The 144,179-nt window shown below is 41.2% G+C and overlaps 2 protein-coding genes across 4 annotated transcripts in view; both read right to left on the reverse strand.

Moving 5' to 3' along the window:
• Positions 1 to 1,094: 1,094 nt before the first annotated feature.
• ass1 (argininosuccinate synthase 1) lies at positions 1,095 to 90,890 on the reverse strand. Of its 2 annotated transcripts, XM_060912983.1 has the most exons (15): positions 90,778 to 90,889; positions 88,276 to 88,387; positions 58,448 to 58,516; positions 57,925 to 58,113; positions 54,453 to 54,509; positions 54,283 to 54,357; positions 53,960 to 54,030; positions 52,999 to 53,029; positions 36,520 to 36,610; positions 25,380 to 25,464; positions 24,107 to 24,171; positions 18,032 to 18,163; positions 13,037 to 13,193; positions 2,118 to 2,183; positions 1,095 to 2,001 (listed from the first exon to the last, which is right to left on the reverse strand). In XM_060912983.1, the coding sequence occupies exons 2-15, from the start codon at positions 88,375 to 88,377 to the stop codon at positions 1,953 to 1,955; spliced, it is 1,239 nt and encodes a 412-aa protein (XP_060768966.1). In that variant the 5' UTR covers positions 88,378 to 88,387; positions 90,778 to 90,889; the 3' UTR covers positions 1,095 to 1,952. The 2 variants fall into 2 exon arrangements, with proteins under 2 accessions (XP_060768966.1, XP_060768967.1); XM_060912984.1 differs by lacking the exon at positions 18,032 to 18,163 and having other exon boundaries at positions 90,778 to 90,890.
• An 11,254-nt stretch (positions 90,891 to 102,144) lies between these two features.
• Positions 102,145 to 144,179, reverse strand: part of surf4 (surfeit 4) — a 47,736-nt gene continuing 5,701 nt past the window's right edge. The window contains exons 2-6 of one of the 2 annotated variants that reach the window (XM_060913009.1): positions 125,422 to 125,608; positions 110,357 to 110,433; positions 110,223 to 110,266; positions 107,123 to 107,309; positions 102,145 to 103,462 (exon numbers count right to left, since the gene is read on the reverse strand). In XM_060913009.1, coding sequence (XP_060768992.1) covers positions 103,196 to 103,462; positions 107,123 to 107,309; positions 110,223 to 110,266; positions 110,357 to 110,433; positions 125,422 to 125,608 — 762 coding nt within the window. In that variant the 3' untranslated portion in view covers positions 102,145 to 103,195. Of the gene's footprint in view, positions 103,463 to 107,122; positions 107,310 to 110,222; positions 110,267 to 110,356; positions 110,434 to 110,746; positions 110,843 to 125,421; positions 125,609 to 144,179 lie in introns of those variants that run through there. The other variant, XM_060913010.1, reaches the window with a different exon arrangement.

Below are 144,179 nucleotides of genomic sequence, written 5' to 3' on the forward strand. Positions count from 1 at the left end.
GAAGAGTAGCGTTTAATGTGACGAGTCACCCCAAAATTTCAAACGCCCATAAAATTGTAAATATGACAGGTGGTGCCACCATCTTGACAACTTTTATACAAACCAACCTGGGGAACATTGCGTATGAGTTTGATCAAAATCTGATCACCTTCTGTAGGAGGAGTAGCGATTTTCGTGAAATTGCATATGACCCCTGTGTAGCCGCATCCATGGCAGGTGGCGCCACCTGGTGAACAATTTTTGTTGGTATATGTCTAGAGTCTTCTGGGCAAGTTTCAGTGAAAACATCCCAGCAGTTTATGAAGAGTAGCGTTTAATGTGACAAGTCATCCAAAAATTTTAAACGCCCATAAAATCGTAAATATGACAGGTGGCACCACCATCCTGACAACTCTTATGCACATCCACCTGGGGAACATTGCATGTGAGTTTGATTGAAATCCAATCAATTCTGTAGGAGGAGTAACAATTTTTGTAAATTGTGGATGGATGACGGACGGATGATGCGTGATCACATAAGTTCATCTAGCCAGGCCTACGGCCGGATGAGCTAATGAGCAAAAATTAATATTTAAAATGAATAACACATGATAGCACTGATGATATTTTGAGGAATACTGAATCATCTTAAATTGTATTCTTAAAGGTGTCATTCCACGACAAACCGTTTAATACTTGCTCTTTTTGAAACACCATAGGTCACTCCGAGTTGCATATGCATGCTGCGCGTGAAAATGTTCTTCTACCCCCATTCCCTGTATTAGCCTATGAAAGAAAATAGACGGAAAAACGAGTGAATCAGAAAAAGCCCTATGAACTTACGTTACTTCGAAAATTAGTAGTCATGGCCTCGTCCATAACCCACTAGAGGGAGCGTCACAGTGCTGTTAGCCAATCAGAAGTAATATGTTTACATGGCATGAATATTCATGAGTAAGAGCTGAAATCCTGTGTTCTCCCGCCACCCACTCCTCCACCAAACTAGAACAGCCTGAAACAGGAACACCACAGCATTTTTTTCACCAAAACCGACTCACAGGTCATTTATTCATACTAGAGACCACCGCACAATTAATGAAAAAACGATGCAATGACACCTTTAAGAAGTGCAATTTATTTTGCAAAGCACTGCTTTCAAAACTATTGGCACCCCAACAATTTGTACACAAACAGCCGAGAATGACATCACTGATTCTTTTTCTGATTTGTCCAAAAAGGTTGAAGAGTATCTAGGAACTTGCTTTAAATAGTACCTTTCTATTTCAACCTCCTTTATATTCTTAAGCTTGTGTACATGGAGGCCATTTTGAATTCAACACACAGGCTCCAACAGGCTTCAAATTGGACAGGTTTCTTTTTTTTCTCGCAAGCTTTTCTGTGCTAATCTGGATGGGGATTTAAGTTCATCATCTTTTTTGAAATGGCGACATCGTTACCTCGTGGCAGAGGCAACCAGATATTGAGCTGAAATAACCTGGTCCCAGTGACAAAACAGCTCCAACACATCAAGGTTTTATCATCAATTTTGCCAAACATGCTGATAGTTTTTTGATACTGTAAAAAAGGTCAGTTTCAGACTTAAGAAACAAAATATAATTCAAGTTGCAATTCTAATGGCACGGCATTTGGTGGGTTGCTTTCAAGAAGGGATTCTTTTATGCAACAGTTCCAAACAGTTTATTATTATTATTATTATTATTATTATTATTATTATGAAGATTATGAAGTTTCTAAACTTGAAAATCCCAGAAATGAATTAAATTACAATACAATGTCTCTGAAAATGCGAACCTTGTAAAATCCCTCTTTTTGAGTCGTACTTCTTAATCCTTTGACCCTGACCTACTTTTTAAAAATGGATTAACAATAAAGGATTGACGGTGATGCTTCCTCAATACAGAGACTTTGCACTTTTGTCAATCTCTGAAGTAGGCTCTAAGTTCAGGTGATGCTCACTGCTTCAACTGGCCTTTTCCCTGCAACCTGTGATGCTCTCGGAGCCTAAAAGGAATCAGAAAGAAAGTGACAATTCATTCTGGCAGGCAATGATTAGTTAAAATACACTGTTACAGATAAGATTCATACTTAATGAGGTCAAAGTATGTATCTGCACCTACCTGACTGCATTGATCTTGATGAACCCAGAGGCGTCTGAAGGATCGTAGTCTCCCTGAACATCCATGCTGGAGGAGAGACAGGAGAGAAATCGAGGGTGACTGCTTCATCATGGACTCTCAATTAGTGCTGAGATTCTCAGTGACCTACAGTACATTGTTCAACTTCTGAGACCATTATAATTCTGCCTGTGCTGATGATCAGTGGTCATACGATGGGTAATGCAGCAAAGTTTTGTTCATCCAGAACTAGGACTTGCTCTATCCCTTGTAACTATGTAGACCTTTTCCATCAATAAGGTGATGGTGCTAAATCTAAAACCATGCATCTCCATGGCAAAACAAGCTGATCTGGTCTATACAAAAAAAAACAGCAAAGTAATATTGGAGCCATGAAATCATTGCTAATGATAATGCTAACAAAACATCAGTTTTGTCTCATTGCGCATGCTTTCAGTGCAAGTAGCATTGGGGAAATGGGAATTTAGGAAACCCAGAAAGATGTAGAGTACAATTAATACCTAGATGATGTACTAAATAGCCAAAAATGCAGACCATTTTGCAGACACACCAAGCATGCTCAACTCTAGACACAGTTTTGGAGGTATGAAGCCAAAATGATCCCAAAATTGCTCCAAAATCTCTCAGAGCTGTTTTCACTTGGGTTGAGATCCAAATGAATACAGCTCTCAACCCAAATGAAAACAGCTCTGGGAGATTTTGGAGCAATTTTGGGTTTTAGACAGCTCTCTCCACCACCACCACCACCACCACCACTACCATCATCATCAAAACACCACCTGAGAGAATGTTTTTGAACAACGCTCCAAAACAGGTCCAGAGATGTGAAGAATCTAAATCATGGTGCCCTGAAGCTGTTCTGGCAGTTTGTGGGACCCAAGACCTTACTAACACACTTAACAGTATTCTACTCAACAAAATCCTCAGTTATAAGCTTCTGCATAAAAGCTTTAAGGGTTTCCCCAGAGACACAACCAAAAACCCTTAAGGATTTTAATTTTTCTATGACTACAGCTCATGAAGGATTACAGTCCTCTCCACTCTTAGGGGAAAAAAAGGATCCTCAAGGGAAGTTTGGAGAGTTAATGCTTCTTAGCTTCCAAAAGGAGTTCCACTTGACCCTGGATTGACCCTTAAAGGTTCTATATTTTCTAAGAGGATGCAATTTGGATGTGGAGATTTTACAGAACATGAGCCTTGAGTCCCTTAAGGTGGTTCTTAGTTTCCTGAAGATAAACTCTGTCGTAGGGTTCCATATAGAACCGTTAAATGTCCCCCAGAGGGATAACCAAAGAAAATCAGATGTCAAGGTTTTACAAATTTTATAGAACATACCATAACATCTACACTTATTTAAAAAAAAAAAAGTGTTCCCCAACAATTCTTCGATTTTCTTTTCCATATAGGTACTGGTTCATAGCTTCCTAAAAGCATTCTAATTGACCCTCTCTGAAAGAAACACCCTCTGACATGAGGTTCTACTTGGAATCTTTAAGGGTTCCCCCAAAGCCAAAGCAACAAACCTTTAGAGTGTGTACTGAAAATTTACCACACAATACACTCATATGGCCCTTTTCCACTACTCTTTTTCAGCTCGCTTCAGCTCACTTCAGCCCGACACGGCTCGCGTTTCGACTACCTCAGAACAGCACGACTCAGCTCGCTTCAGCCCTGCTCAGCCCCCAAAACTCGCACGGTTTTGGAGTAGGGCTGAAGCGAGCCAAACCGAGCCGAGTGGGGCTAGGGGCGTGAGGAGACACTCCCCTGTGCACTGATTGGTGAGGAGGAGTGTCCTCACATGCCCACACATGCCCCGCGAGCACGCTGGGATCTGTAAACACCGTAAACCCGGAAGAAGAAGAATTACGAATTACGAGAATTTCTGAAGCCTTATGCGCCTCGCCTCATCTATACGCTCTTGCCAGTATCTGTTGGCGTTGTCGGTGACAACAAGCCACAGCACCAAGACCAGCAACACTAACGACTCCATGTTTATTGTTTACTATCTGGGTCGTGAGACTACCGCTTAAAAGGTCACTGATGTCACTGTTTGCGCCGCCTAACGACATCACGTGATGTCCAACCACTTTTGCTAACTCCACCCAATGTGTCCATCCACTTCCAGCCAGCACGGTTCAGCGCGGTTGTAGTCGAAATGCAACTCCAACAGCCCCACTCAGCTCGACTCAGCCCAACTCAGCACGGCACGGCTCAGCCCAACTCAGCCGTGTTGGTAGTGGAAAAGCGGCATTAGAGACAAACGGTTCACCTAGCACCTGAAAAGGTTAAAGTTGGTGGAACCCTTCCCACTGGAAGGTATTATGTAGAACCATGAAATTAAATTAGAACGCTAAAAAATGTACCATTTAAATATCCCTTTGAGGAGCACAAAAAATTTTAGTCTACTAACAACTTTCCTCACCTTTACTATTTTGTCATATTTCGATCGCAGAACGTCAAGGGTGTCGGAGCTCATCTGGTCTGCCATCAAAATAACCGTGATGACCAAAACATCAAACAGAACTGAAATGTGACAATGTGGGAGAGGACCAACCTCCACGACAAATTGTTTACGACAGGAAAATCAACAAAGGGCTAAATTTTGTTCCCCAAGTGAAGATCGACTCAAAACACCAATCAGAACTGAATTCGCATGATAAATGAGAGACGAGATACAATTCTAGTCAGAAGAAAATGAGAAAATTAAGTTGACCTAATTACTAATTTGCTAGCAAAAAATAGACAATACAACAACCAAGTTTTATGCAGAAGGTTGAGTTCTTTCAAATAAAACAATCAGAACTGAAATCCACTGAGACTCAGGGAGGAGATACGATTTAACTGAAAATAAAGTTGTAAACAAATTGTTTACAACAAAAATCAAACAAACAAACAAACAAGTTTTGTTCCTCAAGGGAAGATCGACCCAAAACATCGATCAGAACTGGAATCGGATGAGAAATCAGAGAGGAGATACAATTCTAGTGAGAGGCCTGGAAAATTCGTTAAAGGAGAACTGAAAGCAAATTTTTTATTATCAAAATTCTATTTCTCATTTTATAAAATATCGGAATGCATTTTTGATCGCTATTTTGTCGCTGCTATAGCAAGCTATGAGTGTTTGAAATATGCTCTGTAATATATCAATCCATATGTCAAAGCAATGGCCGTAAATGAGATTCGTTGACACCTGTGCGAGACATCGTAGGATAGAAGTAAAACGTACAGCGGAAATCAAAGTGACCAACATCTGCCAACGTTCCCTGTGTCCGAAATCGTTCACTCGTTCACTACTCACTACTCCCTATATAGGGAATTACTGTATAGAGGACTATATAGTGAGCTCGTTGGTAAGATGAAGAAACTCTTTCGGACACTAGTCCGTCGCGCTGATATTTATGTCATGACTGTTGCACAATTAAAATGTACCAGATCAGCCGGCTGGTGTGTTTTCAAAATAATAAATACATGCATGTGTTTTTGTGATAAATCCATATTATACTGAGCGCATTTCCCACATTAATCAATACAAAGTACCTGCAGCTTTCAGTTGTTTTTAAATCGAGGCTGAATACTTTCTTCTTTGCTGCTGCCTTTTATTAAGTCAAATTTGAGACTTTTAATTTGATTTCTTTCAGCCTGACCACAATGCATGATGGGATATATTGCTTTGGTTAGTGACCATCGTTGTACACTACTTTTCGTGATGCATTGTGGGATACTTTGAGTGCACTATATAGGGTGTAATAATCCTCACCAAGGTTTCGGACAGCACTACAAAATGGCGTCCTCACAATATAGTGCCCTATAGAGTGAGTAGGGAGTGATTTCGGACACAGGGCAACATCTGCCAATGTTGTCAAAAGATGCGCGCGCCCTCTTTCGAATGCTGATGTGGTCAAGCCGGACGTTTTGTTTGCTTTGATAGCAATCAGGAAAGTTTGAAAAAAAGTAGGCAGTACTCGTCATTTAAACTCATTTTTGTGCAATATTTCGTTTGGAAAACAGTTTTCAAAATGGCGGCACTGACACCTGGCTGACACTTCACGTTTCAAAGTCTCGCACAAGTCTTGTGAAGATCGCGCGGATAAATGACGCCTGCCATGGACCAAACGAATTACATTCAATATGGCTGAAAACCGAATAGGCCGATAAGTATAATATTTAACTGCAATTAGTTGCCAATACGAGTCATGATATAAGGTTACTAAAACCGAAAACGTAATTAAATAACATGTTAATTAAGAAATAAAGCAAGTTTAAAAATGACTTCAGTTCCCCTTTAATTTGGCCCAATTACTCACTCGTTAGCAAAAAAAATTTGACAAAACAATGACCATGTTTTGTTCAGAGTGATGAGTTCTTTCCAACAAAACAATCGGAATGGAAATCTGTGGAGAACTGATGGAGGAGATCCGATTTAACTGCACTGTGGACGACGGACGGATGGACGGACGCCATGCCACGCCATGGCAACAGCTCATTGGCCTTATGGGCAGATCGGCTAATAAAATATTCTTTCATTCATTCTTTATTTTTTGCCATCCTACAACAAAGGTTCCTCCAGGGTTCTCCAGATGGTTAAGGACTTTCTTTCTCAAGGGGTTCTTTTAAATTGTCCGTACTATAAAGTCGACTATATACAAACCAACAAACATCTATTTGTGCCAAGTCAGAAAAGCATCTTGTACACTCATTTAAAGTTGTTTTCTTTGTGTTGTTTATTCGGAAGCGCCTACACCTGATTGCATAACAGTTCGTCTCTCAGAGTGGTGAAGATGTGGGACATTTCCTTAAAAGGTTGGGTGATTCTGTGGAAAAGGAGCATCAGTCATGTAGCACTTGTCTCACTGTCATCTCCTTGGAGCTGCACTTGGATTGGATTATATCTCACTTTAACTTGCTTTAGAGAAACGCATCTGCCAAATGAAAACATAAATGTTTAGACTGAGTGTACTCTTTTTCCTCCCCAACAATACCCGTCCTATTGATCTGATTTTCTTTTACCTCTCTGTATTTTGTAATTATGATATTTTCTACCTGCTGCTCTGAGCTACACACACAGAAACCTAACAAGTAAGAAGCCAACAATTAGACCTTTAGGAAAGAAGAAATGGCAGCGGGAGAAGAAAAAAAAAAGACAGACACCAGCACATAAGAACTGGGGAAAGATCTGAACTGAAGGTAGAACGGGGTGTAAAAACAGACCCCCTTCCTCTACCTCGCATGTAACTCTTTGTATGTACATCTGTCAGTGTAATCACTGCTGAGCCACACACATTGTGACATTTCTGCGGGATCAATACAGCATGTGAGGGACACCACTGTGCTAATGACACTGTTTACTGATCCCTGTTGAGTCACTGCAGGGACACAAGGAGACCAGGACTTTCTCGCATTTGTTTTTCTCCTCTTGCACACTCACTTCTTCTCACTTGAAAGTCTCGATGAAACACAAAGCAACGTCCACTGACGTGACCTTTCAACCGAACGCTTCCATGCTTAACCAGCATGAAACAGGCCACTTCCTCCAGCATGGCCGCGAGGGCCATTAGCGCACAGCTGAGGCAAGAAGAGAGGTCTGGGCATATGGGCGCTCAGCTTTGGTCAGCTCGGAGTCTGCCCTGAGGGCGCCCAAGGGTCAGGGCACTAAATACACTGAATCACTGTTCTCCCAGGACAAGGCAGAAGGACAGAGAGACGACACAAGGGATTGAAAAAGTTGCAGGAAAGAATCTAACGTTTGTTTCACCTCCTGAAGCTACTGGTACTCTGTAGAGTTTTTTGTTACTCTATAGATAGCATGCCGAGTGACGTGTTCAAGCAAAACAACCCACTTTGCGCTTTATCATGGACAAGATGCCGACACTGGTTCTGGTTATTTATCTGAAATGGGTTGATACTTTTTATCCATAAGAACTGGGGAAAAACTGACTACATCAAGGACCTGGAGACAAGAATCAGTGATACCGTACCTGGGTCCTCATGCTATGAACGTTCAAAACACCATAAAACTCTGTGTAATGTTCCAGCCAAACATTATTTCTTCTCAACTTTTGCCATCATCCTGTAGCAGTAGAATAAACCAGGATTTTTTTCACTAAGTGGCTTCCACTCAGATTTTAGTGATGGATCGAATCACAACGAGACCATCAGTGACGGTGTAGCTCACTCCGGTCCTGTCTAGTCCAGAAGGAATGATCTAAAGTGTTCCACCTTGTGCAATAAATGTTGCAAGCTATATACACGTAGACACAATATCCACCCTAGGAATACCGACCTATTTGCCAGAAAGAATCCAAAACGGCGAGGAATTGACCGAGAAAAAGTGATTTTTGTTGAACTGCTCATTAAGGCTTAATTAGTCCATAACTTCATTAATAACTGTAATGAAGCAAATCTGGGTAGAAGTTATATGCACCCTAGGTACCCCTACCTTCATGCCAGAAAGAATCAAAATCGCTGAAGAATCGACGGAGAAGAAGCGATCTGTGTGACAAACTGCTCGTTAGGGATTGATTAATTACTCCATATCTTCATTATTAATTGCAATTAATTTGCAAATTTGCGTAGAAGCTACAGTGGCGCTTGAAAGTTTGTGAACCCTTTAGAATTTTCTATATTTAAGCACAAATATGACCTAAAACATCATCAGATTTTCACACAAGTCCGAAATGTAGATAAAAAGAGAATCCAGTTAAACAAATGAGACAAAAATATTATGCTTGGTCATTTATTTATTAAGGAAAATGATCCAATATTACATATCTGTGAGTGGCAAAAGTATGTGACCCTTTGCTTTCAGTATCTGGTGTGGCCCCCTTGTGCAGCAATAACTGCAACTAAGCATTTCTGGTAACTGTTGATCAGTCCTGCACACCGGCTTGGAGGACTGATGATATTTTAGGTCATATTTATGCAGAAATATAGAAAATTCTATAGGGTTCACAAACTTTCAAGCACCACTGTATGTGCACCCCAGGCAGACCTACCTTCCTGCCAAAAAGAATGAAAATCGGTGAAGAATCGAGACAGAAGAAGCGATTTTCCTGAAATGTGGATGACACCAGAGGGACAACGGATGGACAACGAACACATGATGGCATAGACTCATCACCTGTAGGACAGATGAGCTAATAATGGGACTCGACTTGATTTGAGGTGACCAGCTATCCTAATAACAATCTTTAGCAATCTGACATTAGCACTTCATCATGGTTCAATTAATGCGATCTATGGTAGAACACATGATGCCATCACCATGGAAACATCTGCATTGCTGTCACTGGTTGAATACGGTGATTCATTTCAGATCTGTTTATCACCACTCAGTACGAAACTGCCACATCTGGATATTTAATTGTGGAAAGGTTTACAGGACAAGCTTAACACACACACACACACACACACACACACACACACACACACACACACACACTCATTTGTCTTCGTATTCTTGTGAGGACCTTCCATGCTACACCTAAATCTATCCTTAACACTAACCTTAGTGACCAAAAGAAAACATTTTAGCTCTTTGAGTTGTTTTTTTAATAAAAGCTGTAGTTTTTATAAATAAGCAGTGTTCCTCATGTGGACGACCCAAACGTTCCCACTAGGACAAATGTCCTGACCAAGATACAGTCATGTGAAAAAGAAAGTACACCCTCTTCCAGTTACCGGTACATGGTTTTACCAATCAAGACATGACATAAAAAAAAAAATCATCTGATCCTTACCAGGTCCTAAAATTATGCAAATCTAACCTCAGCTGTAAAGCAACACACAACAGATTCCACCATGTCATTATTTATTTAACAAAAATTAAGTAAAAATGCAGAATCCATGTGTGAAAAAGTAGGTACACCCCATGGTTCAATAGCTTGTAGAACCACCTTTTGCAACAATAACTTGACGCAATCATTTTCTGTATGATTTTATCAGTCCCTCACATCATTGTGGAGGAATTTTGGCCCGCTCTTCTTTCCAACATTGCTTCAGTTCATTCATGTTTGAGGGTATTTACAGTGGGGCAAAAAAAAATTTAGTCAGTCACCAATTGTGCAAGTTCTCCCACTTAAAAAGATGAGAGAGGCCTGTAATTTTCATCATAGGTATACCTCAACTATGAGAGACAAAATGAGAAAAAAAAATCCAGAAAATCACATTGTCTGATTTTTAAAGAATTTATTTGCAAATTATGGTGGAAAATAAATATTTGGTCAATAACAAAAAGTTCATCTCAATACTTTGTTATATACCCTTTGTTGGCAATGACAGAGGTCAAACATTTTCTGTAAGTCTTCACAAGGTTATCACACACTGTTGCTGGTATTTTGGCCCATTCCTCCATGCAGATCTCCTCTAGAGCAGTGATGTTTTGGGGCTGTCGCTGGGCAACACGGACTTTCAACTCCCTCGAAAGATTTTCTATGGGGTTGAGATCTGGAGACTGGCTCGGCCGCTCCAGGACCTTGAAATGCTTCTTACGAAGCCACTCCTTCATTGCCCGGGCGGTGTGTTTGGGATCATTGTCATGCTGAAAGACCCAGCCACGTTTCATCTTCAATGCCCTTGCTGATGGAAGGAGGTTTTCACTCAAAATCTCATGATACATGGCCCCATTCATTCTTTCCTTTACACGGATCAGTCGTCCTGGTCCCTTTGCAGAAAAACAGCCCCAAAGCATGTTTCCACCCCCATGCTTCACAGTAGGTATGGTGTTCTTTGGATGCAACTCAGCATTCTTTCTCCTCCAAACACAAGTTGAGTTTTTACCAAAAAGTTCTATTTTGGTTTCATCTGACTATATGACATTCTCCCAATCCTCTTCTGGATCATCCAAATGCTCTCTAACAAACTTCAGACGGGCCTGGACATGTACTGGATTAAGCAGGGGGACACGTCTGGCACTGCAGGATTTGAGTCCCTGGCGGCGTAGTGTGTTACTGATGGTAGCCTTTGTTACTTTGGTCCCAGCTCTCTGCAGGTCATTCACTAGGTCCCCCCGTGTGGTTCTGGGATTTTTGCTCACCGTTCTTGTGATCATTTTGACCCCACAGAGTGAGATCTTGCGTGGAGCCCCTGATTGAGGGAGATTATCAGTGGTCTTGTATGTCTTCCATTTTCTAATAATTGCTCCCACAGTTGATTTCTTCACACCAAGCTGCTTACCTATTGCAGATTCAGTCTTCCCAGCCTGGTGCAAGTCTACAATTTTGTTTCTGGTGTCCTTTGACAGCTCTTTGGTCTTGGCCATAGTGGAGTTTGGAGTGTGACTGTTTGAGGTTGTGGACAGGTGTCTTTTATACTGATAACGAGTTCAAACAGGTGCCATTAATACCGGTAACAAGTGGAGGACAGAGGAGCCTCTTAAAGAAGAAGTTACAGGTCTGTGAGAGCCAGAAATCTTGCTTGTTTGTAGGTGACCAAATACTTATTTTACCGAGGAATTTACCAATTAATTCATTAAAAATCCTACAATGTGATTTCCTGGATTCTTTCCCCCCATTCTGTCTCTCATAGTTGAAGTGGACCTATGATGAAAATTACAGGCCTCTCTCATCTTTTTAAGTGGGAGAACTTGCACAATTGGTGGCTGACTAAATACTTTTTTGCCCCACTGTATTTATGCACAGCTTTCTTAAGGTCCCGCCACAGCATTTCAATTGGTTTGAGGTCTGGACTTTGACTTGGCCATTCCAACACCTTGATTCTTTTCTTTTTCAGCCATTCTGCTGTAGATTTGCTGGTGTGCTTGGGATCACTGTCCTGTTGCATGACTCAATTGCAGCCAAGCTTTAGCTGTTAGACAGATGGCCTCACGTTTGCCTCTAGAATACTTTGGTATACAGAGGAGTTCATGGTTGACTCAACGATTGCAAGGTGCCCAGGCCCAAGCCCAAATCATCACCCCTCCCCCACCGTGCTTGATAGTTGGTATGAGGTGTTTGTGCTGATATGCTGTGTTTGGTTTTCGCCAAACATGGCACTGTGCATTATGGCCAAACATTTCCACTTTGGTCTCATCTGTCCAAAGGACATTGTTCCAGAAGGCTTGTGGCTTGTTCAGATGCATTTTCGCAAACCTAAGCTATGCTGCCATGTTCTTTTTAGATAGAAGAGGCTTTCTTCTGGCAACCCTTCCAAACAAGCCATACTTGTGCAGTCTTTTTCTAATTGTACTTTAATGAACTTTAACATTTAATATGCTAACTGTGGCCTGTAGAGTCCTAGATGTAGTTCTTGGGTTTTTTGCAATTTCTCTGAGCATTGCATGGTCTGACTTTGGAGTAAATTTGCTGGGACGTCCACTCCTGGGAAGATTGGCAACCGTCTTGAATGTTTCCACTTCTGAATAATCTTTCTCACAGTAGAATGATGGATTTCAAATTGTTTGGAAATGGCCTTATAACCCTTCCCAGACTGATATGCAGCAACAATTGCTTCTTTAAGATCATTGCTGATGTCTTTCCTCCTTGGCATTGTGTTAACATACACCTGAGTGCTCCAGACCAGCAAACTGCCAAAACTTCTGCTTTTTAAGAGGTGGCCACACTTGCTGATGATCAATTAATCAAATTCATTTGATCAGCAACATCTGGCTGCTAACTACCTTCATAATTTCTATGGAAGCAGTAAGAGTGTACTTAATTTTTCACACACTGCTACTGCATTTTTGGCTTACTTTGTGTTAAATAAATAATTACAGGGTGAATATGTCATGTGTTATTGGTCATATGAGGTTGTATTTGCCTAATTTTAAGACCTGGTAAGGAACAGATGATTTTTTTTTATTATGTCCTGACACTTAAAACCTAGACTTGAAAGAGGGTGTACTTTCTTTTTCACATGACTGTATAAAAAAAAATGTCCACACAGAAAAGCTGAGTCATGTTGGTTACCTGACGAGCTCTTCGCTGTACAGAGACTTGGGTGATTCCCGGCCCAGGATGTAGACGTGGCCTTTGAACACGGACAGCTGCACTTTGCCCTCTACGTTCTCCTGAGACTTGACAATGCAGTGGCGCACAAACTCACACTCTGGGCTGTACCAAAATCCTGGCAAAGGTGAGAAAGCAGGCATTAATCAATACAGGAAAAACAGAGATAGGATTTTGTACATCAGCTGAGTAAATCTGATCCTTCCATCCACTGTATATCAGATATAGAGATTTGAAGGATATGATTAGAGTCTCTTTGATCACTGTTTACTATTTAAGAGGTGTGTTTCCACTGCAGGACCTTTTTCAGGAATTAATATTTGGAGTGTTTCGATGAGAATGGTCTATCTGAAGACCAGCAGTTTGAATTTGTAAACATTTTATATAACGTTCAAACTTAGAAAAAGCAGTGGCGAACCGTTACTATTAGAGCTGGGACTTGAGCTCAGCCAAAACTTAGCCAGACAGCAAAAAAGCAACAGGGTAAAGGATTTTGTAAGGGATTAGCAGCAGGCTGCCAGGTCGTTCCGCTGTGTGTAGCTGTCAATGTCGATTTTAAAAGTAACTAAGTAAATTACGCAGGGAAATGAATACTTAAGTCTGAGTGAAAAATACTGTTTCAAGCGTGCAGAGTGGAAGAAAAGTCTGGAGACAGAAATCTTAGTTTCTCGGTCGTTAGCCTGTGCTACTTGCTCTTGATAGATAGCACTGACCGCTTTATTAGCATTCACTAACACTACTGATGAATGCTATACCGGCTGGAAGGTGACTTCACTGCTGCGCCGATGGCACTAACTCACAGTTAAGCTCGCGTTGGCCTTCGAGAAAGTGGAGGGTGATACATTTTTGGTCCCGCCCCTTCACTATAAATCAAAATCTCATCTCATCTCATTATCTCTAGCCGCTTTATCCTTCTACAGGGTCGCAGGCAAGCTGGAGCCTATCCCAGCTGACTACGGGCGAAAGGCGGGGTACACCCTGGACAAGTCGCCAGGTCATCACAGGGCTGACACATAGACACAGACAACCATTCACACTCACATTCACACCTACGGTCAATTTAGAGTCACCAGTTAACCTGACCTGCATGTCTTTGGACTGTGGGGGAAACCGGAGCACCCGGAGGAAACCCACGCGGACACGGGGAGAACATGCAAACTCCGCACAGAAAGGCCCTCGCCGGCCCCGGGGCTCGAACCCAGGACCTTCTTGCTGTGAGGCGACAGCGCTAACCACTACACCACCGTGCCGCCATAAATCAAAATCTGATTGGTTAATTAATTAATCTGTCACTTCCTACATAAACACACACTGCCATGGCCTTCTGTCCCAGCAATGAAGTCCAAACCACTGAGTGAGCAGCTCTAAACTCTTCTCAGCCGAGAGACAACAAACAAAACAATCTCATTGGATAACTCGATTTTAATGGTTTCAGGACAGTAACCCTTTCATTCCTGAAGCAAATTTGATAGGAAATGAGGCCAAATTTGAATTAGAAGAGAATAATTAGAACGAAATTATGAAAAATTAAAGAATGAAAGAAATTAAATATAACATTTGAAACGCTGGTATGTTTGCGCCTTCTCTGAAGGCTTACAAGGCCCTGACGGTTCCTCTCTTTTTTACTAAAAAGTCAGTTTTACAGACAAATCTTCCAGGACTTATTGATTAGTAAATACTTTTAAGTCTGTCCATGTGTATACTGCTCTATGCTGCTCCAAAGCATCAGGCATACAATTAATGAACTTGTATGAATCTCAGTCTATCTTTTTCAGTTATGTATCTTGGTAATATTCTTGATCATCTCCAGCAGAGGGATGCATACTCATAAAAAAACCAGACATTTATCTCATACCAAAAAAAATATAGGTAGCAAGTATACGATCGAGTATAACCTTGGCATAAATTCCTCAATGTTTTTGAGCCTAATAATTAGTTTTATTAATAATAAAAGTGCATTACGAATACTGCATGAAGTCTAAATGTTATGATCCATTGTGTAAACCCTGATAAGACGAGCTACACTCCACTCGCTGCAGCAGGGTTTTTTTTTCCCCCATTTCAACACTCCCCACCATTTTCTCCCCTGCTATTAGCATGTCCACTGAGGCCAAGAGTGTATGCAGGTGTGAACGGAGCCCCGCGTTCAGAACATTCTTCCCTCTCTTCTCTGCGGGATGGCAGGGGCCGAGCGTTCCCTCTCCAGCTCCGGCCGCCTCCGTTTCCCCCGAGCTCAGGACTCTAATGAGTTTAATCTGTTCACACCTTTGTAAGGTGCTCCATTCCCTTGTGCCCGCTCTCACTCCCACGTGGCTTTAATTGCAGGGAGACTGATCTGTAATCAGCCATTAATGAGTTCAAATCCTATTATAGGAAGGGAAGACGGGCCAGAGAGCAGCCTGCTGCTTGTGACGGACGGATTAGGACACCTGAGCCAAAGAAAGACAGAGAATAAAGGAGGAGGCTCGATGTGACAGAGAAAGGAGGAGAGGAGGTGAGTGTGTGATCAAGCAAGGTGCTTACACTTGGGTTTTATTATGATGTAACATCTGTTATATGGCCTGTACCTCCAAGTGTATTAATATTAAACTTGAATTTTGAATAAATGGAAATCAGGAAGTGTTACACAAAACAATCAACAACGCCTGGTATTTATACACTGTGTACGTATAATAGACCTTTTTGGCTTTGTTCAGGAATATTCAGGAACCAGACATTATTTTGCATGTGATATTTATCAAGCAACTTTTTTGTTATGAACGATGCCTTACTGTGTTAAAATGCTTGGGGGCAAAAAAAAAAAACACCCACGAACTGCCTTAAAGTGCATATCACGGGTAAATTCAGGAGTAAGATCAGACCTGGGCATTTTACGGCCCGCGGGCTGCATCCGGCCCTTTGGTTCATTCTGACCGGCCCGCGTAAGGTTAATTAGAAATTACAAAATAAATGTATTTTCTAATTTTACCTCATGCATGGACTGAACGTGCATTGCTTTTATTTTGAAGTTGTGTTCAAGAAAAACGCAATGCGCGCGACATGAAAATGACATGAAATCCCACGAAACCTAATCCCACGATAACTACTTCCGTAATTTGTCCAGACCAACCACAAACGTGTACGTCATCCTTCAAACGGTCCAGCCAATCACACAGTGTGACGTCACCAGCAGGCGCCCGAGCCGATCTGGAGATCTGATTCCTACTTTTTGGTGAATAATCTCATTATTTTTACAAAATATTACATACACAAGTGTCGATATGCCAAATCCCGCCCTTCATGGCCTGCTCTTAAGAATGAACTGTCCTCGTTACAAAAATGTCTGAAATATATAAACAATCCCCATGCAAATATACTGTACACATTCATAGCAGAAGTTAACCTTTCATAAACCCCTCGTTTTTTTTCCATTTTACATATACTGTATATATATATATATATATATATATATATATATATATATATATATATGTATGTATTTGATAAGTTTTCTTTTTAGATTATATTTTCAGAAGAGGTGTGATTTTATGTTGTAATATAAAATAATTCTGTTTATGTTTGAATTTAATAAAAAAAAAGATCTGATTTCTACACCGAATCGACTGATGATCATCTGTCAGCTGTGCTTCACATCTCCATCTCAGACATTCAACCTGACTCTGATGCACTCGTTAAAGACCAACAGAGACTAGATTTCTCTCACTGAACAAATAAAAAACTGAAAAACACCAAATGAGGTGATTAGACTACAAATGTGGGCATCATTATTATAATCTGATGTATCTTGCTTGATATTTGGAGTAGAAAGACAATATTGTGATGTCTTTATTGTGTTTTGGGGTGAATGTGACTGAAAAAAAAGGTACAAACGTTCACATTTTGTTAACCATTGTTTTGAGAAATTTGATTGAATAAATGACATTTTTTGTAAGGAAACCTCGTTTTTTCCAGACTCTTACCAGTCTTAGCAGCTTGTAAAAACAATGTTATTTATTGCTTTATATAAAGAAATACAATTAATATTATGCAGAATTTAGTTCAGCCTTTCAGTCCGGCCCTCCACAAAATTTTCTGTTTCTCATGTGGCCCCATGGAAAAAATAATTGCCCACCCCTGAGCAAGATCAATGTAATTCTCCTATTTTATATTAAACTTTGGTCAAATATCTGTCACATTTTGCATTCTCTGCAATTTTTTTACCTTGCGCAATACCAGAAAAATCCAGTTGAAATCAAGCCATTTGAGGCGAATTGGTCCGCCTCTGAAAAAACTTGGCTTTTGGATTTCCCGGCAAACATTGATTTTCGTGACGTCGCGTGCGGGACGCCTCACTCTGAATCCTACGTCAGCGCTGGTTTGTTTATGAGAAAATGACCTGGTGGTTTTCTGCAAATTTCTTCAACGTTATCACGTAATTATTAAAATGGTTAACAGATGTATCGTAGGAGGGTGTAGCAACATTATATTCTTCATCCAAAGGTGAAGTAACATTGCACTCAGGTGACAATTCCATATTTCAATGCAAAGTCGCTAGCTGCTAAACTTGGTCTACACAGGCTGTGCACTGAAACCGTGCAAGCTCGCGCAGCCTGCTCTCGCTTCCGCAGGTGACGTCACGAATCTGGCTCCAGACTCCCTTGGGATTTTTCCAGACGCATTTTGTTATTTTATTTTTTTTCTGCTGTAGACAGATGGCCTTGTGCAAAATTACCCTTCTGGATGAGTGTGTAAAGGGACATACTTTCATATATTTAAAAAAAAAAAGAATTTGGTCCAGGATATGCACTTTAAGTATTAAGGTCTTCACTTCATACCATGCCCTGTGATGACCTGGCGACTTGTCCAGGGTGTACCCCGCCTTTCGCCCGTAGTCGGCTGGGATAGGCTCCAGCTTGCTTGCGACCCTGTAGAAGGATAAAGCGGCTAGAGATAATGAGATGAGATGAGACTTCATACCATTATACAAAAGCTCGGAGAACTTGATGCTCAGGCCTTGCTTGATGCGCCTGACCTCTCTGTCCATTGTGAAAGCCTCAATGTCCAGGTGAGCATGATGGAGAATGGTGCCTCCAGGGGTCTCGTAGATACCTGACAGGAAGCAAGAATGAGAAACAGACACGCAGGAGCATTATATCTGAACAGAACGGCAGACGCTATAAATAAATAGAGCTGTCAAATTGTCTAGAAGAATTGAGTCCAGTCTCATGTCCAGGTATCATCATTAAGATAATGAAGCCTGCCAAACAGCATGCTGTCCATCATCTGTTATAGACAGAGCAACGAGCAGAAATGATAGGGTACCAACCCTCAGCTGCCAAGATCTACTGCCCTGACTCTTCCACCCTGCAATTTACAACCTCCGTGCGTGTGTGCGCATGTGTGTGCGCGTAAATATGGGAGACCGATATTTAACGTATGAACAAACGAAGCTGTCACTCAGCTGTCTAAAAGAGAAGCAGGACAGGAAGATGGGAGGCTAAAGTTTTGTCCATTTGAACAGGAACATATTGTGGTAAGTATTAAATCAAGGAGACAGTGTTTCATCTGTATTGTCTGTCTTGGATTGAAACAAGATCCGAAGCTGCTTCCTGAGACCCAAATTATAATTTCTCTTTACTGTCATATACAGTAATAAGTATAGAAACTAGTCATTTGTTTCAAACAGGAAGTAGTTTCAGAAATAGGGTGGGTTCTCATAAGGATATATGGTGTGAGCTCAGGGTCGTGTTCAACAAATAGCTTTACGAGCTCTCACGTAATGTTAATGATAAGTATGATTACAGTCTAATTTTATTTGCCCTGAGTCTTTTTTTAATAACTATTTGCCAACACATATGAGGTAAAGGTCGCAATTGGGATGAAAGTTCTGTGGTAGGTTTCCCAAAAGCATCTTAATGCTAAGAGCATCTTAACTAGGAGAAAGAGAGTGCTCATTGTGCTGCTTGCTCTACCATTTAACGATGATCTTTGTGCTGCGATGCTTTTGGGAAATTTGGTTTCTCAGTATCTTATTGTAAATTTGTGACAAAGCCATTAAACTAAACTAAACTAAACGTTTTTATTATATCTACATTCACTGGATATGAGCAGTCACACGCTCTGATTGGCTACTCTACTAGTAGGATATCAGCTCATATACCGTGAGTAGAGACAAACAAAATGGCCGAGCATGTTGCTGGACCAATCGAGGATGAAATAAAAACTACTTGAAAACAAAACCCCCAAAATTGTTATCAAGTATTTAAAAGAAACAGAAATAACTAAAAGAATATAGTTTTTGGGGTTTTTGGTTTCTTTTTCACTCCCAATATCTCCTGTTCCACACTCCAGCCATAATGTACCTTTAAGTTGGTTTGCCAACCACCAAAAAACCTTAAAGAAGAAAAAGAAAACTCCAAAAAATACAAAAAAAAGCAACAAAATATGGAATGAAAGTATGTGATGGTAAGAATGTATCTTTTTTATTTTTCAAGAATTATTATTATTATTATTATTATTATTATTATTATTATAGCATTTTTCACAAATTGCTCCTGTCATTTCACCGGTTTGTTTACATTCTAAGCGGAAATAATTCTGTTGGACATTTTGTATAAAGTTTTCATTTATCGTATTTGCAAAAAAATAAAAATGCTCTGTTTCTCAAAATCCAGTGAATGTGGATAGAATAAAACAGTTATTCCACTCAATCTCGTCGCACGTGGCTTATAGCCAACTATGCGCCTCGTTAGCTATCAGCTCATGTAAAACTCGATTTCGTGGAATAACTGTTAATTAGACGAACAGTTTTGTCTTCTGTTTGGTGTCATTCATCCTTTACATTTTTTTGTATACAAGACATGCTACATAGATAGATACAGACATAAAAGTTGATAGTTGACGAGTTTTGTCTCATCTTTCTGGTATGTGTTCAAGTTATGCGAGCTGGACACACTCTCGGCACTGAGTTTCTCAGTTTATTAGCAGCAGTATTCTCTCACTTATGCGGTCTCAAACTAAAAACATGCAACAAGAATCTGTCGTTCAATCTGAATTTATCCACATTTCTCTTTATCACAAAGCTCTTCACTGGGAAGCAGGCCTCAGGCGGGCAGAGGGAAAACTGAATGGTCACGGATCCTTCTGCCCAAAACAGGACTTTAAAAAAAAAAACGAGTGATCTTTTAAGCACTGAAAGCTGGCAATCTGATATATTAAGGCTCTGTGGATTTAAGTGAGACCAGAGCCAAAGCGCTAAAGTGCTCCAGCTCTGTAAGAGGGCATCTGATAATGCTCCTTGAATTAAGCTCCCTGAAGGAACGGACTGGCTAGCACAGATTATGCAGACAAAAGCTCGCTGATTTGCAAGCGTTAATCTTTTAAAAGTTGTGTGTGTGTGTGTGTGTGTGTGTGTGTGTTTAAACTACTCCTTGCTTGGCTTGTGGCCCTTTGGGCGTCCCACCCTGCTAACACAGGTACACCGAATCAGCTTAGCATTCTTCCTGCTATCTGAGCAGGTACGGCTCTCTCCCAGACCTCGGTGTGGAATTAACGCCAGGTTTTAACACTTCAAAGTCTCAGTCACACAAAAATACACACACAGATTACACTCAACTGCACATAACCTGAGGTGTGATCAGATCCAGCTAATGGCCAATGATGGGATAAGTAAACTTTTTTTTTGTTTGTTTTTTTCTTTTTGGAAAACTGGGTTATTTCCAAATCCTGTTAACACACACACACAGAGGAACTGAATTATTAAAACTGTCTGAAACCCAATTTTTTTTTCCTACTACAGTCTGAAAACTGAAATCATAGCATTATATACAATAATTTTATGTTATTTATTTATTTATTTATTTATTATTAAGTCTTTTTTCAAGGACAAATCTTTCAAAAAGTGCATGTCAACATCCTTGTAATAAAATGTGATACATTAAAATTCTGCTAATTATTCGTAGTAATTATTATTATTATTATTATTATTATTCACAATAATTTAAAAAAAATCCAGCCACTGGGGGTGCATATGCGTACTCTTGGTAAATTGGAGAGGGTTGCGTTAGGAAGGGCATCCGGCGTAAAACTGTGCCAAATCTAACATGCGTAATGAAAAGAGAAATACCATACCGGATCGGTCGGGGCCCGGGTTAACAACAACCGCCTCTGGTACTGTTGGTCAACAGAGTGCAGGATCATTTGTGATCGGAAAGTCCCAGCAAAAGTGAAAGGCAAGATGTATAAGACAGTAGTGAGACCAGCTGTGATGTATGGATTGGAGACCGTACCCTTAACGAAGAGACAGGAGGCAAAGTTGGAGGTGGCGGAGTTGAGGATGTTAAGGTTTGCGATGGGAGGTTGGACAGGATAAGGAACGAGCACATCGGAGGAACAGCACATGTGGAAAGCATGGGAATTAAGCTAAGAGAGATGAGACTGAGATGGTACGAGCGCATCCTGAGAAGAGATGCAGAGCATGTTGGAAAGAGAACCTTGAGGATGGAGCTGCCAGGCAAACGAAAACGAGGAAGGCCAAAGAGGAGATACATGGATGTGGTGAGAGAGGACATGAAAGTGGCAGGTGTGGTAGAGAAGGATGCGGAAGACAGGAAGCAATGGAGACGAAAGATCCGCTGTGGAGACCCCTAATCAGGAGCAGCCAAAAGAAGATGATGATTCACAATAATAATTAAAAAAAGGAGCACTTGATTTCATTTTCTGAGAGCCCTGAATACACTCCTTGTGCATCATTACAAATAATAATATAGAAACTAGATAGAGACAGTGACTAAAGGTCACAGTAATTTGCACTAGCTGTTACAAACTGGGACGTCTGGTCACCATACCCTATAGATCCAGAACAGTAAGAAATAGAGAATGATGCTTAGTGAGGAAAAGTTGCACCCTGCCGCCCTGAACAAAATTTAAAGATTGAAAAAAATCATGAAAATTGACAGGAGAGGAAAAAAAATCCTATTGTTCATGGATCATTCCAGATCAGTGATCCAGATCAGCACCAAAAGTCATAGCAGCTTAATTCAGCCCAGAGGTACAGTATTCTTCATGTGAAATTTGGTTGAAAACTGAGGGAGAAATAGCGTCCTAAAGAACGTTAGGATAATAATAATCTCATCTCATTATCTCTAGCCGCTTTATCCTTCTACAGGGTCGCAGGCAAGCTGGAGCCTATCCCAGCTGACTACGGGCGAAAGGCGGGGTACACCCTGGACAAGTCGCCAGGTCATCACAGGGCTGACACATAGACACAGACAACCATTCACACTCACATTCACTTTAGAGTCACCAGTTAACCTAACCTGCATGTCTTTGGACTGTGGGGGAAACCGGAGCACCCGGAGGAAACCCACGCGGACACGGGGAGAACATGCAAACTCCGCACAGAAAGGCCCTCGCCGTCCACGGGGCTCGAACCCGGACCTTCTTGCTGTGAGGCGACAGCACTAACCACTACACCACCGTGCCGTCCAATAATAATAATAATAATAATAATAATAAAGTAGAAATATCCTGAGTGAGAGTAACAATTGTGCCAGTGCTGTGAGTACAAATGAAAAATTCTGTGAAAATAAGATGTGTGTGTGATAGGATGCTGCAGCTCAACATGATTTTCCACACACAACAATGAAAATAAGTATAAATGCCTGAAGAAACATGTAGTTTATGCTGTGCCTTCTTTCTTTCTATTCTTTTTATCTTTCTGCAGGTCTACAGATATGACATCAGCAAGCAGGTGGATATAAATCTGCTACATTCCTGAGCGGTTTTGCCTTCGGAAGGTTTTATTCTTCATCCTGACTGACAGTGTGACAGCTGACTGCGAGCCTGAGCCGGTGGGAACAACAAACACAAACCGTGTGCTAATGGCCAGAGGAGGGCTGACAGGTCCACCGCACATCTGTTCAGTATTATTCCACTGACAACCGTCAACTGAGAGTCATTTCCAATCCGTTACTCGGAAATGACCCATCCATCGTCTGCCGAAGAATCACGACATGTTTTTTACAGGCTGTCATTTCCTGTTTCTGCAGCTTCTATTCCAAACACCTTCGTTTTTCTTTTAGACCAAAGCTACGAACAAATCTGAAATAAAATCTGGAGTTGCTGTTCTGTGGTAAAGTGGAAAGGAAGTGGATCGATTCACTGGTCAGTGAGTGCGTTTACATGCACATAGAGAAAATCGAATTTCTGCCGTTGCTCGACTGAAATCGAAGTTCTAAATGCCATGGATACACTTTAGCTAGGCTGAAATTGAACCGAACTTGATTTCTCGTAATCGAGCTACACGACCTAGATTATGTGATTGTAGCCGAGCTACTTAGTGCATGTAAACCCTGTCGAGCTACGTAGTCGAGCTACTTACTTCAGCACTGCCCCTTCCGGAAGTGACGAGACCACAAGCGGGAAACACAACAGCCTCGGTCGAAAAAAAAAAAAAAAAAAAACAGCCTCGGTCGGCATGACGCTTCACCTTAGCCGCTGCTTTATTAGGAACACTTGTGTCTGGGCATGTACGCACCCCTTTCCAATTAGTTGGTAAGTTATTAGCATGTTAGCAGGCTAACAGTTAAAATGTTCACCATTACAGATCAACTTCAACTTAGTGCCCATTTATTAGGAACACTTCTGGTTGTACATACAAACTACAAACACTCTTCTTGTGAACACGGAACTGATAACTTTGTTTATACTCTTGAATAGCTCTTCTTCATGACGACAACCGGAAGTGTACCAACACGATGGGGCGTGTAGTGCCACCTGTGGCTCGGGTGCACAATGTACCTCACACAATAGCTCGATTTCCTTGTGTGCATGTAGGATTGGATTTCTCTGGCACCCCTGCTGGGACCCTTAGCTCGATTATCGACAGTAGCTCGATTTGGATGTGCATGTAAACGTACTGACTGTTGCACTCTGATGCTGTCATGTGATCAACAATGACAAAAAAAAAAAACCCCAAACATTTCAGTCCATTTTTCTGGATGTAAAGAAGTGTAGCTGTATGAGGTCATGTGATACAGATGTTAGAAATACCTCTGGACTTCATTCCGACGAAGCGGTTTTCCACGATGTCAATTCGTCCAACTCCGTGCTTTGCTCTGAGAGGAAACAAAAAACAAACACACAGAAAGATACATGTTAGATATATATAGATCGATATATGTTCAGTGACCGAATGCTCCTTCCCAAGTGCAGGACGAACAGACTTAAAAACTCCTTTGTCCCTCACGCCATCAGACTGTACAACTCCTCTCTGGGGGGGAGGAGGGGTAACAGGAGGACAGAGGACGGGAAGGAGCAGTAGCCTAGCCTGACAATAAACAATACCGGACAATGTGCAATATAATGTGTAATACCTCTCCTGCTGGACTTTTTTCATATCTTTTTAATATATTTGTATATGTAAATAATTTATTTATCTAGAAGTTTTCTAAAGACTTAATTTATCTAGAAGTTCACTCTTTTTTCTATTCTATTCTCTGTTTATCCTATAATGATGCTACTGGAATTTTAATTTCCCTGAGGGAACCCTCCCTAAGGGATCAATAAAGTTCTAATCTAATCTAATCTAATCTAATCTAATCTAATCTAATCTAATCTAATCTAATCTAATCTAATCTAAGCTAAACTAAGCTAAGCTAATCTAATCTAAATATCCCCTTTGGACACAAGGAAAAATGCTATGGAACTTCATGTGTACAATTGTACACATTCTGTCCGAAGGGGTTATTATCCATACAGGACACTTTTTCAATGGAATAAAACATGTGTTCTATTCCCTTCTAGCAGGTTTCATTCATTTGGTTTGATAGCATGCAATATTGTTATCCTATCGCTTATCCTACGTGTATTACATCACTCTACCCAATGGAGAATGAGCATTGAATATGGTTTACGATATTGCATGGTTGTCAAGACAACATGACGTCATACGTCAGAGATGTAAAACTTCCATGCTAGTGAGTGAGTGAGTGACGGACAATTTGTAAACAAACATGGCCGCCAAATTTGCGTCGTTAAATACGGAACATTTTGAGAGAATTTTGAAAGAGAAAGACGCGTTGAACACTCGAAAGGAATGTGTATGTATAATAATAATAATAATAATAATAATAATGGCTGTCTTTTTTTCATGGTCTATCAGATATAGTCCATTCAGCTACTCGTCTTCGACTCGTTCAATATCATGCTAGCTGAATAGAATATATCTGATATACCATGAAAAAAAGACAGCCAATATTATTTAAATATATAATACAACATTCATACAACATTTTAAAGCTACACCAGTGTGCCAGTAACTCACCCTACTTCATTCAAATAGTTGAAGATTTCCAACGACGTGTCTTTGGATGTTCCTTCTTTCAGGTGCTTCACCTTAATCGGTATGCCTACCACACACATTTTCCCATTTACGAGTCAGTATTTTTCAAAATATGAAGCAATACCACTGACATACAGTCCTGTGCAAAAGTCTGAGGCACATGTAAAGAAATGCTGTAGACCAAAAATGTCTTAAAAAAACAATGAAATGTTTCAATTTAAAAAAATACTATAAACAGTGAGCAGTAAGCCATAATAAATCACTATAACAAAGTCAGTATTTGGTGTGAGACGACCCTTTGCTTTAAAAAATAAAAAATACAATGAGTGCAGTTTTATGCGGAAATGAGCTGTAGGTTTTACCGAGCATCTTCCAGAACCAGCCCCAGTTCTTCTGGACACTTTGGCTGTCGCACTCGTTTCTTCATTTTGCACCAAAACCCAGTAGCCTGCAATATGTTTTCTTTTTAAATCTGAAAAGTGCTCTTATGGAATACACTGCTCAGATACAAACACTTTATTTTCTGTAACATTTAATTTTGTGCTGGAAACTAACTCTAAAAAGTTTTTGTGATGTTTTGACTCGGTAATGTAGAAGTCATAAAATAGAAATCTATAACGAAGCTTGTACGGAAAAAAAAATGGGGGGACGAAAACTTTTGCACAGTACTGTACATACTAGAAACCTGGCAAAAAAAAAAAAAGCTAAAGGCATTTTTTTTTCTGCAAAGAACAAATATCATTTATTTGATGTTTTTGTTTCATTTGTTTGATTTTTCACCTGTAACAAAAAAAAAAAAAAATTAAAAATAAGTGGTTCCTGGGGGCGGCACGGTGGTGTAGTGGTTAGCGCTGTCGCCTCACAGCAAGAAGGTCCGGGTTCGAGCCCCGTGGCCGGCGAGGGCCTTTCTGTGCGGAGTTTGCATGTTCTCCCCGTGTCCGCGTGGGTTTCCTCCGGGTGCTCCGGTTTCCCCCACAGTCCAAAGACATGCAGGTTAGGTTAACTGGTGACTCTAAATTGAGCGTAGGTGTGAATGTGAGTGTGAATGGTTGTCTGTGTCTATGTGTCAGCCCTGTGATGACCTGGCGACTTGTCCAGGGTGAACCCCGCCTTTCGCCCGTAGTCAGCTGGGATAGGCTCCAGCTTGCCTGCGACCCTGTAGAACAGGATAAAGCGGCTAGAGATAATGAGATGAGATGAAGTGGTTCCTGACATTTCGGAGTCTCTGTATTATTATATTATGACCTCATACATTATACTTCATATAATAAATCACCTGACTAGCTTACGTACTGAAATGAACTTCTTTAGAAAGCCAATGACTTCAACATTACAAGTAATAAGTGATCTTTAGAACTGATGACTGACATTTTTAAGCATCTGTGATGCAAATTTATTTAAAAAAGAAAAAAAAATCCCAGCCAATGAATCTAATGAGCCAACTGGTACGAGTTCCTGGACAAGTTAGAGTTCTTAGTCTGAGCTTTTTCTCTTCCAAATGGTCAAAACCAGCCAATTTGGCTTGGGGGGAAAAAAAAGTAAACTTAATACAGAGCCGGAGAGATCTGGAGGAGGGATCGAGTGATTTGGGAGGAGTGGTGGGAAGAGGTGAATAGCAGCACGGAAGAAAAGCACTTAAAATTCAAAAGCTTTACTCGTCTTAAGGCTGTGAAATTGTGAGCAGAGCCTTCGGTAATTTAATTACACACTCCATCTATTGTGTCACCATGTCCTCTTTAGAGAGAGAGAGAGAACGATAGTGAGAGACAGTAATAGTTTCAGATTCAAACTTTAACAGATGTGACAGCAAGAATGAGACCCAATACCCATCATAATGCACACTTTGTATTTATCACAGCAGTTTGTATTGTGGAAGTATTAGCATTAGCATTCAGCTAGTTTGATTATCATGCTAGCTAGCATTGCATTTGAGCAGAAAGGAACCGTCAGGGCCTTCTAGGCGTTCAGAGAAGCCCAAACATATCAGCATTTCAAACGTTATATTTATTTTATTCTTTAATTTTTCATAAGTTTGTTATAATTATTCTCTTCTAATTTGGCCTCATTTTCTATCAAATTTGATTCAGGAATGAAAGGATTACTGTCCTGAAAACATTAAAATAGTTATCTAATGGGGGCGTCATGGCTCAGGTGGATAAGGCGCCATACCATAAATCTGGGTACCTGGGTTCGATTCCGACCCGAGGTCATTTCCTGATCCCTCCCCATCTCTCTCCCACTCATTTCCTGTCTCTACACTGTCCTATCCAATAAAGGTGAAAAAAAAAGCCCAAAAAAACCTTTAAAAAAATAGTTATCTAATGAGAAATGAGATTTTTTGTTTGTTTGTTGTCTCTCGGCTGAGAAGAGTTTAGAGCTGGCTCATTCACTGGTTAGGACTTCATTGCCGGGACAGAAGGCCATGGCAGTGTATGTTTATGTAGGAAGGGACAGATTAATTAATTAACCAATCAGATGTTGATTTATAGTAGGAGGGAGGAACCAAAAATGCACCACCCACGGCCTTCTCAAAGGCCAACACGAGCCATCAGTACAGCAGTGAAGTCACCTTCCAGCCGGTGTAGCGTTCATCAGTAGTGTTAGCGGATGCTAATAAAGCGGTCAGTGCTATCTATCGAGAGCAAGTAGCACAGGCTAACGACCGAGAAACTAAGATTTCTGTCTCCAGACTCTTCTTCCATGCTGCACGCTCACTACAGTATTTTTCACTCAGACTTAAGTTTTCATTTCCCTATGTAACTTACTTAGCTACTTTTAAAATCAACATCGACAGCTACACACAACGGAGCGACCTGGCAGCCTGCTGCTAATCCCTTGTCTGGCGAAGTTTTGGTTGAGCTCAAGTCCCAGCTCTAATAGTAACGGTTTGCTACTGCTTTTGAGTGATTAGGAATAACGTTGTTGCTAGTTAGACTTAGCTGTAGGTTTCAGTTCAGGATTTTCCAGAAATCTTCATAGTCATATTACGGAGAAATCCAATGGTGGAGACTTTAAGGCCAACGTTACATTTCCAGCAATGTGCCAGAATTGAGTGCAGCTCTAAGGCACAGTTACGCTGAGTTACAGCTGAGACTCGCTCTATGAGGTGACAAGCTAAAGATCAACTTATTAAAGCGCCGCTGCATCGTTCTCTTTAGGCAGAGATGAGGTGAGGGTTAAATCCCACTGGTGCCACTATCAGCAGTTAGTTGAAACAGTTTAAACCAGGGCTTTGAACCAGAATTTTTTTCCTATTGGTTCGTTCCGAACAGAAACGGAATTTTAACGTTTCCAGTTTTGGGTTCCACCATTAAACAGACGTTCCCGAACCGGTTAGAACAAAAAAATTTCGTTCCCGGAATGGTTAATTACGTTCCCTGTCAGCTGTTTAACAAATGGCTATAAAATTATGTCTGTCTCATCCAGCTTAAGCCAAATGTAGGCTAATTTTATTACAACCTTCATTAAATAAGACAAGAAATAATTCAAAACAATTATTTCAAATGTTGGCGATTTGGATTCTCAGTATGTCTTCCCATCTACACAAACAGAAAAAGTGCCAAAAATGAAAGATAATTCGTTTAGTGTGTTACCAAAGGCTAGTCAGGCCCTATGCATTGATAGGCTAACAGAGGTTAACGTCATTTAATGTTCGCGAGCCTCTCATTAACGTGGACAAATATATTGATATCGTGTTTGAAACTGACGTTTTTGAATAATGATAGACTGCAATATTTACCTCTTATTTAAGAAGTGGAGACGTGATAGTAGTCCACCCTCCCGCTCTCTCCATTCAGTCAGCGAACGTCACACAGGAAGTGAACCCCAGCGGGTCATAGAAACTTGCGCAGGAGAAGAATAACTTTATTTGTAGGCTACGGAAACTTTGAGGAACGAAATAAAAACCGGTATTAACCGGTTAACATTATTTTTAAAAAGCATTTCTGTTCCGGAACATAAAAAATAATAAAGTTTCTGGTTTCGTTTCTGTTCCATGTGAAATAGAAAAGTTCCTGGTTTTCGTTTTCGTTCCTTGAACCGGTTCAAAGCCCTGGTTTAAACTAAAACAATAACTAAGAATTTCATTATAAAATATACCTTCGATGACGTGTTAATTATAAAGATTAATATGCAGGTCAATCAGGGTGGATTTTTAACCCTTTCAGTTTTCTGTTGTTGAGTGAATAATTAAGCTTAGATTTTTACCACAGGATTTATTTTGATTTGTAATTGCACTTTTACACGAGTCATGAGTTTGGATGCTTTCACCGCCTCTCTACATGAAAGACATTCATGGTTTAAAAAAAAAAAAAAAAAAAAGACAAATAGGACACAGTTGAACACCCTGGCACTGACTAACACTATCCCAGAGCCACCATGCCTGGTCCAGCTCTTGCTCCTTTCACCCCACATCCTTTGGAGCCCCATAAATAAATCACTGTCAATAGGCTTCTTATTCATAGCATGAAATGAGCAACTCGGAGGCCAAAGGTGGAAACGATGCAATAGACCAGGCTTAGGGTGGAGATCTGGAGCGACTGGAAGAAAGACAAGAGAAGGCTCGAGGACTCTTTTGAACAGGGAGAAGTAAGAAAAAAAAGTGCTGATCGTTTTCTACCCTTATCCGCCTACTCCCCCTTTTCTATGCATCTGGGAGCCTCATTAGCATTTAGCATGCTTGCAGTTGCCAATCACGGTCGAATGGAGCGGTTCGGGTTGCCCTTTCTCGGCTGTGGGTGTAAAAGCCCTGTTAGAATGACACGTAAAAAAGGGACTTGACAAAATATTTTCAGACATGTTCCTTTGTCAGACGCCCCATTCCCATATCCTGGGAGCGCCCCGAAGGGTGCAAGGGCGCCCCGAGAGAGCAGACCTCGCCTGCGTGACAATGCCAGGGATCAGTGAAAATAGTTAATAATTAGATTAAAAGTTCAAATAAATTAAAGCACAGCGAGAACGCGGGAGTCTCTCGGATGCCCCCCTCCCCAGTGTCTATCAGCGTGCAGGTCCTTTTCTCTGCCTCGGCCTCTCCTCAGAATAGTACAAAGACACGGCAGACACAGTTGTAGGAAAAATTAAAGCTTTACATTTTTCCTCTCTTTTCCCCTTCCTCGGGCCCTATCTCTGTCATTCTCTCTCTCTCTTTTATTTCACTCCCAGAGTGAGTGAGTGCAAGATGTGGAAAAGCAAAAGGGAGGGGCCAGGCTTGTAAAATGACAAGAGGAAAAAGGTTTAGTAGTTAAAAATTCTTTTTAATCGATGAGAAAGCAAGCGCTGAGAAAGTAAGCGAGAAGAAAAGAAAGAAGAGAATAATAAAAAAAAGGACCATAAAAAAGGCGAGAAGGTTTTTCTTTTTTACAGGACGGAGGGTTGGGGGGGGGGTTGGATCTTTTGTGCTTTGTCAGTAAACCAGCTTTTCTCATGAACACTAAATGGAGGTGACTAAAATCTATGAATACTGATCAGAAAAGGATCATAGACTCGCTTAAACAACACAATGACATCACTGTCTGATCCAATCAGTTCACTGGAAACTCGGAGTAAGCTTGGGGAGGAAAAAAAAAATGCAGTTCCTTCGGTTTGCCATGCAGTTGGTTTAACTTCTCAAGATTTGTGGAACTTTTTCATACAGAACGGCTAAAGAATGGGAAATTTATCCGAGTTTGCTCCATCGTGCTTCAGCACTCGTCCATAATTCTTTTAGTTAATTTTAATTACTTAACATGTTCCTGTTAATAAATTGTTAACGTTTTTTTTGCGTCATAACAGAGCGCAATCAAATCAATGCGAGTGCTCTTCTGATATTAGTAAAATATAACACACCATGAGTCGTGCTGTTACAGGAAAATAATCAACATTGACTGATTGGTGGACTGACACAAATCAGTTTATTTACCTATAACAGCACGGCTTAAAGTGTTTTATTCCTCTGATATCACAGAAATTTGCCATCGATTACAATTTTTTAAAATTAATTACTGACGTGTCACGTTTTACCAGTTTATCGTTACATGTAATGTTGTGAAATGTCCACTAAACAAGTTCGGTCGTGTTATCACTTACATTACAGCAGCTACAAACAGTTGTTCTATCACCAGCCTCTCTTTTTTCTCTCAAAGTTAATAAGATAATTAAAAGCAGAGCGTCAGTGACGCGGTAGCTCACACGGCTGGACCATGAGAAACCGGACTAGTTTATAATTAGCCAAGCTGCTCTTCATGAGAACAATAAGAATGATTTGATCTTCCAAACAAAACAATCAAAATCCAGTGAAAACTCCAAGAGGAGTAGCGATTTTCCTGAAAGTTCGTTAACCAGCCTAATTAGCAACTTGTTAATGAGAAATCACAAAACCAGGGAGTGACTTTTGTGCAGACTGATTAGATCTTCCAAACAAAACAATCAGAATCAAAATCCATTCAAACTTAGGGAGGAGTAGCGATTTTTGTGAATTATGGATGGATGGACGGACGACGGACGCCATGTGATGGCAATAATAAAAAATAAACAATAAAAAAACAACAATTTAAAAAAAAAAACAGCTTGTGATGTTACCGAGAAACTCCTCCATCCTGAAAACTTTCCTGTGATGAAAACAGATTGACACTGGAGGCTCCTTCCACTAATCCATAATCTAAACCGAATAATAAACGTATTGTGTAGCGCCTGCTATTCAAGTTCATGTGTTTGGTTTGTTACTATACAAGCGATAACGTATTCGAGCACGCGCGTTAATTTAAATCATTTATGTTATAGCTCCAACCCCAAATCAGAAAAAAGGATGTACGGTATGTTGAAATTGAAATTAAACTGAAAATTATTTGTAAATAATCTTTGACCTGTATTGCACTCAAAATAATACAACAGCACATTATTTCATGTTTTACCTCAAGTTTTTTTTTTTCCAAAATAAAACACATTTCAATTCTGATTTTGCAACACATTTCAAAAAAAGTTGGGACAGTAAAGCCTTTTGTTCCATTCTTCCTGTAAACAGGTCTTAAAGGAGATACGCAGAACCTTTATTTTTAAATACATTTCTGAGTGGATAGTATCGCCATCCTTGACTCTTGTATGTTGCATAATTGGGAATTTTAAAAAAATGCATTTTTGAGAGTTAAAATCGACCACAAAGTTGGCATTCGAGCTGCCCCGCTGAGCCAGCCAGTCCTGAGTGGGTGACGTCACAGTGGGAACCGGTGCTACAGACCAAAGCCAGACTCGGCAGGCGAGAGTGGTTGCAATGGCCTCTTCATTCGGATTTATTGGAGTTTCTTCAGATTCCTCAGACAGTAATACATCAGACTGTGATAGTCCTGAAATTGGAGTGTGTGTACATGCTACTGCTATACATGTAGAACCGTATCAGTTCGAACCATCGGAAAGTGAATCCGATAGTAACACGTCAGCCACGGAGGCCCCCACCTTATGAAATAAAGCCAGAGAACAAAGCCGTCTAGAGAATTGGACGGAATTGAACTGACAGTCTCATGTGAATCTCATTAAAACAGGATAGGTGTTATAACTTGTGCAACATACATGTACATGCATGCATTTGCACTGATAAAACGTAAAACGCTAATTAAACAATCAGATGAACTGAGACGATCACATTCTGAAGCAAATTAAATAATCTTATACCGGTAACTTAAACACACAATACAAGTTACATGTATTAATCTAAATGCAGGTAAACAAGTGTTGTTGTTGTTGTTGTTGTTGTTATGTAACCAAATGAGTGTCGCATCTTACTCATCTGTGTTCTCGCTTCCTGAAGGCCGAGCTTGTGGCCGATTGTTTTGAAACAATCTAACTTTCAGTTCTTTGTTCATTCACTTCTTCCACGTAAGCGCGAGATATTGCTGCTGAGGCAAGCATATCCAGCGGAGAAATCTGATGACTGATTCACTCATTCTCCATACTGAGTACTCCACCATTACTGCTTGGCTCACGCTCTGGGAGAACTGGTGCAATTGAACTTACTTTCCTTTTCTTGTAGTTTTATTTTCCTTTAATTGTTGATACTGCACCCTCTTTCAACACAGGCTTATAGCCAACACTCCTCAGCAGATCAGAGGTTTCATATGAGTCCTCAGTAAAATGTGCAGAGCAGAGGAGAGACCACTTCGTAGGCGTCCAATCCATGAATTTCTCGCAAAACGCGTCCAAATCTTTGCAGTTTGAATATTCTTGGGCCATGAATGCAACATAAATCCACCTTCTGTCGTGTTGCTGCGCCGGCCAGCAACACATCTACGTGGCATGGCGATAAATTAGCTCAAAATGGAGGATTGAAGTTGCAGTCAGCTCTGTGTTTTAGTATAGCGAAAATGGTAATGAGACCGATAGCCTTCCTGCAGTGACGTCACAGATGTCAAGGTCATTCACTCAGACCGCTACCTATAATGAATCATTTTAATCGTAAAAATTACTATATTAGATTTATTGTTAACGTTTAAAACTATTCCTGTGCCATTCTTGAGGTCTCAAGGCATTTATAAACAAAAAGTGAGGCCATGGTTCTGCGTATCTCCTTTAAGGTGTGTAACAGTTCGGGGTCATCACGGTCATATTTTTCATTTTTAAATTATCCACACATTCTCTATTGAGGATGGAGGGGACACGCCCTCTTCTTCCACAGCCACACTTTTGTAATGTGTGCAGAATGTGATTTTGCATTGTCTTGTTGAAATCTCCCTGGAAAAGACGTCATCTTGAAGGCAGCATATGTTGCTCCAAAATCTCAATGTACTTTTCTGCATTAATGCTACATCATTGAAGCGTAAGTTACCTTTGCCAAGGGCACTGACACAACCCCGTATCATGTCACACCCTGACTTTTGGACTTGTTCCTGGTAACGGTCTGGATGGTCCTTTTCATCTTCAGAGCACACGGTGTCCATTTCTTCCAATAAAGACCTTGAATACTGATTCGTCTAACAATAATACATGTTTCCACTGTGTGATGGTCCGTCCCAGATGCCTCCGAGCCCAGAGAAGTCGATGGTGCTTCTGGACACAGTTAACATAAGGTTTCCTTTTTGCACAGTCAAGTTTTAACTGGTCTTTCTGGATGTAACTCTGTATTGTAGCTTCACAAAGGTTTGCCAAAGTAATCCTGAGCCCATGTGGTTCTCTCAGCTATAGATGAATGACGGTTCTTGATGCAGTGCTGTCTGAGTAATCGGAGATCACAGGCGTTCGGATTAGGCTTGAGCCCTTTGCCCTTTACACACCAAAATTCCTCCAGATTCCTTGAATCGTTTAATGATATTATGCAGTGTAGAGGGTGAAATATCCAAATCTCTTCCCATCTTTTTTTGAGGAACATTGTTTTTAAACATTTTCAATAATTTTCTCACACATTTGCTAACCAACTGGAGGTCCTTGGCCAGTCTTTGCTCCTCAGTTGATAATCACTGGTTTCAAATTTCATCGTTATTTAAAGGTAGACTGACTTTCAGATTTTTCAAGTGTAGGTCATAAAAAGAATTTTCCCTGACATCCAATTATTTTTCTTTAGTAGACCGAAAGCTACTGAGTTCGAAGCACAGACTTCTAATTTTATTTTATTTTTCTAACAGAACAATTAATGAATTTAAGGCCACATGGCTCTGAATTCTCCGCTATTTTTTCCTGCTTCACCATGACCCAATACAAGATACTACATCATGCATCACGTGGTGGGCTTTCCCTGTTCATGCAAGGCATTGTGGGATGCAAATTTGAAACAGGAGAGAAAAATGGAGGATGTGAGTGTGCGAATGAAACATGAAAGACCGACTACAGTAACGAAAGCGAGAAGACATTATGTTATATACGAACGAAAGGAAACGCAGGACCAGAGTAATAAATATCGGCGGTCAGCGAGCACCTCGGTGTGATCAGCTGTTCGTTTAGTGACAGAATGATGGAACTGTCAGTGCACGCTCAAAGGTAAACCTGTAGATGGCAGTAATGCAACACTGTGGATGCCAGCTGCCGTAAAACCCAAAAGAAGAAGAAGGTAAACGTGTGCATGACTGCGCAAAGCGAGCGATTTCATGCACATTATTTGCTTTAATCCCCTCAAATTAAATAACCTCCCAGCCACAGAATGGCCTGATATTTTGTGAGATATTACAGAAATAAACATATATCACAATTACCACATTTCAGAGGGAACTAAAGTTCACCGATTTTATGAAATCGAAAGGCCGTCTCGCTTTAATTGTTTTACCTCATTACTAACCCTAACTTACCCCCGTTACAACTTTTTTTGGAATGTCTTGCAGGCCTGAAACTGAAATGCAGGAATGGACGTATATTAACAAATGAAACGAACTTGTCCAGACAAAACATGAAATTTCGGGGTTCATTCTGTCTGCAATGAAATACAAGTCAAAGCAAATTTAGAAATCACTGCTTTCTTTTTTTATTTGCATTTTCCATACCGTCCCAACTTTTTCTGATTTGAGGTTGGAGAACTACTACCAGAGGCATGCTGTGATAGAAAATTAATCAACACCTTCTGAGTGCTGTGATATATTTGGCACAGATTAAGCGCTTGCAATATAAAAGACACTAACGTTTTTATGTCCTGATGTCTGAAAGTCTGTACACAGAAGCAATGACTCATACCAAACGCTCAGCAGGTAAGTAGGTACTATGGTAACAGTTGTAATGATGCAATGTTTTTGGTCAACGCACAACGCATATTATAGTGCTCCTCCTCCTCTTACTACTACTACTAATAATAATAATAATAATTTTAATTTATATAGTGCCTTTCTCAGGGTGTAAAGAATCATCTTAAGCCCACGACACACTGACTATCGATCAAACTGAACCTGTGTGTGATTGCTGAAGTGTTGAAAATCTTCTCTCCCGTCCAAACTGGTTCATTTTTCTTGACCGTTTTTGTTCCGGAACATTCCGCAGCCAATGACTGACATTAGTGCCCATGTTTTTATCTCAGGAGTGTATTTGGAGCTGTAAGTGTGTCAGAGTGACTGGACTGAGGCTAGTAGGACTGAAGATTGGTCAATATCACGACACAGCAGGAGATCTGACTCTCATCATGTGGCTGACTGATGGGGCAACACACACACACACACACACACACACACACACACACACACACCTTTGCTAAACTCTATCTCCAGCACATCTGGTGTATTCGGAGAGTCTTCAGGGTTCTTGGTCATCAGATAGAGGTCAGAAGGAGCATGAGTCTGTGAGGGGAAAAAAAACCCACAGTAAATCTGGTGTTATTACAATGAAGATGAGCTCTAAACCACATCGAGGCATCATATCAAGTGACTTCTTATACACACTGGGCATGATGGAGGAAAAGTCGAGATTTGCTTGTACCATTTTTGTCCATACCATACTTAAAAAAAAAAAAAGTGTGTAAAAGTTTTGGCACCCTTCCAACGCAAAAGCAGTTCCGAACAAGTCTCTATGCTTTCTGATAAAGCGTCAGTGAATCTGCGTTTTCCACTCCAAGTCTCTGTCCTGTCTACATTGGCATGAGGGGTTGCTGCAGCAAACAGACGCGTCCGACGGAGACACCCCCTGCCAATTACCTGACATTACGGCGAGATGGCAGACGACGCATCCTGAGCAGAGACAAATTGCAGGGGAGCTATGCAAAATAACCACCGGGCGCATTTAAATGGAAACCTTTACCAGACAAACATCACGATAACTAATCTACGTCCAAATGAGTGCTTTTGCTTTCCTTTTAACTAAACAGCATCCTCGACTGCCCCAGCGTCGCCTCCTTTCTTTTCCGCTTCGCCGCTTTCTGTCACGAGATAAGAAAATAAAAGAGGGAGGAAACTCTAACGTCTCTCCTAAAAGCCCGGAATCGAGGCACTGTTTTTCAACCAAAGTGAATTTTGCTAGAGTGAATGAGATGTCATAATAAGCTTTCGTTTGAATTTCTGACTTCACTTCTGATATATGTGTAATGTAGAGCTGCCAAAAAAAAGTGCTAAAATAATAAACCTGTCATAATTTTTGTGCACTATGTTGAAATATTGATTGATATTTATTTCCAAAAAATTTTCAGAAAAATATTATTTTGAGGCTTTATCATTTTAAATCAAGAAAAAAAAACTCCTTCCAACACATTGATACACGTGTAATGTACAATCTGTGAAAATACAATATAAATCAGCATAAATTCTGTTTACACTTTTTACAATAATGCGCCAAAGTATAAGAGTAAAGAATTAAGACGAAAAAATTATGATTTGAAAAGAAAAGTTCCTAAGGAAGTAATTTGCCAATGCTTACATTTTTTTAATTATATATAAAAAAAGATTTACTTTTGTACATCAGAAGTTTTCCTCTCTTTTGACAGAAATAAGGCCCAAAAATAAAAATCCACAGCTTGTCATCTTAATAAGAAACTGGAAAGCATACATTCCTCTATCCTGAAAAAGTTACAGCTTTACCTCTGACTCTGGAACTGGAGACTCCTTCCAGAATTGCAAATTAAACATCCTCACATAAAATATTACACACAGTTTTAAAGTGTGTTTATGTGTAATGTGTAGAAACAATAACATAACATACTAGAACGAGTGCCTTAAAGCGATTAACCAGGAAATTTTGAAATGATGAGGTTATGAAAGGTCCTCATGATACATTAATACAAGATGTTCTAGACCAGGGGTCTCCAACTTTTCTGGGACTGAGGGCTACCCGAAGGATGAGAAACTGTATGGAGGCCTAGTCATTCAAAATAATTTACTTAAAATAAATAAAAGCCTTAACATCCCTTTAAAATAAGACTATGTAGGATCATATGCTTTTAATTAACAACAATCAAGGAATAGAAACTGGCATTTTAATATCTCATCTCATCTCATTATCTCTAGCCGCTTTATCCTGTCCTACAGGGTCGCAGGCAAGCTGGAGCCTATCCCAGCTGACTACGGGTGAAAGGCGGGGTTCACCCTGGACAAGTCGTCAGGTCATCACAGGGCCGACACATAGACACAGACAACCATTCACACTCACATTCACACCTACGCTCAATTTAGAGTCACCAGTTAACCTAACCTGCATGTCTTTGGACTGTGGGAGAAACCGGAGCACCCGGAGGAAACCCACGCGGACACGGGGAGAACATGCAAACTCTGCACAGAAAGGCCCTCGCCGGCCACGGGGCTCGAACCCGGACCTTCTTGCTGTGAGGCGACAGCACTATCCACTACACCACCGTGCCACCCACATTTTAATATGAACATTTTAATTATGAATAATCATAATCTCAACATATCAATACTGTTAGGAATTACCAACTTTTTTTTTGCAAATTCCAAAGTTTAATTAAGCTAACCCTTATTCGCTAATGCTAATAAGTTAATAATGATAATAATGAACATATTCTGGGCAGCACGGTGGTGTAGTGGTTAGCGCTGTCGCCTCACAGCAAGAAGGTCCTGGGTTCGAGCCCCGTGGCCGACGAGGGCCTTTCTGTGTGGAGTTTGCATGTTCTCCCCGTGTCCGCGTGGGTTTCCTCCAGGTGCTCCGGTTTCCCCCACAGTCCAAAGACATGCAGGTTAGGTTAACTGGTGACTCTAAATTGAGCGTAGGTGTGAATGTGAGTGTGAATGGTTGTCTGTGTGTATGTGTCAGCCCTGTGATGACCTGGCGACTTGTCCAGGGTGTACCCCGCCTTTCGCCCGTAGTCAGCTGGGATAGGCTCCAGCTTGCCTGCGACCCTGTAGAAGGATAAAGCGGCTAGAGATAATGGATGAGATGAGATGAGATGAACATATTCTGTTGTATTTTGTTGTTTCTTGTAATCTTATGTTGGGAAAGTACATTTGCCCTCTTTTAGAATTCTACACACACAAAAAAAACATTCTGATATTCTCACTGCAATTAAAAGCTGTTAGATAAAAACAGGTCTGGAAATGCCAAAGGCGCAATAATAAAAGGTGATAATTTTCCCTTTTCAACACACAACAGTTCTGTGAAAGTTAAAACTATTCAAAATCCATTCCTTAGAAAACTGCACTGCAACAGTAATATAACACTCGCACTTCGAGCACAGCGTACAAGCTGAAACTCTTAACTGCATCCTTAAATGATTTCACCTTATTGCAGATTCATAACATTCAAGAAATCATTCTCTTAGCATTCTCTTAATATTCTTCTAAGATTTAAAATGTGCTTCATGCATTGATTTTTGCATGAGAATGGTTCCTAGTGGGAAGCCGGACACTGCATTGGAGTCCACCAGTGCCCTGTAGTCAGGGCTGTAGCTTGACACAGCAACTCTGAGTGAATCTTCAAGCTGTAGATCGGTTAAGCAAGTTCTGTGTTTGTTTTTAATGAAATTCATGTTAGAAAAAGCTGACTCTCAGAGATACGTCGAACCAAACAGACGCAACTTTCAAGGCTACTGTGTGCGCACCTTTTGTATTTTTCTGAGTCCACAAGACACCAGAAGTTTGAGGATCCCTGGTGGGCTTAGTCTGGCTAACGCGACTGCAAAGCTCTACGAGCTATTGGTTTGGCCAAGATATTAAGCCCAACCGTTTCCCAGAGCCCGTGGTTGACCCGCCTCCCTGAAATGCCTCAGTTTGCTACTGGTTGAAGCCAGAAAAGGCTGTGATGAAGCTTAAACCAATCACATCACTCTTTCCTCTGATGTATGTGACGCGACGGGGATAACTGGTAGATTAAACTCTTACCGAAGCCGGTCGGGAGCAAGGCGAAAACGTCCTTCCTTTCAATAAATACCTCCAGGGCTGCTCTTTGCTCCGTTTTCAATGAGAACTTGCTCCATGTTCGTAATGTTTCTAGTGAATGAAGCGCTTCCGGCATAGATTCTGTAAACAATCTATGGCTTCCGGTCGCAGTTCTACTATGTCACTGCCTTGAACACGCCTCTACCCAGGGCCGTTGGAGATGCTCAAAGTTGATTGGTTTCCGATTTTTCGGGAGCTTGGAAGAGCTGTAGATAGCTTGCCTGGCCAGACTAAGCTCGCAACAGGCCCTCATGTTGCGTCACGCTTAGGATGGGCGGGCCCAGGCTATGGTGGGCTTTGAGAGTAACGTCGTTTTGCAGCGTAATGATTTCCATTTCAATCTCATCAGCATTCAAGTTGAATATTTCACCTAGTTGTTCAGAAATGTATGTGATGTCACATTGCATGAAAGGATGAGCAGTGAATCCAACACAAGGCTGCAGTCTATCAAAGTCATGAAATCTTTCTTCAAACTCTTGCCCAAGCCTAGATATTAGCTGGGTGTACTTTTCTACAGCCCAGTCTAAGGCTACAGATGCAGGGGCATTTCCATTCAAAACTGACTGCACAGATGGAAAGTGCAGAAATTTCTTACTTTGCAAATGCGCAGAGAAAATGTTCAACTTTGCTCTGAATGCATTCACAGCACTGATCATGTCCGGTACAGTCTTACCTTTGCCTTGCAGTTCATACCGGTAGTTCAAGTGATTCAGTTTCCTTGTCATGTCTGTCAGAAAGGCAAGGTCAAGCACCCACTCAGTGTCCCAGAGCAAAGTCGTGTCCTGCCCTCTGGATTCCATGAACTCTTTGATTTCGTCCAGAAGTGACAAAAAGCGCTGCAGAACTCGACCCCTGCTGAGCCATCATATCTCTGTGTGCAGCAAGAGGTCACCATACTCAGCTGACAGCTCCTCCAGAAGAAGTTTGAATGCGCGGTGTTGTGTGGTATTCGCACGGATACTGTTGACAATCTTCACTACCGGAGTCATGACGTGATCAAAACCCATCACTTTGGCACAAATTGCCTGCTGATGGATGATACAGTGGTAATTGAGGAAACGGGGAAAATCTGGATTGCTTCTGCAGCACGCAGTAAGACCAGAATGACGGCCGGTCATTGGCGGGGCTCCATCAGTAGTTACCGATACCAACTTTTGAAGTGGGATGTTTTTCCTCTGTAAAATAGCGCTTTATGGCCTTGTAGATGTCAACAGCCCTTGTTGTGGTTTTCAGGGGCAGCAAAGTAAGCATCTCCTTCACAGTGAAATCACTGAACACCATTCTGATGAAGACCATCAGCTGCACCATGCTGGTTTTATCCACCGACTCGTCACATTGGATGCTAAAGTACTTGCATGTACTCATGTACATGATTCCACCAAATTAGTGGACATTACTGATACTCTCCTGGTGATGGTGTTGGCACTGAGCTGAACATCCACGATGGCAGCGAGGATCTCCTTCCCATTCTTGTGATCTTTAAACAAAGTGTCTGCAACCACTGACGTCACCCCTTTGACCACCTCTCCGTCCAAAAATGCCTTTTTGTGCTTAGCCAGGTAGCGTGCTGCTCTGAAGGAAGCTTCCATAGCTGCTTTTGATTGCTTTGCTGACTTGGTGAAAAAAAGACCGTTGTCTGCCCAAAGCTGCCTTGAGGTCATGAGTCTTTTGAGCACGCAACGCGCTGCCTGGAGGGTAGCTAGCATCAATGTTCTGTGGCATGTAGAAAAATGTCTCTCCACATTGTGTCTCTTAGCCAAGGCTATGGCAGCTCCACAGATCAGACACACACAACATTCACCAACTTGTGTAAAGAAGAACTCTTTCTCCCATTCATCCTGAAAGTGGTAAGTCTTCTTTTTCTTGCTCTCCGACATCACAATTAAACGCTTTTACAAAACTACCTCTACAGAAAATTTACAACTTATCGCACTGTGTTGATCTCTATCCACTGGCGGGTTAATGACTGAGGATTGAATGCAAAGGGGAGTTGGCGCGGTGGCATAGTAGGCTAAACTTTGACCAGGCAAAGAAAATTATCTACATTAGGCGTCTATTTTAATTTTAAAAAATGTCAGGGGGATTTTTAGAAAATACTTCTGGATTAAACGTCAAGGCGTCTTAAAACATCTCATCTCATCTCATTATCTCTAGCCGCTTTATCCTGTTCTACAGGGTCGCAGGCGAGCTGGAGCCTATCCCAGCTGACTACGGGCGAAAGGCGGGGTACACCCTGGACAAGTCGCCAGGTCATCACAGGGCTGACACATAGACACAGACAACCATTCACACTCACATTCACACCTACGGTCAATTTAGAGTCACCAGTTAACCTAACCTGCATGTCTTTGGACTGTGGGGGAAACCGGAGCACCCGGAGGAAACCCACGCAGACACGGGGAGAACATGCAAACTCCGCACAGAAAGGCCCTCGCCGGCCACGGGGCTCGAACCCGGACCTTCTTGCTGTGAGGCGACAGCGCTAACCACTACACCACCGTGCCGCCCCGTCTTAAAACATGAAAGCAATAAAAATAATTTTTATTTTTAAAGATTACCAAATATGATTTGAACAGTGCAGTAGTCACTGGCTATTTTTAGAACATCCATCGTGGGCGCTTCCCAGGCTCCTGGCGGGCTACCTGGTGCCCGCGGACACCGTGTTGGTGAGGCCAGTTCTAGACGAAAAAAAAATTAAGCAAACTTTAGCTTAAAAAAATGTTAAAGTTGTAACATCAGTCCGTTGGGCCGTTTTCCCAGGCGTGGCCGTACTGGATGAGCCAGATACATTGGATGGATGTATTAGGAGATGAAAACGAGGGTGGTGCTGTGTGACATAGGATTCTGCACGTCTTCCTCGTTCCGTCCTGGATCTGAGACATTTGTCCGAGTGGCTTCATCAAGTAAAGTGAGAAAACTTTACTCCTGGAAAAAGCAGCAAATTGTGCTGTGAGCATTTTACAGAAGATTGTGGATTTGTGGAGGACTTGGATGAAAAAAAAAAAATCACTGGGAAGAAGCGAGACCCGAGGCAGAAATGACAACTGAAGCCAGACGCGATCGTGACTTTGTTTCACCACAAAACACCAACAGCACACCGTGTCACGCATCAAACGGATGGAAGATTTTTTTTTTAAATAACCAGGCAATAAACTTTATTCTGATTCCTTTTCTAATCCTGCACTGCCATAATTTTTGTGCAGAAATGCAAACAAATTGACCATAATACACTAGACCATAGTATTATACTGTAGTCTAGTACAGCATGCACTTGTACACCTCCGCTGTGTTCGCGGAAAATGACATCACGCACGATGGAGTTATGGCGGCCTTCCTGACAAAAAATAGTCCCGTCGATTTTCATCACTTTCCTGGTTATATTGTTAAAGGGGTACCAAATATAATATATACAATTGCTGATGTGACAAAGTAACGTATTCTTAAGTATTCTATCAAATTTATATACTAGAAAACAACGAAATATCTTGGTAATTGTAAATATAATACTTTATACGCTAAACGGCACAAGAGTCGCCATTTTTAAAAGACCATGACGTCAGCGCTACCCACTGCACTAGTGGAACTCTCCGAAATAGAGGAGAGAAGCGTGTAATCATGGTGTCGGGCGCATCAAGTGAAAGCGACAGCTCTGTCGAATCATACAAAGAGATCCCGCAAGACACACTGCAAGCAGGCTATGGCTTAGAAGGGTACCAGTTTGAACCTAGGAGAGGTACTATGTAGTGGAAGTTCATTATGTCTAACTATTAAAGCTATTTTAAGTTCGTTTCTTAAGACAAGGATTTTTTAAGATGTTACCTTGTTGACAGTTTCGGCGAGAATCTTCCGTCTTCTTCAAAACAGTCACCAGATGTCGAGTGGTGACGTGCCTTATCAGCTGATGTTACGCTACGGAGGCGTGAACGTCCCGCCCAATTTGACAGGTAGTTCACGCCTCCTGCTGTCAGGTCGCTCCCCCAGGACACATCTGGTGACTGTTTTGAAGAAGGCGGAAGATTCTTGCCGAAACTGTCAACAAGGTAACATCTTAAAAAATCCTTGTCTTAAGGCCCGGTCCCACTGCACTTACAGATGCAAAGAGGATGTAAAACGTAAAAAAATCTTTGCCATCCGTTGGAAAACGCTATGCATCCGTTGTGTACTCATTGCATACGTGCTTCATACGCTCTATCCATCGAGCATCCGTCCACTGTGATTTCATCCGCGCAAAAAGTTTTGAGCTGCACAAAACTTTTAGAACGGATGAACTTTCCGCTGTGTGCGATGTTAATCCGCGACATATACGAGCAACAAACGTTCTATGTCCGTTATCATCCGTTAAACGTCTGCTGTATCCTCTCTGCATCCTCTGAGCATCCTCGCAACTCACATCCGCTGCAGCTGAAAACGGAAAGAGGGAGGAAAGATAAGGTACATGAAACGTCTATTCATCGTTAGTAGCACGGAAATAGAAAGGATGTAAGCGTATGCATCTCGTATATAAAGTATTCAAAACGGACAAAGCGTTTATATCTGGGATGTATCTCGTATATTTAGGATGTCTGGAGTATGTCTAGAGTATGTAGAAGGACACCTAGCGCAGTGAACGGTCTGCATCCGATATACATCCGCGCAACATCCCCTTTGTTTCCGTTAGGCGTACGTGATGCATCCCCTTCACCCGCTATGCATCCGCTCTTTCTGCTATGCGTCCGCTTCTCAGTTATCACCGGTAACCCCTTCGGAGCTGTCATCCACTTCCATCCGCTTTCATCCGCTAGGCTTCCTATGAACATGCGTTTAACATCCCCGCTATATACTACCCACGTCCGTTCTTTTCCGTTCTGTTTTCGCCAATTTTGTCCATTTCTGGAGCGGATGAAAACGGATAGAGCCACCCCCGAAATTTATTTCGTCCGCTGTGTCCTTTTTGCATACGTTTTGTGTCCATCGGCCAGTGGGACCGGGCCTTTAAGAAACGAACTTAAAATAGCTAGGAGAGGTACTCTCGACTCCGGTGATGAAATAAGAGAAGAAAGCTCGGATGACGGCGAGGATGAGACTGATGCTGACCATGGGCATGGCGAGCGTAGGGCAGAGCGTCTGCGTGCAGGTGACACGGCGCGGTGCTCGTGCGGAAAATGTAACGTGGAGTTGCTCACGAGTCCAGCAGAATTTATTTGCTGCAATGAGATAGGCGCCACCCGTGGACTTGCGAAATCGTCGCAAGAGGCAGAAACAGGTATTTCACACGTGCTATTCCCAACCTCAATGAGCCAACACAACTGGGCACATACATACGTCATGAGTGTTACGCAGAGAAAATGAACGTGCATTCTGATTGGATAAAATTAATATCATGGCGGGCTGTTCAAACTGCGGAAATAGTTTGCTCGAGCTACTTTCAAAACACTATAACTTTCCAACCTTAGAACAAAAAACTTTTCTAAGTCTTGAATAAGGTTCGTTAATGTGTGTTTTATTGTTATATTTACTCTATATATTGCCCTCTGTTCCCCTTTAAGAACAAATTCAACATGCAGCTTTTTTTTTTATAAAGGACAGACATAAAGACCGACTTTTAGCTCAATTTGTTTATTTGCGAGATATTTTCTTTAATAAAAGCTGTGTCTCACACATAATGAGTTTAATTTCATTACATTAAGAATTGTTAGATTCATATATTTAACATCATTCACTCTGGGAACTGAATTCATGGGTCAAGCAAATGGACACGAACCCGAAGGTTTCTGACAAAATATATGTCCCGATTTCTCTTAAAAAGAAAACCTTAGAGGAGTAAAAAGTGACTCCAGAACATTTTACTACCTACAGGGCCGAGCGATGCTCAGCACTCCTGTGACGAGTTCGATAACACACACCATCACAAGGTCCGTGGAGGTAGAAAAGCAAAGCAAAAAAAAAAAAAAAGGGAGGTGCAGCTAGAATGTGAGCAGATCAATGAATTTCAATTGCAGCCCCCTGCAGGTGGAGCTGGCCCCGCTGCACGGCCCTGACAGAGAGGCGAACCCGAGGTAGAAAGGAAAGCTAGAGGGAGAGAAAAGAGGGAGGACATTGGTGGCAAATGGTCCGTGAACGGGCCCATCATGTCTCCGCTTAGGCGGCTCACTATGCGGGGTCTTTATCCGGCTCTGCCCATATTGTTGTCCTCCAAGGCGAGTGAATGCGTGGCCCCTGAAAAAGGACCACGGCATGAACTTAGAGCGAGTAAATTTCTCGCTTTCCACATGTTAGCTGCCTCATTGCCTTTCAATCAAAAACCTGGAGCTGAAAGTGAGAGACGGAGAGAGAAGTACAGGGTGAAAGGGGGAAAAAACGAGGGTGGGTGGAGGGAGAAGAGGAAAGCAGTAAGGAAAAGATGGAGGGACAGGAATAAAGATAAAGCATTGAAATCTGGGCACTGGATTGGAAGTGACGTTTAAATCGCCTGTCTTTTGACTATTGCTCTTTCTTTCTTTCTCTCTCTCTCTTTCTGTCTCTCAAGCAAGTTGCTGGTAAACCGAGAAAGATGGAATAAAGATGTGATGAGAGGATGTTTTCTATTTTCCCCAGAAATGCTCACAGAAATGCTTGGTTTGTGATCAGAGATAGATCATGAGCACTATAAATAAGCTATAAATAAACCGATCAATCAAAGCACTCTGTAATGTGAAATCAGACTCGAAATTATGAAGTCAGGATACAAACTTTAGCAGTTTTAATGCTTACAATTTATTTTAGTGTCAGAAAAAAATTCAATTAGGTTTAAAAAAAAAAATGCTCAGCTACTTTAACACTGCGTAGACGAGCAACACGGCAAACGTAACTTAACTACATTGATGCTTTGTACATGATTGAGGTTGATTTGTTGAATTAGTATGGAATAAAACACTTGCGAGCATGCTGTTACAGGAAAATAATCAATGGCTTTGTGATAAAATGAATCAGAATTAACTATTTTCCAAAAACAGCACGTCCAGAAGTGATGTATTTATTTTATGGCTCGGCAATTTGCCAACAATTTCGCTCTATTTCAGAAAGAACAATATATTTTAGCTTTTATCTGTTTATAGCTACATTTAAAGCCTTTCAGATTTTTAAAGTGTAGGTCATAAAAAGAATTTTCCCCAACACCTGATTATTTTTGTTTAGTGGACTGAAAGCCACTGAATTCGAATCACAGGCTTCCGATTTCATTATTATTATCACGTGGTGGGCTTTCCCCGTTCACGCAAGGCATTGTGGGATACAAATTTGAAACAGGAGAGAAAAATGGAGGACGTGAGTGTGCGAATGAAACGTGAAAGACCGACTACAGTAACGGAACAAAAGTGAGAAGAAAAGACGTTATGTTATATACGAAGGAAAGGAAACGCAGGACCAAACTAATAAATATCGGCGCTCAGCGAGCACCTCGGTGTGATCAGCTGTTCGTTTAGCGACAGAATGATGGAACTGTCAGTGCACGCTCAAAGGTAAATCTGCGCATGCGCACACACACGGACTTCTTCTGTCTGCACGAAGCGAGCGATTTCATGCACATCATTTGCTTTAATCCCCTCAAATTAAATAACTTCCCAGCCACAGAATGGCCTGATATTTTTATGAGTTATTACAGAAATAAACATATATCACAATGACAAAATTTCAGAGGGAACTAAATTTCACCGATTTAATGAAATCGAAAGGCCGTCTTGCTTTAATGTTGTCGAACAACTGTAAAATAAATCTTTATAACTGAATACAAGTATAGCTGTTGGTATGATGAAGCTTTCTGTTTTATGCTTATTTAATATTTATGGAAATGTCGGTGCTTTGTCATGGTCAGACGTAAAACTGTGACAGCTTTCAGACATGAAAAAGTCTTCAGGACAGGTGATGATTTCTCGATAACGAGATAAACTGCATTTTTATGGGTTATTAATTTCAAAGGAAAGAGAAAAAGCGGCTGGTGAGTTGACAAGTTTATAAAAAGTCTTTGATAAATGTTTAAATTATCATCATTGACAATATGCTGTTCAGGACGAGCCGTTATAAGAAAATAAACAACTACTGGGTGGTAATAGTATCTCTGCTTCATCACACCAATCCACTGTTGATTATTTTTCTATAACAGCATGCCCTTCAGGGTTTCGTTCCTTACATAAAATATGATTATAATCGTTACACGCCTGAAAAGAAGTGATGCTAATACCTTGCTACTGGATTAAATAAACCAGAACGTCAAGGGCGTAGGAGCTCATCTGGCCTGCCATCAAAACAACCGTGACAACCAAAACATCAAACAGAACTGAAACGTGACGATGTGAGAAAGGACCAACCTCCATGACAAATTGTTCACAACAGGAAAATCAACAAAGGGCGAAATTTTGTTCCCCGAAGCAAGAGCGACCCAAAACATCGATCAGAACTAAATTTGCATGATAAATGAGAGGAAAAAAATGTCTTAAGTTGACCTGGGTACTAATTTGTTCGCAAAAAATTGACAATACAACGACCAAGTCTTGTGCAGAAGGTCGAGTTCTTTCAAATAAAACAAACAATCAGAACTGAAATCCACTGAGAACTGAAGGAAGAGATACGATTTAACTGAAAATAAACAAAGTTGTAAACAGTTGTTTACAACAGGAAAATCAACAAACAAGCGACCAAGTTTCGTTCCTCAAGGGAAGATCGACCCAAAACATCGGTCAGAACCGAAATCGGATGAGAAATCAGAGAGGAGATACAGTTCTAGTGAGAGGCCTGGAAAATTCGTTAATTTGGCCTGGTTAGTAACTCGTTAGCAAAAAATTTGACAAAACAACAACCAAGTTTTGTGCGGAGTGGTGAGTTCTTTCAAACAAAACAATCGGAATGGAAATCCGTGGAGGACTGATTTAGAAGGACATGCGATTTAACTGAACCGTGGATGACAGGACGCCACGCCATAGCAACAGCTCATCGGCCTTATGGACAGATGAGCTAATTATTAGCGGTTTTGCTAACTACACTGTATTGCATTCATTACAATTTAAATTCCACCAAATTTAAAGCTACTAAATAAATCTTATACTCTATATAGAGAAGTACAGAATCAAATACAGTACACGCTTCCTTCAAATGCTGAGACTGAACGTTATGAGTTTCATCCAAGTCAAATCAAAAAACAATTTACGAAGTCTTGCTCTGATATTTTGGTCTTTGAACGAGGACACCTTTTTTTCTCTGTTCTCCAAAAACAAATGACCCTGTGCTATGCATCTTTCCTCCTCAGGGCTAAGTATTAATAAGCTCATGATGGGCTCAGAGACGTGTTTCATTTCCTCTCCAGCTCAGAGTCACACCAAAGGTCTCATTGTATTTACCAAACAACAACGTCTCTCTTTCATATCTGTCCTCTGGGTCAGTCTCAGCTAGGCTGAGGGTCTTTAAAGTCTGACAGAGATTCTGTTTTAATGACTGGCAACATGGCTGGAGGTCAAATCCGAGGAGAGAGAGAGAGAGAGAGAGAGAGAGAGAGAGAGAATAAAGAGAAGGAAAAGTTTTTCATTAGTCTGTATTGTCATATTTGGTTCCATTTTAAGAAATGTGGTTGAGTATTATTAGAAAATTTAAAGGTGAAACAGGTAAATGTGAATGAAGAAATTTTAGACTATTTAATCAGAAAAAAATATTATTTGTCGCACAATTGATACTAACACTGTCTAATATCTATTACAAGACAGATCAGGTACTGCTTCACCAAACACGTGCGCTCGCTTTTAATAAAGCACTTAATAAATATTTTAAAGTGCATTTCCTGGACCAAATTCAGTTTTTTTTATATGAAAGTACGTCCCTTTACACACTCATCCAGAAGGGTAATTTTGCACAAGGCCATCTGTCTACAGCAGAAAAAAATAAAATAACAAAACGCGTCTGGAAAAATCCCAAGGGAGTCTGGAGCCAGATTCGTGACGTCACCTGCGGAAGCGCCAGCAGGCTGCGAGAGCTTTGCACGGTTTCAGTGCACAGCCTGTGTAGACCAGGTTTAGCAGCTAGCGATTTTGCATTGAAATATGGAATTGTCACCTGAGCGCAATGTGGGAAACGATGAGTACTAATCCCATCAAGACTGGTGTTGCTACACCCTCCTACGATACATCTGTTAACCATTTTAATAATTACACGATAACGTTGAAGAAATTTGCAGAAAACCACCAGGTCGTTTTCTCATAAACAAACCAGCGCTGACGTAGGATTCAGAGTGAGGCGTCCCGCACGCGACGTCACGAAAATCAATGTTTGCCGGGAAATCCAAATGCCAAGTTTTTTCAGAGGCGGACCAATTCACCTCAAACGGCTTGATTTCAACTGGATTTTTCTGGTATTGCGCAAGGTAAAAAAAAAATTGCACAAAATGCAAAATGTGACAGATATTTGACCAAAGTTTAATATAAAATAAGAGAATTACATTGATCTTGCTCCTGAATTTACCCGTGATATGCACTTTAAAAGTACCATTAAAATACGAGAATGGGATTAAAGCTAGATTTCATAAAATCGGTGAAATTATTTTTTGTACAATTATTTTATTTTAATCTATCTATCTATCCATATATATTTTTATTTATTATTCTTTTTTTACAGTCCTGTGCAAAAGTCTGAGGCGCATGTAAAGAAATGCTGTCGACCAAAAATGGCTTAAAAACAATGAAATGAAATGTTTCAATATTTAAAAAATACTATAAAACAGTAAGCCATAATAAATCAATATAACAAAGTCAATATTTGGTGTGAGACAACGCTTTGCTTAAAATAAATAAATAAATAAATAAATAAATAAATAGCAGTTTCAGGTCCAGTGAGTGCAGTTTTATGCGGAAATGATCTGTAGGTTTTACTGAGCATCTTCCAGAACCAGTCTCAGTTCTTCTGGACACTTTGACTGTCACACTCGCTTCTTCATTTTGCACCAAAACCCAGCAGCCTTCATTATGTTTTCTTTTTTAATCTGAAAAGTGGGGGCGGCACGGTGGTGTAATGGTTAGTGCTGTCGCCTCACAGCAAGAAGGTCCGGGTTCGAGCCCCGTGGCCGGCGAGGGCCTTTCTATGTGGAGTTTGCATGTTCTCCCTGTGTCCGCGTGGGTTTCCTCCGGGTGCTCCGGTTTCCCCCACAGTCCAAAGACATGCAGGTTAGGTTAACTGGTGACTCTAAATTGAGCGTAGGTGTGAATGTGAGTGTGAACGGTTGTCTATGTGTCAGCCCTGTGATGACCTGGCGACTTGTCCAGGGTGTACCCTGCCTTTCGCCTGTAGTCAGCTGGGATAGGCTCCAGCTTGCCTGCGACCCTGTAGAAGGATAAAGCGGCTAGAGATAATGAGATGAGATGAGATGAATCTGAAAAGTGCTCTTTTATGGAATACGCTGCAAACTTTTTTTGGTAACATTTACTTTTGTGCTGGACAAAAAATGAACGTTTGGAACTCTAAAATGTTTTTGTAATGTTTTGACTCGATAATGTAGAATTCATCAAATAGAAATCTAGAACAATGTTTGTATGGGAAAAAAATTTTTAAATCGTGTGCCGAAGACTTTGGACATTAATTTAAGATCGTAAATGTGCTTTTGCTATCATGTCTAACAGCCTGACGAATAATAATTAAGCAGTACAATGATCCCATGTCAGAAAGGAAAAATGCAAAACCCACAATGCGAGTTTGATCAAGCCCATTCCTGCACAGTCTACAGGAATGAATAATCCGTAGCCCATCTCACAGACAGCCCATGATCTCTCTCCATTCCTCCCTCAGCCTCATCATCATTCACTTTCTCTCCTCTCTCTCTCTCTGACATGTATGTGTGACGGAGGCCTTTGTACTTTACTGTTAACGGTGACATCTCAGTGTCACGGTGTCACCCTGAAATGTTTCCCCTCCCACGTCGAAGCCCAAGGCAGACAATGGTGGCCCCGAGAGTGCCGGGCAGCCAGGAGGCCCAGCTGGGCCGTGCATTCCCATGAAATCAGAAATTAGCCAGAGCTGCTGTGAGGACAGGTCACTGTCTGTCTGTCTGTCTGAGCCACATCTGAAAGCCAGTATGCACTCATTATAAGAGCGACCCCGCCCCCCCCCCAAAAAAAAACATAAGAAAGAGCATGTTGTAAGGGTTTAAAAAAAAAAAAGAAGAGTGCACCGTCTCATCACAGTTATACTACATTTCTGTTGAACTCTCAAATCTGATTGGTCAGAAAGTATTAATTAAAGCCACAAATCACAGGCTTATATTAATAAACTCGTTCTACATGTCATCATTTCTACAGGAACAGCTCAGTCACAGGGTCTTGAATCGTGGACACTGGATGCTCCACTATAATCTAATTTTTTTTTTTTTTAATTTTAAATATCATCTAATCACTGATATGGTGAGGGTTTCTCTCTAAGGAAACATTTAGTAAACATTTATGGAAGGAGTCTGTAGTATCAGCGCTTTATAACAATCTGACGTAAAGCTGCAACTTTAACAAAAGTCTTCACAATCGAGGATTTCATACTTTGCAGGGTTTTTTTTCTGTAGCATGAAAAGCTGCTTTTCTGTTTTACTAACTGCAAGAGAGATTAAAAAAGGGACACTGGCTGGTGAGAATGTGGATGTTCTACAACATGAAATGTAACTATAAATGAACGGGGAGAAAGAAAAAAATAATTTCTTAATAAGTACAAGATTTTGACAAATTGTTGTGGAATAAGAGCTTTAGGGATGATGTGCTGTTATAGGAAAAATAATCATCAAGTTGGAACGGGTTCGAATCCTGCACTTCATTCACCAACCTTGATTACGGATTGTTTTTTTAAGAACTAGAGATTAGAAAAGGTCTTTTTTTTACCTTGGGGTTCTCCAGTATTCCAGACTCATAGCTGTTAAAAAAAAAAAAAACACACATCTGTTGTTACTAAGATCAATATTGTAGAGTCGATATGATATGATGTGGATATTGCAATAAATTGTAATATATCAACATCATGATACAATGTTCTGAGTATTGTAGGGTATCATCAAGTGTTAAGACTTTTATTATTATTATTATTATTATAACTGAATAGACATTAAAATATTTTGTACGAGTCATTTATACATCACTCCTTCTCCTGGTGAAATCTGATACTGTATTAGGTAAAATATTGAAATAAATGGTTATTTTAACCTTATATAACACTCAAATAACATCAGAAACATTTGCCTGTATTCACATTGCAGGTTAAAGATTTTTCATCATAGTCTAAACAATAAATCCGGCCTTTTTTTTTTAATTCAGATTTTGGACCACTCTCTTATTTGGTACTGAAATCCGACAGCATTGGATCCTAAATTATGTGATCTATCCGGTTGTAGGGTGTCTTTAGAGCTCCTCAAATGTAATGTAATATGTTTTAAGTTATTTTCTTTTGCATATATGAATTTAAGTGTAAATGTACAGATGATAAAGCACATAAGACTTTAACTAATCACAAGATGGAGAATTGTCAATAGTGTGTGTATATATAAATTAAAACACTAGATTAAAAATATCTGTCACCTAAAATCGAAGCCCATACGTACATCTAGACATATTTAATTTATTTGTCATTTGTAATTTGTAATTCTTTAAATCATATCTTCAGATGGATTGTGAATTTTTAGGAATATGCAAAATGTACAGTCGCGTGAGACGATAAATTGATTATAAACCTTTTTTCTGAATGCACAGCCACAATCTACTGGACATTAACATCAAGAACATCTAATCCATGATTGTTTTTGCCACTTTTTTTTATTTACATTATCCAGATTTAGCTGTAAGGTGTCACCTGATGTGCATGAGGTTGGCGTCCATGCTCCACGGGGCTTTTGGTGTGACCGGGACAGGAATGCCATTTTTCTGAAATGAGATCCATAAAAGTGATCTTCTAATGTTAGAGAGCAAAACTAGAAAGCCCAAAGGTCTTAATAGTGGTTAGGTGGTGTGTATATGATAGTATAAGACAGATCTAAGACTCAGATCATCGAACATCATCAAAAGTGTGGGGTATGAGATAAAACACAAAACACGAACATTGAAGATTGCATCAATTTAGTTATCATCCCTAACCAATATTTACCACCACAGTGAGTTTTTTTTTTATATATATACCTCAGCATACTCCATGAGGTCCTTTCGGCCTTGGAAACGGTTATAAAATTCTGGCATCCTCCAAGGGGAGATGATCTGGCATAGGAAACAGAATACTCTTGACTTAAGCATGAAAAAGAGTCAAGACGGTACAGAAACGACAGACAGGAAGGAAGGCATGCAGTCGTCACCTTTACTTCAGGGTACAGGGAGTAGCAGGTCAGCTCAAACCGAACTTGATCATTGCCCTGGAAAAGTAATAAGAAATAATAGGAAATTTTTAACTGGTACAAAGAGCATAATGCTGAAAAGACAAAAAAAAAAACCATGATATACTACAAGTTGACAGAATGTTTTAGATTAGTTTTACTGACAATAATGTGGCATTTGTCTCCATCTAGTGGCCAAAAATAAACTGAACGGTTGATTAAATGATCAACAATCATTTGAATATTTAAAGTAAAATTTAAAAAAAATGTAAAGCATAATAAAAACATTTAAATAATTAAAAGAAATAATTGAGTTGCGGTGAGTTGGATCCGCTGGTGGAGGAGGAAGCCGGACAGACCTGGCAGGTCCAAACGTATGGTGAGGGTCTGCTGGGAACGTCTGGCCGAGCACTCTGTTGGGGAGGTCTTTAACTCCCACCTCCGGGAGAGCTTCTCCCAGCTTCCGAGGGAGGCGGGGGACATTGAGTCTGAGTGGACCATGTTCTCTGCCTCCATTGTCGACGCGGCTGTTTGAAGCTGTGGCCGCGAGGTCTCCGGTGCCTGTCGTGGCGGCAATCCCCAAACCCGGTGGTGGACACCGGAAGTAAGGGATGCCATCAAGCTGAAGGAGTCCTATCGGGCCATGTTGGCCTCCGGGACTCCAGAGGCAGCTGACAGGTATCGGCAGGCCAGGCGTGCCACAGCTCGGGCAGTTGCGGAGGCAAAAACTCGGAACTGGGAGGAGTTCAGTGAGGCCATGGAGGAGGACTATCGGTCGGCCTCGAAGAAATTCTGGCAAACCATCCAGCGCCTCAGGAGGGGGAAACAGTACTCTGCCAACACTGTTTACAGTGCGGGTGGGGAGATGTTGACCTTGACTGGGGACAATGTCGGGCGGTGGAAGGAATACTTTGAGGCTCTCCTCAATCCCACCGTCACGTCTTCCATTGAGGAAGCGGAGGCTGATGATTCAGGGGTGGACTCGTCCGTTACCCAAGCTGAAGTCACTGAGGTGGTTAGCAAGCTCCTCAGTGGCAAGGCACCGGGGGTGGATGAGATCCGCCCTAAGTATCTCAAGTCTCTGGATGTTGTGGGGCTGTCTTGGCTGACACGCCTCTGCAACACCGCGTGGTGGTCGGGGACAGTGTCTCTGGAGTGGCAGATTGGGGTGGTGGTCCTTTTTAAGAAAGGGGACCGGAGAGTGTGCTCCAATTATAGGGGAATCACACTTCTCAGCCTCCCAGGGAAGGTTTACTCCAGGGTACTGGAGAGGAGAATTCGGCCAAAAGTCAAACCTCAGATCCAGGAGGAACAATGCAGTTTTCGTCCTGGTCGCAGAACACTGGACCAGCTCTATACCCTTCATAGGGTGCTCAAGGGTTCATGGGAGTTTGCCCAACCAGTCCACATGTGCTTTGTGAATCTGGAGAAGGCATTCGACCGTGTCCCTCATGGTATTCTGTGGGGGGGTGCTTCGGGAGTATGGGGTTCGGGGCTCTTTGCTAAGGGCTGTCCGGTCCCTGTATGAACGGAGCAGGAGTCTGGTTCGCATTGCCAGCAGTAAGTCAGACCTGTTCTCAGTGCATGTTGGACTCCGGCAGGGCTGCCCTTTGTCACCAGTTCTGTTCATAATTTTTATGGACAGAATTTCTAGGCGCAGCCTGGGGCCGGAAGGAATCCTGTTTGGGAACCACAGGATTTCATCTCTGCTTTTTGCAGATGATGTTGTCCTGTTGGCTTCTTCAAACCAGGACCTTCAGCATGCACTGGGGCGGTTTGCAGTCGAGTGTGAAGCGGCTGGGATGAGAATCAGCACCTCCAAGTCCGAGGCCATGGTTCTCGACTGGAAAAGGGTGGCTTGCCTTCTCCAGGTTGGTGGAGAAGTCATGCCTCAAGTGGAGGAGTTTAAGTATCTCGGGATCTTGTTCACAAGTGAGGGAAGGATAGAGCGTGAGACTGACAGGCGGATCGGTGCGGCTTCCGCAGTGATGTGGTCGCTTTACCGGTCCGTCATGGTGAAGGAGCTGAGCCAAAAGGCGAAGCTCTCGATTTACCGGTCGATCTACGTTCCGACTCTCACCTATGGTCATGAGCTTTGGGTAATGACCGAAAGAACAAGATCGCGGATACAAGCAGCCGAAATGAGTTTCCTTCGCAGGGTGGCTGGGCGCTCCCTTAGAGATAGGGTGAGAAGCACAGTCACTCGGGAGGAGCTCGGAGTAGAGCCACTGCTCCTCCACATCGAGAGGAATCAGGGAATCAGCTGAGGTGGCTCGGGCACCTCTTTCGGATGCCTCCTGGACGCCTCCCTGGGGAGGTGTTCCAGGCATATCCCCCCAGGAGGAGGCCTCGGGGAAGACCCAGGACACGCTGGAGGGACTATGTCTCTCGGCTGGCCTGGGAATGCCTCGGTGTTCTTCCTGAGGAGCTGGCCAAGGTGTCTGGGGAAAGGGAAGTTTGGGCTTCCATGCTCAGACTGCTGCCTCCGCGACCCGGCCCCGGATAAGCGGAAGAAGACGAGACGAAAATAAATAATTAAATAATAAATAATAAAATAAATAATAAAAAATTTAATAATCATTTAAAAAAAATAAATAGTAATAATAAATATTTAAAGCATTGTAAATTTCATAAGGTATCTTTCTCTTTCTTTCAAAAAAAAGAAAGAAAAACAGATTATAAGGGTCACAAAATATATTCACTATAAATTTATATATATTTTTTAAATTCACCAAATATAATCTGGTGATTTTAAATAATTTAATTTAAATTATAATTATAATTTAAACCAAGATTTACTGGAGAGGGGAAAACATCTATTTTCCATTTTGCAGTTCACAAAAACATCTTCTGGAACAACAATACTTAATTCATGATTTATATGACAGGACTTTAACAATTTTTTTTTTTAATTCTGTGTTTGAGTCAAATTTCTGTTTTTGGTTTGTTTAATAATGGCAGCATTATGTTTTAATAGATTTTCCCCCCCGAGCACAAACTCATACTGCATTTCCTCTTCTGAATTCACCTTCGATCTCCATTCTTTTTTTTTTCTTTTTTTTTGGACATCTCTGGAGAAAAGACAGACTTCTCAGTGCTCTATCACATGCACAACTGTAATGGTGATGCATTTCAGGAGTTATTAGGCGTATTAATCTAGTCACTTATCCAAAACTTCAATAACTCTAATGCCAACAGGTTTATTAGTCACGTCAATTTGGAGGCATGTTCTGTCAGTGAAAAATTCAGATAAATAAACTGCAGAGAGAGCTTATTTTATTTTATTTTTTATAAAACTGCTTTCTTTCTATGTCCGTAATAAAAAAGTATCCAAAATATCACACACTTTTGAATAATAAGCCTAATATTTGAGTAATTTTATAGTAAAATGTGGTGGGGGGGTTTCCCCACCAGGCTGGAAATGAAGCCTTGTAGTTATACTACGTGCACCGACCTTCCCAGTGGCTCCATGGGAGACGTACTGTGCCCCCTCCTGGCGGGCGATCTGGACCTGGCGACGGGCGATGCAGGGTCGGGTGATGGAGGTGCCCAGCAGGTAGCGGTCCTCATAGATGGCGTTGGCCTGCACCAAAGTCCAGATGAACTCTTCTACAAACTCAGCACGCAGGTCCTCAATGAACACCTGTCTCAGACACACACATACACACACAGGTTTATACTAACTAATGACCTTTAACACACTACTTACCAAATCATAACAAAATTGTTATGAACCTCATTAGTCATGTGCTAATCACAATTTTTGTCCAATAAAATCTGCAATATTATCACAACTTTAATTTTTACATAATGTCACACAGGATTTCTTTTTAATCACCCAAATAAATGTACCAAAGATGACATGCTGACTTTTGATTTGACCAGCATGTAATTAATCTATTGTATGCCAACGTTTAAATTATGAACACTGTATTTACTCACTGTTCATTTATTTACTTCCCTGATCTCCCCATTACCTTTTTCGCTCCAAGATTCTCTGCTTTCTTTCTGGCTGCCTCAAAGTCTTCCTCCTGTCCAATATTAGCCTGCAGACACAGAAAAAAATACATTCCCTACTTTTACATATTAATCCATGTACTGAAATATCTTTGTATTGAAATGTATTCATATACGTTTTCATATTGGACCGAATTTCCCAAAAAGTTAACTTAAAGGAGCAGTTTGTAATGTTTGAAAGTGTTAATAAGATGTGTAATAATTCTATAATTTCATAAACACCTTTAAAAACTGTGATTCATGATATTGCCATGAAATCTGTAGTCCCAGTTTCTTCATTTCAGGCAATTATTGAAACATTTTTCTGGGCCAGAAATGCGTTCCACTCCTTTTTGAAACTTAAATGCTCCTTTTTCTTACAGGCCAAACACACAATGCTTAATGTGAAGGCTGCAGAAATTTCTAAACTTTTAAAATCATTCCTTTAAGTGTTTGTGTTTTTTGCTAATTTTTGTGGCTAATCACCAGTCAGAATGTTTAACCTAAAGCTAAAGTACATTACTAGTCCAACTCAAATTTTAATTGTTTGGCTTTGAGCTGTTAGTTTTAGAAGAGAGTTTGGTCAGAATATGAGTATCATTATGGGATGTCAGTACAAGTGATTATGTTAACACATACAACCCCGATTCCAAAGAAGTTAGGATGCTGGGTAAAACAAATAAAAACAGAATGCAATGATTTGCAAATAATTTATCTATATTCAATTGAATACAATAAAAAGACAATATATTTCATGTTCAAACTGATAGTTTATTGCTTTTTTTTTTTTAAAATATATACTAATTCTGAATTTGATCCCTGCAATGCGTTCCAAAAAAGCTGGGACAGGAGCGGGTTTACCACTGTGTTACATCACCTTTTCTTTTAACAACACTCCGTACACGTTTGGGAACTGAGGACATGAATTGTTAAAGTTTTGAACATGAAATTCTTTCCCATTTTTGCTTGATATACAACTTAAGTCGCTCACCAGTCCATGGTCTCTGTTGCTGTATTTTGCACTTTACAATGTGCCACACATTTTCAATGGGAGGCAGGCAGGCCATTTGAGCACCTGCACTCTTACTATAAATCCACGTTGTTGTAACACGTGCAGAATGTGGCTTGGCATTGTCTTACAAAAAAAAGATGTCATCTGGATGGCAGCATATGTTGCGCCAAAATCTTTATGTACCTTTCAGCATTAATGGTGCCTTCACAGATGTGAAAGTTCCCCATGCCATGGACACCAACAGACCTCCATACCCCATATACAGATGCTGCTTTTGAACTTTGTGCTGATAACAATCTGGATGGTCCTTTTCCTCTTTAGCCTGGAGGACACAACGTCCATGATTTCCAAATACAAGTTGAAATGTGGACTCGTCAGACCACAGCACACTTCTCTACTTTGCATCAGTCCATCTCAGATGAGCTCGGATCCAGAGAATTTAGCGGCGTTTCTTTAGGTTGTTGATATTTGGCTTTCACTTTGCATTAGTAGATGCAGCAATGAACTGTTTACCGACAACTGTTTTCCGAAGTGTTCCCAAGCCCATATAGTATTATCCTTTATACAATTGTCTGTTTTTAATGCAGTGCCACCTGAGGGATCAAAGGTCATGGGCATTCAAGGTTGGTTTTCAGCCTTAGCCCTTACATGCAGAGATTTCTTTGGATTCTCTGAATCTTTGGATGATATTATGGATTGTTGATGGTGAAATCTCTAAATTCCTTGTATGTTGAGAAACTTTGTTCTTAAACTATTTGACAATTTGCCCATGCAGTTTTTCACAAAGTGGTGAACCTTGCCCCATCCTTCCTTGTGAATGAGTGAGACTTTCCAACTACCAATTAACCTGTTTTTATTATTTACTGTTTGACCTCAAATACATTAAGAAGGCAAGAACCCAGTCCACTAATTACCTTTTGACGAGGCACACCTGTTAATTGAAAAGCGTTCCAGGTGACTACCTCATGAAGCTGGTTAAGATCATGCCAATAGTGTGCAAAGCGTCATCAAGGTAAACACTGGATACTTTGAAGAATGTAAAATATGAAACATTTTATTTTTTAACACTTTTTTTGTTTACCAAATAATCCCATATATGTTCCATATGTTAGTTTTGATGTCTTCAGTATTGTTCTACAATGTAGAAAAGACAAAGTACAGAAATATATTGAATGAGTAGGAGTTTACTAGCACTGTCGGTCGCAAATCATTGCGTTGTTTTTTTATATCTATTTTATACTGCATCCCAAGTTTTCTTGAATCAAGACTGTATATGTTTTTAACAAAGGCTTTGCTTGCACGTTTGCAGTTGGACACCCCAGCACCTCCTACCGGATCTGAGAACATGTTCCTGCGCCATGTTCAGCGTGCCTCTCTGGTAATTCCACGGTGTCGTGACTTTACTTCTGTGGTGGCCTCTGCCCTGGAGGCTACTACGAAACCTGCCCGTCCAGACCAGATGTCTCGCATGCTTGGGACGATGCAGGACCCCGGTGCTGTTGGCTTGGGTAGCATGCCAGTAGTCGAATCAAGCATTGCTTCGCTCATTGTGTCTCCCGATGAAGCTCTTCGGGAGCAGGTGCGTTGCCCTAACGCTGAGTGCCGCCGCACAGACGAGCTACTTTCTCGTGCTTACAACTCTACTGCCTTTCTTGGCAGGGTGTCTAACTCACTGGCACACATGCTTGTTATGCTGCACTCGACACTCAACACATCATCGGCAGACCCACTGGCGGCTGAGGTACTGGAACTTGCACTGCAGGCTATGGGTGTCATTGCCAACCAGTGTGGCACTACCTTGGGCACCTTGCTGCAAGCCCGTCGACAAGTGTGGCTGGCTCAATCGCCTCTGCCAGAAGTATGCAGGAACAACCTGAGGCACCTCCCACTGGCACCTGGACAGGTCTTTGGGCCAGCAGCACAAGAGGCCCTTGACAGACGTGTCTGTTAGAGTCTCGCTCCCGTCATGTGGGCGTAGCACCCACCTTCAGAGCTCCGCCAAACCCTTCTGCCTCACGCTTTAGGCATGTGGCCCCTAGAGCTGCACAAAGGTCTCCCCATCGACCCCAGCAGCAGGCACCCAATTCCCCATCTCCCTCGGCCAGGCAGGGTGGCACTCAGCCACACGTGAGTTTTCGCCCTTTTCGACAGACGGGTCCTCCCCGCTGTCGTCGCCCCCCCATCCCTTCCGAAAAACATAGACAGGACCACTGACAGGTCAGGGCCAGTGGCAGGAGTTTTTACAGGCAGCCAGCTAGCGTGTTGGCGCAAAATAACAACCAACCAATGGCTACTCACCACCCTTTCAGAAGGGTACCGCCTGCAATTCTGCTGCCGGCCACCAATGCATTCGGGTGTGAGGCAGACAGTTATAACCAGTCCAAGACAGGCAGAAGCCTTGTCGAGAGAAGTTCAGATGTTGCTACAAAAAGGAGCCATAGAGATGGTCGACCCCATTGTTCACCCAGGGGGTTTCTTTTCAGTTTATTTTCTCGTTCCAAAGAAAGACGGCGAGTTCAGGACGATTTTAGATTTAAGAAGGTTAAACCGTTTCTTGAATGTGCTTCCTTTTCGAATGCTACGAACAACAGATGTACTGCAAGCGGTCACAAACCAGGACTGGTTTGTGACCGTAGATCTCGAGGACGCCTATTTTCACATACCCATTGCCGTGGACCACAGGCGCTTCCTTCGTTTTTCGTTCATGGGAAAGATTTTTCAGTTCCGAGTTCTCCCCTTTGGACTTTCTCTGGCACCAAGGATGTTCTCGAAATGCGTCCAAGTAGCACTAGAACCCCTTCAGAAGGAGGGCATAAGAGTGCTCCCTTACTTGGACGACTGGCTTCTTTGTGCGGCATTGCCTGAACAGGCCAGGGAACATGCTCACCGGTTGCTACTACACATTATGGCTCTGGGGTTCAGGGTGAACCAGAGGAAGTGCAAACTGGTCCCAGTCCAGGCAACACGTTTCATTGGCCTTGCCCTGGATTCGAACACTATGCTGGCCAGTCCCATGCCAGACAGAATAAGTTCAATTCTCACTGGCGTGAACCACCTTCGTGTCGGGGGAACTCAGCGTTACGTTTCTCTCCTTCAGCTGTTGGGGAAACTCACAGCGGCCTCAGTAGTCATTCCTCTGGGTCTTCTGTGGCTAAGGACTTTTCAGAGATGGCTTCTTCAACTGCGTCTGTGTCCAGTGTGAGACAGGCACATGAGGGTGAGAATAACACGCCGTTGCATGCTCACGCTAAGACCTTGGTCCCAGGCACACTTTCTCACTCGTGGAGTTCCACTTGGTCCCCCACCAGGATGGTGGGAGGTTATCCGGACAGATGCTTCCCTCATGGGTTGGGGTGGAGTCTGGCGACGGCAAGGTGTGAACGGCACCTGGCCTGCTCCGTGACGCACGTCCCACATCAACACACTGGAGTTGATGGCGGTGTTTCTTTTTTTTTTTTTGTTAATATATTTTTATTGCTTTCACATAGAAACCGTTGTTACACACCAAACAGCAATGCATAATGTATAAAAGACAAACAAGCAAACAAAAAAACAAACAAAAAACAAAACTAAAAGTATGTGTGTGTGTGTGGGGGGGGGGGGTTACACTTCTTGAAACTCAGGTAGTTACAGGGAAAGAGCAAAACATAGGCTACAAATCATGACATCAGATACATGAAGTATTTTAAGAAAAGAAAGATATGGCAGCTGACCAGTTGTCAATTGTCCGTGGCGTGGCTTTATGATACCTTGCTGTAGCACGCTCAAGAATTAAAATGCCCAAAATATAGGAACGCCAAACCGCTGCCAGATTTATGTCAGACTCAAACCAACCTTTCAAAATGGCCTTTTTTGAGGCAGTCAGGGCCGCCATCAATATCCTTTTCTGTTGAAGGCTAAACATTACATTAGAATCATCAGCAAGTAAAAGTAACTTTGGACATAAAGGGACATCATACCTTAACAATTCAGAGAGTTTTTTGACAACATGTTTCCAAAACTTGACAATAGGTGGGCATTCCCAAAACATATGAAAATAGTCCCCTATGGAGCCTGTGGTGCATTTTTTACAAACTTTATCATCAGTTAATTTCATTAAATAAGCTCTGCAAGGAGTTATATAGACCCTATGAGCAAACTTAAAATGTATTAGCTGATGGGCCAGACATTTAGAAGATGAGAAAATATTGGTCCAGATAGTTTCCCAGTCAGGCTCCACACCAAATCTATCAAACTCCCTGAACCAAACTAAAACAGCACCTATGGGAGGATGCTTTTCTGCAGTAAACACATCATATAAATATGACACCAAACCCTTGGTTGACTTAAATTTCTGCAAATGTTCAAGAAGGGGATGATTATTCAAGTGTCTATCCCATGGAACCCCATATGCCTTAAGAGCAGAGCGTAATCTTAGGTAAAAGAAAAAGGATGTGCCAGGGAGAGAAAAAGAGTTACAAATGTCTTGAAAAGAACGTAAGCCATCAGAGTCAAATATATCACTCAGAGTATGGATATTTTTATCTGACCAAGAAGGAGAAACAAAAGGTTTAGAGCCTGTTAAGAGGTGGTTGTTGTGCCATAAGGGGGAGGATTTATGAAATTTATGATTATAACCCAGAAACTTACAGGACTGTTTCCATACTTCAAGAGAGCAGTTGATAATTGGACCCAGTCGTAGTAATGAGCTTCTTTGAGTGATACCTGAAAAAGGCAGATCCTGTAGTCGGAGGGGATGAACTAATCCTTGTTCTATGGATCTCCAGGAAATTTTGGAAGAAGGATCAAACCATACTTTTAAAAATCTTAACTGAAAAGCCCAAAAGTAATGCTTAAAATTAGGTACAGCCAGACCACCATAAATTTTGGGAAGCTGCAATGTCTTTAAACGAATTTTGGATCTTTTGTTATTCCATATGAAATTAGAACAAAGCCTGTCAATGTCCCTAAAAAAATGTGGTGGAGGAGTCAGTGATATAGCAGAAAACAAAAAATTAACCCTGGGAAGAATATTCATTTTCAACACAGAAATCCTACCGCAGACAGAAATTTGGAGTGGGGACCATCTGTTCAGATCATTCTTGATTTTTTGTAACATCACATTGAAATTGTGCTTGCAAACCTGAGTGAGGGAAGGATGAATACTTACACCTAGATAAGTGAAACCAGAGGTTTGAATCTGAATAGGTGAAGACACAGGGGGATTAAAATGAGGAGGGGTTGAATCAAGAGGCATTAATATAGATTTACTCCAGTTAATTTTGTATCCGGAAAAAGAACCAAATCTTTGGAATAAAGCTAGGGCTTGAGGAACTGAGTTAGTGATATCAGACAGGTAAAGAATAATATCATCAGCGTAAAGTGAAATATGATGCGTGGTGTTTTTAATGTGTATAGGAGAAATGAATGGACTCTGCCTGACTGCTTGAGCTAAGGGTTCTAGGGATAAAGCAAACAAAATTGGAGAAAGAGGGCAGCCTTGTCTAGTGCCCCTCTCCAGACAGAACTGTGAAGACAATTTATGACCTGTAGAGACACACGCAGTGGGTTTATTGTAAAGTGTTTGAACCATATGGATAAATGTGTCTCCAAATCCAAATCTCCTAAGCACAGTCCACAGATAACGCCATTCCAGCCTATCAAAGGCCTTCATAGCATCTAGACTAAAGACTGCATAGGAGTCAGCTTCATCTTTGGGGGCGTCTATAACATGCAAAAGCCGTCTAACATTGTCTGAGGCCAGGCGACCCCTGATAAAGCCTGTCTGATCCTCATGTACTAAATGAGAGATGTATTTGTTTAGCCTGTTGGAAAGAACTTTGGCATATATCTTAATGTCTGAATTTAACAATGACAAGGGCCTATAGTTTCCACAGTCCAGTGGGTCCTTCCCAGTCTTTAACAACAAGGAAATCAGAGCTGTTCTTTGGTCTCTGTGAAAGTAGCCAGCATCTAGTGAATGTTGGATGGATTTAAGTAACAAAGGCCCAACCAAGTCCCAGAGTTCTACAAATAGCTCTGGAGGTATCCCATCCAACCCTGGTGACTTGTGCCTAGTCATGGAAACAGCTGCTGATCTAAGTTCTTCTAAGGTGAGTGGGGCATCTAATTGGTCAGCTTCCTCTGCTGATAGAGACGGGAGCTCCAAAGGACTAAGAAAGGCATGCATATCGGTCAAGTCATCCGGTGTTTCAGACTTGTAAAGTTCAGAATAAAATTCCCTGAAAACATTATTCACTAGAGGTGGGTGGGTAATGACTACGCCAGAAGAATCTTTTACTGCATCCACTGAGGCAAGACGTTCTGACTGTTTAAGACGCAATGCAAGAAGTCTATTTGGTCTATCTGACTGCTCGTAATAAAGCTGCCTAGTTCTAAGTAAATTAAACTCAGCCCTTACACTAATAACATCCTTATATTGTGCCTTTAAAGAATTCATTGCTCTAGCTCTGGCAGCATCATACTTATTTTTCTGCAATATTTCTATCTGCTGAATTTCTTTTTCCAGGTCACAAATTTTCCTCTTACGGTCTGCGACTATTTTGGAGGCATATGATATACAACTGCCTCTGATTGCACATTTTGTAGTCTCCCAGAGAACGTGAGGGTTTACATCATCTGGATTGTTTAGGGAGATAAATTCGTCCAAATCTTTCCTAATATGTTCTAGGAATCTTTCATCCTGTAGCAGGTACACATTAAAGCGCCAACGCTTAAAACGAGAAGATGAGTAAGCTTTTGACAAAGTGATTTTGACAGGAGAATGATCAGAAATTAGCATAGGTAGGATTTCTGTGTTTAAAACCGACTCCAGCAGGGCAGCTGAAACAAAAATGTAATCAATTCTAGAAAATGTTTTATGGCGTGAAGAGAAAAATGTGTAGTCCCTTTCATTAGGATTCCTGATACGCCAGCCATCCACCACATTCAAGTCTTTCATGAAATCTGTGATGTAGTTAGATGACAAGAGCTGGTTGAAAGTAGGCGGGGCAGAGTTGGACCTATCCAAGATATCAATTGCTAAATTGAGATCACCACCTAAAATTATAGGAACGTTTAAATGTATGAGTCTGGCTTTGATATCATCAAAAAACTGTGGCTCAAAGACATTTGGTGCATATATGGAGACTAAACAATATTTAACTGAATTTAAGGTAATCAAAGCAAAGCAAAATCGACCATCAGAATCATTGCCAAGCTCATCAACATGGAGATTCAGCTTTCTGTCAACTAAGAGTAGAACACCCTTTGTTTTATTTGGGGCACATGAAAAAGAAAGGATTTTATAAAACTTATTTTGAAATCTATGCACATCCTGTTTCTTTAAATGCGTTTCTTGCAAAATTCCAAAGTGTATTCTTTTCTTACGTAGAAATTCAAGGCACCTAACCCTCTTAACAGGCTCATTAACTCCCTGCACATTCCATGAAATGAAATTATAGTTGTCAATTATTAACTGTTATGAGCATACACAATGATAATTTGAAGACAAAAGAAAATGTAGCCATATGAAAATATGCAGCCATGTAACTGACGTAAAAATGAGCAAAAGCCCCCCCAGGCTTGAAGCATTGCATTAAAACAAGAACAAGAATGCTGCTAGCCTGCCAGGGAAAAACACTAACATCCCTGCATGGCCTAGCCAAAACAAAAGTAATCATCATTCCTTGGATTCGAGCTAAGACAGTCTTGCAAAACCACGTTCAGTTTGGTTGCTTTAACACGAGTCATTGTTTATGAAAGAAGTGACCCAACGAGTACAATAGCGGAAAAACACAGGTTACAATCCATGTTGAAGACAACGTTACTTCCGCATTCCAAATACAGTATAGTCAGGTCGCTAACCAGTGCAATAACGGATGTTTTCGTAGGAGAGGCAAGTGCTGAAATCAAATGTCTTTAATGTGATGCTGAGCCTCTTCGGGAGAAGAGAAAATGCGGGTGTTGTTTGAGTCGAATGTTACCTTCAGGCTGGCAGGGTAGAGAAGGAAAAACTGGATCCCTTTCTGTTTGAGCGAAGCGATGCAGGATGAGAAAGCTTTGCGTTTCGCGGCGGTGGCATTGGAGTAGTCAGCAAATAGCATGAGCTGGGACTGACCATGTTGTGCCTTCGTGCCTGCTTGTCGGTACGCCTTCATGATAGCCTGGCGATCGTTGTACCTCAGAAGTTTGAAGATGAGGGTTCTGGGCTTGCTTGATGAGTTTTCACCTCTCTTGTAGACTCGATGAGCTCTCTCAATTTCGATGATCCCTCGATCAGCCAGTGAAGGGAACCAGATAGGGAGCTGGCGTTGTAGAAAAGCAATAGCGTCGTCCCCCTCTTCGTTTTCTGGAAGGTTAACAAGACGCAGATTGTTTCGTCGGTTTCGGTCTTCCAGCTCCGCCACGCTGGATTGTAATTTAGCAATCGTTGAGGTAGCTTCCCTAATTTGTGACCTGTCCTCGCGCTGGGCAGCTTGGATAATGTCAGTACGCTTGTTCAAAGTCATTAAAGAGGCGTTCATTGCTGAGACCTCGGTCTCCACATTGGAGAGTTTCTTTCGAAAAGTGTCCATATCACCCCGTATAGCTTTAACATCAAGGGAAAGTTCGCGTAGAGTTCCCCGCATCTCATAGATTAGCGTGGCTAACACAGGGCTCTCAGCGCTGCCATCCAAAATGGAATCCGTGTGCTCACCAAAGAGCTGTTTCTTGGCTTTCTTCTTTGCCGATTTAGATAGCGGAGAAGGGGTTTGGGGGTCTAACTCCTCCACAGTTCTCTTCTCCGCCGATCCCATTATAATTGTCAACAAATAGAATTGCCGTTAAAGCACTTTTGACTCAGTTTGAAAATGAAATATTGAAGGTGGCCTTGCAAGTTCAATGTTAGGCGGCCATCTTAGCTGGAGCCCAACCGGAAGCCTTCTCGGTGTTTCTGATGTTGCGCCACTTTCAGGAAGTGCTGTGGGGCAAACATGTATTGGTACGTACAGACAATGTGGCAACTGTTTTCTATATCAATCATCAGGGGGGCACAAGATCTGTAGCTGCGCTTCAGGTGGCTCACAGTCTCCTAGTATGGGCTCAGGACAACCTCCTTTCCATAAGGGCATCTTATCTACCTGGACGCCTAAACAGTGTGGCAGATGCTCGGTCATGCGGCAAGGTGTCTCAAGGGGATTAGAAACTGCATCCAGACACAGTGGAACAGATCTGGAAAACCTATGGGAGAGCAACTGTGGACCTGTTTGCGAGCAGTCAGATAACTCATTGTCCGACATGGTTTTCCCTGGGAGAAGAAAACGGCAGCGTTGGGCCAGGATGCTCTGGCCCACGACTGGCCGAGGGCCATCCTTTATGCCTTTCCCCCTCTACCACTGTTGTGGAGGACTCTCTGCCATGTGCACGATCACGGTCACCATGTGCTATTGATAGCTCCTTGTGGGTGCAATCAGTTAAATTATTGATATTAAGTGATCAATCTCGTTAAATCAGTCTCATTAAATTTTGAAGGTCAATAATTAAAATGAATCAATCCCATTGAATCGTTTAATTTGACTCGTTTGAATTGAATCATACCATAGAATCAGTCTCACTTGAAATGAATCATTCAGTGAATCGTTCAATGAATCGTTTAGTGAATCATTCAGTGAATCGTTCAATGAATCGTTTAGTGAATCATTTAGTGAATCGTTCAATGAATCATTTAGTGAATCATACCATTAATCCTGGTGCTTAATAATAAATTACCAAACAGCTAAATTATGGTATATTTCCAAATTATTACGATCACTTACCATATTACATAACATGCACCCTTTTTGAATTCTTTGAGAAGATTGGGGACTTCAGATATTGTTGTTCACACAAATAAACACAGTTTGTTTAATAAATGAATTTATTATACAAAGATAAAGATAAAATAATAAATCAATATATACAAGCAGTGAGGTGTGTGAGAGAAGGACTTGACCATGTGTTTAGCCTCGTGTAGCTAACTACACGTGGTGGAGGCCTAGCTTGTTGGTAGCTAAACAAAAGAATGTTATCTAAACAGAACAAAGGATTAGCTCTGTGTTTAGCCTTGTGTTGCTAGTGTGAGTTTGCTAAAGGGCCCTATGGCCTAGCTAAAGCGTGTTTGTGAAAGGCCCTATGGCCTAGCTAAAGTGTGGTGGTTAGGCCTGGTGAGGCCTACTGAGCACGTGTTGCTAAAGACAAAGGGAAGCTATCTAAAGTGTATCAGGCCTGGTCAGGCCTGTTGAGCACATGTTCTCAGTAACAAAAAGATTCCACACTCATAACATTACCAAACTCACTGAAGCCTTGATAAGGTCAAAATGTATGATAAGGAAATGAAGGTGTTAGTCAGAATAAGAGAGAGAGAGAGAGAGAGAGAGAGAGAGCGCATGCACAACTTATTAAAACAATTGAGAGAACATAGAACCAAAAATAAATCAACACGCTGCATGTCTAACAGTGTAACATAAACCTGGGTTTAAATTCACACTATTTCAATAAAAGCAAATTCCTAAGACTATCCTAATTATGCCCAAATGCCAAAATCTTACTTAATCCTGCCTTTAGCAAGATATGAAGAACTATTCGCCGGTGTAGTTTCAGGCCTTGCCGTGGGAGCACGTGAGCCGCTCGTGATGGAGGCGCAGAGAACTTTCGGGTCCAGCGGAGCACTTGGGTGGTTCCTGTGGAAAGCAGAGGATTCTTGGTCCGAACCTCAGCGTTCGTGAGGAAAAGTCTCTGATCAGAATAAGATGCACAGCGCTTTTGAGTTAAAAAGGATTCAATCGCTTCTTAACTTTTAACTGCCTGGGCTGCAGTCGTGACATCACTTCTAATGCAAGTAAACCGGTTGTAACTCAGGTTGAGTTTAAAGATCGCGCGACTCTAGAGTTTACCTTTGCCAAGGGTAAGAAAGAAAATCGCGCCGAGTGATGGATCTTGCAAGAAAGAAGACGTCTTTCGGGTGGAGAGCGCCTCTTTATACGTCCAGATTCATCGGAAGCCAGACGTGAGAGACAAAGATGGTGGAGCTTCCGCTTGGATTTATGCGTGCATGGCAGACTGACGTAGGTGATCCCGCCCACGCGTGCCGTAGGTCACACGGAAGTTGCCTGGGAATTGTAGTTCTGACACAAGATGGCGGCATGATACCTACACTCCTCATTGGCCATCCAGGCCATGGTTCCAGCTCCTGCTGTCACTACTAGTGATACCCCTTGTCAGCTGCCCAGCAGGCCCGACTTGCTGACGCAGATGGAGGGCAGGATTCAACACCCATGTCCCGAACACCTGAAGCTCTGGGTGTGGCCCTTGGGGCCCCGGGGCTACTACTGGAGTGTTCAGAAGGGACCAGGAACACTGTGGTGAACGCACGTGCAGAATCTACCCGACGCTTGTATGCAGGCAAGTGGAAGGTGTTCTGTGATTGGTGTGCAGAACGCAACATCGACCCCCTAAGCTGCTCTGTTCCACAGATTTTAGATTTCCTGCAGCACCTTTTAGAGCTTGGCAGGGCTGCATCTACACTTAAGGTGTATGTTGCAGCACTAACAGCCCACCGTTCAGAGGTTGGAGGTGTTTCACTTGGGTCCCACCGGCTGGTGGTAGCCTTTTTGAGAGGGGCAGTTTGTCTTAATCCTCCTCATTTTGTGCGGAGTCCGTCATGGGATCTGAACACTGTGCTCAAATCCCTTTGCTTGCCTCCTAATGAGCCCCTGGCAGCAGCTGACATTAAGTGGCTATCTGTTAAAACAGCTTTTCTCCTTGCCATCACAACAGCCCGGCATGTGAGTGAGCTACATGCCCTCTCAGTGAGTACTGTTTGTCTTCGTTGGGGCCCTATGTTTGACAGTGTTTCATTGTGGCCTAACCCAGCTTTCCTCCCCAAAGTCTTATCTCCCCAGTTTAGCAACCAGCCGATTTTGCTGACTGCTATACCGGCAGACAGGACGGACTTGCGTGCTGAGTTGTGCCCTGTCAGGGCTCTGAGGTTTTATTTTGATAGGACGGCAGCCTTTCGTACGACAGACCAATTGTTTGTTTTGGTGGCGCTCCGAGAGAAAGACCTCTGTCCAAGCAGCGGCTCTCCGGTTGGGTTGTGGAGGCAATCACCCATACCTATGAATCTATTGTCATAGCCACAATGTACACCTTATAAAAACTTTTTTTTTTTTTAACGATTATTATGAACACAACTCTAATTTATTTCATGTTGTCTCCAGTGTACAGACTCAAAGTCAAGGTTGTGTTGGTTTGCACTAGAAGCAAATCTGAGTTAATGATATTGATGAGTTAATGATGACACTGCATTATTATTATTATTATTATTATTATTCACTATTTTATGTTATTTCTTAAGTGCATGTCAGGACAAATGTGTCTTGAACGTGCTGCCAAAGTCCCACCACTCATATTACAGCAAACACAGGAAACATTGACAGTCGGACAGTGTGATGTACAAGTGTTTTTTTTTTTTTTCATTTTTATTATTTATTCAGTTATTTATTTCCATTGCAATATGTAAATATCCTGTGTTTGGATGTTAAGAGCATTTCTATATTTTATTGGGGTGATTTTCTGTTATTCTATGATTACTTGTGCAAGATGGACATTTCTGATAATCATTATGTTACACCCCACTCAATTGTGGCTCTTGAATAAAGTTCATGAGGGAGATATTCCAGCGACCTGCAGGTGCCATGCGGTGCCTGGCTGATGTCAATTAAAAGTTCACGTGAACAACTTCGGGCCGAGACGTTGTGGCGACACACTCTCGGATGCGCTCGACACAGCTGGACAGCTCTCGGTGCCCTCGCTTCAGAGACTCTTGTCGATTTTGGATATTTTTCCCTCGCGTTGGATTATGCTTTTCGGACTTTTCCCTTCACGGATGCCTCTGGAAACACCACTGCTACTTCGGAGGACATTTAAAGACTGTGAACAGTTCGACGGTCAGGGCAATGGGACCTGCTGACCGGCGCTTGCCTAACGCGAGGCACAAAGGGACCGTGAGATAAATTCTGTGTCCTTTATATTTTATGTTACGAATATGTCTGTATTTTGATGGGGTTTGAAAAGGGAACCTTTTGTTTTGTGACCTAGGCCTAGGGTTTTGTGTGTGTAACATGTTGGGGTTTTGTTTGAACATGTTTCACTTCTGATTAATGTTAAAACTTTTCTATAACCGAATTCGGTGTTGGGCTTTTTTGTGATAACCTCTCACGTAACAACAGAATGTTGGAGGACTTTGAGAACGTGAGTAAAGAAGGTTTGCAAGTTCAACTGTTGTTAATTAAAAGGTGTTATGGTTAGGAATGGTATGCAGAAAAGACAAAAGAAAACCACCAGACATTTTTATGTCTAAGTGACATGCTATGTTGATGCTTTGTACTGTAAAACTGTTGTTAAAGGGGAACTGGAGGCAATTTTTTTATTATCAAAATTCCATTTCTCATTTTATCAAATATAGGAATGCATTTTTGATCGCTATTTTGTCTCTGCTATAGCAAGCTATGAGTGTTTGAAATATGCTCTGTAATATATCAGTCCGTATGTCAAAGCAATGGCCATAAACGAGATTCGTTGAGACCTGTGCGAGACATCGTAGGACGGAAGTAAAACGAACAGCAGAAATCAAAGTGACTGACGTCTGCCAACGTTGTCAAAAGACGCGCATGCCCTCTTTTGAATGCTGACGTAATCAAGCCGGAAGTTTTCCCTGTGTCCGAAATCGCGCCCTACTCACTATATAGGGCACTATATAGTGGGGACGCCGTTTTGTAGTGATGTCCGAAACCTTAGTGAGGATTATATGGGAAATGCGCTCAGTATAATATGTATTTATCACAAAAATAGATGCATGTATTTATTATTTTGAAAACCCACCAGCCGCCTGATCTGGTACGTTTTAACTGTGCGACAGTGATGACGTAAATACCAGCACGACGGACTCGTCCTTATACTGTCGTTTCTCCAACTCTTCTCTATTCCACGTTGGTTCGAAGTCGTATGGAATAATCTCCATCACTGACAAAGCTGGCAAATCTCGAAATAAATCTAAATTGGAATGATATGGCGATTTGGCTGCTGTGTAAACAGTTTTCAAAATGGTGGCACTGACACTTCACCTTTGAAGTCTTGTGAAGATCGTGTGGATAAGCGACACCTGCTGTGAACCATACGAACTACATTCAACATGGCTAAAACCCGAAAAGACCGATAAGTGTAATATAATATGCCAATACGAGTCACGATACAAGGTTACTAAAACCGAAAATGTAATTCAATAACACGTTAATTAAGAAATAAAGCAAGTTTAAAAATGACTTCAGTTCCCCTTTAACTGTCTAACTTGTTCTTTCTCATTCAGATATTAGCACATTTTTGTGTATCTATCTCTGCTGTAGGCTCATGGGCGTCGCCACCATTGAATGTGAAGGGGACATGTCCCCCCCACATTTCATAATTCTTCGTTTGGACCCCCCCACATTTAACATAAAATATTAGTTCACCCAGCGCCGTTTCTATTGCTTCGTGAAAGAATCCATTCCACTTGATTGATAAGAGAATACACAGACCACTGAAAATCCACTCCGGGTTTTCCGGGCGTTACCTGCAACAACTCACCGCGCGCGAGTGAAGTGAATCTCAACGCGAGCAGACAAATGTTGGTGCAGCTGCTGGAAAGTGGACGAGGTGACGTCATCCCCATTGCAACCTCACAATGTCTAGCTTTTGCTAAAACCTTATTCTTTTGTTATACGCCCTCAAAATTAACCCTAGGACACGTTAAATTAATATTCAACTAAACAGTGAAATAAGCTTAGCCTAATGGGGTATTCTTGGTTGATGATGAATTGTTTGCAGTATTTGCTCCTCCCCAGACACAATGGACATAAGGACATTCTTTACAAAGAAGAGGAAAGTCAGTCAAAATTTCCCCACAGGACAGGGTTTTTTTGTCCCAATGGAAATGTTAGCGCAGTTAGCTGGCTAGTCAATGTTAGGAGATGTATCAGCTAGCTTAACGTTAGCTATCATTTAATTCAAACCCAGTAGGCCTGCCTTACTGTAATGCCAAGAATGAGGTCAAGTCTGCTCTGATGATATTTACTGGTTCCCTGTTGTGATCCGGAGAACTTGTTTTGTCTGGTCTTTGGCAGTTTTCTGGAAAGTAAAGTGGGAAATCAGTGTATGGGGAAGGAATAGTAGAAAGGAAAGTAACTGAGAGAGATGGATGTTATTCCAGGTGGATTGTGAAGGAAAGGGGGATAAAAGTTATGAAGTGGTAGAAATTGTGGTGGCACCAATATAAGAAGGAGTTATATCTATAAATCTATTTGTTATACTAATCTGTAAATGCTACCGTAGTACCACCATTGCATGTAGGTTGACAAAACTGCACTTGTTCATTGTGTGAAGTTCTCTTTTATGTGTCATTGCTTGACCCAGTGTAATTTTGTGTTATGAAGACTGCATGATGCCATGCCATTTTTGTTATGAGTATCACTAAATCGGAAAAAAGTAAAATGCACCCACTAAAGTCACTGTTGGTGGTGAACAAAATTGCACCTGTTCATTGTGTGAAGTTATTTTTTATGCGTCACCGTTGCTTGACACAGTGTGATTTTGTGTTATGAAGTTTGCATGATGCCATGTCATGCCTGTTCATTGTGTGAAATTATGAATATTCTTATTTTTAAACATACAGTCGAGTGTCACTATTGCTTGGCCCAGTGGCATGTTGTGTTACATCTAAAACTAAATAGAAAACACAAAATAAAAAGTAAAATGCACCCATAAAGTCATTGTTGGTGATAAATTGTGTCACATTCATCTCATTATCTTAGGCGTAGCGGTGGGTTTAAAAAACAGGCTGATGAATATATGGACTAGTTGAATGAGGACTTATTGTTGAGTCTCTAAAATAGTCATTGAATTAAGTGACTTTTGTAGGTAAAATTAGGTGTTTAACAACCTGTTAAAAAATACACCAGAATGCAGGAAATGGCATCTAATTAATTAAAAATTTTCTGGCGGAGGACCCCCCGCCAGTGTGTCCCCCCCACATTAAAAATGCTTCTGACGCCCCTGTGTAGGCTTTAACCCTTTCGCCACTGTAGACCGATACTGTGGTCTCGTTGTAGTAGGGAAACCCCTTCTGGAAAAATTATACAGTGGTGAAAGTGTTAAAACTACAATTCTTCACACTTCAGAGCATTTTGCATGAACTGGTCTGACATATCAGTGCAGTCAGGATTGCTGCTCTCGTGCAATGTCTAGGGTTTATTTTTTTTTAAATGAGATCAAGAGCTCTAAAAAAAAGGCAGAAAGACCAGCAGCTGTGAAAGTCCTCACCATCAAATTCCACACCACCAGTTAATCCGGGTGCAGTCAGATGAGAGAAGTGCTTCATTTGCAAATATTTAATGTCCTGGGTTGATCCTCATGGTTCAACAAGTCTACTAAAAGGACTATGATTATTAGTATTCTGCACTAACAACCAGCAGGTTGTGAGGTTAACTTCCAACGCTGCTTCGATTTTACTCTACCCTAACGTAATTAATGAATAAATAAATAAATAAAAATGCAAGCCGATATTACACTGCCAGAAACTAGCAAATCAATATTTACTATAAATGACAGATGGTGTTTAAGGTGGTTTGATTACTCAATAATTAGATACAGTGGGGCAAAAAAGTATTTAGTCAGTCACCAATTGTGCAAGTTCTCCCACTTAAAAAGATGAGAGGCCTGTAATTTTCATAATAGGTATACCTCAACTAAGAGACAGAATGAGAAAAAAAAAATCCAGAAAATCACATTGTCTGATTTTTAAAGAATTTATTTGCAAATTATGGTGGAAAATAAGTATTTGGTCAATAACAAAAGTTCATCTCAATACTTTGTTGGCAATGACAGAGGTCAAATGTTTCTGTAAGTCTTCACAAGGTTTTCACACACTGTTGCTGGTATTTTGGCCCATTCCTCCATGCAGATCTCCTCTAGAGCAGTGATGTTTTGTGGCTGTCGCTGGGCAACACGGACTTTCAACTCCCTCCAAAGATTTTCTATGGGGTTGAGATCTGGAGACTGGCTAGGCCACTCCAGGACCTTGAAATGCTTCTTACGAAGCCACTCTTTCGTTGCCCGGGCAGTGTGTTTGGGATCATTGTCATGCTGAAAGACCCAGCCACGTTTCATCTTCAATGCCCTTGCTGATGGAAGGAGGTTTTCACTCAAAATCTCATGATACATGGCCCCATTCATTCTTTCCTTTACACGGATCAGTCGTCCTGGTCCCTTTGCAGAAAAACAGCCCCAAAGCATGATGTTTCCACCCCCATGCTTCACAGTAGGTATGGTGTTCTTTGGATGCAACTCAGCATTCTTTCTCCTCCAAACACGACAAGTTGAGTTTTTACCAAAAAGTTCTATTTTGGTTTCATCTGACCATATGACATTCTCCCAATCCTCTTCTGGATCATCCAAATGCTCTCTAGCAAACTTCAGACGGGCCTGGACACGTACTGGCTTAAGCAGGGGGACACGTCTGGCACTGCAGGATTTGAGTCCCTGGCGGCGTAGTGTGTTACTGATGGTAGCCTTTGTTACTTTGGTCCCAGCTCTCTGCAGGTCATTCACTAGGTCCCCCCTTGTGGTTCTGGGATTTTTGCTCACCGTTCTTGTGATCATTTTGACCCCACGGGGTGAGATCTTGCGTGGAGCCCCAGATCGAGGGAGATTATCAGTGGTCTTGTATGTCTTCCATTTTCTAATTATTGCTCCCACAGTTGATTTCTTCACACCAAGCTGCTTACCTATTGCAGATTCAGTCTTCCCAGCCTGGTGCAGGTCTACAATTTTGTTTCTGGTGTCCTTTGACAGCTCTTTGGTCTTGGCCATAGTGGAGTTTGGAGTGTGACTGTTTGAGGTTGTGGACAGGTGTCTTTTATACTGATAACGAGTTCAAACAGGTGCCATTAATACAGGTAACGAGTGGAGGACAGAGGAGCCTCTTAAAGAAGAAGTTACAGGTCTGTGAGAGCCAGAAATCTTGCTTGTTTGTAGGTGACCAAATACTTATTTTACCGAGGAATTTACCAATTAATTCATTAAAAATCCTACAATGTGATTTCCTGGATTCTTTCCCCCCATTCTGTCTCTCATAGTTGAAGTGTACCTATGATGAAAATTACAGGCCTCTCTCATCTTTTTAAGTGGGAGAACTTGCACAATTGGTGGCTGACTAAATACTTTTTTGCCCCACTGTACATATTCATATAAATTTGTTGGGTTTTTTTTCTAAAAATGCAACTAAAATAAAATCGCAGGCATCAAACGGCTCTCCTTTTCAGTGCTCTTTTTTTTGTTTTTGTATTTCTTTCTTGTTTGTGCACCATCGGTTCTGCGAACATCCAGTACACCCACCAGACACTTTTAGCCATCGGTGACCAACACCAGATATCTGTTTCGAGCGACTTTCTCTTCACGCGTAACATCCCGGATGACATAGCGAGACCGCCGGGCTCTCCGTGGATTGTTGTCAGGTCTAGGAGGCAGCGCAGACGGAGGGGGGAGAGGAAGCAGAAGCGGGACCGCAGGTCCGGTGCTATGCTAAGGCTAAGAAAACAACCACACAAGCCACCTCTACCAAGCCTGTATCTCTCCAATGCTAGATCCCTGGTACATAAAACGGATGATCTGGAATTACAACTCGCTGGAAATCGCCATGTTTGGGACTGCTGTGTTTTAATTATCACAGAAACCTGGCTTCATCCGGAAATACCCGATGCTAGCTTGCAGCTAGCAGGCCGCACTGTGCTCCGCTGGGATAGAAATGAGAACTCCGGTAAGAGTAGAGGAGGGGGGCTCTGTATTTACATGCATGACAATTGGTGTAACAACGGAACAATTATAGATAAACACTGTTCCCCAGACCTTGAGTACATGTCTGTAAGATGCCAGCCTTTTTTCTACCGAGAGAGCTAACTGTGGTGATTGTCACAGCTGTGTATATTCCACCTGACGCCAGTGTAAACACAGCACCCTCCCTCCTGCTGAACACCATAAACAAACAGCAGCGGGCCCACCCTGACGATGTTCACATAATCGCAGGAGACTTTAATAAGGCCAACTTGAAGACTGTACTGCCAAAGTTATACCAACATGTTAAGTGTTCTACTAGAGGGGAGAACACTCTGGATCATGTTTACTCCAACATCAAGCACGCGTACAGAGCCATACCCCTCCCCCACCTTGGCCAGTCAGACCATCTTTCCCTCCTGCTCTCCCCAGCCTACACCCCCCTCAGATGCAGAGCCAGGCCCACCACAAGGACCATCACAACCTGGCCTGACAATGCACTCTCCAAACTACAGGACTGCTTTAAACAGACAGATTGGGACTTATTTGAACACCTGGAGCTGGAGACATTCACAGGAACGGTGCTGGACTATATCAAGTTCTGCATCGGGAATGTGACGGTGGATAAAAACATCCGGGTCTTCCCAAACCAGAAACCCTGGATGACCAGCCAGGTCCGCTCACTCCTCAGGGCTCGCGATGCTGCCTTCAGGTCAGGTGATAGAGCTCTGTACAGAGCTGCTCGAGCTGATCTGAAAAGAGGAATAAATAAAGCCAAGGCGGACCACAGGCTGCGCATAGAATCCCACCTGTCCAGCAGCAACACACGGGAGGTGTGGCAGGGCATTCAGGACATCACAAACTTCAGAGACTGTGATGCGCCAACAGGAGACTGGAGTGCGCCGCTAGCAGAGGAGCTAAATCGCTTCTTTGCTCGCTTTGAAATATCTCAGCAGCACTCATCTGCTCCTGCCCTGCCCTCACCACCACACAGCTCCTACACCACTCCTTTCACTGTCCAGGAGCACGATGTCAGATGGGTGTTCCTGGCAGTGAACCCCAAGAAAGCTGCTGGCCCAGATGGTGTACCTGGTAAGGTGCTTGAAGCGTGCACCCACCAGCTCGCCCCTACCTTCACCAGGATCTTTAACCTCTCCCTGGCTCAGGCAGTCATCCCACCCTGCCTAAAATCTGCAACAATGATCCCAGTGCCAAAGAAGTCTCCCGTCACCAGCCTGAATGATTACCGTCCTGTGGCCCTCATCCCGGTAATCATGAAGTGCTTCAAGAGACTAGTTCTTCAGCACATCAAGGACCACCTCCCCCCAGACTTCGACCCCTACCAGTTCGCATATCGCACAAACAGATCCACAGAGGACACCATCGCCGTAGCTCTCCACTCTGCGCTAAATCACCTGGAGCAGCAGCAGAGCTACGTCCACATACTCTTTGTGGATTACAGTTCAGCTTTTAATACAATAATCCCGGACATCCTTATTAGAAAACTGGACACTCTCGGCCTCCCCCCTCTCACATGTGCCTGGTTAAAGGACTTTCTTACTAACCGGCCCCAGACTGTGAGACTTGGCCCCCACTTCTCCTCCACCCGCACGTTGAGCACCGGCTCTCCACAGGGCTGTGTACTGAGCCCCCTCCTGTACTGCCTCTACACCCACGACTGTAGTTCGACCCACAACAACAACCTCATCGTCAAGTTTGCTGACGACACCACAGTGGTCGGACTCATCTCAAAGGGAGACGAGGCAGCCTACAGAGAGGAGGTCCTGAAGTTGGCAGCCTCGTGTTCAGAAAATAACCTCGCTCTGAACACCAAGAAAACCAAAGAGCTCATTGTTGACTTCAGGAAGCACAGCACCGACCTAGCCCCCCTCTACATCAACAACGTGTACAACCCCGATTCCAAAAATGTTGGGACAAAGTACAAATTGTAAATAAAAACGGAATGCAATGATGTGGAAGTTTCAAAATTCCATATTTTATTCAGAATAAAACATAGATGACATATCAAATGTTTAAACTGAGAAAATGTATCATTTAAAGAGAAAAATTAGGTGATTTTAAATTTCATGACAACACCACATCTCAAAAAAGTTGGGACAAGGCCATGTTTACCACTGTGAGACATCCCCTTTTCTCTTTACAACAGTCTGTAAACGTCTGGGGACTGAGGAGACAAGTTGCTCAAGTTTAGGGACAGAAATGTTAACCCATTCTTGTCTAATGTAGGATTCTAGTTGCTCAGCTGTCTTGGGTCTTTTTTGTCGTATCTTCCGTTTTATGATGCGCCAAATGTTTTCTATGGGTGAAAGATCTGGACTGCAGGCTGGCCAGTTCAGTACCCGGACCCTTCTTCTACGCAGCCATGATGCTGTAATTGATGCAGTATGTGGTTTGGCATTGCCATGTTGGAAAATGCAAGGTCTTCCCTGAAAGAGACGTCGTCTGGATGGGAGCATATGTTGCTCTAGAACCTGGATATACCTTTCAGCATTGATGGTGTCTTTCCAGATGTGTAAGCTGCCCATGCCACATGCACTAATGCAACCCCATACCATCAGAGATGCAGGCTTCTGAACTGAGCGCTGATAACAACTTGGGTCGTCCTTCTCCTCTTTAGTCCGAATGATACGGCGTCCCTGATTTCCATAAAGAACTTCAAATTTTGATTCGTCTGACCACAGAACAGTTTTCCACTTTGCCACAGTCCATTTTAAACGAGCCTTGGCCCAGAGAAGACGTCTGTGCTTCTGGATCATGTTTAGATACGGCTTCTTCTTTCAACTATAGAGTTCAAAGAAGAAGCCGTATCTAACTATAAACCTCATAGTAGAATTAATGAGTTCAAATTCCCGTACAATCACGGGACTTTGAACTCATTAATTCTGCTATGAGGTTTACATATCTGACTACTTATTCCTCTTCATTGTCAATTGCCAGATTAATACCATTAACATACACATTAAACTGTTCCCATATCTTTTCAAACATATCTTGCCTTCCTTTTCGTATACATGTCACTCTCTCCAAAGGCAAAGTTGTGAGCATTTGCTTCACCCAATACGTAACATTTGGTCTGCTGGTCTTCTTCCAAAACATTGCAATGGATCTTTTGGCATGCAACAAACACATATCTATTAATATTCATTCACTTTTGTTGTATTTGTGACCTTTTGGATAAAGTCCTAAGACAAAAAGTGCAGGATCCATTGGAATATTTTTTAAATCATTTTTTCTATTGCCTTTTTAACCTCCTCCCAAAAATATTTTCTTACTGCATTGCCATACACAATGTAATAAGAGACAGAGACAGGGGACACCCTTGACAGCATCCTCTTTTAATTGTGATTGGTTCTGATATATTTTTATTTGTTAATATTTCTGCTGTAGGGTTTACATACAACAACTGAACCCATTTTAGAAATGTATTGCCACATCCAAATCTTTCCAAGATATTAAAGAGATAAGGCCACTCCACCTTATCAAAAGCTTTCTCAGCGTCTAAAGATAAGAGGGCCTTATCAGAGGGGTCTCTCAATCCTTGAATAACATTAAGGACTCTTCTGACGTTATGGAATCCTTGGCGTCCTTGAATGAACCCATTTTGATCCCTATGTATTATACTAGGTAATGTTTCTTGAAGCCGTCTTGCTAAAATTTTGCACAAAATTTTGAGGTCAGAATTTAATAAAGCTTATTGGTCTCATATTTTCACATCTGTTGTTGGGCTTCCCCGGTTTTGGCAATAATGTTATTACGGCACCGGCCATTGATTTTGGTAGACTGCCACTTTGCTTCCAAAAACACTTCTAGTAATGGCTTCAGTAATTTGGACTTAAATTTTTTATACAGATCAATTGGTAATCCATCTGGGCCAGTTGTTTTTCCTGCTTTCATACCATCAATAGCTATGCCTATTTCCTCTTCTTTTAAGTCTGCTTCTAGTTCTTCTACAAGTTCAGTAGAAATAGTTGGAAATTTCAATTTATCCAAGAATGAATTTTGGGACTGCGGGTCATATTCTACTTGAGATTCATATAAATTTTCATAATATTTTCTAAATTCCTTATTTATTTCAATAGGGTCTACTATTGTATCCCCATTATTATTTTTAATTGAAGCAATAGTTTTCCTTGTTTCTAACTGTTTTATTTGCCAGGCCAACAGTTTACCGGGCTTTTCCCCTTGTTCATAAAACGTTTGATTAAGCCTGAGCATATCTGAGGCTGCCCTATCTGCAGATAGTTTATTATACTCTGCTCTTGAGAGCAGTAATTCTTTTTCTACAGCAGGGGTTCTATTCTTAAAGACCTTTTCTTGGAGAGTTTGTATTTTAGATTCTAACTGCTGTCTCTTTTGCCGCGATTCTCTAATTTTGGATGAGGTATAACTAATTATGTGTCCTCTTAAAAAGGCTTTGAAAGCATCCCAATTAATACCTGCTGTTGTTTCATTTGTGTTATCCTTAAAATAATTATCTCTCTCATTCCCGACATACTTAATAAAGTTTTCATCTAGTAGCCATTTCTTATTTAGGCTCCATCTAGGTGGATCTTTTACCAGCTTCTTATCCACATAGATCAGACAACATGGACCATGATCTGATATTAGTATGCTACTGTAATAACAGTCCTGTATTCTAGAAGCCAGTGTTGCAGATACCAAAAAATAGTCTATACGCGAGTATGTCTTAAATGTACTCGAGTAGCAGGAGTAAGCAATATCATTGGGTTTAAAGTATCTCCATATGTCCAACAGATTCAACTCTTTAATAAGATGATTAATAATTACTCTACTTCTCTTACGAGTTTGGTCGACACCTGTGGATCTGTCCTTTATTGGGTCCAGTGTGCAGTTCCAGTCCGCTGCTATTATGTAATCTCCTGGGAGAGATGTCAGCGTGAGAAGTAGATTTGTAAAAAAGTTGGGTTCATCTGCATTTGGCCCATAAATATTTACTAGATTCAAGTTTACTGAGAGCAAAGATCCCTGGATAATCAAATATCTTCCATATTTATCTTTAATTATATCAAAGACTTGAAAGGGTATTGATTTGTGAATGAGAGTCATAACTCCTCTAGCTTGTGATGTGAATGACGCTGCATAGATGATGTTTCCCTGCCATCTCCTACTTATCCTTATATTGTCTTCCTTTAAAGTGTGAGTCTCCTGTAAAAAGACGATTTTTGAATCCATGTCTCTTAGCTTATTCATTACTTGTTTGATTTTCTTAGTTTTTTGTAAACCTCTACAATTCCAGGATATACAGTGGTGCTTGAAAGTTTGTGAACCCTTTAGAATTTTCTATATTTCTGCATAAATATGACCTAAAACATCATCAGATTTTCACACAAGTCCTAAAAGTAGATAAAGAGAACCCAGTTAAACAAATAAGACAAAAATATTATACTTGGTCATTTACTTATTGAGGAAAATGATCCAATATTACATATCTGTGAGTGGCAAAAGTATGTGAACCCCTAGGATTAGCAGTTAATTTGAAGGTGAAATTAGAGTCAGGTGTTTTCAATCAGTGGGATGACAATCAGGTGTGAGTGGGCACCCTGTTTTATTTAAAGAACAGGGATCTATCAAAGTCTGATCTTCACAACACATGTTTGTGGAAGTGTATCATGGCACGAACAAAGGAGATTTCTGAGGACCTCAGAAAAAGCATTGTTGATGCTCATCAGGCTGGAAAAGGTTACAAAACCTTCTCTAAAGAGTTTGGACTCCACCAATCCACAGTCAGACAGATTGTGTACAAATGGAGGAAATTCAAGACCATTGTTACCCTCCCCAGGAGTGGTCGACCAACAAAGATCACTCCAAGAGCAAGGCATGTAATAGTCAGCGAGGTCACAAAGGACCCCAGGGTAACTTCTAAGCAACTGAAGGCCTCTCTCACATTGGCTAATGTTAATGTTCATGAGTCCACCATCAGGAGAACACTGAACAACAATGGTGTGCATGGCAGGGTTGCAAGGAGAAAGCTACTGCTCTCCAAAAAGAACATTGCTGCTCATCTGCAGTTTGCTAAAGATCACGACAAGCCAGAAAGACTATTGGAAAAATGTTTTGTGGACAGATGAGACCAAAATAGAATTTTTTGGTTTAAATGAGAAGCGTTATGTTTGGAGAAAGGAAAACACTGCATTCCAGCATAAGAACCTTATCCCATCTGTGAAACATGGTGGTGGTAGTATCATGGTTTGGGCCTGTTTTGCTGCATCTGGGCCAGGACAGTTTGCCATCATTGATGGAACAATGAATTCTGAATTTTACCAGCAAATTCTAAAGGAAAATGTCAGGACATCTGTCCATGAACTGAATTTCAAGAGAAGGGGGGTCATGCAGCAAGACAACGACCCTAAGCACACAAGTCATTCTACCAAAGAATGGTTAAAGAAGAATAAAGTTCATGTTTTGGAATGACCAAGTTAAAGTCCTGACTTTAATCCAATCAAAATGTTGTGGAAGGACCTGAAGCGAGCAGTTCATGTGAGGAAACCCACCAACATCCCAGAGTTGAAGCTGTTCTGTATGGAGGAACGGGCTAAAATTCCTCCAAGCCGGTGTGCAGGACTGATCAACAGTTACCGCAAACGTTTAGTTGCAGTTATTGCTGCACAAGGGGGTCACACCAGATACTGAAAGCAAAGGTTCACATACTTTTGCCACTGACAAGTATGTAATATTGGATCATTTTCCTGGATAAATAAATGACCATGTATAATATTTTTGTCTCATTTGTTTAACTGGGTTCTCTTTATCTACTTTTAGGACTTGTGTGAAAATCTGATGATGTTTTAGGTCATATTTATGCAGAAATATAGAAAATTCTAAAGGGTTCACAAACTTTCAAGCACCACTGTACATTTAAGTTCTACCCTTTGAGACATTCAGAGTGTTACACCACAGTGGTCCCTTAGTAAAAGTAGCATGACTGAGAAGTTCAACCAGTGGTGTAGTGGAGATTTTTAAAGTGGGGGTACGCGATTCGTGTCATCGATTTGATATCATGTCAGAAGCGGTAGCCTTTGTTTGGTCGCCTATGTTTGGTACGAATGATTTGTATAAATGTTACGTTCTTTTAACAACACAAGAGGGCACAAGAAGACACTTTTTTCAGACATTTTTATGTGTGCAATTTTCATTCGTGTTTGTCAGTACAGCCCAACTGCTATGGCGAAAAGCCGCGGTTTATTTTGTCTCCAATAAATATGCCGAAATGGCTAAAGAGGAACAAATTCGCCTTCTCCTTCCGAATGCATCGTCGTAGACAGCACCACTCTGCTGCTGGAACTCAACATAAACCTTGCATAGGTTTAACATGGACTATCAGGCGTGAAGCCAAAATATTGGAAATTATGATACACAAACACCTTTGTTCATGTTCGATTCATGTTCATTTGAGCCGAGCTGCATTCGGAATTCGATATTTTTACTAGCCTACTTACTGCCGTGGCAACAGCTACAGCATGTGTCCAGAAGTTCAAAAAAAGTCACGTCACTCACTCACATCGCATACAAACCAGCAATGGGCTGAAATTTATTATAAAAGGCACCAATCGAATAAATCAAGCATTTAGTCTGGTGCGATTGAGGCACCTTCATATACAAAATACATGACATGCAGCCATTAAAATGGCGGAGTCAACTGTTTACATAATTCTAATATCTCGGCTGCGTTTAGAATGCATTCTACTTTGCGTCGCTACGTTTTACGTAACGTTCGATTGGGGGGGGCATTGATGATGAGCACAAAGGCACGTGTCACTTACTGTAGAGCGTATAAACTCAGGCCACTGAATGACAGGTTGTCTCGTCTCGTCTTCTTCCGCTTTATCCGGGACCGGGTCGCGGAGGCAGCAGTCTAAGCAGGGAAGCCCAAACTTCCCTTTCCCCAGACACCTCGGCCAGCTCCTCGGGAAGAACACCGAGGCGTTCCCAGGCCAGCCGAGAGACATAGTCCCTCCAGCGTGTCCTGGGTCTTCCCCGGGGCCTCCTCCCGGGGGGACATGCCTGGAACACCTCCCCAGGGAGGCGTCCAGGATGACAGGTTGTTTTTTTTTTAATCTCACCTCGGGAGAAGTGGGTGGACGGCGTACCCCCGCGTACCACGCCCACTACACCCCTGCATTTAACCATTAAAACATACACTGAACTTACTGAACCATGAGAAAAAATGAACCCCATTTCCCCAACTGAATGAAAAGCCCCCCTTAGCTTATGCTGCTTCCAGCTACTTATGGATAGATCCCTGGATCAATCCTATTGGCCTTCTTGTTATGAAATACACAAAAGAGAGAAAAAAAGGGAAAACATAAAACAAACAAACAATCAACCCTCCTTGCTCCTTGCTACAAACCTGCAAGAATAAACACACCTAGGTACGTATAGTGTATGACAAGCTTCGTTAGTTATCAGGATACAATACACTGACATCTCTTTTAGCCTTAACATGTAAATTAACTTTATTCAGAATTGAAATAAAATAGATGAATAAGAAAATAAGCCTGAAGGCAGTACTCAATAGAGTCGCATCATAAAATGAAAAAAAAAAAATTGAGGGCGACTCTGTTGGAAAGACTTCAAAAAAATCTTACTGTACAGTCCCTCTTGCCGTGCGTGTGATCACATAGTGCGCTCAGTAACTGTCACTCAGTTCTCTTCATTCATTTCTCCAGCTTTTTCTTTGACCTTGTTTACAAACTCCTGCACCTCCGTCGGCGTATTAAAGGTGTGTGTTTGCTCTCTGTAAGTCACCACCAGCTTAGCTGGGGGCATTATGCCGTGTCCGAGTCCCAGGCTCCGCAGCTGCTGTCACACTGTCATATTTTTTCGTTGTCTGTGCACTTCAGTTGCCAGGTCGTTGTAGAATCAGACGTGCTTGTTCTTGTAAAGGCCGTCTTTCTTCGACTTGGCTGCTTTCATCACAAGTTTCTGCTTGTAGTTCTGAAACTTCATTATTAAAGTTCTCGGTGGCTCTTCAGTGTCCCGTCTCGGTCCGACTTGGTGCGCCCTTTCCAACACTACTGGGCTTCGCAGAGGGGCCAGATCTAGCGCCTCCGGGAGCCAGCTCTCCAGAAATGAGCAGGGATCTGGGACCTCCGCTCCCTCGGGCAGATTTACTAACCTCAGATTATTCAGCCGCGATCTCATTTCCATGTTGATAATTTTATCTTCCGGAGTTTTATTCCTTTTTTCCAGTGTCTGAACCGTCTCTTTTAACTTGGTCTGTTCGTCCTCCACTGTGGACAACCGTATCTCCGCTTCTGTTACTCTTTCAGTACAATCAACCAGTTCTTTCTTCGTTTTTTCAACTGCGGTCAGAATTCCATCCAATCTGGTCAAAAAGTCGGACCTTAGGTTGTTTATTGCCATCAGTATTTCTTCTTTAGCCCCACAGAGCTCAGTTCCACATTGCTCTGCAGCTGCTGTGTCGGAGTTAGCTTCTTTGCTAGCGCTGCGCTCCATCCTTTGCGTCCCGAAGCTAATTAACTTCGCCTGCATTGTTGTTTTCCCTCTGTCCCTGCTCGTTTTCCCAGTGTTCGGCATCACCTCGTCTTATTCAACGTTCGCCTGTACTCTTTCAAGGTCTAATTTGCAATTTACATCAGGATTTGTTCAAGTTCGTAGCGGAGCGGACTTGAACATGACTCTCTAGCTCACGGCCATAACCGGAAAACACAATAAAAGCATTCTACTCTATTCCAAAGGACATGAGTGGAGTAAAAAATAAGGATAAGAAAAACAAGACTGATGAAAATTAGCATGATGAAAGTTAAGTCTCTACACCAAATCTGTTGAGCAATATATTAGATACGGTTTTTCATGGAGTGTGTGCACCACCAGAGACTTTTCCAGTACAAAGAATGAAGTTAAAGAGGTGAAATTTCCCAGGCGTGATCTTACCAGGTAGGCGATGACATCATAGCCTTGTTCCTTGAGCCACACCAAGATGCATGATGTGTCGAGACCGCCGCTGTACGCCAGGATCACTGTACCTTTCAACATTTTTCTTCACCTTTCGTAAACCAGGGAAAATAGAATTAAAGTCTGAACAACCAGCCAGCGATGATACAAGATTCACAAAGATATTGTTAAGGAAATCTGGAGTGTGTTCTCAGAGCAGAAATGGTCATCCTTCATCTATCTTAGATGACCTGAGAACAATAGCTAAAACTCGTACTGTATTTGATCTGAAACCTCATCTCATTATCTCTAGCCGCTTTATCCTGTTCTACAGGGTCGCAGGCAAGCTGGAGCCTATCCCAGCTGACTACGGGCGAAAGGCGGGGTACACCCTGGATAAGTCGCCAGGTCATCACAGGGCTGACACACAGAGACACACAACCATTCACACTCACACCTACGGTCAATTTAGAGTCACCAGTTAACCTAACCTGCATGTCTTTGGACTGTGGGGGAAACCGGAGCACCCAGAGGAAACCCACGCGGAGAACATGCAAACTCCACACAGAAAGGCCCTCGCCGGCCACGGGGCTCAAACCCAGGACCTTCTTGCTGTGAGGCGACGGCGCTAACCACTACTACCACCGTGCCGCCGCTCTGAAACCTCTGATTTAATATGGAATTAATTTGATATGGATTAAATTAAACCTAATTTAGAAATGGGGGGGGGTTGTAAGTTTTATTATTCTTTGAGTTCATTTTAAACTCATATAGAAAAACAGCAACATTACAGCTTTTCTGAAATTCACTGCCTGACTAGAACCAGGAGGAAGTGACATTAAAAGAAAGCTTGCTGAAAGCTAATGATTACAGCTCAGTGAATGTAGATTAACAAATTAACTTTTAACAGTGGTGCTTGAAAGTTTGTGAACCCTTTAGAATGTTCTATATTTCTGCATAAATATGGCCTAAAACATCATCAGATTTTCACATAAGTCCTAAAAGTAGATAAAGAGAACACAGTTAAACAAATGAGACAAAAATATTATACTTGGTCATTTATTTATTGAGGAAAATGATCCAATATTACATATCTGTGATATGTAATATGTAATATCACAGATATGTAATATTGGATCAATATTGTGATATGTAATATCTGTGATATGTAATATGGCTGTCTATGAACTGAATCTCAAGAGGTGGGTCATGCAGCAAGACAGCAACCCTAAGCACACAAGTCGTTCTACCAAAGAATGGTTAAAGAAGAATAAAGTTAATGTTTTGGAATGGCCAAGTCAAAGTTCTGACTTTAATCCAATCAAAATGTTGTGGAAGGACCTGAAGCGAGCAGTTCATGTGAGGAAACCCACCAACATCCCAGAGTTGAAGCTGTTCTGTACGGAGGAACGGGCTAAAATTCCTCCAAGCCGGTGTGCAGGACTGATCAACAGTTACTGGAGATGTTTAGTTGCAGTTATTGCTGCACAAGGGGGTCACACCAGATACTGAAACCAAAGGTTCACATACTTTTGCCACTCACAGATATGTAATACTGGATCATTTTCCTCAATAAATAAATGACCAAGTATAATATATTTTTGTCTCATTTGTTTAACTGGGTCCTCTTTATCTACTTTTAGGACTTGTGTGAAAACCTGATGATGTTTTAGGTCATTATGCAGAAATAGAGAAAATTCTAAAGGGTTCACAAACTTTCAAGCACCACTGTAAATCCAAAATACTAAGTATTGACAAAATATTAAGTTTGACGTCAATATTATAGAAGCTTAATATTTGTTAGTGAACCCAGTCTTTTAATATTATTACATTATTATATTTACATGAATTAGTGAAATAAATTAGGAACAGGGATTGCTTTAAGTTTTATATTTTAAGAAATTTGGATGTCATTAGAGTTGTGAATTTATTATTATTATTATTATTATTATTATTATTATTGAACATGTTTGGTCCCCATGGTGCACTTTACAATATTTCATGCATTATTTCTGTCTTGTGAAGGTGCAAAAGCAGTGTTTTGGTGATAATGTGCATGAATACAGAATGTAATGGAAAACACTGAATATTTATTTTCAACATAGCCAGCTTGGAGCAGAGTGACGTCACCAAGGTGTCATTCCTCATTTCCTCCTGGGTGTCTCAAAATACAGTCAGGAATGGATGAATTGCAAAAGAAAAACTATACAAAAAATATAAATAAATAAGAAAGAAAGAAAGAAAGAAAGAAAGAAAGAAAGAAAGAAAACCCACATCTGTTCAGGATTAAAATCATGTTGGTTCAATTTTGCATATACTCGTCAATTATACCTTTTTAGGACATTTAGTGATAACACACGCTATATTTTCGAAACCTTGTAGCCAAGAAACCAGCCATGACCTAATAATAATAATAATAATAATAATAATAATAATAATTATTATTATTATTATTATTATTATAATGATGATATAAAATCAAACAATGTATTAGTTACTCACCCAAACCGCGGATAAACACGCAGGTAAATAAAAAAAAAAGAGCTCGGGTCAGGAACAAACAAACAAACCAGAAGAAAACGCAGCTCTTCCCACGAGCACGAACAGAAGGAACGCGTGGACGCGGCTGGTTATAAACACACTAATGTTATGTCAGACCTCCAACACTCAGCGGGCCAATCAGATGGCAAGTCAGTGTCAGGGGGCGTGGCAACATGGACAGCCATCAGCATGGCAAAGTGATGTAATGCCCTTTGAGCTTTCATGTGCAGTGTTTGGTTTAGAGAAATTAACAGCAATAGTAGTCCAATAATACTGTATCCATTAGGGTTGCCACCTGTGTCTGACAAAAATCCTGGACATTTCGACCATCCAATCGACCTTTTTGCTTGTAAGCAACGGCGCCCTTCACACATCTAACCCAAGACAAAAATCGCCCTTCTACGCTGAAATTGTATTGCTCTAATTAGTAAAAATGACGCTTTTGCTAGTTATTTGTTTAGTTAATTGCTTTACATAATATAGCAGGTCTTCATTATTTTGGTTTATTTCCAACAGTTTTTGGTTGTGGACACCTGGGGGCAGTAGTGGGCACAGGTAAAAGGGGAATACATAATTAAATTGTTTGTTTGCTTATGTGGAATAAAAATAAATAATCTAATTTTTCATTGTATCTGAGAATACCTGAATGTAAGGTGTAGTGTCAAACAGCTTACCTGATTGCTTAGAGTGTGGTGTGTGCTTTGCTTGTGCTTGCCTGTGCCTCTGCTGCTCTTGGCTAAACAAATACATAGGAGGACATATAACTGGGCACATACAGTACATACAGGAGTAGGCAGATAAGACTATTTGGATTTCATTTAATTCACCAAAACCTTACCTAATCTTCCATTTATATTTGGTGTTTTTCTTTGCTGCTGCTATGAGTCCTGGCTGATTTTCAATGAATGTCTTGAACTCAGTACAGGACAACTGAAAGTTTAGCCTGACTTGAAGCTCAGCCTTCACCATTGCAACAGAGTCTGTTTCTTTTATCAGTCCAAGCATCCTCCATTGCCCCTTTTCCACCAAAGCAGTTCCAGGGCTGGTTCGGGGCCAGTGCTTAGTTTGGAACCGGGTTTTCTGTTTCCACTGACAAAGAACTGGCTCTGGGGCCAGAAAAACCGGTTCCAGGCTAGCACCAACTCTCTGCTGGGCCAGAGGAAAGAACCGCTTACGTCAGCGGGGGGCGGAGTTGTTAAGACCAACAACAATAACAAGACCGCGAAAGATCGCCATTTTTAAGCGACGAGAAGCAGCAGCTGTACAAACGCGAAGTCAGCCATCATCATTATTATTGTTGTTGTTGCTGCTTCTTCTGTGTTTTTGCTTTGATATTCGCGCCAAGGTTTATGCAAACGTAGCGCCGTAACTGACGTATACAGCGACGTAAGTGACGTATACAGCGACGTAATGACGTATTCAGCGACGTAATGACGTATTCAGCGACGTAATGACGTGGCTCCGCCTAGCACGGCGAGCTCGGAAAAGCAAACTGGTTCTCAGCTGGCTCGCAAGTTGAAATACACATTTTGCCCATTATGTACAAAAAACCGGGACAGGTGGCAACACTAGTATCCATCCATCCATCCATCCATAGCCACTTATCCTGTACAGGGTCGTGGGCAAGCTGGAGCCTATCCCAGCTGACTATAGGTTAGTCAAGTCAAGTTTGTTTGTATCGCACTTTTAACAATAGACATTGTCCCAAAGCAGCTTTACAGAATGAATGACCCAAGACATGAGCCAATTTTATCCCTAATCTATCCCCAATGAGCAAGCCCGTGGCGACGGTGGCAAGGAAAAACTCCCTCAGACGACACGAGGAAGAAACCTCAAGAAGAACCAGACCCAAAAGGGAACCCATCCTCACCTGGACAACATGACTATAACATTGACAGCTTTAACATGAAGTCAGTTTCATTGATGTTATGACTCTTCATTGAGAGGTGAGAGGCGGGGTACACCCTGGACAAGTCGCCAGATCATCACAACACAAATAATCATTCACACTCACACTCACGGTCAATTTAGAGCCACCAATTAACCATACCTGCATGTCTTTGGGGGAAACCGGAGCACCCGGAGGAAACCCACACAGACACGGGGAGAACATGCAAACTCCGCACAGAAAGGCCTTCGTTGGCGGCTGGGCTCGAACGCAGAACCTTCTTGCTGTGAGGCGACAGCGCTAACCACTACACTACTGTGCCGCCCATAATAGTGTATATAAACACCTTATTAAGGCTACTGAACATCATGGACAATGCCAGTCACCCTCTGCACACCGTCATCAGCAACCAGAGGAGCCTGTTCAGTGACAGAATGCTCCTTCCCAAGTGCAGGACGAACAGACTTAACAACTCCTTTGTCCCTCACGCCATCAGACTGTACAACTCCTCTCTGGGGGGGAAGAGGGGTAACAGGAGGACAGAGGACAGGAAGGAGCAGTAGCCTGACAAAAAGAAATACTGGACAATGTGTAATATAATGTGCAATACCTCTCCTGCTGGACTTTTTTCTTTAGTATATGTATCTAGAAGTTTTCTCTATTTTATATTCTCTGTTTATCCTGTAATGATGCTAGTGGAATTTTAATTTCCCTGAGGGAACCCGCCCAAAGGGATCAATAAAGTTCTAATCTAACCTATTAGTTTCCCTCCAGCTGACTATGGGCAAGGTACACCCTGGACAAGTTGCCAGATCATCACAGGGCTGACACAGAGACAACCAACCATTCACACCTACAGTCAATTTAGAGTCACCAGTTAACCTAACCTGCATGTCTTTGGGGGAAAACAGAGCATCCGGAGGAAACCCATGCAGACACGGGGAGAACATGCAAACTCCACACAGAAAGGCCTTTGTCAGCCTCTGGGCTCGAACCCACAACCTTCTTGCTGTGAGACGACAGCGCTAACCACTACTACCACCCATAATAGTGTATATAAATACCTTATTAAGGTTATTTATTAGTTTCCCTCCTTCCCTTAACAGAAATTCAGTCTAAAACATGTAACTTTACACCTTTATGAACAAGAAATTACTCGAGTTTTATACTGAGTCCAATACTATAATTAATCCAGTATTTTATGCACACAACACATCTCACTGCTATATAAACACCCCTGGATGAATATGACTTACAGGAAGTTGCCTCACCTTTCAACTTGAGAGCTGGGTTTCAACAATGCCTCATTTCTAATTGGAGGCGAAGTGGCCAAGTGGTTAGAGCGCTTGACCACTAAGCGAACGGTCCCCGGTTCGAGCCTCGGCTCGACGGGGATCTGGGGCTTGCTCCCTGTCCACCCAGCAGTGAATGGGGACCTGGTGGAAACACTGGGGGAAGTAAGGTGGCGAGGAAAGGAACTGGCCACCCTACCTCACTATGCCGATGGCTCAGGACAAGTGCGCTCTCTAACAGGCACTCCCCCAACGTATGAATCGTATATGGGACCCTCTCTCCTTCTTCATTTCTAATTAGTTTATCAGTGTGTTTACTGTTTTTCCCCTTAATAATGAATATTATGAAATTAGCAAGTAACAGATTAGTCTTAAGTGGTTTACCCAGTTTAAAAATTAATAAATTGATTGATTCATTCATTCATATCAGCACTGAATGTGTTTGGGAGGTATAAGAAACTCTTACAGGCACAAGCAGAACATGTGCAACTCAGTACAGACAGTAACCTGACCTCAGGATCCAACTGTGAACCCTGAAGCTGTGAGGGGGCAAAGCTACACGATACACCACCCACGCCATACCTTTAACCCAGTCCCATTTCTACAGGCTCATTCAAATGGGGGTTGGGGGATTGTGGTTTTATTTCCTGTTGTTCCATGATTATTTGTTAATGGATATACACTCATACTCAATCATGCAGATACGAATCAAGAGCTTCAGTTCAAACATGGGGAAAAAAATTGTGATCTCGATTTTTGTGTGGCTTTCTGTCACTGTGGCATGAGTGTTGGTTTGAACCAGATGGACTGGTTTGAGTAGTTCAGAACCTGCTGAGAAATATCCTGGGCTTTTCACACACAACAGCCTCAAGAGTTTACACAGAATGGTGCGAAAAAAACATTTTTTGAGTGAGCGACAGTTCTGTGGGCGGAAACAAACACTTTGTTGATAAGAGAGGTCGGAGGAAAATGGACAGATTCGAGGTGGTTCGAGCTGCCAGGAAGGATATAGCAACTCACATATTCATTCTTGGCAGCATGGTGGTATAGTGGTTAGCACTGTCGCCTCACAGCAAGAAGGTCCTGGGTTCAAGCCCAGTGGCCGATAAGGGCCTTTCTATGTGCATAGCTGCTAACTACTACGAATAAATCGTATTTGTCGTTTTGATTACGAAAATATGAATTTACTACAATAAAATACGATTTTGCCAATTTTCATGGGTCATTTTCAAAGTCTATCACCGGTGGGATTCGTATTTGATAAAACACCGCTTCGTTCCAAGCGGCAGATCTCATCTCATCATCTCTAGCCGCTTTATCCTTCTACAGGGTCGCAGGCAAGCTGGAGCCTATCCCAGCTGACTACGGGCGAAAGGCGGGGTACACCCTGGACAAGTCGCCAGGTCATCACAGGGCTGACACATAGACACAGACAACCATTCACACTCACATTCACACCTACGCTCAATTTAGAGTCACCAGTTAACCTAACCTGCATGTCTTTGGACTGTGGGGGAAACCGGAGCACCCGGAGGAAACCCACGCGGACACGGGGAGAACATGCAAACTCCGCACAGAAAGGCCTTCGCCGGCCCCGGGGCTCAAACCCAGGACCTTCTTGCTGTGAGGCAACAGCGCTAACCACTACACCACCGTGCCCCAAGCGGCAGATACTACACCAAATTTCATTGGCTATTGCTTGTTCTCTCAGCCAATCAATGATGCTATTAGATCATCCATGGCATGCTATCGTCTGGCCTTTGTTCACGAAGTTTCTGAACAAAGCATGGCGTTTCAAGCTTTTGTTATGAAGATGTAGCGTAGTACTAATCTCTAAAGAAAGCATGGCTAAGGGGAAGGGCCAGCGCTTCAAGGACTCGTACCGAGAGGAGTTTCCCTTCATTTCTAAATCAAGTAAGGGCGATCACTACGCGTTTTGTGCTCCATGTCGGCGAGACATTTCTATCAGTCATGGCGGGCGTTCTGATATCGTAACACATGTGAAAACCTCCCTTCACAAGGAAAGCACGGACAATATTTCAAAGACTGCAAAACTAACGAAACGTGTGGCCACTTCGAATGAACTGTCAACAATCCGGGCCGAATGTTTGTTCAGGTCTTTTTTGCCAAGTTTATGTGGTGCAATAACATCAACTGTTGACTGAGTAAGCTCTCGTCTATTTCTCTAATGTGTAGTTTGTCAAAAGTTATATGTGCCAGTTGCATTGATTGAAGTTTTTGCCTGATTCACTGACTATTTTCATACATTGTTGAAAAGAACTTTGCAAATTAATGTAAGATGATAGTTTAGTTTGTAGAATAAATTTTGTCAAACTATTTTGTTTTAGTGTGATTTTTCAGGGTAGTTTTGCTAGAAAGCTTTGGTGGCGGGGGGGCTTCCCCCCCGACCCCCCACCAAGACTCAGTACCCAACCTTGTATTACTATTTACAATTTCGGAATGTTGGCAGCTATGTATGTGGAGTTTGCATGTTCTCCCCATGTCTGTGTGGGTTTCCTTCACAGTCCAAAGACATGCAGGTTAGGTTAACTGGTGACTCTAAATTGAGCGTAGGTGTGAATGTGAGCGTGAATGGTTGTTTGTCTCTATGTGTCGGCCCTGCGATGATCTGGCGACTTGTCCAGGGTGTACCCCGCCTTTCGCCCGTAGTCAGCTGGGATAGGCTTCAGCTTGCCCATGACAGGATAAGCGGTTATGGATAATCACTCTTTACAACCTCTCGCAGTTCTCACCTGATTTTGGTTTGGGTTGATCTTCCCTCAGGGAACAAAACTTGGTCATTTGTTTGTTTTTCTTGTTGTAAACAGTTTGTTTACAACTTTGTTTCTTTTCAGTTAAATCGTCTCTCCTCCCTCAGTTCTCAATGGATTTCAGTTCTGATTGTTTTATTTGCAAGAACTCGACCTTCTGCACAACATTTGGTCATTATATCGTCAAATTTTTGCTAACAAATTAGTAATTAGGTCATTTTCTTCTGACTAGAATTGTATCTCCTCTCATTTATCATGCGAATTCAGTTCTGATGGATGTTTTGGGTCGATCTTCACTTGGGGAACAAAATTTAGTCCTTTGTTGATTTTGCTCTTGGGCGGCACGGTGGTGTAGTGGTTAGCACTCACAGCAAGAAGGTCCGGGTTTGAGCCCCGTGGCTGGCGAGGGCATTTCTGTGTGGAGTTTGCATGTTGTCCGCGTGGGTTTCCTCCAGGTGCTCTGGTTTCCCCCACAGTCCAAAGACATGCAGGTTAGGTTAACTGGTGACTCTAAATTGAGCGTAGGTGTGAATGTGAGTGTGAATGGTTGTCTGTGTCTATGTGTCAGCCCTGTGATGACCTGGCGACTTGTCCAGGGTGTACCCCGCCTTTCGCCCGTAGTCAGCTGGGATAGGCTCCAGCTTGCCTGCAACCCTGTAGAACAGGATAAAGCGGCTAGAGATAATGAGATGAGATGATTTTGCTCTTGTAAGTAATTTGTCGTGGAGGTTGGTCCTCTCTCACATCGCCACATTTCAGTTCCGTTTGATGTTTTGGTAGTCATGGTTGTTTTGATGGCAGACCAGATGAGCTCCTACACCCTTGATGTTCTGGTTATGTTATAATCTGTCTCTTGGTCTCCTGATTCTTCAGTCATCTCACTTCTGAAACTGAGTCATCCAGAGATAATTATAACCCGTTCTCAGACTGTTTTGCATACATGTCAAGTTATACGGTTTCCCCGTATTTTGTACGGGAAAATGCAACTTTTTGGCTAATATGGCATACACTGATTTTCATACGGGAAAATTACGTTTTGAATCAGAGATTTTTTCCATTACTCCGAGAAAATTTTCTTACCATCCACCATTTATTTTTTCAAACAAGCATGCCCAATGAAACGGAACTATTTTCGATTTATGTGGTTTTATTGTTGCACGTGGTTTCCTCGGTCATTTAAGTACATCGGCTCGGACTGCCCAGACTTCTGTGATGGCTGCAGAAGTTATGTTCTGCCAATTTCCCGTGGAACACAGCATCCCCCCGACTGTGGCAGACCATTTTTCGCAGCTAGCAAAAAAAAAAAGTTTCTCAATTCAAAGTCTGCACAGGTAAGCATTTATTATTATTTCTATTTATTTATTTATTTATTTATTTATTTTAAGTTTTTACTGGGGTGGCACGGTGGTGTAGTGGTTAGCGCTGTTGCCTCACAGCAAGAAGGTCCGGGTTCGAGCCCCGTGGCCGGCGAGGGCCTTTCTGTGCGGAGTTTGCATGTTCTCCCTGTGCCCGTGTGGGTTTCCTCCGGGTGCTCTGGTTTCCCTCACAGTCCAAAGGTTAGGTTAACTGGTGACTCTAAATTGAGCGTAGGTGTGAATGTGAATGGTTGTCTGTGTCTATGTGTCAGCCCTGTGATGACCTGGCAACTTGTCCAGGGTGTACCCCGCCTTTCGCCCGTAGTCAGCTGGGATAGGCTCCAGCTTGCCTGCGACCCTGTAGAACAGGATAAAGCGGCTAGAGATAATGAGATGAGATGAACTTGATGCAGTGTGATAAAGGTGCCTATTACAATAGGAGTGTATCTCATCTCATCATCTCTAGCCGCTTTATCCTGTTCTACAGGGTGGCAGGCAAGCTGAAGCCTATCCCAGCTGACTACGGGCGAAAGGCGGGGTACACCCTGGACAAGTCACCAGGTCATCACAGGGCTGACACATAGACACACACAACCATTCACACTCACATTCACACCTACGCTCAATTTAGAGTCACCAGTTAACCTAACCTGCATGTCTTTGGACTGTGGGGGAAACCGGAGCACCCGGAGGAAACCCACGCGGACACGGGGAGAACATGCAAACTGGTGCTTTGGATTATATATTGGAATTTTTTCTCGTGTATAAGGGCTCATGGGTGTATGTAAGGGAAAAGTACAGATTTTGTAAGGGCATGGGTAACAATGTTGACATGTATGTGTTTTGTAATACAAGCTGCTTGTATTTGTTTCATTTCCTTTAAGGAAGTCTGTTGTCCCTTATCTGGCAAATCTACCTTGAAGGAAATCTTCCTGTTCAATAAAGACATTTGAATGACTGTTGTTGCCTTCAGGAAACATTAGGGGAACTTCCAGGTTGATATTTACAGGAAAACAATTTTCAATTTATTGAAAGAGGTAGGGCGTGTCTGTGTGGGTTTCCTCCACAGTCTAAAGACAGGCAGGTTAGGCTAATTGGTGGCTCTAAATTGGCCGTAGGTGTGAATGGTTGTGTGTCTCTGTGTGTCAGCCCTGCGCTGATCTGGTGACTTGTCAAGGGTGTACCCCGCCTTTCGCCCGTAGTCAGCTGGGATAGGCTCCAGCTTGCCCGCAACCCTGTAGAACAGGATAAAGCGACTCGAGACAATGGATGGAAGAAAGAGGCAGAAATTTTACATTAAGCTCTCAGTCACTGGTTTCTTTTCTCATCGCTTTTATCTGGATGCCGTTCATCTTTCATTTTTATTGACCTCCATCAGCCTTATTTGATTACAACCAAGAAACTCATTTCAAAATCATAGCTAATGTAGAAGCCTATTTGAAGTTTTGCATGTTAAATATAATCAAAAGCCAATAAATACTCATTACTGACATTTTTGTGATTTGATTTTTTTTTTGAGCTTGTAAAAACATCGCATGCAGTGCTATCATTTATCTGATGGTCTCTACCTCTTCGAGGATACTATACTTTTATCTTCACATACTACATACAGAAGCCCTAAAGCGTTTGGAAACTTAAGTTGCACTTAGAGGTGCATGAATTTCACTGCATTAGAAAACGACATGTCAAACTAAGTATTACACACACACACCTTTCCTTTTGTCTTATTAACGCACTTGCTAACTTTAGGACTGCAGTTGTCATGAACAGTTTTGCACTCAAGTTTCCATCAATGAAGGTTTATAACATCAACGAAACTGACTTCCTGGTAAAACCGTTAATGTTGTCTGTTGTTGCCCAAATGAGGATGGGTTCCCTTTTGAGTCTGGTTCCTCTTGAGGTTTCTTCCTCATGTCGTCTGAGGGAGTTTTTCCTTGCCACCATCGCCACAGGCATGCTCATTGGGGATAGATTAGGGCTCATGTTTTAAGTCGTTCAAATTCTGTAAAGCTGCTTTGGGACAATGTCTACTGTTAAAAGTGCTATACAAATAAACTTGACTTGAAACTTGACTAAGTCACATCTTTTTTTATTATTTTTTTAAGATACCTCAAGTGCACTTTTCAAGCAAAACTCTCCCCCCTCCCCTCAAAAAAAAAAAAAAAAAAGGTTTAAAAGTATAAAAATAATTTATATAATTAGACAAAAAAATTATTTGGACACTCAGTACTGGCTTGATTATAGATCACAGTTCCAGTTACAAATTCATACATTTGTAATTGTATTACGGATCATGCGTGCTGTGCTTTTTGACGCGTCTCTTCGTGTCTTGTGTACACCATGAAAATACACTCATGAAAATACCAGCCTCGTGGTAATGACATATGAACAGGTGAATGTGCTTCTCTTTATCACGGAACATGAAGTAGTCTGTCAGGGAACATCAAGTACTCGATCAGAGATGGTTGGGAGAAGAATGTAAGTGCAGATGATGTGCTTATTGATGCAAGTGAAGACAGTAAACAATCCAGAACGACACGAAAACCGCAAAATGGTGCAACAGGTTGAGCGAAGCACAAACAGGCCATCAGAGACTTGGCAGAATCAAAGACGAGAAACAGGAAATCAGGAAACCAAACAAGGAAATGAGGCTCGGTAATGAATCAGTAACGCAACTCAATACTTTGCAAAGCAAAGTAAGTGCGTTTCGACAGTTTTTACGGTATATAGGTGCACTGATTGCGCCTCAATTCTGTCCAGGTATGAGTCGTTTAGGGCACGCGCGCTGTCCAGAGCGTTCCCGAGAGTCTATCTGAGGCACATGCCAAGGCGCACAGGTGTGACACTCTTGCATGAAATTAGTGCAAAAATTAATGCAGATATAAATATCTTGTCCAATTATGGCATGTTACAAAAAGTAGAAAAAAAATCTGAGTCTCGAATTTGAGAGTCCGAATGCAGTTAATGCACGAGTCATCAGTGCTCAAGTCCAAGTCAAGTCACGACTCGGACTCGAGTACTGCAAGCCTGATGCAGGAATACCTGCTAATAAGATTATCAGCTTGACATTTCTTAAATCTTTCAGGATACAATTCTAAGAAATATTTTAGAAAAAGTTTAGGGTGACGTTAATCATCATGAAATTCACGTAATTAGCATACTGGTAGCACTCAACCCTGCTGATCAAAACGTGTCTTGTCACTTCTGTACGCAGAGAGTATGGAATATAATTTCGTCTTCTTCCGCTTATCCGGGGCCGGGTTGCGGAGGCAGCAGTCTGAGCATGGAAGCCCAAACTTCCCTTTCCCCCCCAGACACCTCGGCCAGCTCCTCGGGAAGAACACCGAGGCGTTCCCAGGCCAGCCGAGAGACATAGTCCCTCCAGTGTGTCCTGGGTCTTCCCTGGGGCATATGCTCCATCTCATTCATTATCTCTAGCCGCTTTATCCTTCTACAGGGTTGCAGGCAAGCTGGAGCCTATCCCAGCTGACTACGGGCGAAAGGCGGGGTACACCCTGGACAAGTCGCCAGGTCATCACAGGGCTGACACATAGACACAGACAACCATTCACACTCACATTCACACCTACGCTCAATTTAGAGTCACCAGTTAACCTAACCTGCATGTCTTTGGACTGTGGGGGAAACCGGAGCACCCGGAGGAAACCCACGCGGACACGGGGAGAACATGCAAACTCCGCACAGAAAGGCCCTCGCTGGCCACGGGGCTCGAACCCGGACCTTCTTGCTGTGAGGCAACAGCACTAACCACTACACCACCGTGCCGCCCGCATATGCTCTAACCTGTTGAATATAATTTGGGCCTTAAATAGAGGTATAAAACAGGAATTCATACAAATAAGAATTTAAAAAAAAAAAAAAAAAAAAAAAAACACCCCCACACACACTATATGCACTTGTGTACATATGACAAATTATACTATTTAGCCAACACTGAAGAAGAAACCGCCTAAATTTTGAAGTCACAGTTTATGAACAAAAGAAGCCAATCTTTCTCTCTCTCTTTTTTTTTGCTTTTATTGTTTCTTTCTCTGCCTGAAAACAAAAATAAATCAAAAAAATACATTATAAACTCCTGTAAAATCAAGGTGTTATTTTAACAACAGCAAACACACAGATCAAGATGAAGCTCTGGTGACAGAAGAGGCCTTCTGAGCACGTGTGCAGACGCAGATGTGTAAAATAGTGTTTTGTTTGTTTATTTATTTATTTATTTGCATAAACTGCTTGCAAGTCTGTCTAATACCTGGATCCAAGCTAAGGTTCAAACAGTACACAGGCCGCTGTTGTGAAAACAGATCAGTCAGAAGGCGCTGTACTTCCACCTTTCTATTCTGTAGGGTGGTTTATACACATTTAAAAATAAAAAAAATAATAAAATAATAATAATCCCCCCCCCATCTGAACCACGACCAGTGTTACAGGAGACCCTGCGCACCCTAAACGCAAAGGCCGTTTGATTTGACACGTGGATTGATTTGAGGGTGAAAGAAAAACAACGAGAGGTGCACCACAAACGATTCGTGGTGCCAGGTCATTATTCGAAAACTTCTTTCAGTTCGAGCTCTAAATTACTGTTGTTTCACAGAGTCTACACGTGTACACATTCATTCACAGCTAGTTCTCAAGTGTTTTAAAAACAATAACCATACAGAAACACGCATGAGAAGAGAAGCATCCCAACAAGAATACATTTATAATGGTTTAAAGATAGCATCCTGGTCAACAGTGACAGAAGGGAAGAAAGAAAGGGGGGGAAAAAAAAAAAAATCAATCATCAACTCAGACAGTTCCTTGTCATTCAGGTTTTCTTTACAGTGGGACCTGATCAGGCAGCTTAAAAATTTTGTTTTTACAAATTCACAAATGGCAAAAAAAAAAAAAAAACATGAGAAATGAAAAACAAAAAACAAAAAGGGCAGGTGAAGAAGAGAATTGAGATGGCTCCGACTTGTACTGGGTTGTTTTAAGATTTGCGGGTCCTTGTGTCCTGGGCAGTGGATTTGTTTTTTTTGTTGTTTTTTTCCCCCCGTACGAGGAGATGGCCTCTTCTTACCACTCCTTTTTCTTCTCGTCCATGGACACGCCCCCGGGACCGAGAGCCACTACTAGCAGCAGGCCGCCGACGACTGACGTGGTCTGGAAGAAATCGTACTTGAGGAAGTCGTGCATGGGTTTGTAGGCAGGCACCGTCCAGAAGGCGTTGAAGTAGACGTTGATGGCCATGAGCCACACCACCAAGGTGAGAGCAGCCAGTTTGGTCTTGAAGCCGATGGCCACCAGGATGATGAGAGCCGTGCCCACCATGTTCTGTAGGATCTAAAAGATAGAATGGAAGATGAGGTTTACGATACTGAACAAAAAGATGGAAGATGTAAAAAGTGGATGCCTCTGTGTAGATGGTAATCAATCATAACTGGCATTTTCTTAATCTATTTACGAGACTTGGTGCAATTACGTGAAATTCAATTACAAGTACCACAATTACAACGAATACTACGCCAAATTCTGTTACAGACAAGTGCTTCTGACCTATTTAGGGACAAATTTGGGCACCTATGTAGCCTGGCAAGCCAGACTAAATGTGAATATTTAGTCTGGCCTCGATCCGTAGACATTTCTGAAGGGTGCAGGAGGAACAAACCGCTGTCTTTCAAACTGTCTCTGTGCGTATAGGCCAACGCTCTGACCAATCAGCGCAACAGTGACTGTGACGTAGTCAGAGCGACAGAAAGCAGTGGGGGAGGCCTTGAAATAAATAATTTTTCAAAATGCGTATTAATTAATAAACAGGTTCTAGATATTAAGAAGTTTGACCACAAGTTTGGAGTCTGTACCACATACTTAACATACACATTTTTTTCAAGGGTTTGCTTAAACTGTTTTTGAGAGTTTTTATTTAGTGGTGTTTGGTGAAATAATTTCCCTTAAATTTAAAATAACGGGAAAATAAGAAACAATCAAAAAGTAATGTTTCAAAGCTGTTTATTAATTCTTCGTACTGCACAAACTAGCCCCATCCTTTTGGCTACGAGCGGAGCCAGCTGGTAGATCAGACTTTTGCCATAGCCGGTCGGCAAAACAGCGAAAACGTCCTTCTTGAAAAGGAATGAGCGGAGAGCCTCTTCCTGCTCATGTTTCAACGAAAACTCCAAGTCTAATTCTTCTAAAACTGATTCCAAAGCGGAGTCAAACGCGCACTGTTCACTAGCTGTAGCCATTTTTCCTGTTGTGCTTTCTCCAGCATCGCGCAGCTTTGTTGTCACTCCTGCAAAAGCCCGCCCAAAGAATCCAAACAAAAACCTTGCGTTGTGATTGGCGGGCACGATTTGATGCCCGGGGTGTTTTTGTTTATATGGTGCGAGGCTAGACCCACTCGTAGGCAAAAATATTTTTGGCCGCTAGGCGGGTGGGTCTAGTTTACTAGGCTAGCACCTATGAGTAATACTGTTCAATAAATCAAATGATGAAAATAAACAAGAAGGAGGAAAAAAAAAAAAAGTTTTTGCTTGCAACATTATAATTTTTCATTATGTACGTTTTCACATATAGTCTCGATTACTAATGTAAAACGCAACGTAAAACTGGCCAGTGTATATTAAAGTGCAAGAGACTATATGTGAAAACATACAATTTTTCTCTTGTATTTCTGATGAGCAGATCGGTGTCGCTGTAGTGCAGACACAGAAAAAATGGCTAAGCAGTTGTTGTCCCCCCCCCCCCGAGTTAAAAGTATTTTCTTCAAAATAGTTAATTTTGCTCTATTTTGAGTTGAGAGAGTAAAATTTGGAGTTGGAGCAAAATTACAGAGTAATTGTGTAACAGAGTCGGTTGTGGCTCTGAACTGAGTAAGAGTTCATTTGAAGACGCACTGAATCGAGTCAAATACCAAAATAAAGTCCAATACCAGATAAATGAAGCTGTTGTAAAAAGCAGTTTTAAACGGTGTTGGAATGTGTGAAAAAACATGACCTTACAGGCCTTTCAATTACATAATTTGGGCTACACCGTGCATTTTTTAATTTGGGCTTTTTCTGTCGTGATACAGCGTAATTTGGGCTTTTCTGCATGCGCAAAGTGCTGTTTTCCCAGCGCTCTGTGTTTAAACCTGCTGCTGCTTTTTTTTTTTTTAGCTACAAAGTTATGAATATAAATAAAGAAATCTATGAATGTTCTTTTTACCTTTATTGCAAAATGTCTACAGCATTAATCCCCCTTGATGTACATGGCAAAAATAATTAGAATACATATACATGTTATTTACCAGCTGTAGAGATGAAAGTGGAGCAAAGAAAAAAAATCCTGAACTTCTGAAAGTCAAACTCAGATGGGGGGGGCAACGTCCCCCGAAAAAACTTTAATAACATAACATGCAAAACCCTGCATTCTAGTGCATTTTAGTACTTATTTTCACTAAAACAAGTTATAACTTTTAAGCCTTTTTCTTTCATGTACATTAATGATTAACATGTCAAAAATATCAAATTTAATTCCCCTAGTTAATGAGTAATTTTCAGAAGTGCATTTAGAAAACGTGGTGATTTTCCTGCTACACAGTTCATTACTTTGGAAAAAAAAAAAAAAAAAGACAGTTGAAGGTAAACTCCGCAAAATCCCAAAACAGTACTGTTAAAAAGTAAAGGTCTGTTAGAGTTTCTAAGGTGGCGTTTACATTAGACCGTATCCGTCTCATTTTCGTCGCGGATGCACTGTCCATGCACATTAAAACGCCGGGAAACGACTCCACAGGCGGAACAACTTGAATCCGCCAGGGCCCACGTATTCAACCCAGTTCGTATCTGATCCAGTGCTGTGTAAACAGGGGCGTAGCTAGGATTTTTCAGTGTGTGTGTGTGTATGTGTGTGTGTGTGTGTGTGTGTGTGTCTCTGTCTCACACACTGACTGGCAGCCTGAGTGCATTATGCAACAAAAAATAAATTACCATTGCTAGTTTTAGGCAGCTTAGAAACTGGCTCTTCCATTATTGCGGTTTCTTCCACGTTTTCTTGATGTCATGTTCTAGAAACGGCACCAAAACTTAGCTTTGAAGCCACAAAATGCAACTTTGATGGAAAAATGTATATAATAAATTGCTTACCTCTCTTCACATCGAAAGGAGGAAAGTTTTGCTTGTTTTGACATGGTGAATTATTAACACATGAGGAAATACACTACCGTTCAAAAGTTTGGGGTCACTTTGAAATGTCCTTATTTTTGAAAGAAAAGCACTGTTCTTTTCAATGAAGATCACTTTAAACTAATCAGAAATCCACTCTATACAAAGTGGATAGAGTGACTTTGCAGATAAATGGACCAAATACGTTCAGTATACACAAAGTACCAAAGTTCTTTACTTCTATCTTTACCATTGTGTAATTCTGTTATACTTATATGATTACCATTATTGGTACCTATGATTACGATTACAATTACAGCACGCTTCCTGAGTAAAATTACATTATGATTACGTTAAAAATAATCGATTATGATCAATTCTGATTGCTCCATGTCCACTATTCACTGCACCAGATTTCAACTGAGCACTTTTAAGAAATAAATAGATCCATCGTGACCCTGACCAGGATGAGTGAAAACTATTTAATCACTTTAAACACTTATGCACAGCTTCTGTATCATTCTGTTATCAATAATAAAATAAGCTGATAAACATGTAGAGGTACTGCACACTTAAATGTGTTTTTTTTAACCATAAACTAATCAATACATGACTGTATTTACCACTCACTGATACAAGGAAGTGGATTTTTTTTTTTTAATATGTACAGGGGGAATTCTTTCGTAAGAAGGCTCCAACTGTCTGGCATGATAAATCGAAATGTTTGTATGAAAGACCACAAAACTGGCCTTCCTAGAATTCTGAATAACTTCCTAAATTTCTGCTACTTTGGCTGTCGCCTGAAACCATCACATAAATTTCTTCATTCAAACTCAAATCTCAGAGTGCGAGGAGATCTCACCGAGAAGAAGTTGGAGTCGAAGTGCAGAAGGGTCATGAACATGAGAACAAGCAGCACACGGCCGCCCAGCTGCATGTACTGCTTGGGGGAGCTCTCGCCCATCGTAGGCACGCCGGCGAACATGCTCTTCCCCTCGGAACGTGACTCAGCCAAGAGTAGCAGCAGCCCACCTCCCAGAGCCATGTTCCTGCACACAAACACCAACGGTGCAGATACATCACTGTGTGTATACATTCCTTATCACACTAAAGCATGCGTGTCAAACACAAGGCCTGTGGGCCGAAATCTGCATCGAACAGTAAGAGTGAGCTCACATCTCACAGCACTTAACGGTTCTAACTGCAAAGTCGAATTCTGGGCAAAACGTTCTATTTCTATTGCTGTTGGAGTTTCGAGACATTTTGCTCCTACACACACTAGGGCAAGGCAAGGCAAGTTTATTTATATAGCACATTTCATACACAATGGCAGTTCAATGTGCTTTACAGAAGTAAAAACAAAAACAGTAAACAATAGAGAAATAAAATTACATAAAATAACTATCTTTATTCTAAAATAATTAATTAAAAGAATTAAAAGAAAATAAGAATTAAACAATAGTAGAAATAAAATATTAAAATGCCAAAAAGAAAAAGGAGAAAAAGAGGAAAAAAAAGAAACTAGCAGAATAAAATAGAATAAAGTTAAAGTAAATTTAAAACATGCAGAGAAAGTAAAGATTATAAAAAATGTAAAAATATTAATTATTTAACAGAAAGCATCTGAGAACAGCTTGGTCTTTAACCTAGATTTGAAGCTGCCAACAGCAGGAGCATTTTTAATGTCCTCTGGCAGTTGGTTCCATAGCTGTACTGCATAGTAGCTAAAAGCTGCTTCACCACACTTTGTTTTAACAACAGGTTTTAACAGTAAATTTTTCTGCTGCGATCTGGTAGATCTGATTGGGTTAGGCCGCTGCAACATATCAGAGAGGTAATTGGGCCCTGTACCATTTAGAGATTTGTACACCAGCAGCAATACTTTAAAGTCAATTCTGTAGCTTACTGGAAGCCAGTGGTGGGCAAAAATATTGATACGGCGATATATCGCGATACTTTGTCTTCCGATTCAATATCGATACTCAAAATTTGAATATCGATATTTTTTCAAATAATAAATCATGTTTCAGACGGGTTGTAAATCCAGTATGACTTCCGCACCTCCGCTTCGCAAGGTGTCGCTGTGCCGCTACCTCACTGCAAGGTACTCTTCGTCTTCTCTTTTTTTCCCGGTGGTTGCAGTGAGGAAAAAAAAAAAAAAAACAAGCAAGCATGGCTGTTAACGTAAACCTACTAGAGACACAGCCGAACTTTAAGGCAGATGTTTGGAGGCACTTTGGATTCCAAAGGAAAGGAGAAAAAAAAAAAAAAGTGAGCTGGACAAAGAGTACGCACTTTGCAAAACCTGTTTCGCTCCAATTAGATATTCAGGTAACACAACAAACTTGCGAACTTACTTAGCACGACACCACCCCGACATATTAGCTCAGCCGGAGCCACCGAAACCCGACCCGAAGCAAACTACACTGGACAGCGCCAAAGTCCTCCCGTCTACTTCAGTGATGTGTGACTTACTGTAACTGTGAACTTAATTTTGTCATTTAAGGCCAAAGGCAAGAAGCTGCACTTTATTTTGCATTTTCAGTTTTAGTGTGTAGGGCGGCTGTGTCTATGTGTCAGCCCTGTGATGACCTGGAGACTTGTCCAGGGTGTACCCCACCTTTCGCCCGTAGTCAGCTGGGATAGGCTCCAGCTTGCCTGCGACCCTGTAGAACAGGATAAAGCGGCTACAGATAATGAGATGAGATCTGATGTACATACAACTCGGATTTTAAGATGCATAATGCAGTTTACATTTTTCAGTGAACTATGTAGAATATCGCAATATATCGCAAAATTTTGATATCGCAATATCGTATCGTATCTCGTATGTCCCTCCCACTGTGAGGCTGGGAGTCCGTAGGCGGGCATTTTCACAGTATTTGTCCAATAACCGTCTTGCATTTTGAGATTGAAAAGTGCAGAGCTCCCAAATGCCATTGAAGTCCACTGAGGCTGGGCTGCATCGCGCTGTCACGAGGGGGAAAAACTCACGCACACATTAGGCGAACTGGGGAAAGTTATAACGGAATGATTTCGCACTGTAGTTGGGTTGAGCACATATATTTCTATGATTCTGGATCTGAAATAGCAATGTTATAACATTGCTATTTCAGATCCAGAATTTTCAGAGGAGGCTGAGCCTCCCTCGTTGTCTTAGAGCAATCGGCCGTGGCTAAAAACCAAATAGGCCGATAAGTGTAATATAATACGCCAGTATGAGTCACGATATAAAACCCAAAACGTAATTGAATAAACGCGTTAATTAAGAAAGAAAGCAAGTTTAAAAATGACTTCAGTTCTCCTTTAAATATCGGAATGCATGTTTGATCGCTATTTTGTCGCTGCTATAGCAAGTTATGAGTGTTTGAAATATGCTCTGTAATATATCAGTCCATGTGTCAAAGCAACGGCCGTAAACGAGATTCGTTGAGACCTGTGCGAGACATCGTAGGATGGAAGTAAAGCGTACAGCGGAAATCAAAGTGACCGACATCTGCCAACGTTGTCGAAAGACGCGCGCGCCCTCTTTCGAATGCTGACGTAATCAAGCCGGAAGTTTTGTTTGTTTTGATAGCAATCAGGAAAGTTTGAAAAAAGTAGGCAGTAATCGTCATTTAAACTCGTTTTTGTGCAATATTTCGTTTGGAAAACAGTTTTCAAAATGGCAGCACTGACACCTGGCTGACGCTTCACGTTTCCAAGTCTCGTGAAGATCGCGCGGATAAACGACGCCTGCCGTGGACCAAACGAACTCGATTCAACACGGCTAAAAACCGAATAGGCTGATAAGTATAATATTTAATTGCAATTAGTTGCCAATACGAGTCATGATATAAGGTTACTAAAACCGAAAACGTAATTGAATAACACGTTAATTAAGAAATAAAGCAAGTTTAAAAATGACTTCAGTTCTCCTTTAAAAGCTAAGGACTTTACTCAAGAGCTCCATTTTCACTCACCTCATCAAAAACTTTAGATCCCACAGGATACTGTAGGCGACAGTCTGAAACAGATGGTACAGAAATGACAGATTATAAATCAATCATTCGTTTTACCAGCAGTTAAAATTTAAGTTTTTTTTTTTCCCCATTACCTGTAGCGCAATAATGCCAAATAATCCAAAGCAAGCATACTGTACAAAATTTCTACTGAGAACAAGGACACAGCCACCTGTAAGGGAAAATAATTTAGTTTAGAAAACTCACAGCTGAAAAGTTTGAAGAAGATGCACAGTAGAATCAACTTTCAGTTCACAACGGGAAGAAAGAAAATCAACCGATTTAACAAAATATAAATAAGAGTGTACTTTAGGTTTTCGATTCTTCACACAAGCAGGGTATCTGCACATTTTAAGTACAAATTTAAAGACTTAAGACCTTTTCAAGACCTCTAAATGGAAAAATTAAGACTGTACCATGGCAAAGAAAATGATAAATACGACAACTTAAAACTGTTTTCTGCAATAGTTTTTTTTTTTACTAACTTTAAGAAGAATGCACACAATTGGTGAACAACAGGGTGCATCAATGGCAACTGTTAGACATGCAAACAGCTGAAGCAAAGTCGTGTGTTTTGGGTCTGCAGAACTACTGCAGCAGCAAGGAGAAGACGGGTGTTTACTGGAGAAAACACCATGAATCATTTCAAAAACGAAAACAATAAACGGCAAGTAGAACCAGCTGAACAACCTTAGTCAAGTCAAGTCAAGTCTATTGTCAAATATGCTACACATGCTCGACATACAGCACAGATGAAATTTCAGTCCTCTCTGACCCACGGTGCAAACAGGCAATGCAATTGACTCACTATCAAACTATTTATGTTTGACTGAGACATGGTTACAACAATCAACCCGTCAATGTTTTCTCTGTATCCGGATATCAGTGTTTCCGACGAGACCGAGTTGGGGGGAGAGGGGGGGGGGGGGTTATGATCTATGTCAAAGACGGCATTAAATGTGAACGTATTACGTTCGATGCAGCAGATACATTAGAGCACTTTGCCATAAAAGTTGTATTATGTCAACAAATGTCATTCATTTTAATTGCATTTTATAGACCACCATCAGCAAGTGATTCTTTTTTTAATGACCTTGCGAATATGTTAAAACAATGTAATCAAAGAGATTCTCATGGGTGATTTTAATCTAAACTGGAAAGACAAAAGGAAAAAACTAAAAGCTATTACAGATAAATACAACCTGCAGCAATTGATTAAAGCAGGGGCTTTCAAAGTGTGGGAGAGTCAGCCCCCCCTCAGAGAGCAAATAAACAACAGCGCCCCCTTACAATTTTTGTTGTTGCTATACTTAATGTTCCATTCATCTCATCTCATCATCTGTAGCCGCTTTATCCTGTTCTACAGGGTCGCAGGCAAGCTGGAGCCTATCCCAGCTGACTACGGGCGAAAGGCGGGGTACACCCTGGACAAGTCGCCAGGTCATCACAGGGCTGACACATAGACACAGACAACCATTCACACACACATTCACACCTACGGTCAATTTAGAGTCACCAGTTAACCTAACCTGCATGTCTTTGGACTGTGGGGGAAACCGGAGCACCCGGAGGAAACCCACGCGGACACGGGGAGAACATGCAAACTCCGCACAGAAAGGCCCTCGCCGGCCACGGGGCTCGAACCCGGACCTTCTTGCTGTGAGGCGACAGTACTAACCACTACACCACCGTGCCGCCCTGTTCCATTCGTATTTTAAAAAAAAAAAAAAAGGTTGTTGTACACATTTTAAAAATCTGTGCTTTTTTTAAAACCTTTTTTTTAACACATTTTAAACATCTGTGCTTTTTTAAAACATCTTGTTTTACACATTTTAAACATCTGTGCTTTTTTTAAAACATCTTGTTTTACACATTTTAAACATCTGTGCTTTTTTTAAAAACTTTTTTTTTTTTTTACACATTTTAAACATCTCATAGCATCGTTAGCAAGCACCTCTTGGCAGACAACACACTGTGGCAGTGGAGCATCTTCAGATCCAGTACATGAAAATCCAAACTTTAAATAATCGTGGTCATACTTCCTTCTTTTTTTGCTTGGCCCAGACTCTGTCTCCTCACTCGCTGTAGCTTTAGGTACTAAAAATCGATGCATTTTGTCTCTGGCAAAGGCGAGCTGAAGTTCGCTAAATGTCCGCAATAGTAACTTATTCTGGTTTATTTTTCCTCACGTTGTGCCCCCCCGAAGAACTCTGGCGCCCCCTAGGGGAGGCGCGCCCCACACTTTAAAAAGCCCTGGATTAAAGGACCAACAAGGATAACAAAAAGCTCAAGCACAATGTTGGATCTTGTCTTCTCCAATAAACCAGAGAGGATAACAAAAAGTTACAATCTCCTCACTGGGCTGTCTGATCACAATCTAACATTAGTAGCAAGAAAATTAACTAAAAATAGATTTCAGAACACACCACACCACACAGAAATCATGGCGCACATACCTAAAACTAAACATCTTGTATACGAGAGTGAGATAAACAGCCTGGACTGGGAGAATGTTCTGTCCACAGAGGACTTGGATCTTGGCTGTGACTTATTTACAGCAAAACTGAAATCTGTTAAAGAGAAGTTTACTGTGGAGTCCAAGAGAAAATGGAGAGAGTGAGTAACTCTCCCCTGGTTTAGTGACACCTTGTGGCAAATAATGAAACAGAGATCTAGCTTTTAAAAAAGCCATTAAATCTAAAAGAGATACAGATATTTTAATTTATAAAGGTTTGAGGAATAAAGTGGTTAATGAAATGAGATTAGCAAAGTCACGTTTTTATATTCAGGTAATAAATGAGGCTAAAGGAAATAGTAAAGAAATTTGGAAAAATATCAATAACCTCATAGGGCGAAGACATACAGCTCAAATACAGAAGACATACAGCTCAAATCTCAGGGCAAGATAATAAAAGATAATGTTTCCATTGCAAACATTTTTAATTCATTTTTTGGGGGCGTCGTGGCTCAGGTGGATAAGGCGCCACACCATAAATCCGGGGACCCGGGTTTGATTCCGACCCGAGGTCATTTCCCGATCCCTCCCCGTCTCTCTCCCTCTCCTGCTCATTTCCTGTCTCTACACTGTCCTATCCAATAAAGGTGAAAAAAGCCCCCAAAAAATCTCTTTATTTTTAATTAATTTTTTGTTGAGTCTGTTTATGAGTTAGGCAATCGTTTTAAGAAAAAAAAAAGACGACATTAAGCCTATAGTAGGCCTACACACTGAAAATGACCAGGGCTTCAGTTTGAACGTCATTGATGAAGCACGTATTAAAAAGATTATTGGTTCCTTAAAAAGTTCTAAAAGTAAAGATGCTTTTCATATGGATAGCATGATCATTAAGAAACATCTGAACACTAACACTCCCAATTACACATTTAATCAATCAATCTCTCAATAACACAAAGTCGCTTTCCTGATAGCTGGAAGCATGCAGTAATTACACCCATTTTCAAGTCTGGAGATTGCTATGAACCAAATAATTATAGGCCGATAAGTTTACTACCAGTACTCTCAAAGGTTGCAGAGAAGGTAGTTATAGACCCTTTTCAGTCACGTGACCTTCGTAAACGCGACCACCATTTTGGACATGTAGTGGACTTCGGCTCGAATCAGTTTGAATGCGAGGAAGGCGACAAACGAAAAACATAAAAGAAAAAGGAGCGAGATGCAGAAAACACCTTCACTATTCAGCGACGTAGGGCATTTACAGGGTGAGCAGAGGGAGAGGTATTTGCAAAAATTGAGGTTAGCAGGCTTAGAGAACGACGTTTACCTGCTTCCACCAGGATTGTTCACTGACGTACGCTCCGGCTTGCTCCCCCTCAAATTAAGCAGCGCGCTCCGGAAGCCGGAGCGCGCTGCTTAATTTGAGGGGGAGCAAGCCGGAGCGCGCTCCGGAACCTCGGCCGGAGCACTCCGGGAGCAAGCCAGAGCGAGCTGCTTAATTTGAGGGGGAGCAAGCCGGAGCGCGCTCCAGAACCTCGGCCGGAGCACTCCGGGAGCAAGTCAGAGCGAGCTGCTTAATTTGAGGGGGAGCAAGCCGGAGCGCGCTCCAGAACCTCGGCCGGAGCACTCCGGGAGCAAGCCGGAGCGCGCTGCTTAATTTGAGGGGGAGCAAGCCGGAGCGCGCTCCGGAACCTCGGACGTTGGCTCCGGCAGCTATTTATACTGGATCCGGTGTAAATAGCTGCCGGATCATAATTACAGTAAACTAGTAAATACAGTAAAGGAAAAACTTGAGACTGAAAGGTTTTAACAGTCATCCAAATGACTGAACGTAAACATTGCTACAGTAACATATGTTGTTGACATTAGCTAGTCAACAATAGCTACTACAGAAGAACAAAGAGGTTACAATGGGTTATTTTAGCCTATTTGGTTACACACTCGCCGCCACAGAATGTTAACAGCAATGTAATGCCTTTTCTGGCTAATTTTATTCGTCTTACCTCCAACAAAGTGGTCACTACACAAGCGCTGGTATGCCGAGGGCTGACAATCTGTTAATGGCCGCTATCCATCTTCTCCGTCGGGATCCGATAAAATGATAAACCTTGCCTTGTTTGTTGATGGTTACTACATCCAGGTGCATAACAATATAGTGGCATGATGGAAGTCTTGCTGAAAGTAAAAACTTTCTTTGCTGCTGTTCCTCAATGTTGGCTGTGGTAAACTACTGGTAGTAAGTACATGTCCAAAATGGCGGCCGCGTTTGTCGTGACGTCACGTGAAAAGGGTCCATAGAGCAGCCAACACCACACCTAAATACCTGCAACCCTGGTCTAAACAATATGCAATTTGGTTTCAGAGAGAACTACTCTACCGAAACAGCTGTTTTACATTTTACTGAAAAAATCAGAGCACAGCTTGAAAAAGGTGGAGTTGTTGGTGCTGTATTCTTAGACTTGCGTAAAGCCTTTGATACTGTTAAATCATAATGTTCTCATTTCTAAGCTTTCTTATTTTAATTTTTCAACACAAACATTGACATGGCTTTCCTCATATGTTTCAAATAGGGTGCAGTGTGTCAGAGTCAAAAGATGCATACTCTAGTTATGTCAGAAATACAATGGGCGTGCCCCAAGGATCTGTGTTGGGTCCTCTTCTTTTTAGTTTATGCATCAATGACCTTCCACAACACTGTAAAGGAGTTGATGTACAACTGTATGCAGATGACACAGTCCTGTATGTACATGGTAAAAATGCTTTGGTAGCAGCGGAGAAATTAACCAATGCTATGCAAGGTGTGGCTGAGTGGCTTGAGCAGTCCTGTCTTACTCTGAACATCAGTAAGACAAAGGGCATGTTCTTCTGTAAAACTAAGGGGCAGACTCCAACTGCCAACATTAAAATTAGATATGAATCCATTGACAGTTACCGAATTCGAATATGTTGGTGTTACACTGGACTCCAATCTCAACTTCAAAAAGCATATTAAAAAAAATGACAAAAACAATTAAATATAACTTCGCAAATTTTAAACATACAAGATTGTCGCTTCCTATGGATGTAGCCAAAACATTTATGCATGCTTTAATTTTTTCACACATTTCATATTGTATCACCCGTTGGGGGCAGGCCAATGAATCTACCATTAGACCGCTACAATCACTATATAAACAAGCTATAAAAATTCTTAAAAAAAAAAAAAAAAACACTTCAGCACCACCATTGCAATATTCTAGAGAAACATCATTTATTAAGTTTTGAAAATTTTAGACTTTTTTCAAGCTTGTGTCTAGTGTATAAGATCCTACATGGTCTGGCCCCAGCTTGTCTATTGGAGTTTGTCTGTTATCGTCCTGCTAGTTCCATACGATCCTCCAGAATAGCCTCTGTCCATGACTGTAACATACCTGTCTATCGCACAACTTTTGGACAGTCTTCTTTTTCTTTTAAAGCCACTACACAGTGGAATGCACTAATCAGGGGATTTAAAGAGCTGTCTCTCCATCAGGAGCTTCAAATCACAGCTGAAATGTTTCCTAAAAAACAGTCAAAACTGTAATCACTGATTCATGGTGCTGTCAGAATGTGTTTATGTTGGATGCGGGTGTTTGCGTGCGTGCGTGAGTGTGTGGGCGCGCGAGTTTGGGGTGTAGGAGGTTTGGACACTCATGTGAGTGATTTGTTTACTGTATGAGTAGAGTTTGCTATTTGGGTGAGGTAGGGGGTCTGGATATTTATTTTGTATGTTTTTATGTATTGTTTTTATGTCTTGCCTGGGACTGCAGATGTAAATCAGCCTGAGGCTAACTCTGGTACGATGCATGAAATGGCAACATTTATGTTTTAACTGTACATGGTCCCTTATAGACCCCTTCGCAGTAAACGTCATTCATACGCAAGCGGAAATTGCGCGCGCAGCCTGGACCCAAAAAAGACTCAGAAATGCCTAGTTGTTGTGTTGTCGGGTGTCAGAATCGTAGCAGTGATGGGGTTAAAATGTTCAGAATTCCAGCAGGATCTCACCCATTCCAAAAAAAAAAAAGGCCGACGTCTATGACTACAAGCCATCAAACGTGTAGACTGGGATGAAAGCACTATCAAAAATGCGTGGGTTTGCAGCGCCCACTTCATCACAGGTAAGATCAGGCTATTTATTAAATCTTTTTTTATTCTTTCTAGTCTTCGTTTATTGATGTAGCAAAATACTTTGGTAACGTTTGTCTGATTAGCTGGGTCATAGTTACACAATGTAATGAATATTGTTAGCATGTTAACTTAGCTTTGCATGCAATTGTGTTTGTAGGAGAGGTCTCGCTTGACTCAAGCAGTCCAGATTTTGTGCCATCCTTATTTGTGTATGCCGAAAATCACAATTTTAAAGCAAGGATGGAAAGGTAAAATTGTGTGCCCTCACTCTAAATGCCAACTTACGTTGACTGCTCTAACCTAGCTCCCGCCCCGTTCAGTTTCATTTCCGGTCTCTGCCTCTCGCTTTTTACGCAGCTCTGATTTCTCTTAGCTGCACTCTTTACACCATCATTCCTTTCATGCCATCACCTCCTGCAAATTGCTGTTTAGTGTTGGTATTTGCTGTTGTAGCTAAAGCCACATTGCCATCACATCACTGGCATAATTTGATTAAAACAAAATGAATATGAATGTCCCATTGTTAATCAAGTTGTACATGCCCGCACATAATCATATGCGTCTAAAGACTTGTAGGCATGAAGTTTTTCGTGGGTGTACACTGAAGTCTTGTCAATAAGGTACGAGTATATATCTGGCCATTGTATACCAGGGAACTTACTAACATCGTCCGTCCACTCTTTAATTAAATGCGGATCCGGTAGGCGATGTCCACTTGTTAGAGTTAACTTATTTATGTAGCATTCTCGATCTTGTAACGACAATTGTTTGGCATAATCTGACAGCTCATAATGCCGGTCTATGGGCAGCGCCATTGTTTCTGAGTCCAGGCTGCGCGCGCATCCTGGCAACGGTCGGTTTGTTTATAAACATGCGAAGGGGTCTATAAAAATAAACTGAATAAATAAAAATAGAATAATTGAAAAAAACAAAACAATATAAACAGTATAAACAGTCTAGATAGGAACTAGACATAGACTAAACACTCAGACAAACAATATAAACAGTATAAATGCTAGATAAAACAAGACAGACTAAACACTCGGACAATATAAACAGTGTAAACACTAGATAAGAACTACACACAGACTAAACACTCAGATAATATAAACAGCCGGCATTATTTCAATCCCCAAAGATTATCTTTGATGTGTGATTTTGTGTCCGACAGCAAAATCAGTCTGAGTGTTGTACAGTATACAGCTGGCTGAGGAAGTTCTCGAGTATCTTCTGCATTATAGCAGGTAACAGCATAAACCTGTTTATGCAGCCATACAATCATCAGAGCGTTACATTAAACACAGAAAAACAACTGTCACCTTTCATAACCATTATCAATATTAATCAATCAATGTGTTGTAATAACTGCAAACTAATCATCATCAGTGCAATTGTTATAATGTTCATTATTCAAAAATAATCATTCATTATCTATAATCCATGAATAATTGTTTGTATTACTACTATTACTACTACTACTACTACTACTAATAATAATAATAATAAATAATAATTTAATAATAAAAAATTAACTCAATTTTATAACATTTTAATAATCACTACTTATTAGCTACATTAATAATTGAGTAGCAATTATAATTCAGTATTATTAATTACTATAATTAATAAGCAGTGATTATCAAAATGTAATTTAATAATTAATAAGTAGTAATTATTATTAACTACTACTTAATTATACTAATAATTAATAAGTAGTGATTATTAAAATGCTATAAAATTGAGTTAATATTAGTTAAAATTATTATTAAAATAGTACCTTATTATTATTATTATTAGTAGTAGTAGTAGTAGTGATAAACAATTATTCATGGATTATAGATAATTTGTTTTTAACAGTGAACATTGATATAACAATTGTACTGATGTAGGGACAGCCACAGTCCTGTCTAGAACTACAACCCCGATTCCAAAAAAGTTGGGACAAAGTACAAATTGTAAATAAAAACGGAATGCAATGATGTGGAAGTTTCAAAATTCCATATTTTATTCAGAATAGAACATAGATGACATATCAAATGTTTAAACTGAGAAAATGTATCATTTAAAGAGAAAAATTAGGTGATTTTAAATTTCATGACAACACCACATCTCAAAGTTGGGACAAGGCCATGTTTACCACTGTGAGACATCCCCTTTTCTCTTTACAACAGTCTGTAAACGTCTGGGGACTGAGGAGACAAGTTGCTCAAGTTTAGGGATAGGAATGTTAACCCATTCTTGTCTAATGTAGGATTCTAGTTGCTCAACTGTCTTAGGTCTTTTTTGTCGTATCTTCCGGTTTATGATGCGCCAAATGTTTTCTATGGGTGAAAGAACTGGACTGCAGGCTGGCCAGTTCAGTACCCGGACCCTTCTTCTACACAGCCATGATGCTGTAATTGATGCAGTATGTGGTTTGGCATTGTCATGTTGGAAAATGCAAGGTCTTCCCTGAAAGAGACGTCGTCTGGATGGGAGCATATGTTGCTCTAGAACCTGGATATACCTTTCAGCACTGATGGGGTCTTTCCAGATGTGTAAGCTGCCCATGCCACATGCACTAATGCAACCCCATACCATCAGAGATGCAGGTTTCTGAACCGAGCGCTGATAACAACTTGGGTCATCCTTCTCCTCTTTAGTCCGAATGACACGGCGTCCCTGATTTCCATAAAGAACTTCAAATTTTGATTTGTCTGACCACAGAACAGTTTTCCACTTTGCCACAGTCCATTTTAAATGAGCCTTGGCCCAGAGAAGACGTCTGCGCTTCTGGATCATGTTTAGATACGGCTTCTTCTTTGAACTATGGAGTTTTAGCTGGCAACGGCGGATGGCACAGTGAATTGTGTTCACAGATAATGTTCTCTGGAAATATTCCTGAGCCCATTTTGTGATTTCCAATACAGAAGCATGCCTGTATGTGATGCAGTGCCATCTAAGGGCCCGAAGATCACGGGCACCCAGTATGGTTTTCCGGCCTTGACCCTTACGCACAGAGATTCTTCCAGATTTTCTGAATCTTTTGATGATATTATGCACTGTAGATGATGATCTGTTCAAACTCTTTGCAATTTTACACTGTCGAACTCCTTTCTGATATTGCTCCACTATTTGTCGGCGCAGAATTAGGGGGATTGGTGATCCTCTTCCTATCTTTACTTCTGAGAGCCGCTGCCACTCCAAGATGCTCTTTTTATACCCAGTCATGTTAATGACCTATTGCCAATTGACCTAATGAGTTGCAATTTGGTCCTCCAGCTGTTCCTTTTTTGTACCTTTAACTTTTCCAGCCTCTTATTGCCCCTGTCCCAACTTTTTTGAGATGTGTTGCTGTCATGAAATTTCAAATGAGCCAATATTTGGCATGAAATTTCAAAATGTCTCACTTTCGACATTTGATATGTTGTCTGTGTTCTATTGTGAATACAATATCAGTTTTTGAGATTTGTATATTATTGCATTCCATTTTTATTTACAATTTGTACTTTGTCCCAACTTTTTTGGAATTGGGGTTGTACAAATCCCATCAACTAACTTCCGCGATGACCTACGTCACGGCGGCCATGATCACCTACGTCACGTCACGTGACAGACTATAAGTGACCAGGTCACGCCCAACTCTGTCACTCTCGCTCTGTGGACTTCGCATCATTCAAACAAAGATACCCACTCATCACAACATCCAAAATCAAGACGTCTGCCTTGCAAGAAAAAGGACTCGGCGAGCTTTCGTATATACCACTGGCCACAGTAAAGAGTATTTAAGTTGCGCCGTCTCACTCAATTGAGTTACAACCGGTTTTATTTGTTTATTATAAGCAACGTTACGACTGCAGCCCAAGCAGTTAATTAAAAGTTAGAAGCGACCGGATTCCTTCTAACTTAATCGCTGTGCACATTATTGATCAGAGACTCTTCCTCACGAACGACGACACTTTGGATCAAGAATTCTCTGCCCTTTACAGAAGCGAACCACGAGCTTTCTGTGAAACTCCGCGAAACTTCGGGACATCTCTGCACATCCTGCATAGAGACATCGATACTGGAAGTAAGGCTGGCATTTGGGCAAACTAGTCTTAGGAATTAGCTTTATGAAGTAGTGTGAATTTAAACTCAGAAACTGTTTAATTGTGCACACTGATCATTGTGTTCTACAATTGTTCTCTCTCCGTTGTTTAATAGATAGGCTGTTGCATGCTCTTTGCTATCTTCTCTAACATCCCTTAATTTCACTATTACACACATTTTGACCTCATCAAGATTTCAGTGGATTTGGTAATGTTATAGTGTAGTGGATTAGCAACCACAACGAATTCCTTTGTCTCAAGAAGACCACGAGGTGATTTTCACCTCCCACCAACACCTTAGATAACATTCCAATCCCTGAGTTATTTACAACACACACACACACACCTCGCTCTTCCCTCACATACACACACATACTACCTCACTGTTTTGCTCAGGGGCGCAGATACATTTTTTGAACTGGGGGGGGACAAAGCTGCCAGCAAACCAACCCCAACCCCAACAGGTGTTGTGCGATGAATATACTCTGATGCCCTCAGGGCAGCGACATTACTCAGCTAAGACAAAAAAAAAAAAAAAAAAATCACTCCTTCATCCCTGCAACCGTTAGCTTAGGCCTACTAATAAATAAAGAGTAGGAATAGAGCACACCTGTGATGTCTGGTGCTCTCATGTGCTATTTACCACTGACACGACAGGATGTCATGTGGGTTGAATGTGTGTGTGTGTGTGTGTGTGTGTGTGTGTGTGTGTGTGTGTGTTCTGGATGACTGCTGACTGTTTTGTCTACCCTTTGTATTTATCTATAGCATCTAGGTCTGTGTATCCTATGTATTGAGACTTGGACTGTCAAACTTAATTACCCATCATTGAAAGAAATAAAGCTTATTGATTCTGATACTGATTCCAATCACTCCCCAAGCATGCCATATGCCAAAACTGTTTTATTTAAACATTAACTGACTTTCAGCACACTGATTCTTTACGATTTTACTTTCCCTAAGACATTACTTTGAACAGACTATCAAAAAATTGCAAGGTGATATGATAAAGTAAGGCACAGTTTACTTACAGTCGCTGTTTTCTGAAAAAACGATGCAATCGTTTTCTGCCTTTTCGGTTTGGCACCCTTCATCATGCCGTGTTGGGGTCCTGAACTAGGAGCTGTCCCCGACATGCCTGTCAAACTTGTTGTGGGTAACCATAGCAACCAAGCTCGAGCTCGCAACCTGTGCAGTCTGCGCAGCTCAACCAACCGAATATCAGTCTTTGTTTTGTTTTATGCGAGTTGTTGCAACTATGTCTGTACTGCTGTGCACCTCAATAAACCGAATGGTAATTAGTCTTTTGATTTTTCCGTGAGGTTTGCCTTATGCAAAGAAAGACAGCATAGACGTTTTTTTCCTCCCTATAAGTGGGGGGGGGGGACGACGACACACACCGAACGAGGTGAATTTAAATCTGGGTGGGATGAATCCCCCCCGTCCCCCCCTCTATCTGCGCCCGTGGTTTTGCTGCTGACCATATTGAATGTATTCAACTGCTATTACCCATTTAGTATCATTGTTATAATAAATTCAATTATTCTGTTATACTGTGTTTGTCTGTTTTGCTACTATATACTTGAAGTCACACAATCTCAAAGAACTCCAAACTGCCTTCACCCAAGTGTATATGAATGCTATTGGCTGTAGTGTCTATGTAATACGGTAAGTAATACATTATTGCTGCATCAGCAGTGATCATAATAATTTGGAATATACCATAATTTAGCTGTTTGGTAATTTATTATTAAACACCAAAATTAATGGTGGTATTAATGAGACTGATTTAATGAGACTGATTTAATGAGACTGATCACTTAAGACCAATTGCACCCACACTGATAACATTAACAACAAGTATTACTAGTATTATTATTATTTAGTAGTAGTAGTAATTTTATATCAATGTTCACTATTTAAAAAAATTATCTATAATCCATGAGTATTTGTTTGTATTCTACCAATTATTATGTTTTAATAATTATTTGTAATAATTTTTAATAACTTAATTTTATAACATTTAATAATCCCTAGTACTTATTAATCACTAATTCATAAGTATAGTAATGATTAATAATCAATAATAATTACTACTACTACTGATTATTATTAGTGGTTGTTAATATTCTTATTATATTAAACACACTTGTAGACGATAAGTAATAAAACTAAAAACTTTTTGTACAAATTATTTATATTGTACTATATTTAGAATTATTGTATTTTCTGTAGTTCTTTTTAATGGAGTTTTGAAATAAAGGTTGTTTATATATTTATATTAAACTTAGTACAATAAACAATGTTAATTATGTAAAAAATGATGCTAATCATTATTATTATTAGTAGTAGTAGTAGTATTATGTCCTATAAGTCCCATTTTCCACCTGACTCTTGTGCGCATGCGCAAACCCCCCTGCGTTTCACTCTGGAGCGCTTGACCTCTAACACGCGCGCGCCTCATGTCCGTGAAAAGCCAGTTTCCCAGTCCGCCGTGTCCCCAGCGCTGCGTTATCGTCTTTAAACACATTTGTGCGATCCAGCGCTTTTTATCGCAAACGATTCTTCTCCTTATTTTGGGGGTATTTGTCATCCCCCAACCACTTGTCGTTAAACAGACATCTTCCCATAATTATCAATGCTTTCTAGCGCCCGCGTAAGCTACCTGCGTATCTCTCACTCTTCACAAACACCGCACCACACCGCACTTCCTCCAGTAGCCTCCTAGCGTTAGTTCTTGATCTACGGAATGCACAGAACCAATGCTGCCCCCAAAAGGTACGCTGGTCACTTTTAAAATTACGGTTAAAAAAATACCCCAAACCGGATGGAGACATTTCACTCGTTCGGTCCAATATTAAATTTAATACCTCCCTTTTGAAAATTCCAGCCATTCCAAACAATTTAAGACGTTTTTAGGCCTTGAAAACCAAAAGTTGTATTTAAGACTTTTTAAGGACCCGCAGGAACCCTGACAAGTGGATACCTGTCTGTAAGGATGTACTGATCCGATACGGAATTTTGGAACTGAGGTAACTTTAGATGAACATATTTTACGCACTGAAGTCACATCGGTCCTCAAGCTGTATATAAACATTTGTGGAAGCCAAACCAAACTAAAACCAGGGAAAATTCCGGGGGGGAGAAGGCAGCATTGGAAGTTATTCTGACTCACTTCTATACGAATAAAAATATTTAACACCATACAGTAGTAATAATGCTATTATTACTAAAACTAATAATTCTTTTGTCATTAACAAATGGTTAATTTTACATTTTAATTTACAGGTTTGTCTTGGCTCACTTGTTATTTTTCGTATTCTTGAATTAATACCAATAATATAATAAAACGAGTACCCTTACTCCCTGACCTAGTGAACAAACATGTTGATGTGTTTTTGATCAAGACTCGAAAGCTTCCAGTCACTCTGGATAAAAAGGTGCCTGCTAAACGCTTTAAATGTAATAAAAATACGCAATTAACCATAAGGCCAAGAAAAAAATAATTGTTTGTTTCCGGTTACCCGACCGACCGTTTAAAAAAATGCCCCGACCTTAGACTTTTTTGTTAGAGGTTTAAAAAAAAAAAAAAAAAAAAAAAAAGTATTTTCGCCGACCAACAATAAATTTTGAAAAAAAAAAATATCTGCATTACGATTTGCATAATATTGTCGATCTGACAAGTGACTAATTCTAAAACGCATATATCGGACAAGAAACACTCATTGATTTCTCACGGCCTCAATCTGACGTCATGACCTCTTTCCGGGAAACTCCGGCTTGTGTTGTACACAACGCTAGGCATCATGGCGGCCAACGAAGTGTTCTCGATTACCGTGATCGGTTGCGACCACACGGAAGATTGTAAGACAATAAGTTCATTTTATAAGTTTTCAACTGTAAAAGAACTCTACGAACATTATCATCCTCCGCTGGACGAGTCATGCAAACAGTATACACACAGCGCCCAGGCTAACGGCGGTATCGATATCACGATGGAAGTCACGTTGGAAAGCCTGCTCAGCAATTTTGGCTTGCGGGCACTGACATTTGAATGTAAACGGAAGCCGGAGTTTCAAAAAATGTTAGCTACCAAAACAAAAATACTAAAAGTACACGAGGACGCAAAAGTAGAGGCAACAAAGGTGACAAATAATGCCACACCTAAAATTTATTAAAAAAAAAAAAAAAAAAAAAAAAAAAAAAAACTACCTACCCGGTATTTTGTGAGATAAAAAAAAATAAAATAAAATAAAAAAACCTACCTACCCACCCTATTTTTTTCAAGATGTAATAAGAAACAAACAATTATTTTTTCTTGGCCTAACAGTATATTCCAGATATAAAAAGGCAGTATTTCACACTGATTATATGATCTGAAGTCAATCAAGTCAAGGTTTATACTAGTGTAAATTAGCACATATTCAGGAGCAGGAGGCGGCGAACGTTTTTCAAGCCTTTAGTAACACACAAGCTGGCGAAGTCTCACCCAACTGTCCGAAAAGGTTAAGCAGCACGAAGCACGTGGCCAGGAAGTAGCCGCAGCCCCAGGTGGCCTCGATGTAGTCTCTCTGCTCGTACCACTGGAACCACATCCGAATCCCGTCCTCTAGGAAGGTGCTGATGAGACACAGGCGCGCCAGGTGAGGCAGGTACTGTTTCGTCACTCTGAGGAACTGCAGGAAACACAGATGCTCTGTCAATATTGCGATGTTATATGGTATTTATTTTTTTATACTGTTGTATCGGTAGCCATAACACCAAGGAGCGGATGCCAGTTTCTATTTCACTGTATAAATTATATCATTGTATTAAGTTTTTATTGGTCTCTGGGTTTTCTAAATACGAGACCCATGGTTCTGATTTAAAAAAAAAAATAAAAAAAATCTTAATAGCATTCTGTTTAATTTATAATCCTGAACATTCAATGGAACAAAACTGACCATACAGTAAAACTAAAAAATATTTAAGATTAATATAGCACTTAAAAAAAGGTACTATATTGAACATTTCAAGTAGCACAATCCTATTTTTAATACAATTTTATATTTTTATGAAAATGACCAAAAATGAATTCTTTATTTATAAAGATGTAGAACTGACTGTAGTTTAACTTTATTACACACACTAATCAATCAAACATCCTGCTTAAAATAACCGAGTTAGCGATTACTCGGGCTAATTATCCTTTATTTCATTAAAAAGTTTAGTTTAATTGATGTTATTTTGCACTTAAAAGCGACCCAAGGTTTAAAACAATAAAATAAATTAAAGCCGCAAGCGGCCTCGACGGGCCCTCGCGCCAGCGGCCAAGGGGGGCGGGGGCATGCGTCCCTGCGAAAAACCTTCCACAGCTTCTGCGGCAAGAGACATTACTCCCACAATGGCGACAAAGCACAGAATTGGACACATGGCAACAATAGGGTCTCGCACTTCGTGCGTTGTCGACCATGGCAAGCGCCTCAATAAGGGTCTTGAAAAGAGTTTGCTTGCCAAGTTTGACAAATCAGAAGCTGCAATATCATTTTTGCCATAACCAGCACCCCCAAGGGGCGAAAGTGCACAAAATTTGGCCTATATGTCAGGTGAGCTATGAAGAGTTTGCGTATGAAGTTTGATGACAATTGAGTAAATAGAAGATGAGATATAGATTTTTGAAGAATAAATTTTTTGGTTTTTCCCATGTCAGTAGGTGGCGCTATGCTGTACATGAGCGATTATGAGTTGGAAAAATAAGTGTCTACAACAGCAACGTACAATCACAAGGTAGTGGTGTGAAGGAAAAGCATTATGGAATTATTTACCAAAAACCCGTTTTGGAGCAATTGCGTGGGCCAAAAACAGCGCCCCCCATGGACGAAAATTCCCAAAATGTGGTATACATGACATGGGAGGTAGTAAGAGGGTGGCCGTGAAGTTTGACCAAATTTGAGGAAAGATTGGATTTTTTGCCCAAAAATAGCGCCCCCAGTGGCGAAACATCACAGAAATTGGGTCACATGTCAGAAGCCCAATGAGTGATTTGCGTGTGAAGTATGAGCAGTGTTGAGCAATTAGAAGATTTGTTATGAATTTTTAAGCATGTAAAATTCTGCATTGAAAAAGGATTGACGTATAACTTCTGAACGGTTTATCCTACGTGAAACGTATTTAGCAACTTTTGTCAGCCATGTCTGTAGATGATGTGTATCAATTTTGGTGACGTTCCTATGAACGGTCTAGGAGGAGTTGCGCCGTCTTCGTGGCCATGCATTTCGCACAAAAGTGAAATTACCTCACTTCCTGTAGGGCGTGGCTAATGCATTGGCATTACATTTTTGTCCGGCTTGGTGAGATACATATGCGTACCAAAGGGCATGCCTCTACTACAAACTCCATGGCAACCAGGCACCTTAATGCGAGAGGCAAAAATCACAACACGTTAGGGGGCGCTATAGAGGCCCTGAGGGCCGCCTGGATCTGTGCTTCTGGTTCTCAGTAGCGGTGGCAGTCTAAGAAAAAGGAGCCAAATTTCGAGCGTTGTCGACCATGGCAAGCGCCCCAATAAGGGTCTTGTAAAGAGTTTGCTTGCCAAGGTTGACAAATCAGAAGCTGCAATATCATTTCTGCCATAACCAGCACCCCCAGGGGCGAAAGTGCACAAAATTTGGCGTATATGTCAGGTGAGCTATGAAGAGTTTGCGTATGAAGTGTGATGACAATTGAGCAAATAGAAGATGAGATATAGATTTTTGAAGAATAAATTTTTTGGTTTTTCCCATGTCAGTAGGTGGCGCTATGCTGTACATGAGCGATTATGAGTTGGAAAAATAAGTGTCTACAACAGCAACGAACTATCACAAGGTAGTGGTGTGAAGGAAAAGCATTATGGAATTATTAACCAAAAACCCATTTTGGAGAAATTGCGTCGGCCAAAAACAGCGCCCCCCATGGACGAAAATTCCCAAAATGTGGTATACATGACATGGGAGGTAGTAAGAGGGTGGCCGTGAAGTTTGACCAAATTTGAGGAAAGATTGGATTTTTTGCCCAAAAATAGCGCCCCCAGTGGCGAAATGTCACAGAAATTGGGTAACATGTCAGAAGCCCAATGAGTGAGTAGCGTGTGAAGTATGAGCAGTTTTGAGCAATTAGAAGATTTGTTATGAATTTTTGAGCATGTAAAATTTTGAAGTGAAAATTGATTGACGTATAACTTCTGAACGGTTTATCGTACGTGAAACGTATTTAGTAACTTTTGTCAGCCATGTCTGTAGATGATGTGTAGCAATTTTGGTGACATTCCTATGAACGGTCTAGGAGGAGTTGCGCCGTCTTCGTGGCCATGCATTTCGCACAAAAGTGAAATTACCTCACTTCCTGTTGGGCGTGGCTAATGCATTGGCATTACATTTTTGTCCGGCTTAGTGAGATACATAAGCGAACCAAATGGCATGCCAGCACTACAAACTATATGGCAACCAGGCACCTTAATGCGGGAGGCCAAAATCACAACGACTTAGGGGGCGCTATAGAGGCCCTGAGCCCCGGCCAAGTTTGGGCTTTTGGTTCTGAGTAGCGGTGGCAATTCTCGGAAGTGGTGCCAAATTTCGTGCGTTTTCGCCCATGGCAAGCGCCCCGAAAATGGCCCAACAGCGGAGAAAAATAAAGAAGAAGAAGAAGAAGAAGAAGACGGAAGAATAATTAAAGCCGCAAGCGGCCTCGACGGGCCCTCGCGCCAGCGGCCAAGGGGGGCGGGGGCATGCGTCCCCGCGAAAAACCTTCCACAGCTTCTTCGGCAAGAGACATTACTCCCACAATGGCGACAAAGCACAGAATTGGACACATGGCAACAATAGGGTCTCGCACTGTACGGTGCTCGGGGGGCGCTATAGAGGCCCCGAGGCCCGCCTGGATCTGGGCTTCTGGTTCTCAGTAGCGGTGGCAGTCTAAGAAAAAGGAGCCAAATTTCGTGCGTTGTCGACCATGGCAAGCGCCCCAATAAGGGTCTTGTAAAGAGTTGGCTTGCCAAGTTTGACAAATCAGAAGCTGCAATATCATTTTTGCCATAACCAGCACCCCCAGGGGCGAAAGTGCACAAAATTTGGCGTATATGTCAGGTGAGCTATGAAGAGTTTGCGTATGAAGTTTGATGACAATTGAGTAAAGAGAAGATGAGATATAGATTTTTGAAGAATAAATTTTTGGGTTTTCCCATGTCAGTAGGTGGCGCAATGCTGTACATGAGCAATTATGAGTTGGAAAAATAAGTGTCTACAACAGCAACGTACTAGCACAAGGTAGTGGTGTGAAGGAAAAGCATTATGGAATTATTTACCAAAAACCCGTTTTGGAGCAATTGCGTCGGCCAAAAACAGCGCCCCCCATGGACGAAAATTCCCAAAATGTGGTATACATGACATGGGAGGTAGTAAGAGGGTGGCCGTGAAGTTTGACCAAATTTGAGGAAAGATTGGATATGTTGCCCAAAAATAGCGCCCCCAGTGGCGAAAGTGCACAAAATTTGGCGTATATGTCAGGTGAGCTATGAAGAGTTTGCGTATGAAGTTTGATGACAATTGAGTAAATAGAAGATGAGATATAGATTTTTGAAGAATAAATTTTTTGGTTTTTCCCATGTCAGTAGGTGGCGCAATGCTGTACATGAGCGATTATGAGCTGGGAAAATAAGTGTCTACAACAGCAACGTAATATCACAAGGTAGTGGTGTGAAGGAAAAGCATTATGGAATTATTTACCAAAAACCCGTTTTGGAGCAATTGCGTCGGCCAAAAACAGCGCCCCCATGGACGAAAATACCCAAAATGTGGTATACATGACATGGGAGGTAGTAAGAGGGTAGCCGTGAAGTTCGACCAAAGTTGAGGAAAGATTGGATTTTCTGCCCAAAAATAGCGCCCCCAGTGGCGAAATATCACAGAAATTGGGTAATATGTCAGAAGCCCAATGAGTGATTTGCGTGTGAAGTATGAGCAGTTTTGAGCAATCAGAAGATTTGTTATGAATTTTTAAGCATGTAAAATTTTGCATCGAAAATTGATTGACGTATAACTTCTGAACGGTTTATCGTACGTGAAACGTATTTAGTAACTTTTGTCAGCCATGTCTGTACATGATGTGTATCAATTTTGGTGACATTCCTATGAACGGTCTAGGAGGAGTTGCGCCGTCTTCGTGGCCATGCATTTCGCACAAAAGTGAAATTACCTCACTTCCTGTTGGGCGTGGCTAATGCATTGGCATTAAATTTTTGACCGGCTTAGTGAGATACATATGCGTACCAAATGGCATGCCACTACTACAAACTACATGGCACCCAGGCACCTTAATGCGGGAGGCCAAAATCACAACGACTTAGGGGGCGCTATAGAGGCCCTGAGCCCCGGCCAAGTTTGGGCTTCTGGTTCTGAGTAGCGGTGGCAATTCTCGGAACTGGTGCCAAATTTCGTGCGTTTTCGCCCATGGCAAGCGCCCCGAAAATGGCCCAACAGCGGAGAAAAATAAAGAAGAAGAAGAAGACGGAAGAAGAAGAATAATAGTGAACTCTTACAAGAACAATAGGGCCTTCGCCCATAGGGCTCGGGCCCTAATAATAGTGAACTCTTACAAGAACAATAGGGCCTTCGCCCATAGGGCTCGGGCCCTAATAAATCCATAGTCTATATCCTGAGCATGATTAAAAATTTAGGTGCAATTAGGGCTGTGCGATATATCGAATATACTCGATATATCGCCGAAAATTCTGTGTGCGATACATAAAATTATTATATCGTAACTATCGAGTATTTTATGGTCATCTTCCGACTTGTGTTTGTTTCGTGTTTGTTTAAAACATCTCCCTGTCCCTCAGGCAGTAACATGAGAGGCTGCCAAAGGGTAAAGAAAACAATAACGTCACGCACTCGCCAACCAATCCCGGGCGACATCTCGGTGCCGAAAGGAACTTCCGGGAAGATTTTCTAGTTTCGGTTGTGTTGCCAGATTGGGCGGTTTTAAGTGTGTTTTGAACATATTTTGGGCTGGAAAACGTCAGCAGTATCTGGCAACACTGCCGGTGGGAAGATTTCCTAGTTCCGGTTTCCAGCGCTGACTCAGTTCGTGCAATCGCTGGTGTTGCATAGGCTACTGTGTAAGCTCTGTCAATTTCAGCGACAAATTAAAAATGGAAGCGGACGAATTGGTTCCTAAAAGAACTAGTAAGGGGTCAGTCATCTGGCATTTTTTTGGATATCGCGAGGAGGACGTGGAACAGCAAATGCCAGTTTGTAAAGTGTGCAAAAAAAACCTGTCGTCATCACGAAAGGCAGCAGCCGGAATTATACACATCTGAGAGGCAGAGCCAGAAAACATTCAGTTCAAAAGTGTGCAAAGAGAAAAATGATGTTTTGCAGATCTCCCTCTTCTCTCCCTCAATCTCTCTCTCTCTATTGTGAATGTTCCAGTGGTTCTCAGTAGTCAGGTTAATAGCTTGGAGATCTATTTTTTAAAATTTAATGAAAGAGCACTTTTCTTATTTAGGCTAAATGTCTTTCTCAGTGTTGAGCTGCACTTTATTGGTTTGAGCTCTGAGCAGCTCTGTATTGTGTTGCCCCTTTGTTGCAATTTTCAAGATTGTTTTTGCAGTTTGTGCCACATCTTTTGTTGAATAAAAATAGTCTTATTTCAATTCAATTGTGATTAATCACCAACATGAAAATTTAAAATGTGTTGTTGAAAACCACCTGTAAAGTTAACCAAGAATGTTATTTAACCTGCAGGGATTGTAGTGAAAACAGCAAAGAGTAAAAGTTAGATTTCATGGGGTCCTTTAGAGGAGATTTAAATATATCGAGATATATATCGTATATCGTGAAATGGAGAAAATGTATCGGGATATTCATTTTTTCCCATATCGCACAGACCTAGGTGCAATCTTTAACTATTTGCTGGAACCATTAACTTTAAATGTTGTCATTGAGCAAAAGTTTAACATGTTGACATGATTTATAATCATAAATAGCTTTGATAACAGGGGGGTTGTGATACCCACCACTGTTAAAAATTAGTATAGGTAATCGTATGGGGCTGAGTAAAATTAAGGATTCATTTCGAGTGATTTCGAAGTTTTGAAAATTGCCCGAGTCGCAATTTTCAAAACTTTGAAATCACGAGTGAAATTGATCCTTAATTTTACGAGGAACCATACGATTACTTGTTTATAATATACAGGGCCAAATTCATACTTCGGAAGCCGTTCACGTTTTCTGAACCAATCTTGCACATTTGAATCAGTTTCTAAAGAATTTCTTGTTTTCGCAAATCTCTCGAGGACTTTTCGTGATTCTTGAAAAGTAACATCTTTCAGGATTGATCCCGGATATTTCTCTCGTCTCAGATGCCGATCCAATGCTGCCTGCAATACTTTAAGAGAGTCTGGTTCGTAGTTTTCCCCATTTTCCTTTCCTCACTTATGCATAAAACTGCGATGGCACCTTGTCTAACTCACAGCGTTCATACGCCACTAGAGTCTCGCTTATTTGTCTTTCTGCGGCCCATTTCTTAAACACGGAAAGACAAAAATTCGTACTTTTTTTGGTATTTTCATTTTCGCTTGCAGCTTTCAATTGGTTTATCATTTCTTCGTCAAATATAGCAAAACGCGGCATTGCTGAGTGAGCAGAGTCAGCCATTTTGTTGACAAAATTTGCTAATTTTTGTAACCGTAACCAAGCAACGAACACCGCTTGCAGTTAAAGGTGAATGGAAGAGAAAAATTAAAATTGAATACAAGTTTAAAAATAAATTTGAAAACTTAGCAAATTATAATTAATAATTATAAAGCAAATAAATTATAGAATTTGCTTAAACAAATTAAAAATAAATTAATTGTTTAAGCAGATTACAGATTTTATTTGCTCATAATTTATATAAAAATGTGAAAATCATTCATTTTATTTATTTTTGACACTATTGGTCGTTAAAGGTGAATGGAAGGGAAATAAAATTGAATACAAATTTTAAAATAAATTTGAAAAATAAATGAGCAAATTATAATAAGCAAATAAAATAAGTAAAAAAATCTCTAATTTGCTTAAATTAAAAAATTAATTTGCTCAAGCAGATTACAGATTTTTTGCTCATACTTTAATTATATAAAAATGTGAAAATCATTTCATTTTATTTGACACTATGTATAGGTAATCGTACGGGGCTGAGTAAAATTAAGGATTAATTTCACGAGTGATTTCGAAGTTTTGAAAATTGCCCAAGTCACGATTTTCAAAACTTTGAAATCATGAGTGAAATTGATCCTTAATTTTACGAGGAACCATACGATTACTTGTTTATAATATACAGGGCCAAATTCATACTTCAGAAGCCATTCAAGTTCACAACATTTGTCATTCACGTTTTCTGAACCAATCAGGGCGCGAGACTATCTTGCATGTTTGAATCAGTTTCTAAAGCGTCTTTCATCATGGCACAGCAACACGACATGAGGATTTTGAAAGTGATTTACAAAATTTTATTGGAACTTCTTTACAAAAGCCTGCATTACTTTAAGAGAGTCTGGTTCGTAGGTTTCCCATTTCCTTTCCTCACTTCTGCATAAAACTGTGATAGCACCTTGTCTAACTCTCAGCATTCATACGCCACTAGAGAGTCGTTTGTCTTTCTGCAGCGGAAACACGGAAAGACAAATTCGTACTTTTTTGGTATTTTCATTTTCGCTTGCAGCTTTCAATTGGTTTATCATTTCTTCATCAAATATAGCAAAACGTGGCATTGCTGAGTCAGCCATTTTGACAATTTTTTGTAACTGTAACCAAGCAACGCACTAGCCAATAGCATTTCAGAAATACAGCCCCGTGTTCGGGGGGGGGAAAAAAGCCCTCCTTGATTGACCAATCAGAATTGAGTAATTTGGCCCTATGTATTATAATTTTAACAAAAACAATCAACTCAAATCATTCTCCCTGATGGAAGTGAAGGCAGGGAAAGCGAGTCAGCTCATTCATCTCCTCTTCGGATTATGCGACAACACCGAGCAGTCAAACTCTCCAGTTTTGTGTCTTTTCCTCTCATCCAGACTCATTTCCCCCCCCTTTAAATACCCCTCATTATCCAGCCACGTTTTGAAGCTGCCGACTTAACAAGCTTATACACAGAAACATGCTCATTAAAAGAGCGCTCGTGCAATCGCCGATCTGTGGGCTGATACAGTTGCCTGCCTCAGCGATTGGCTGAGGCATTCTGGGAAATGCTGATGTGGACCATTGGGTGGGAGGGAACGTTTGTGTGTGAGAAAGAGAGAAAACCGCCGAGCCAAACAGCGCTTGTGCAAATCACCTGGGCTTAAGCAAGCGGGAATGTCATGGCAAGGTCTCGAAAAACGCTCAAGTGTAAAGAGCACAGCATAGAGAGTAGCCCATGTCAGGTCTTGTACCTCGGGTCTTTCATTACAAACCAGACGATGAAGGTCATGCGATACAGAAACAATGACTAATGTCTCATGAATTACTCCAGTGTTCCTTACAGAGTTGCTTAGGACACAAAATGGAGGCCAAATTTATTTTACATCAGTTGTCAATTTTCTTTGCAGAGCGAGATCACAGACAGGAAGTGCCTTCAGGAATCTCTCTTCATTCCTGAGATAATATATACGCTCACACACTCTTGAAATGAAAAAGTTACCAAACTATACTTTTTCTCACTGCTGTAGTGGAACCGTTAAAGTGCATATCGGGCAATTCCATGTAAATGTCAACCTCACCATGCAAAAATAAAGCAACATGTAATACATCAAAACCACTCCCAGAGATCTCACCTAGGCCTGTATTTTACAGATGTGAATAAGTTGAACCAATTTGTAACCAACCTAATATGTCACTGTCAGTCTTTCTTTCTTATAATGTAAAACCCAAGCTAAAATCAACTTTGATCATGTACAATTCTATATTATTGCTACAAGCCACAGAAATGTATGCTAAAATCCACAAAACAGCAAAACAATAGCCATCCTAAATATTATTTAAGAACTTTGATAGCTTTAGCTGATATTTAGAGAGTTTTTCAAAGGGTTATGGTGGTTAAATTGCTGATTTTCTAAACATATGCCATGTCTATTTCAGACGCGTCACATCCATAACGGAATTTCGTCACATCCATAACGCTGACTTTTCCTTCCGAAACTCTGCATGAAATACAAAATATTTTAAACAAAGATTTTTTTAATATTCACCTTGGACCCCTTTATCAAATGGATATTTCCATTTCGACATTAGGTTTACAATTTCACAGAGTTTGATAAAAATGTACAGTCACCCAAGAAAAGTGATACTTTTTCTGTCACATCCATAACGCATCTTTTATTGGCATTTTCTGGCATGCCCTAGATGTACTATGGGAATTGTTCTTGTTCTATCACTTCTCCAGTATGGTACAGCCTTAAAATATGCAACACCTGTTTAAATACTGGGAGACAATAAAACATGCACTGGGTCATTTGTTGCCATTTTGAGTTCAAGTGTCACGTCCATAACGCTGGAATTGCTCTATCACGGGTAAATTCAGGAGCAAGATCAATGTAATTCTGCTATTTTATATTAAACTTTGGTCAAATATCTGTCACATTCTGCATTCTCTGCAATTTTTTTTTTATCTTGCGCAATACCAGAAAAATCCAGTTGAAATCAAGCCATTTGAGGTGAATTGGTCCGCCTCTGAAAAAACTTGGCGTTTGGATTTCCCGGATAACATTGATTTTCGTGACGTCGCGTGCGGGACGCCTCCCTCTGAATCCTACGTCAGTGCTGGTTTGTTTATGAGAAAACGACCTGGTGGTTTTCTGCAAATTTCTTCAACGTTATCACGTAATTATTAAAATGGTTAACAGGTGTATCGTAGGAGGGTGTAGGCAGATTCTACCGCAACATTAACCACTTGCCCACAAAATAAGAAATTTTTCTTGTCCTTTTTTCAGTGAGGTAATATTTTCAAGATTGAAAATATGGTATTTGGTCTTCTAAAACAGCACGTCATTTAAAAATACACCGAGTACATCAATAAAAGATTTTTAAAGAATAAAGTTCTATTTCTTTGACATATCTGACAGACATAACTCCCATTTTAAAAATCACTTTCATTATCCCTGTTGCTATCGTCAGTGAATTTCTGTCAGATGACCTGACGATAGACTCGGCCATTATGGATCTTTGGTAGTTATCATGTGGAAGCAGGCTTTATCATTTTTGGGTGTCAACAGATAGAGCTGAAATAGATTAACAGCGAAAAAACTATTTCGTTCACGACGAGAAGCCCACAGTTATTTTTAAAAAATGCTATCGTCAGTCTGTCAGTCAAACGCACCTGACGATAGCAAAATTCAAGCCCTCGCCACGCACATGTTGACTGACGCAAAGAGGAAATTCTACTGCGCATGATTTTTGTGACAGCAGACATTTACTTCTGGGCAAGACTCGGAGTTCTGACAGCTAGATTTCATCAAATAAATCAAGGTAAGATTTTCAGTCAGCTATCCTGACGATAGAAATTTTTGACGATAGAAACATTGAGAATATATTTGTGCATTCATATTTAAATTTTTTTGGAGGCAAGTTGAGATAAATCAAAGCCACTTGCGACCCTTTCAGCCAACAGGCCATTTCAATGTGCTATTTCCCCACGAAAGTGACACAGTCGTGTCTATCGTCACTGTTCTGACAATTATTGTTGATATTTCAATTTTGAAAATAAATTTTATCTTTTTTATTTCAATATTTTATTTTATTATTTGGTTCTAGTGATTAGGTATTTAATATTATTACTAAATTTGTCAGATTAATAATGTAAAACAGTTTTGTTGCTATTGTCATCTAGAGTGTCTGTCAGAATATGATGGTAGACGTTAAGGCCTCTGCATGCTCTTGCGACAAGGCTTTCGCAGATAGCTTTTCGCAGACGGTTGTAATTTATCGTTGAGCGGGGAGTAATAGGCGTGCGCGATGTTATTCACCGCCACAACGCAAGGGGGCGCGAAGTCGCTAGGAGTAGTTGGTGGGTGTGGTTAGTGGAGTGTTTATCCTCCGGTTACTTATAATGACTAGAACTTTTTTTTTTTTTATAATGACTAGAACTGGAGTCGTATAGATGTACGTACTTCCTCAATCAACCGCTCTTCGTGCTGCTCCATCTTCGCTCGTGTTTTTAAAAATGCCGGTCGTGAAAACAAACCAAACCGGGAAAGTAGGGAAGCGGAAGTGCGTGTACAGCGGATGTAGAGTGGACCAATCAGAGCCCTCTTGTCTGCGGCGCTGTCTGCGAGGCTTCTGCGGTGGTCACAATTTTTGGGAGGTGCGCGCAGAGCGTCTGCGAAGGTGGGGGGGCTACGCAGACACTGTCTGCGACGCTATCTGCGAGGACTGGGTTGTCAGCATAAATTGGCCTTTAGTTTGTCGGTCAGATTTTGATGATAGGAACCGATGTGTTTTTATTGTCATTTAGCCTGTCTGTCATGTCAGGCTTTTATTAATTAGTTACCAGGACTACCGTCCTAAAATTTACTGTGAATGTCCAAGACCCCAAATGCTACTAGAAAAACTTAATAGAATGATCAAAATAATCAATTCAGCAATTTAAGGAGATGGGACTTAACTGGCCTCTGTTATGGTAGAATCTGCCTGTAGCAACATCGATCTTGATGGGATCAGTACTCATCGTTTTCCAAAAGACCGGACAACGAGAGAGAAACGGGAGCGCTTCGTGTGAGGCACCCGGAAAAATTGGCTACATGCTACAGACTACAGCATTATTTGCGGTGCTCACTTGACAAGGCCCGGCGACTTTGAGAACTATTTGCAGTGGGAAATGGGCTTCTCGAGGCAACTTGATCTGAAAAAAAGACACCGTTCCATCCAGCGCTCAGGTGACAATTCCATACTTCAATGCAAAATCGCTAGCTGCTAAACTTGGTCTACACAGACTGTGCACTGAACAGTGATGGGAATAACGGCGTTAGAAACAAACGGCGTTACTAACGGCGTTTTTTTTTTTAGTAACGAGTAATCTAATTACTTTTTACATCGTTATAACACCGTTCCCGTTACTTACAATAAAATGCTATGCGTTACTTTATTAAAGATGTTTTCATCTGGCACGCTGCTCGTTCAGCCTTTCTTTACTCTGCTTTAGTGTGGGGCGGGGAGATGCGAGACAACGGCACAGTAAGCCAATCAGAGTAGATTTGGACAACGTACGTAGGTAGGCTACGTCTACTGTACTACTGCGCACACTTTCAATCAGAAGACACAGCGATGGCGAGCGGTCAGCCCAAGACTGCGTTTTCAAATCGGAAATACAGCCATTACTTTTCATTACTTGAAATAAAAGGCAAAAATGTCTACGTGCAATGCACATTATGTCGAGGAACAAAGCGTTTGTCCTCGTCAGTGGCCAGTAATTCAAACCTTATGAAGCACCTCACCTCATCTCATGGCCAGTGATGGGAATAACGGCGTTAGAAATAAACGGAGTTACTAACGGCGTTATTTTTTTTTTTTAGTAACGAGTACTCTAAGTTGCATACCAGTTTGATTTATTTAATATGCACTATCAAGAGTCTATATACATATTTTATTATTTATTTTTTGGTACATTGCTTGACATGCATAATTTCATTTTTGACTCGTGTGATAGCCAGTTGCAGCTCTTGTTTAAGTGAATAAATATCAAAAGTTCTAAAACATTTAGAAACTGAGTTTTATTCTAACAATTTTAATAACTACGAAAATATATTAAATTTGATAGATATCTTCTCACATTGTCCAACAAGATCTTCATAGTCTAGAAAACTGGTCAAGGAGGTCTGGATTCGTTTTTAACGAGACCAAGTGCAAATCTCAACGCATTACTCGTAAAACAACTCCAACCGAAACTCAATACATCCTCAATGAGAAACCACTTCTATTGACTTCTCAAGAGAAAGACCTCGGAGTGTGGATTTGCAGCGATTTGACATGGTCCAAGCAAGTCAGTGAGAGATGTGCTAAGGCCAATAAACTTCTTGGTTTCTTGCAAAGAACTGCACTGGAGATCAGTAAATCAAGAACTCGCCGAACTTTATATCTTACGGTGGTACGTTCAGCTCTAGGATATGCCACTCAGGTCTGGAGTCCACAAACTGTAAAGCTGATCCAACAAGTAGAACGTATCCAGCGACGTGCAACGAAATTCGTTCTTGGTCTTCCATTTCTCTGTGCCGAGTCCTATAAAGAACGGCTCATTTCTACCGATTTATTACCTCTCTGCTGCTGGCATGAATATTTGGATCTAATCTTTTTCTTTAAAGCCACTACTGGCCTGGTTACAGTCTCTCCTGATGTTCTTCCTACTCGTTCAATTCCTACCAGAACTACAAGATCATCAGCCAACACTAAGGCCATCAGCTACCGCCCCGATAGATGTAAAACAGTCACCCATCAGCGATCCTTCTTTCTACGAACTTCTCGGTTGTGGAACATTCTACCTGAACACTTGAGATGTACTGATGTTACGCTAAGGCTACGTTTACATTAGACCGTATCTGTCTTGTTTTCTTCGCGGATGCACTGTCCATTTACATTAAACCACCTGGAAACGCCGGGAAACGGGAATCCGCCAGGGTCCACGTATTCAATCCAGATCGTGTCAGTTCCGGTGCTGTGTAAACATTCAGAATACGCTGTGCTGAGCTCTAGCTGGCGTCTCATTGGACAACGTCACTGTGACATCCACCTTCCTGATTCGCTGGCGTTGGTCATGTGACGCGACTGCTGAAAAACGGCGCGGACTTCCGCCTTGTATCACCTTTCATTAAAGAGTATAAAAGTATGAAAATACTGCAAATACTGATGCAAATACTGCCCATTGTGTAGTTATGATTGTCTTTAGGCTTGCCATCCTTCCACTTGCAAGTGGTAAGTGATATGCGCTGGGATCACACACACAGCGGCTCAGTCCCGAATCACAGCTTGTTCACTTCACTCGCGCGCTCTGTGAGCTGCGCAGGGCCGGAGTGCGCACGCTCCAGAGGGCACTCGCTGTTCAGGGCGGAGTGATTTGGAGCGCAGGATGCCTGCGGAGCCGAGCGTATCCGTGTATTGGTGTTGCTGTGTGCACGCGAATCATGTATTGGTGTTGCTGTGTGCACACGAATCGTTTTAAAAACGTTAATCTGATGATCCGCTGATACGGTCTAATGTAAACATGGGCTAAGAAGCTTTAAATCGTTGTTATTAAGCTATTATAGAAATGCACTGTTACAGTGCTACGATGCAGATGATCCTAGGTCGTACAAATCCATCTGCATAAAATGCAATAAGCCTCGTCTCCTATTAGGAGAACTTTCATGCTGCTTTTAAGTTAGTATATATTTATTGTCCATATTAAATATTTTAAATAGCCTAGTTTTCAGTTATTTTATTTTTATGGTCGGGCCCACAGTAATTGGCCTACTGACTATTGTGGCTATCATGCCTAATTGTTTAGTATATAGCCTAATTTTAGATTATGTTTGCTTTTGTATATTCATATCAACTCGTTTTTGGCTAGTAAATTATTCTAATTTCAGTTTTTTATTTTTATAGTTGGGCCCACAGTAATTGGTCTAGGACTGTTGTGGTTACCCTGCCTCACTTTTTTTGTAATAGTTTTTATATTTTAGTTTCTATACCTTAATTCGTTTTTTGTTTGTATTATTATTTCTGAGGCGAAGCTAAAATAAATAAATATTAATATAGTGTAGATAACGTTACTAATTGGTTCTGTTAAGTGTCCATTTCAGTCATTAAACACAGTCAACATTCACTTTTATTATGATTACACTAATTGAATTTGATTTTTTTTTTTGGGGGGGGGGGGACACAATGTAACGGAATAATTACTTTCCCTGGTAATTAGTTATTTTATGACAAAGTAACTCAGTTACTAACTCAGTTACTTTTTGGGAAAAGTACCGAGTAACTATAATTACTTTTTGAAAGTAACGTGCCCAACACTGGCACTGAATCCGTGCAAGCTCTCGCAGCCTGCTGGCGGATCCGCACGTGACGTCACGAATCTGGCTCCAGACTCCCTTGGGATTTTTCCAGACGCGTTTTTTTTTTTTTTTTTCTGCTGTAGACAGATGGCCTTGTGCAAAATTACCCTTCTGGATGGGTGTGTAAAGGGACATACTTTCATATTAAAAAAAATAACAATAAAAACCCGCAAATTGGTCCAGGATATGCACTTTAAAGGAAGCTGGCTCACCTTTCCCAGAACCCAGTTCGTTGTTTATATTTATATTTACTCTGTTAGCTCGCCGTGCACCAAAAACCTCCACAAACTCACCGTTAATGATCCCTTCAAAACCCATCTCTAACCATTTCTTCATCTACGCATCACCCGTGGAAGCTTTGAACAAAACATGCCTCATCTTTTCTTTGCTTCGTGGCCACCCGCAAGACAGCCGAACCCGGTTCGGGTCCATTACAACAGAAATGAAAAAGAATCAGCGGAAGAATTAAAATATACATACTTATCAAATTATCTTCAATTTCATGCTAACATTTAATATCTACTGAATTGTTGCAGATTGCTTCTGGAATATCACTAGCATCGAAAATGGCGACTCGATACTTGGCGCAGAGGATTCTGGGAAGGGTGAGCCGGCCCCTTTAAGGGTACATCGTTAATTAATTCGTTAATTAGCATTTAAAATAAACCTTTCGTGGTCTTTAAGGTCTAAATATGTACTTTCAAGGATTACTACATGGTGAGGCTTGAAGACATTTCCTTGACACGCAACATGTATCACGATAAGCATCAGTGCAAAACATGACAAATTACAGAACGATACTGTTAAATGATTGAGCACTGAAAAGGAGGATAGAAAGACTCACTAGAAATAGAAAATACAAAACTAGTTACATGTAATCCATTTACATTCATGATTTAAAAAAAAAAAAAATCACAATATTTCAGAAAAATGTATCGTGACAAACACTATCACATTAAATTAATATATTGTCCAGCCCTAATATACAATATACTCCTGTTTCAGGATAAATTATACACACTAAAAGACAAGAAAAAAAAAAGTTTTATACCTTTATTTCTATGAACCTTCACACAACACTGACGCTTCCATCTCGTTCACGAAATGAACGACTCCTGTATTGTCGTGGGCGAAAGAAAATCCCACACAAGCCTGATGTACAGCACCGTTCTTCACATGCTGACCGTGAAACCTGAGCTTCCAAGATCCCAATTTTAGGATGGAGGTTATTTCCATAACATCTTAGCGATGTATCCGTTACTTTCTTTACTGTGTCACACAATTGTACAGACATTTTGCTGCATCTTTATACGAACTCCAGATCAGTTAAAACACTGCAGCCCATAAACTGTTACACCACCACAAAGAGCTTTTTATAAACCAGTATGAAGAACTCTGTGTGGCTGGGATGTGTTAAGACACCACTGAGTAACAGCTGGGATATAATATCGTGAACTTTGTCTTTTGGTAATGGCTGTACAGTCACATATAAAGCAATAGCATGCTATAATTTATAACGTATGACACCTTTCACAGGAAGCTGTTTCACCAGGTCACAGGTTCTCAAGCCTGGTCCTGGAGAACCTCCTGACTTGGATATTTGAGTGTTTTCCTGCTCTAAGACACTCAGTACGTTTACATGCACATCCAAATCGAGCTGCTGTCGGTAATCGAGCTAAGGGTCCCAGCAGGGGTGCCAGAGAAATCCAATCCTACATGCACACAAGGAAATCGAGCTATTGTGTGAGGTACATTGTGCACCCGAGCCACAGGTGGCGCTACACGCCCCATTGTGTTGGTACACTTCCGGTTGTTGTCATGAAGAAGAGCTATTCAAGAGTGTAAACAAAGTTATCAGTTCCGTGTTCTCCATTGCGCGTTTTTCTCCCGTCCATGAATTTTAATATATTCAACTCCTTAAGCTGAATGAGCATGAACTCTGTCTCCTCACTGCTCCAGAAGTGCACGTTTCTGCTCGCCATTTTCTCTTCTTAGTTTGTTCCTCCTGACCTCTTCTGCTGCTCGCTACTACTGTTGTCATGCCGACCGAGGCTGTCATGTTTCCCGCTTGTGGTCTCGTCACTCGTCACTTCCGGAAGGGGCAGTGCTGAAGTAAGTAGCTCAACTACGTAGCTCGATAGGGTTTACATGCACTAAGTAGCTCGGCAAAAATCGCATAATCTAGGTCGTGTAGCTCGATTACGAGAAATCAAGTTCGGTTCAATTTCAGCCTAGCTAAAAAGTGTATCCATGGCATTTAGAACTTCGATTTCAGTCGAGCAACGGCAGAAATTCGATTTTCTCTATGTGCATGTAAATGCACTCACTGACTTCGACTAATCAGCTAATTAACTGGATCAGGCATATCAGAGTTCACTAGAGATAAACCCTATTCTGATGGGATTAAATGTACATAGGGTGCTGGGGTTAGTTTATGTAGACGTGACCCTCCCCTAAATCTCGTACGTTTCCTGAATCGCAAAACCAATACACAATAATAATAATTCTTGTATACTTGATCATTTTACTGTATTTTCAAATTGTTGCCGGAGCTTTGGTTCACCCCAAACTGAAATGAGAGCCAGCATCTTTTCTCTTCTACCACTTGAGGTGCGACCATATGACCACACGAGGGGAAACATCCAGTTTCGTAGAATATACAATATACAGCTAGGAACTCGCTCCTCTTATGGACATTTTATTGCAAGTTTCATCACTGAGCAGATGTATAAAAAAAAAAAAAATCATGAGACATTTAATTCGAACAGGCCTTAAGTCCAAAGGGGTGGATCTGGATCTGATCCGACTCCTCCTGAAAGGAATAAGATCAACGTGAACAAACAAGCAGCTATGTCTGATAACTGAATGTGTGTCCCTATGAAAAAGGATCAACAGCTCTGCCTCAGAGATGTTATAACGGAGGAGATAAACCACTTTAAAGGAGATACGCAGAACCATGGCCTCACTTTGTGTTTATAAACGCCTTGAGACCTCAAGAATGGCACAGGAATAGTTTTAAGCATTAACAATAAATCTAATATAGTAATTTTAACGATTAAAATGATTCATATAGGTAGCGGTCTGAGCGAATGACCTTGACATCGGTGACGTCACCGCAGGAAGGCTATCCGTCTCATCACCATTTCTGCTGTACTAAAACACAGAGCTGACTGCAACTTCGAGCTTCCATTTTG

The sequence above is a fragment of the Neoarius graeffei genome, chromosome 28, assembly GCF_027579695.1.
Source record: "Neoarius graeffei isolate fNeoGra1 chromosome 28, fNeoGra1.pri, whole genome shotgun sequence".
NCBI lineage: Eukaryota > Metazoa > Chordata > Actinopteri > Siluriformes > Ariidae > Neoarius > Neoarius graeffei.

Coding starts and splice junctions, on each gene's coding strand:
- ass1 (XM_060912983.1), bottom strand. CDS start 88,377: ATGTTGAAAGGTACAGTGATCCTGGCGTACAGCGGCGGTCTCGACACA. Junction 54,510..57,924: donor CCCATGGAGCCACTGGGAAG/GTCGGTGCACGT, acceptor TTACTTTTCCAG/GGCAATGATCAAGTTCGGTT. Junction 54,358..54,452: donor CCCTGTACCCTGAAGTAAAG/GTGACGACTGCA, acceptor TTCCTATGCCAG/ATCATCTCCCCTTGGAGGAT.